The sequence below is a fragment of the Ambystoma mexicanum genome, chromosome 1q (genome assembly GCF_040938575.1).
Source record: "Ambystoma mexicanum isolate Mex_15411 chromosome 1q, UKY_AmexF1_1, whole genome shotgun sequence".
In the NCBI taxonomy this organism is placed as follows: domain Eukaryota; kingdom Metazoa; phylum Chordata; class Amphibia; order Caudata; family Ambystomatidae; genus Ambystoma; species Ambystoma mexicanum.
The window spans coordinates 409,763,198-409,907,376 of record NC_090922.1 but is presented as its reverse complement, the minus strand read 5'-3'; positions in this window follow the sequence as shown (position 1 = coordinate 409,907,376).

Below are 144,179 nucleotides of genomic sequence, written 5' to 3'. Positions count from 1 at the left end.
TTCCATCTGGATGCACTCGGTGAGCAAATGCTTAGCAGTCTCTAAATGAATCTTACTATTACAAACACGACAAAGACGTAAATGACGTGGTATACTATATCTAGCACCTACATTAGATAATAATGGTAACTGATTTGTTCTTAGCTTCATTAGAAAAGATATAAGTGCAGGGCTCGGGCAATGTGTACCATACCTCTGTGCCCTCATGTAGGTGTGTGTTACCAATTCTACATCCACATGAGACTTCAAACTATAGAGGTGTGCATAGTTCTCTGTTCAATCCCATTGCCAAATTTTCTTTGACAAAATCCTCTTTAATGGTGCAAACTCAGTACCCTGACTAAAATCCGGAGTCCATGCCAACATCTCAAAGCATTTTGCCATGCATACAGCAAAGACTTTATTTTTACCTTTTAACTCTATACCCCCAATAGGAGCCATTAATGTCAATAAGAACATCTCGGTTTCATGTTTGTTTTCAGGTAAAATATACTCTGACTTAATAAGGCCAAACTTTTGAGAGAGGTTAAACCTAGCTCCAGCCTAATGTATTCTATTGAGGTAGATCGTGGGAGGCCAAGGATCCTTTTCCAGAAGTATCCTTCGATACTATCCAGCCACCATAGATCTTCCATTGCCAAAGCATTGAGACCATATAGTACCATAGTACATAGACACTGTGTGTATATTTTAAGCACCCATTCCAACGAATATCCAGCCGTCTGATAAGCAAACCGGCAAACCAAGTTTGCTAACCGTTTAACCTTAATAGTTTTAGATTCCTTAATGTAGCAATGACTTCTTGATGCACTCATTTCCATGCCAAGGTATGGATATTTAACCACTCTTTCCATTATACCCAAACTGGTTGTAATGGGGGGCATTTTGTTATTTTTGGCCCCACAAGCATAACCTTGGTCTTATCCATGTTTATTACAAGGTCATTAATTACAGTGTACTCAACCAATTTTTCAAACATGGCCTTCACACCACTATAAGTGTAATTAAAAAGGACGAGCTTATCTGCTTACAGCATACACTGGATCAAACAGCCCCCCAAATTTGGGAAACATCTGATAGTCTGATTGAATATCATTGGTAGATCTGCAGTAAATTTGCTGTATAGCAGAGGGGCTAATGTACAACCATGTTTAACTCCCTTCCACATGTATTCTGGTGTGGTCAGACCTCTCTGGTCATCCTACCTTACCTGTATAGAAGTATTAAAAATAAAGCCCTTTTATAATATTCAACAACCAATAAGGGCATCCCCAACGTTCCATGTTGGCCCAAAGCTTTTTGCGGCACACCCCGTTCAAGGTTACAGTTCAATGCAGGTGCATTGTTTTGGTGGATGCACTTTCACAATTGATGCAATTAATGGAAGTGATTGAGCAGCACTCATCACACTTTAGCCATTGGCAGTATTTCCAACATTCTGGATGTTCATACTAATTGACGGCATGCATTCTCTGTGCATCTGCACTCTGTGTATTTTGCTGCTGCAACACTTGCCTCACTGACCATGATGATTTCTTCTTACTGCCACCCTTCTAATGCCGCTGCCCCACATTTCCTATGGGGCCCTGCAGGTGTACTCCCTGTCCACACTACTCTTTGACCTGTGCCACTGCCCACTGCATCCCCTTATCCACTCGCATGACCTGCCCTGCCACTATTCCACATGTAACACACATGTCCATTGCCAGGTCTACTCATTCTCTGCTGCACCGCTTCATGACTTAGCCTCATGTGACACCGTTCTGGGAATTTGTGTAAATTAACTCCACAGGACAGGGTTTTCACACTTGGTGCATGTAGGGTTGTACAGATATGCACATGTGTACCCCTAACAGACTGGCCCTGTGTTATACAATCAGGTCACTTGTTGTACATTGTTTGTTTCTGTATGTTCTCTACACCAGGTTGTATTGCATGATTTTTTGTTTGCATTACTCGTTCATCTCATCCGGGACTGTGAAATACTGCACAGTGTGTGTGCACATTGTGGCCCATGCATGTGTTACTTTGTCCCCACTCCACAGCATGTCTTCATCTGTTGTGCCTGTGGAAGTTGCCAGTGTTCCCTGGGATCCATGAAGACTTACTGGGACATTCTCACAAAGGGTGTGTGGTCTGTTGGAGGGTGAATGAACAGCTGCATGTTGTGCTCAGGTCCATTTACTGTGATGTGCAAGAAGTGGTGTTGTTGGTTGTTGCAGGTATGGATAGGTGGTTGTAGGTGCTTATTTGTGGGGATGTTGTGTACATAGTTCTCTTTCTGTTTTGCATGCCATGGTGGGTGGTGCATGTTGTTTGTTTGATGTATAGCCAGCCGGCTATACTGTTTCTTGCGGAGACCTGGTTGTGGGAAAGCTCAGCCCCAGCTCTTGTCCAGGCCATACCTGCCGGCTACAAGATCATTCATTTGGACAAGTCAGCCCCTCAACATGGTGGTGAGGTGGTGGCTATTTGTTTAGCTGATTTTGCTCTGACTCAGGTGTGCTGTCCTCCTCTTTCTTTTATTGAGGCTCTACTGCTGAGGTGTGTGGTCTCGGTAACTTTTTTTTGCCACTTTCCTTTGATTTACCATCCTCCCGGGTCGTATGCTGGACTATTCGAATCATTAGTCGACCTTATAGCTGACCTTCACATTAGCCATAAGTACCTAGTTGTGCTGGGTGACTTAAATCTTAAATTCAATCTCCCTAGAGCCCCTGCCCGTGATGCTTTCTTCACCAGTCTGATGGATTTAGACTTCCATCAACATGTGTTAAGCCCTACTCTCAATTTAGGGAAAACTTTGGACATAGTGCTAGCCAATAGTACTTTACTTACTTATCTATCAGCTGAGCCTATTTTGTGGTCAGATCACCGTCTAGTGAACTGTTCACTTATATCAGTGCAAAGACAACCCAAGACGCCAGCTTCAAGAGTGTGGCAAAGGGCCTGGCGCTCAGCTCCAAACTCCGGTATCTTCTATTAAAACTAAATGTGCAGTTGCTCCAGTCTCTTCGCTGTCGCTTCTGGCTACCTCTTTTCTGGCAGCCGCTGACGAAGTAGCTCCAAAAAGGCTCACACAAGTTTACAGGCTTTGCTCAGAGCCATTGTTCTCGGAACTTATGAGGGCGGCATGACTGCAGTTTAGGCAAGCAGAACGAAAATGCGTTCTAACTATGGTCCGCCGTTTAGGACTGTATACAAAGCCAGTCCACGGCCTACTCCACTGTGCAATTATAGCAGCTAAAAAATGTGACTTTACCCAGAAAATTGAAACTTTTCTGGGTCAGACTAAAACCCTTTTTTCAGGGGTTAAGTCTCTATCTTCCTCGGCTAACTACTCACCTACTGTTAAATCTAACCAGGAGTTATGTGATTCCCTATCCCAATTTCTCATCAGAAAAATATAGATTATTCGGGCAAATATCTCTGTGAACACTGTATTAGCTGCCAGTGTTTCCATCCCCACCTATGCGTCTCAGGATGTGGCTACAAACACTCTGCAGCCTGGCTGGTCTTCCTTCCCCCTCCTCTTTGAAAAGTCATTTTAAGGCTCTCCAGCATATTAAATCGAGTGCCCCCTCTGATGTGGTGCCACTGAAAGTCCTGAAGTAGATCTCATCTGAACTCTTAGGGGGATTACTGAGGCTGTTAACACCTCCTGTCAAACAGGGTTTATTCCATCTGAGTTAAAGGCTGCCATAGTAATTCCTCTCCTGACAAAACCCTCGCTGGATTCTTCCTTACCCACTAATTTCCGGCCCATCTCCCTTCTTCCTGCTCTCATGAAACTCTTGGAATCACTGGTCTCCCCTCTTTTGTCTTCTTTTCTTGAACCATCGGACTGTCTTGACCTGGCCAAGTCTGGCTTTCGGCCAGGCAGAAGTACCAAGAGCGTCCTGGTCTCTGTCCAGGACGACATGGCCAGGCTGGTTGATGCAGGGGGTGTCAGAGCCCTGATATTCTTAGACCTTCATCACGGTTGACCATCTCACCCTGCTATCTCGCCTCACCCAAGTCGGCATATTCGGTCAATGTCTAGCCTGGTTTTCTTCTTTTCTTAAGGCCATATCTCAATCTCTTTTGCTTTCACCTTTTCTTTCTAAACCCTCTTATCTCACATGTGGTGTCCCCCAGGCTTCCGCTCTGTCACCTATTCTCTTTAATATATACATCTGGACCTTAGTGTGCCTTATCCGCTCCTTTGGCGTTAGGTGCTATTCGTACGCCGACGACACCCAGATCCTGATTCGGCTAGATCTTGATCGGACTGAGGTGTCGTTGTGCCTTCATCAGTGCCTGGCTGCCGTGGGGGAGTGGATGGGCCTTAATTGGATAAAGCCGAATGGTGACAAAACATAGGTGCTATTAGTGGGTTCCCCTCCTGATCCCTCACTATGGATTTCAACCTTCTGGCCTTCTTCCCTGGGTTCCCTTCCTGTTCCCAGAGCAAAGGTAAAAAATGTGGGAGTTATTATGATGGCTACCTTATCGATGGATGCCCAGGTAGCATCTGTTTGTCAGTCTGGGTTTTTTCATTTGGACTATTGTAATTCTCTTTATCTTGCACAGCCCAAGTGGCTGATCTTCCGCTTGCAGCGCCTTCAGAACGTCGCAGGCCGGGGTGCGACTGGATCACCTTATGGTGCCCATATTTCTCCGGTTCTGCACCGTCTGCATTGGTTAACAGTGGCACAACACATCGAATTGAAGGCACTCTGTACTGTGCACTGTGCCTTGCATGGACAGGGGGCAGAATATCTGCATACTAAATTAGTTCATTACCTTCCCAGGTACTCTTTGAGATCTGAGTCGGCTGGCTTGCTGTGTGTTCCATCTTTCCGCCGTGCTCGGCTTGGTGGTCGTGCTTTTTCATTTGCAGCAGCACAGATGTGGAACAAGTTGCCTGCTGAACTGAAAAATACTCACAACCACTTGGCATTTAGGAAGGCCTTAAAAACTCATATTTTCAAATTGTGATGGCTATAGGGATGATGGTGTTGTGCTTTCGGGGTTCTTTTTCCCTCGCCAGCGCCATGATGCCTTTGGGCGACCGTGTGCTATATAAGAAATCCTAACAAAACATAACATAACATGTAGAGCTGCTGATTGAACTTTCACAGGTGTCCATTTATTTGCCAGTCTGCCCTTCTCCATCACCCACGTTTGTCCTTTATCACCTACTACATGTGCTACTTTTCCATATATGTGCATTCCACGTTCTCTGACCAGGCTCCTTCATGTCTCTGTCTTTCTCTCTTGCCAACTTCTCTCTGCCCTCATCAACTGTGATGTCAGACATATCCATCCTCATATCCCCTCCAGCCCGTCTCCTCCTTGCACTGCTTTTCACCTATTCCCCTCTCTCTCTCTCTCTCCACTCCACCACTTGGCAATCATCACTATGGGTCCTGTCTCCTTCTTGCACTGTCATCCTTCAACACTGGGTGGTCCATGTCTATTTTCTTGTTCCATACATGAGTTGTAATGGCTGTCCATATCTTTATGTTGATGCAATGCATGTCTTTGCGAGTTCCTAATGTTTTTTTCAGGTGGGATGCAGTGGATGCGAGCCAGGTGGGTACCCTATGCAGGTAAATGAAGGGCACTCAGGGTGGCACTTGCATTGTTGTTGGTGGCAAGGAGTTGACACTGTGTGGGGTTGGTATTCTTTTACTTGTATTGAGGTGTGCGGGTCCAGCTTCATGGGTGCATTTGACACATGGTTATGGTAGGCTGGTGTGTCTATACATGCTGGGTGGCAATGGTTGGGGATGATAGTTGTGTGTGAGGCTGTCACTGTAGGACCTTTCTTGGTGAGGTATCATGAGGGTGGCCTGTCCATCTGTATGTGTGCAAGGACACATGGTGCTTGGAGTGATGGTGAGTGTTTCCTTGCAGTTTTCACATGTGTCTTGTCTTGCCTGATGCATGGCATCCTGTTCAATGAGTTTTTAATAGTCCTATCTACCCACGCAGGAAGTTCAATCTTGGCCCTTCTTTCCCTTCTGGGGGTGCTGTTCCATGGCAATTCCACAAACAGAACAGCATGGTTGGCCATTTGAGGGATGCCATGTTCACCACAGACACCAGGAACACCACATTGGCCAGGTGTTGTTGTTTGCCATGGTTAACATGTACCGTGCATGGTACAAAGGCAAATTCTTTGCAGTATGTTGACAGCTTGTCAGTGCTTCTCAATGTTCCCTTCAGTTCCAAGCACATTGGTCCCCATTCAACCCAGTCTCTTTGTCGGTTGTCTTCCCTTCCACTTGCCTGCTCCCTTTTTGTGGCAGAGTCATTGGCCTCTGTTTCTCATTCCTTTCTTGTGTCTGCTTGCTTTTTTATGCCAGTAGCCTCAGTGCCCTGCCCTCCTGTATGACTGCTGACTCTGTGAACAGCTGCCTTCTGGTGGATCATGTCTTCTATGCAACTGGTGATATTTGTGCATCACATCGCCTTGGACTATACATCATCAGCTCCCCTGCCAGTGTTTACTGCACTGTTCCACTGCCACGTTAATCAGGGGATGCCATATTGTGGTATTGGGAGTACTTCCAGGGTGATCCCGGGATTACAACCTCTCAGTTGCCTATTTTTAGGAGGCCTCTCAGTATCATACTGACTGTGGCCGGATCACAGTGTTCACAATGACCCATGACCATGAGAAGAGGTAAGTGGGCCTTCACTTGTGCAATGCAGCATAGGTGTTGTGGGTGGGTAAGGTGTAACTGTATGGTGTGTTCATATTGAACTGGTGTGAGGTGGCGGATCTAGCTGCATAGGTGCAGGAATATAGAGTGATGGGTGGCTGGTGAGTTCTTGTTGCATTGGTTACATAGATGTGTTGCCTGCCCTGACATTGTGTTGGTTTTCTCTACAGAGGCAATCTGCGGGTGAAGATGGTTTCTGCAATTGAAGGGGATGTTGCCTGTGTATGCGTGTAAAGAACACAGCATCAGAGTTGGGCGGTTTCCAGGACTACAGAGGGAGACATCCATGGATTCCAGGGTCCAGCTTGTGCAGGGATAAGCTATGAGGTGAGATGTGCATCTTTCTTGTGGTGCACTTGTATTTTTCAAAATCTGCATGACTGTTTTGATGTGACTGTGTATTGTGAGCATAGGTGTTATGGGTTGGGCACTCAACCTGTATATTGTGGAACACACATTGGGGGTCCATGACACTCCTCACGTGTGTTTGTTGCTCACTTCCATTTTGCACTATGCCTTCCTACTTCTGCTCTCATATGTTTAGTTCGGGGTCTAGATGCAGAATAGTTGTTGTCAATGTGACAGTGGTCGGAACTTTGTTAATTCCATTACCACCAGAAAAAGTGGCAATAACAGAATTACAGTCACCTTTTTTCCTGGGATCACCAAATTCTTAATGAGGCCATTTGAAGATGACAAATGACACTCTTAGACCTGTTGGAAAAAAGTGCCTAACTCTAGAACTTATTACGTGGAACTTCACAAATCTAGCTGGTGCAGCATAAAATACATTTGTAGAAAATAGTACCAAGAGATTAGTTCTTGAATTTAATTTGAAGCTAAATCACACCAAAGGTATTTAATTTCGGGGCAAATGGAGAATTTTTGAAGTAGGTCAGTTTAAAATTTTTTCGAAAATTGTGTGCCATCAATCGAAAATAGCGAGCATACCCATAACTATACATGGTGTTTTGTAGGATGTGTCCTTCCCTAGAGATGTTTTTTTTTACAATAAAAATGATTTGAAGTGGTGCATTTATATACAGCCTTATAGACCGAGGGAGGGGTCATTATCATGTGATAATGACTCACCACCACATTTTGGCCCAAAGCAAAGCTAAGGGCCTTAAATTGGGGACAAGCCATTATTCCAAGTGATAATGACCCCTCCCAAGGTCTACAAACCTATTAGCACATACTGTAGTAGCAATACATTTTTAGGAGTTTAGGTGGTGAAGTAAAAACGTTACTTGAATAGTGAGTAAAGCAAACAGACAAACTTAATTAAATTAAATGTGTTTTTATTTTGTAGTGTTTATATAACAAGGTTGTCTTCATAATTTTTGCAAACTTAGTTTAACTGGAGTACGTTTAAAATGAGCATACATTAGGCGTCATGTACAATTAAACATTTTATAAGAAACTGAAAGCATATTTCCCTGTTTTAGCTATCTCTCTGGTGTGGTAAATAGAATCGTGCCATGAAAAAACAAAACCCCGGAGTAGAACTGTCGGGATGAAATAAACCTTGCCTTGAAAGCGCATTGTGCTTCTCCTGTCTGCATTTGAAGTCAGAATGTAGCCGATACAATAGTTATTAACTGCGCTCTGAACATTCTGATCTTACTGAGGGATACATTTGCCCCTTTTTGACAGATGTTACTGTTACTGTTGGCTTTATTTTGAGACTTTGCCATTTGGTAATCACTCTGGAAACTGGCAGATATTGCACTGTTTGGAAATAGCATCACTCCAAAAATTGAAAGTTGAGAAGCAGCCATCTTTAAAAACTCAATCTATTGAAATCATCAATTTCCTGGTGTTATCCAACGGTGAAGGGAATTGCAAAAATGGCTACTGCTGCCTATCCCTGATAGCCTTTCAGATCCCCTGCTCAATTCATCACATCTCAAGGCTTTACTCAAGAACCACCTCTTATTCATAATTGTATTCTTCATTTTGAATTAGCCTTATTAGTTCGAAATGAAACCTGGTTCTATGGTTCTGTGGCTGTAATTTTGCCAAATTATTGCCTTTGTACCTCTGGGACACTGTGCTTGTGCTCATAACCAACTCTTGCACAAAGAAGGTATAGTTGCATTTATTTTTAAAAACAGTTTCAATATTTCCACAGTGGCCACTCTTGAACTATTCAGACATACAGCCTGCTACATGTGAGCTGTCTCTTTTCAGAATCAACCTCATTTGATTTGATTTGACCTTACCAGTCTCCCCGTTGCGCTGCTAAATTACTGGTCAATTTCATTGCAATATGTTGCCTTTCACTTCCTAAATGCTCTCATTTAATTGGCTTGGGTGTTCTAAATGTATAACTTGAAACAGTAAATGTTCTTATTCTAATTTCAATGGTAAACCTTTTGATGTTTTTCTTTCTGAACTTGGACAAATAGTTAAAGGTCTCAGACATGCAGCTGGTCACACTCTGGACTGTCTTTAAACATTCAGAGCTGCTATACCTGCGATCCCTTTACTTCTTTCCCTGGCAGAACACATTGGGACCTCTTTCTTCTCATAGCTATACATATTTTATTTGGAGCTCCTGCTGCAAATGTTTCTCAGACTATTTAAAAATGGTCCAATAGTACACCAAAACCTCTTCCCTCAGACAGTTCAATGGGCCTCACAGGCCTGCACATATTGATAGGCTGGTGTCCCCTCCTCCATCCAGTGCTCACTGCCTGGCACTTACCTTTTGACTTAGCAACAATCTCTCACACTTACCTGTTGCCTTGCAAATACCTAACTGGCACTTCACTCCTATTGGTTCCTCTAGCACTTATCCCTTTCCCCATTCCCGTCTCTCTCTCTCTCTGCACTTTCATGATCCAAATGTTCACAAGGCATAGTAGGGCCATTTTTCTCTGTATTAGCGTATTCCATTGTCTTGATGTCTCACTTTTTCCCTTCCCTTTGCCCTGCGGGCATTTTGAAACACAATTCTCTTAATGTTTAAGCACCTTGCATATGCCCAATAAATAAAGTTTGGTGGTATCTCGGCAGTAAAACCACCAAAATACCACCAAATGGATGTACTCTTTTTGCTGCTTGGTCTGGTGGAATTACCACCAGATTACAAGTGGTGGTATGGTGGTGTTAGTCCCCATATACAGAGTTCACAGGACTCCATGGGGATTTCAGTGGAACTACCACTGCCGGTAATACTGCCAAATGTACACTTTTTTTGGGAGGTAAGGTGGTGAATTACCTCCAGCACTTTTCCTACACCGCAACGCCAAAACCATAGTTAAGTGGTGCAGTAATGCTGTGGTAATGGGGCGGTAACTCTTACTTCCGTGCCACTGCCATTTTGAGCTCCACTGCCCAACTCATAATGAGGCCCAGTGTAATTACTATCCCAGAAAGAAAATGCTCGGTAACTAACTCCCCCCCCTTTGGAACATTTCTATCAAAAAATGACAATGGCTATAGATACCCGCAAACGGGTTAAAATTGTTAAGACAAAACAAAAAGTGCATCCTAAAAAGCCCTTCTTTTCAGACGATTTATGGGCCATTAAAAACTCTCTTTGGCATGCTGAAAGCCTTTGGAGGGAGAATTACAATCTGGAATCCAAGCGCCTGTTTCTTTCAGTTTTGCATAATTACAATTAAAGAATTATTAATACAAACAAATAAATGTTCTCAGAATGTATTTTCACTATTCAAAATAGCCCTCAGAAGCTCTTCATGATTCTTTCTGTGCTTCGCAAAGCATTCTCTATTAGTAGATCTATCCCTGCTTTTGCGATGTTATGCAACAAAATGATTTTGTTATTTTCTGAAAAAATGGTAAAATCTGGATTGAGTTTATCTCATATCGAGTGGGTGAGCCACAAGCAATCTCCCTGCAAGACAGTTGTGAATAATGTTGTTTCCATTTTGTTCTGCTTTCAGACAATCTGAGTACCTCCGTTTTTTGCTCTGATGCTCTCGTCGGTCTACGAGTACACCTTGTGATCCTTGCCCTCCACGTCTCTTTAGGGTATCCCGAATGTCAATGGATGATTGATCTTTGCACCTTTATTGTTGCATTATTTTAAACCGCTGCAGTTGTCCCTCTGATGAAGAAACACTTCCTGCACCCAAATTACCTTTCTAACTTCAACCCCATCTTGGAGCTTCCCTAACGCGATGGAGCCCATTATTTCAACCCAATTATCATCTTTTGCAAAGAATGAATCGCTTTTTTTATGATAGCCAGGCCTCATTTTGTCCTGGTAGACTGTAGAGTCTGAGGTGATGGCAGCCAGTGACAATCCAGAAAATAATGGTTAATGGAGGTTGCTTTGGAGTACTGTTTTTGCTAGATATTGCAGCAGTTTTCCACTCCATCAACCATCCCATCCTTTGAGGCTGACTTGATTGTGTCAGTATTAGAGATAAAGGGGCAGCCTGGTTACATTCCATTTTAACAGTGCTCTCTCAAAATGTGGACCTACCCATTTTGAATCAGAAGCAATTGTAGTGGATTGAAGGATCTAAAAGAGATCATCCTATGGTCTTTTGTTCTGTATTTTCTAAATTACATGTTTTTGCTGATCTAATTCAGCACTGAGGTTTGATGTTCTACATGTACGCAGATGATACTCAGATTGTTCTCTGACTGGGGAACAGCACTGAATCCACACAGGAGAGTTGTATACATGACCTGGAGTATGGCATACTTTGGTTGAATAATATTCACCTCAAATTCTGTTCATCCAAAACAGAGGACCTGCTCTGAATATCACATAGGCCTAGTTACTCATTGGATCAGTCAAAGGAACATTGGTTTGCCAATTCTTGGCCTGCGTTGCTACACAAAAATCTTAGATGCCTATGTAGGCTCTTTAATAAAGTCCCTTTCCCTCATAGAGTTCAGTTCATCAATGTATTAATTTATAGTCAATTGAAATATTGTACTGGTATCTATTTGGGGTTCCCTTCTTACACACATTGATCAAATTGCCCACGTTCTTTTGAGACAGGATTGTAGATAGCATATTTCTCCAGCCTTAGGTTTCTTGCACTGGCTACCTCCTAGTAATGGGTACTCTATAAAACCCTTTCATTAGTACTCAAATCCTGCTGATTGCAGGGTCCTGGATTTCAACACATATGATTAGACCAACTCTGCCTACTACGTAACTCAGATCAGTTCCCGATTTTCGTTTAGCATTTAGGTCTGGCAGATCTTTCTGTTTCCAGGCCGTCGATGCATGGAACACACTGACAGTACACCTAAGAATGATTGTAGAACATTTGGCTTTTAGGCATCAAAAAAGGCCTTTCTTTTTCTGGCTAGTGCGTTAGGTCAGAATCAGGAGACAGAAAAGTAGGCATGAATTCCAAATCTTTTATTCTGTCTCCAACGTAATAAGAAGACCTAGCCTTTTCCTAAAAGTGTGACTCTAGACCCTACTCTAAACAGAACCAAGTAGAAAGGGTAAACGTCAGGATGTGAGGGTGCCTATACACAGTCACTTCTCTCTGGAATCCTACTCTAACCTACTTTCTTTCCCTGTCACTAAAAAGTAAACACAACAACAGCCAAGACATACTTTGGGGAATTGTCCAGTCAAAAGCATGGCTGCAGGCTTCTTGACCTCACCCCCCCCACTTTGTTTCTTTACCAAAGGCCCTTGCCTATGTTCAACGTTCCAGTTTATATAGTTTTTGTAGCTGTGGGGTTCCATCCCAGCTACAGCTAAGTCTCTCTACTTCTCTTTCAAAATTATAAGTCTCATACTTTGGGGAGACTGTACTCTTTCAGATTCAGGAGCAGCTTCTTTTCGGCCATTGCCATAAAAGCACATATCCATTACAAAAATGTAAGGATTATGATAAATATCTTGGTTAAAAATCAAATTTCAAAAATTCTACTATATTATTTGCATAAAGGGCAGGTATGATGATTTAAATTTTTTTAAAAAAAAACAAAACCTTAAGATCCATCATAAAACCAAATGGTTCCAAAACCCAGGATATTTCATTTGTTGGAAATCGCAAGAACTTCATTCAGCATTCGGGGGAGCAGCCATTGCTCTACACTTATCAGCCAAACATACTCGATGCAATTTGTATTTGCCTCAGTTGAATGGCCCCTACAACATACGCTTATTGCCTCGTTAAAAGTTCTGGCGCCAAATGGTCCGTAATAGTGGGAGAAGAAATAATCTCCTCAAAGACATATAGTTGGGACAAAATAAGACAAAGTGTGCCACATCTTCTTTAGTGTCTGGGCAAAACATACAATAAGTACTGCCATGGCAAGTGTATGTGCGGCCAATGGCAAAATCCCCAACCACAATTTAATGGAAAGATTTGGGATAAAAAGTTCTCCATCTCCTCTAGATACTTTGTCAAACCCAACTCGGATTTCATTGAAAGATAGAATTGCAGTAATTAACTGTTGCTTAATTGTACCTTCACTGGCTTTGCAGGTAAAGGGGAGCAATCCATATCTGGGGTCTTCCTACTGTGTACTCAATTCTCGCATCTATCCAAACCAAGATAATGACAGTGCCCCGTCATGGTTGCAAACATCTTCCATTGCTCAAAACAATGGAACAGTGTTAGGGTTATGCAGTGCCAACAAAAAGTGGCGTGCTTTGTTGGAAATATATATTGGTGCCGAGCGAAGAGTGATTAACGGCGAACTGTCAACAACTTGTGGGAGAAAAAAGCTGTAACACATGAGACAGCCTTGGAAAGAACAAACACTTCTTGCCAACTTCGTGCGCCCAGTTCATTCTAATTCATCAATGGACTCTTGGACCATAATCATTGTATTTAGGTGTTTATTGAATCGAGTTTTGAAGTGACTTTTCATTGACCCTTATGAGTCGGTGCCCTTGTGCTTGTGCCAACATTAACCCGCTGGTGCACGTGCAAATGTATTTGGCGAAAGTGGCTCTATCCAGGCTAGACACATGATTCCTTATCTAATATTACCTTATTTACACATATTGTAAACAGTTCTTTAACGGAATTCACAATCCACCAGTCAGAGAGCAGCAAAAATAAACAAAAGAAAACATCCATTGAGTGAGAAGCGAATGGTTTGGCATATATGGTATACACAACAATTGACCATTGTGTTATGACCACCCATACTGACACTTTTAGTGCATTCCATCAGTTGAAGTACCAGGTGAGTGGGTGTAACATCATGACACCACCTTACTGTGCACCCTTCAGTTTCTAAATAATACTTAGATGTATCCTTTGTTGTTATAGACGCCATTTCACCAAAATGCCAGGGGTAGCGGAAGTGACATCACACAGTCCTTGACCTCTGATGACACCACAGGAAATTATGTAATTGTCCTCACCCCAAAGTGACATCACGGGAAGTGATGGAACACAACCTTTCACTGCTTGACAAAACAGGATGTGGCAGCACAGAGCATTGTTCCTAAGTACACTACGAACATATAGTTACAATATCACTGTAATGTGATACACATTTCATAAAACATTGGCTCACCATATGTATCGTTAATATCAGTGTCTAAAGGCCCATATTACCAAATGACTGGGAATGCAAGTAGACGTCTAAAGCTAAATGATAATGATGTATTATTGTACAGTACTGATGCTTAAGCGGTTTATATAGAACAAATATACATACAATATCACCCAACCTGTGTTGGAACTCATTTATCAAACTCAGAAGAATGAAAGACTGAGTTTGACTTGCCGGGATTCAAACCGGCAACCTGCAGATCACCCACTCATAGCAGCAGCCAGTGCTCAACCCCCTGAGCTATCTTACCTTCTACAGTAAAATGAGCAATTTTAATACCTAAATACCTTCAACTCTCTCTTTCTAAATATCTTCCTTCCCGAGGCCTTCGCTCATCCGTCTCCAACTCCCTCAGGGTCAGCCGCTTCTCGAAGCAACGAGCTGGGGGTAGATCTCTCTCCACGGCAGGGGCCTCCCTCTGGAACAGCCTTCCTGCCCCCCTGAAACTTGAGGAGAACCATCTCCGGTTCAGGAAGCACCTCAAAACCTCCCTCTTTGCTTCTGCTTTCTCTCTCCCTCTCCCCTGCTAATTCTTCGCTGAAACTGCACTGAATCTGCAACTGGGCCACTCTCACCGACCTCGTTCCTGGGCCCAGCCACTCTCCACTTGCACTGCCTCCCTGGCAACCCCTGCACTGCGGGACTGTCTCTGTATCCCTACAGCCCCCCCTTCCCAGCACTTGTTCTGCACTTACCTTGCACTTGCCACCAGCTGGCCCTTTTATTTATTTATTCTACTTACCTTATACTGCACTTCCCCCCTCCCCTTCCCCATGCACCTCTCCCTTCCCCGTACCCCTGCACTTGCGCGATCTGAATGACACCTGGCCTAGTAGGATCGTTGTTTGTCTTCCCCTTGTTCCCCCCTCCCTGCCTAATCGCGCCTTGAAACACTTGTGTATAGGCGCGTTACAAATGCCTTATCATATCATATCATATCATATCAATTAAATGTCTGAATGTTCTCAAAGTCTGAAAACAAATTACACTCTGTAGTGGATACCATTAAACTGGTAACTGAGATTTAACAGCAGGCCAGTTAATCTGCAGGTCTGGTGCAAAATTGGCCACATGTCCATCCTGCATGGATCTACTTTTCAGGCTTCACAGTTTGGCAAAATACATACCATTGGGAAAGTTCATAACTGTCTTAAAGAATTTAGAGTAGTGTAGGGAAAACAGGGCACTCACACGGCATCCCGTACTCTGGGCACTCGTTACCTCATACATGCAAACATCCTGAACAGCATGCCATTGAGATAGGAAAGATAGGCACATTAAAACAACACATTAATTGTGCCACAATGAAATCAAGGGCCACTTTATGTGCTATGGTTACACATTTCTACACTATTCACAAACTTTTAGGCAAATGATTTTGTCAGGTGATTGAGGACACCAAGATGGAATGTCTTTTGAGGATTGTAACAGAGACAACGGCTGAAAAAAAACATGCTATAACTGCAACTTGCGAAAAGCAAAATACATAGTCCAAAATTGATGATTATTCTACTCTAAATGCTTTTTGGACTGTTGTGTCTGCATTGTGAATTTGAGGTGCTTAAGAACAGAATAAATCAGTGAATCACCCCCTGAAGTGTGCCTGAAATAAACCTTTAACGATTCTAGCAATTATTGTATTGAATTACAGAAAGACAAATTATGTGTTATTCTAATTATTTCTTATTTAGGGTCACTGCTCAAAGAATTACACTTGTGGAACCCCCTGCTTTTTAAGAGGCCTGGCCAGCCACTCCAGAAATAAAGAGCCACATGGCACTGGCCAAAGCCAAGGAGCTTCAATTTAAAAATAAATAACCACTTTAAAAAAAAAATGTTTGTTTAGGGGTAGCAAGGCAAACAACAGGGATAGCAAGGGAGAGTTAAGGGGTCACAGGTGCGACCCCTGCTGCCTCCCAAATGACATTCATGTTTGTTATTTTAGATAGTTTACCCGTAAGGTTATTGATAATGTTGATTTGAAAAGATCACAGGTATATAGTTACCTTGCTGTATCCTTAAAGTAGACTGATGTTTGTCAGTCTAGGTACTAGACTGTAATCACAGTAATACATTACTTGTATGTCTTGGGACTTGCTCCTGATATTGTAATGGCATATGGCGACATATGTGAAGGAAATAGTTTTCAGCATCTCCATTCAGAATATCCCACATCTATTGACTGTCACTTTACAAAGATGACATCTAAATATGATTACCTGGGTTGTCCAGTTTGTGCCAACACAGTTCTAAGTACATTGGGATTTCCAATTTAAGCGTGTCTGGTCAATTAAATTCACCACAACCATCTGCTATGTCTTAGTGATCTTTAGATTCACCACCTAAATGCTGCTTAAGTGTTACTTCAATGTCAAACAACTGAAATGGGGAGCCTTGCCAGTAGGTATGTTTCGTTTTTACAATGCCTGCCTGGTTTAAATAGCAAGTTATTTCATCACACCACCTGCAAGACATAGATGCATGCCCGGTTATATTACACCTATGACGTCAGCATATTGTGGCAGAGGACCAAAATGTTAATGGCCCCACTCCTCACCTGTAAATGGGGTTGAAAATGAGTTATAAACTGGCGGTGGCATTTCGCAAGTGTGGATGCTGCCGCCATTTTGAAATACTTATTTATTTAGAAGATGTCATCTACACATTAGCGTAAGTATGACATAGGTACGTAATGACATTGCGTTGGAATTACAATAGCCGTCTCCGTTGGAATTACAATAGCCGTCTCCCATTATTCAGTTAAACAACGGATGGTAGTGATGTGTTCAGTGAGTGCGCACTAATGGGCAGACCCTTTGGCATTCCATTATCTATTACGTGTTTTCTGGACTGGCAACATCCACATTGTAAAGTGCAAAGCAGTTCGGAAGTGAATCATTAAAATGTTATAGCACCTCCCTGGTTGGGAGCAATTATTTAATCAAACTTGTTGTGCCAGACCTTGTTCAAAAATATAAACTAACACTCCTAGTGAAAACATGCAAATATGAGCTGACGGAGATGGTGAGAGGGCAAACACGAGGCCCCGCCAAAGCAGCAAAATTCCGCGAACTAATAGACAAACATATACAGTAAAACAGAAAAGCTGCCGGACCAAAACCGTGCACCTCCAGGTAAAGACAGGCATGCCGGCATATGGACCAAGGCCAAAAGAGGTCACGGCAACTAGAGCATATTACCTCCACCTGGGAGACGCAAAGACTAAGCGCAATTCATAGCTATGGGGCGGAGGGAGAGCTGGGGAGAGGAAACTACGGGTACGGGTAATTAGGTGGTACGGGCCAGGCTGCCAAAAAACAAGCTTAGGAGAACATGGAAGCGCCAAGGCACAAGCCCAATGAGGGGGAACTAGTCGTGACCTAAGGTTGGCCAATACTCTGAGGGATCTCAGGCGGAAGGCCGCAAGATCTGGAACATCATGCACCTAATGAAATACTGTACTACTGAAATATGTTGGGATTGTGGCTGAAATCGTTTCTGATATTTTATGCACCGTAACATGTTTATGAAATGCCAATAAAAAGATGTTTAAAAAAATATATATATAAAATCAACAGGTGTAGAAATAGTCTGTCATTGGTTAATGTAAGCATGGCAATGGCATCTTGCGTGTTGTTACCCACAAATGAATATATGCATCGGGATCTCTGCATCATGCTGCTGTTACTAAAAACACGGTTCACCTAAAGTCTGGCTTCCCAGTAGCCAACTGAGGAAAACCCTTCACATGTAACATGTTCTTCATCCAGTGGGTGATGTTTATAATCCATCTCTCATACGGACCATAGTCAAATTGAATGTGTAAATTACTTTATACAATGTAGAATCATTGCACAACTAATACTGTGAAACTGGTGTGCAGTGCTCAATGTCAGTCATCGCATCACCCCATCTCACCTAGCATCATGTCACCTGGTTGATGTGTAAAATATTTCTGGTATGTGTATCAGGTGCCATTTCTCCCCCACTTTATGCATCCTAAGACCATATTCAACAATGTCTCCCTAAGAAGAAATGAACAGAATTATACTATATCCCTAATTATATGAACAATGAAAACTGAAACTTTGGATTTTATCACGGCCATGACCATCTCAAATGATTGCCAAAAAGACATTACAGGGTCTAATTTCTTCATAATTGCATTATTCTGGTGACATATTCATAGGAGCACCTGCATCTCATTACCTTTATTTAATCCGATAAAGTGTGCCACCTAGTTTGCAGATGAACACATTGCCTCCACACCTTAATGTCAACTCCTGATCACCACATCGGACATCCTGTGAAATGTGTTTGATGCTCTCACATTTGATTTTCTCTTTGTCCTCCATTGAGTGTTTGGTGGCCAAATGTTCCTGCATAGGTGAGAAAACAAACGCATCGAATACAAAGCATCCACAGACCATACCATTGAAAAAAATGCATAGAAAAAAGCCCCATTGAATGCATTTTTTTCAATGGTAAAGGGTTTAGTTTAGTAAAAATGTGTTTTAATGGTTTAAAAATAAATGGGTTTCGGGGGGTTGGGGATTGGGGGAACCCCCATAAAAAACTAAAATAAATAAAAATATATATATATATATTTTTATAGATGCTTTTTTGTCAATGGTATGGTTGTCAATGGTTTGGCTGTCGATGCAATCACTAGTAACCATCCATTTTACTGGCTGCAAACTGAGACTTGCCATTGGCACCCATTTTGCTTCCCTTGGAATCTCTATACATATGCTGTTATTTGCATGAATCAGCACCCAAATATCCCTACATAGCTCGATATTGTAGTTCAAATATTCAGAAAGTATTGGCATATCTTACTATTGGATGATGAAGTGAGAAACTATATCTCAATCAGTCCAGAGTTTATGTTCACTAAAGCCCCAACTTTAAAAACTAAACTCAATCCGATCTTCATGCAAACCAAGAAAGAAGAAGTACAGACTAATGTTTTTTCTGGGCTTAAAGTAAGGGGTTTCTACAAGTGCATGAGGTACTTCATGTGCAAGTATGCCTTGAACAATGTAAAAACGTTTGTTACAAATAATAACCAGAAATTTACAATTTTAGATTTCAGCAATTTCAAAACAAAATGTGTTATATGCATGATCATCTGCACATGTAACAATCTGTATGTGGGCTTAATGAAATGTGAGCTCAGATTTAGGAAAAGAGAACATCTGAATCTGTCTGCTGTTTTGGAAAAAGATCACATGCTGGATCCCGATTTGCAGGGGGTGGTAAATCCCCATTCCCCATTGGGTCCTGAACCCAATGGGGCCCGGGGGTTCTATTACCGCTGGTGGCAATTGTGCCGGTGGTACTAGCACCGACAACAAGCAAAAACAGCCCGAAGATTGTCATTTTATCCTCCAGTAAAAAGCTGGAGGTAAAAATGAAACTTTCCGCCCAACTCGTGTTTTGGCCAGCCCTTAAATGCAGTGGTAATACTGTTTCAACCGCATTTAAGGCTATAGCCCAACTCGTCATGAGGCCCATAGTATTGATTTCAAATAGTTCGCTGTTTCTGCAGCTCATTTGGAGTTTTAGAAACTAAAATCTCATCATCTGCAAATACAGGTATGCCAAATGTTTTCCCTCCTAAGGCAAGAGCGTCTGATTCCAAATTTTGAATACCATGCACTAAAGAATTAATATATAATAAAAAACAAAAACTGGGCAAGCATAAAACTTTGTCTGACCCCTTCGTCAACAGAAAATCTTGATGTGAGCTTGCCCTTCTTACCGAATGTTACCGTTGCTGTATTCTCCCTATTAAGTGAGGATGTTGCATTCAGTAGGGGATATGGAACACCCACCTAACTTAATTCCTTCCATAGACCTTCTCTAGATACAGTGCCAAAAGCTGTTTTTAATTATACAAACAAGAAATACAAGACCTGTGCTCATACCACCACAAACTGTTGAATCAATAAATAAAGATGGAACACTTGGTCGATCGTCGACAGACCCGTTCTAAAGCCTGCATGTACATCTGCCATAGTGTTGATATTTATTTTGCTCTGCTAGATATCTATAATTCTTTGAATTGTTAAAGGGATAGTGCACTCAAAAATGTTATTGTCCTGAGCGTTCTGTGATCGATTGTAAAAATAAAACCTTTGCATCTTACTTTAGTTTTCCTCACTTTTACACATGCCAAAACAATGGGTAAGGCACAGCTATCTTGTGCTGATCTTATCTGTTGCTGCATCACCGTAAGTCTGAGTGCCCTTGTGGCACTAAGTAATATCATCCACCCCTGAAGCTGTCATCACTATTCCAAACAATATGCGCCACCTATTTTCATGATGTTAGTGGGCAGCATAGCCAAACGCGCCTAGTCATCACTCACGTCATAACATCAGTTAACGCAGAACCCGGAAGATCAACACACACATCCTCTCACAGCACCTCCCAAATTGAATTTGAAAACAATATTGTTAAAGGAAACATCATTAATCTGCAATTTAGCAAGTATTTTTATTTAACAAAGAACCCTCCAAAAACAAAATTATCATGATCCGCTCATTTCAATCAAAGACCAATTGTTGCATGTCCTTGGGTTAGAGCATCAAAACTTTGTAATGACACATATGGTGTTCCTTTTGGGAGAAGATGCAGATTGGATGCACCTTCAATCCCAAGTCTTTGGCATCAGCTTCTTGCTAGACCGTAAACGATGACAGGTTGCTCCTTGTCGCTGGTACCGTTAAAGGGAATATCCTTCCCGGTCCATCGTCCCACATGAGGGTGATGCAAAATGAAGCGTTAAGGCATATGGACACTATGGTGAGCTATGTAGAGCTATGGAGAACACACAAAATCACACACTTCAAAATACTAAAATACTCTGTGAGTGTGTAAAAAGGTGCCCGCGTACTGAGGTGTTTGAAAAAATAATACACTGCCAATGCAAAATGTTCTCTTACTTATGCGGTTGACGCAGGTCAGGCTATTGATCATTTCTATAAAAACCTTAGCCACCATAGGCCATCAACGCCAGTGCCATGCACTGCATGTGTGGATGTGGTTTGGGTCTAGCAGAGGGTTTGACAGACACCTAGCATCAGTGTACCTTGGACTGATGGCAAATATCCATTTGCCTATCAGTATTTCAGCAGCCCAAAAGGGCAGTGCAGCACCGATGTGCTAGGGCAATTCTATTCAGAAAAATATCACCAAAAGCAATCACAGACATGTGTCTTATCGATCAAGGACCAGTAATATAAATGAAGGGAAGGTATACGATATACATTAATGAATCATACAGCTGATTAAATCTGCATAATTAAATACTTTTTAATACTTTTTATAGCATTAAAATTCAGTGTAATAGCATTTGATTGTTGATGTACAATGTCCAAAACATTGGGGAACATATTGAAAATTGTATTGTGAACACATTATGAAGACAGCTACAAATCATTTGAATCTGGAAGTCATCTTTTAATAAGTTCTGCTTTAGGGGGACAGGACTTGTTAGCAATGTTTTGTGGCATTGTATGTGTCCGAGGAACAAAATATGGATCGATTCCATGAGTATGCATGACCAACACAGTTAATGTCAGATCTTTCACAAATTCAAATTCCATTTCCTGTTATATTGGCTTGGCCACCCACTGTTTGCCTTGTTTTGTAAAGGCCAAGAGGTTTCTAAGCATCCCGAAGTTTCCGGCAGTTTTCGCTTGTTCCCTCCAAATGTTCTCATGTGCAAGTACAGCTAGTATTTTCTAGCCTCCATACCTTCTATGACGAAATGCAACCTTTTGGCCCTGTACTTTAGGCACATATTATGGACCACCTCCAAATCTCCTGTATGACCGAATTCTGTGAGTCCCTTCAGGCCGCTAAAACAAGTTTTATCATACACAATCTTCTCAAGAGCTTTGTGTGGAGCTGAACATGGCACCAAACACTTATTGCGTTCCTGCTCCTTTGATAAAGGTCCATGTGCACATTTGTGAAAAGGTTGGTTTTCAGTCCATGAATGCATGTTGGAACAATGGTGCATCAATGAACACCATTTTTCAAGTAGAATTTCTACAGACCCATCACAAGTTTTGGAGCTCCACCAAAGATGGTTGCTGATAGACTGACACAACTTTAAAATAGTTTCCAGACCCTTTTTCTTTACCAGCAGCTGTCATTTTTTTATTGACTGTTTTGGCAACGTGCCAGACATCAAATTGCTGACAAATGTGTGGAAACTGCTCTCCATGGCCTTGGCTATTGAAACATGCCGGTCAGTGGCTATGAGGTCGATGTGCATTCCCCTCAATTGAAGATGTTCGACGGATTTGATGAAACCATGTTTCTCCATGGCCAGAGAAGACGTTCGGACACCTGCACGATCACCAAACTCACCATCTTTTTACTTTCCATGGTTTGAAAGTGGTATGTGCAGTACTTTGCTGAAAATCCAGAGCTGTCACACTGTCCGTCGCCAGCTAGCCAGAAATGTTTGCCGGAGAATGTGCTTTCAATCAACATCTGTTTAATTTCCCAGGCTTGACTAATAGCGGGGGATAAGAATTCCCTTTGATATTTGTAGTACTGGATTTTAGCAAGGAACTCAACCGCCACAAATTGACAGAAACTGGAAATCGTACAGAAAGTCGACCCGCTGAAAAGTAAAGCTGCTGAACATAGTAGATTTCCAGCTGGCACTTTGCCCAACATCCATTGAGCGGACCATGAAAATGTATTATGGAGGTGTACAAAGCTGGATTGGATTTCCAGGTTAGTGCCTTGTAATACACAAACAATACACATTTACCAATGGCTGCTCACATATTTCCCCCCTCAGTGTATGGACACCTTTCAGCATCTGTATAATCTCTAGCAGGCAGCTGCCGAATACAATGTACTTTTGCTCCTTTATTAGCCTATCATCGGGCATGAATGTGGTTTGTGAGTCAAGTGTCATGGACAAATCACCCAAACTAAGCAAACCGAAGTCGAAATTTTTAGCAAGTTCCTCTGTCAATTGTGTTGAAGCTTCAGCCTCTGTTAGTTCAGGTTGTGATATTCGCACAGGAATTGGAGAAACAGGTAACATCAAATGTTTCTTGGGTGAACATTTTCTGCCGGTGTAGATTGTGTCAAGGGGTCTGCAAGGAATGGCAATGCATCTTCATTTGATTCAGTTTCATCTTATCCAGCTTTCACATGGTAGCAATGGTCCATGGCCACTTTGCAGGGATCGCCAGTCACATTCCATTCAGTTTCCAGCCATTGGGCATAAGGATCATGAGTCTGCTTATTGAGTGGACCAAGCTGCACCCCAATTAGTAGTTGTTCCATTGTGAAATCTGTTTGGCAAGCAACATCTTTGGTTTCATTTGTTGTCTGTGTCTTTAAACTTCCCTTCCTTCTGGGCCTCTAAGAGATGTGTTGACAAACAGGTGAAATGTATAGAACACATACAGCAGATACCACTTTTAAAACAAAAACATGATATGAATAAAACACCAGCCTAAAAACGTCTACAAAACCAACTTTTTTCCCACCGCACAAGCAAGCTGAAGGAAATAGCGTTTTATATGGTTTAAATCAAACACATTTAATTTCAATGCAAACAAACATATGTGCATATCAACAAACAGAACCAACTTGATTGAATAGAACAAATTACAACATTAAAAAGCATTCCAAATGCAATGTGATGTCCAATTGAATTCAATATTAGGTTATGTTCACCTCTGGTCCATGTGCCTCCTCTTCTAATTCCACACCTTGTGTCATTCCTTGAAAAAAATATTCATTAAAAAAAATAAAAAGTCAATGCTACTGAAAATCAAAATCATTCATCGCACAGAGCACATACAAACAAAGTAGTATTAAATAATTAAGATCTGTATACTACAAGGTTTGTTGTCACAACACTAACAGAACATTAGTTTGAATATCCCCTTGCAAACAGTGAACGACATTTAGTCATATATACTTTTCAAATTTCACCTGATAACCTTCTAGATGCCACGTGTGCTTGATCAGAGATCACTGTGCAAAACATACTGATTGTAATCAAACTTTTTGTAATGTATTCTGCATTAGGTAGGAAGAGTAACGTTAGAACTGATATCAGAAAAGTTTGAAACAGTGCACCGTTATGTGCATTTCATTGTCTAATGATATCCTTCATAGGATTTGCTTTCATTCTTGCAAAGGAATTGTAAGTATGCATACCTCATACTCTGGACCTGTTGCAAAGGAGGAAGATATTGTAGTCGAAGTTCCAGCATCCCCCTGTAACACAGTACTTATTTTACTACCGATGAAAACAGCAAAATGGAACTGAGGCAATGAGATGCAGACAACGGTACATATAGAGAGACACCCATGAATGCCACTTTGTGTAAATAACCGACAGCATACATGAACTTTCTCATATTATTTGAAATTCCAAGCATAACACATTGTCTTAAAGGACAAGTAAAATAAAATTACTTGATAGGCGAGTGAACTTGATGAAAAGAAATTGATGCAGAATATTGCTCATTCATTTTCAGTGCATTGTCATAAAGTGGTACAAGGGAAAATTAAACTTGTATTAGATAGGTGGGCAGATCGAATGCTTGAGAATATCACTTTGTGCATGTCGGTAGGGCTCACCATTGGGATACTGGAAGTGTCAGTGGTTTCGTGATTTGTGAGGGTCTGTGCTTCCATCAGTGTGCTCTACTGAAAAAAGGGACATGTCAAGCAAACGGTTACGAAAACATTATGGAACTATGGCATTGTTTTCTAGTGGTCATAATTCCATGATTTATTAGAAGCTCCAGAAAGCGGGACAGATATAGTATATGCAGTATATTAAAATGTAGTATAGTAAAAATTCAATACAATCTGGTAACTATGCAAACTTTAGTAAGACACATGTTAAGTTAATATACACCAAAAGCACCAATACGTTCATGAAGTTACCTTTTGAATACCCTACCCTAATTAGATTGAGAGATCATAGATAATACTTATTCATGCAGACCATCATCCTACATAACAAAAAACACAGCTAATTCATCCAGGACTCACCTGAGGCAGGGGGTGCCTAAATTGTGTTGAAATTGTATTTAGAAACAATTTATGGAAAATTCTGGGTCGACGCTTTTTTGTGTACTTCGATTGTTCGTACATATCGTCTGTAAACTACAGGCTGCAGGTGCAGAATCAATTGGCCCCCACGTCCTTCAAGGCAGTCTGTGCTTTACTTTCAAACTCGTCCACCGGAAAACCACAATATTTAACCCATCTTCTTATTAAATCAATATCCTTTGGGAATGTATGCAGGACTGTGCCCAGACTTTTTGCATGGCTCCTAGAAGGGCAACTGAAAACCATACAAGCAGGAATTCTTGAAAAATCTACAAGATCTGCATATAAAAATATAAATTATTAAAATAATATACTGTATGAATGTGATTGAAGTAATTATATCACAGCTTTCAATGCAATATTTCTTTTAGTCAAAGAAGGAAAACCTGAGTAACCTAGTCGAATGAACACAGCGATAACGTTCTTTCAGAATTGATTGGTATACCGCAAATCGTAATGTGATACTTGTCCTTTGAATGTACTTACATGCATCAAAAGGAAACATGCTTACAGACATGGACCACAAAATATGCCATTCTAGCACAATGGACCTTGATGCAATGTGCTATTTATTGAGATAACAATACTTGTAAAACTAGACAATGGTGAAGTCATTGAGATAAATGAACATAACAATGCTGGGTACATGCAGTAGAAATAGATAGAACATTTTAGATCAGCAATTAGTGGATATAGACAAGTAAATAGGTGACCTACTTTTAACTGGATGAACAAACAAGCTGATTCAGCAAACAGGGGAGCAAGTAGCCCGGGAACAGATAGCACAATAAAGAGGTACCTTGCAGTGCTCAGAGATGTTCTCCTGTAAAATGTCAAGGTGTTTATAAAGGATTAGAAAAGTGGGTGTGTATGTGAATGTGCAACGTTTTTCTGGTGGGGGGGCCTGAAGACACTGGGTCTGGGGCGGCCATGAGAAGAATGGTCACTTTGCAGAAGAACCCTTTTGTAGTGTACATGGTGTTTGGCACCTTGGCTTTCCCATCCTCCCAGCCCCCTCGCAAGTGCATGGCCACAGGTGTGAACTGCCATTGATACTGGAGGGGGGATGGATGGGCATGAGGCAAGCACAAAAGGGCCGGAACACTGTTGAATGGAGACACACTTATGTGGATTGCAGGTGCGCGGCCTAGAAGAGGGGAAACTGGAGACACTGGGTCTGGGGAGGTCATGAGGACAATGGTCACGTGAAGAAGAACCCTTTGAAGTGTACATGAAAAAATTGAAACAACTATTTGTATATGCCAATTCATATTTCATTTAGTTTGGTGATGTTGATGGACCAAAAACTACAAACTGTATACTTGAGGTTGCAGCACAGTGGGTGAAAATCCCATGTACTGTCCGCTGTCACTGGGGAATTTGGCACAAATGGCTCCAACGACACAGGTGTGTATTACTCGTCGAACACGTAATCCAAGCCTCCCATAGAGCCACCATGTAAATGAATGATAGGCCACAAGCCTGTACCACCTGTGGAAGAGAAACAAACATACTGTAATTAAATGAACCTGAAAAGTGTACAACCCTTACTTGAAAATGGACCCTATATTCTATGGCATAGTTGTATGTACAAAAGTTACTTCATGGATAAATGAATGTGGGCTTTGAAGTCTCGACACATTACAAAAGTGAACACCCATTCAATCCATGACATTTGAGGGCACAGAGAAATATTGTTTCTTATTTGAATGTGAAAGACACATAAGATGAACAGTCTGATTTCCCAAAAGCACAAGAAATATATTCAATTTGCAGACTACTTTCATTTGTCAGTGATTGATCAAAGTTGCAACAATATAGGAAACAAACATGAAATGTTAGTCGTCTCAGTGTTCAAAATGACATCAAATGTAGAGTACACTTACATGTTACTTGGATTGCCAGTGTGAACTTTTGCGCAAAGTTTGTGCATAAGCACCATCATAATCCTCAACAGGGACCTTGTGGGGCAGGCTGCCCTGAAGTCATGCAGCTCGGTGATGCATAGCGGTGGTGTGTCTCCTTCAGCTATGTAGGTCAAGCATCCAGAGTTTTCTTGGCAGCAGCAGCAGTTCTCCACCTCGGTTGGCATGACGTTTCATATATTGCAGGTACAACAGGTGGAAACGTCTTCAATGTGACTAGGCTCAGGCTCATGATCTGCTGATTCATCTTCCCATTTATTTTTCAATTCCCATTGTTTCCGCATTTTTCTCTTACAATTACTTCCTCCGCAGAATAGTCAGGTTCGTACTGGTAGGGCTGTATTGATGCCATGATACGACAACATTTTTAAAATTAAACACAAGTAATGATTAAAATCAATAGTAATGCTACTATAATTATCTTTCCACAGGGGCTTAGTGCAACGAAGATAGCTGAACAGAGCAGAAATGAGTCACAGGCGATCCAAAAAAAAAAACAGTGAAACGATTGAAAAAGCAACTCTGATGTTGTCTGATGAGAAGGGGTCTTTTTATTCTTACTGAGGAAAGAGGCGTCCGGCCATATCCATGGAGACACATCAATAACTTGCGCACAGAGAACCTTGACAGGAGACGTGCATTGGCATTGTGAAGTAATGTCAGCTTTAGGGTGGGTGATATGATTTAGTGCCACAAGGGCACTCGAACTTAGGGCAATGCAGCAACAGATAAGATTAGCACAAGATGGCCGCACCTGACCCGTTGTTTTCGCAAGTGTAAAAGTGAGTAAAACTAAGGTAAGATGCATAGTTTTTCTTTTACGATCGATCACAGTATGCTTCAAAACACATGCCCAAACGCTTGGGACAATAACATTTTTGAGCACACTATCCCTTTAAGTTGTTTAAATGCTTTAGCTTACTGTATACATTAATACTGATGATAGGTTATTGGATAAAATGTTACCTATTAATGAATTCTGTTAAATATCTGTGAAAAGGTTGTTATGGCTGCCCATTCCTCTGAACATGCCAGTAATACTCTGCCATACATTTAGCTTGAGAGGCAAGATTGCAATGCTTTGTGTGATGTTGCAGATAAGAAGTACTCTGAGCTCTGTGTGCTTGTATGCTTTCTATGTGAAAAGTGTAGAAGGAATCAAAGCCTTTATTAGATCAGTGTTCTCAGGTTTTTAGAGTGAGTGTGTGTTGGCCAGGGGCTGAGTATGTTGATTGTAGTTACAGATGTAATTTTCTGATCTTCAAGTTTAGGAACTTTTTTATTTTAACCTAAAGCTGTGTGTTAATGGCTGGTTTGCCATTGTGTGTGGCAAGTAAGATGGAGATAAATTGATTGTTATTCAAATTACGATGCATTCTTGGAGTTTCCATAGTTCTTTCCAATTATGAGTCTTGCCAGAGGTTGTCTTATGATAAATATTTGGCTTTAGAAGTTGCTGCATGAAGATGTCCTGTGTTGAGTTTTAGGCATTCTTGGAGATGTGAAAGTGTTCTCTTATGGTTTTGGTGGGACCTTGTTGTGAGACCTTCTAATCATTATATGTTTCTGAGGTTTGTGCATTGTGTTCTAGCTGCATGGTCAGGAGGAGGTATAGCTTCCCTTTTGGTTGTGTTTCCATTTGCTTGGTTTGCATTCCCCTATGTTTGGTAAACATTGTACAGCCAGATTTTTTTTACTTTTCTTACATTTCAGGTGGACTTGTACTCGTAGGGTGTGGATTTCTCTTGGTAGTACATTCCAGTTTTTGACCACCATAGTGGAAAAGGCCTATGTCTTTCTTTTCTGGTTGCTAATATTCTGTTATTTCTTTATCTTAGGACCACGGTTGGTTGGCAGAGTGACATTTTGTTTTGGAGAAATTATGCTCCTTATTCTTCAAGTACTCTGAGTATTGCAGAGGGCCTTGAAATATAGTCTTATTTTTTGTTTTGATTGGTAGCCAATGGGGTGCTCTGAAAGCTGGTGTTATGTGTTCCCTCCAGATTAATCTGAGAAGTAGTCTTGCTCCTGTCTTTTGAATAAGTTTATGTTTGTGTGAGGTAGTCAGGACTATCTAGGTAAATGGTGTTTGCATAGTCAATTCTTGAAAGAATCAGGGAGATAATGGCCAGAGATCTGTGTGTGAAGGAGAGCTAGGACATAATCTATAATAAGCAGTGGAGCTGTCAGAAGCATTTTATATCTATTCAGTTGACTTGGGGTTCCAGTGGGAGTCTGTTGTTAATTAGGAAGCCTGGGTTCTTGATCATTTTTAATGGTTTAAGGCAATCGACCATTTCAAAAGGCCATGGTAGAGGTGTTTCAGGTGCAGCGTGCAGTGGAACGGTCATTGTTTTTGTTTTGTCTGGGTTGAGTTGTAGTTAGTTGCCCACCCTCCATTCACTTATTTGCGAGAGGCAATTGCTAAGGGCTGTGCTGGCGTTTCCATTGTCAGACATTTTGTATGTGATTTCTGAATCACTCACATAGTTGTGATAGGTGAGGCCATAATATTTCATGATCTTTTTGAAAGGACTCATATAGATGTTGAAAAGGAGCGTTGATAGACTTGAGCTCTGGGAAACTTCACAGGTAATGGGTTGTAGGTTTGAATTGAATGGGGCAGCCAGGTGATTTCTGTTCTGTCCTTAGGAAAGATCTCAACCATTGTAGTGTTGTATTATGGATTACAGTTTCTTAAAGTCTTCTGTTTACTGTGGTTAACACTGTCAAAAACAGCTGGGATGTCAAGGAGTATGTGTGCTGAGGTTATGTTGTTGTCAGCTGTGCATTTGAGGTAATCCTGAATGAAAAACAATACTTACTCAGTGCTTCTTGTAGATATGAAACCAGCTTTTGACTACTCTAGTAGGTTATCATATTCTACATGCTCTAAGACTTCGCTATGTACAAAGCTCTCTAGAATTTTGTCTGGTATTTTTGAGAACGGATGGAAGTCGGAGGGGTCTTCTGGGTGTCCAGTTGCTTTTAAGAAGAGGTTTGATGCAGGCAGTTTTGAAGGCTTTTGGTATAATTCCTGTTTTTAGATAGCAGCTCATTAATTTGAGTAAGTAGAGATACATTATTTCCTTGTTAAGGATCTCTTTGTTGATGTCCGAGGGAGGGCAACAGGTATGAACCGGAGAACTTTGTTGCAGAGTTTCACAATTTTTTTTAAATGTCAGTTTTGGATATTGATTTAAAGCTGTTTTTTTATGGGGTTTTAGAGTGAGTGTAATTGAACGGGATATCAATGTTGCTTCCAGGCCTACAGCACTGATGGCTTGCTGTTTGTTTAGTAGTTTTCTTCTGAAATGGTTGGTGATATCATAACATCATTTTTGGGAAGAAAGAGGTAGTGAGCTGCAGGAAGCAAGGGTTCCCATCTCATTATTTATTTGATAAAGTTCTTTCTCTGTGTGGGCTGAATTATTGATGCTATCAGAATACTAGTGTTTCCGTTTCTTATGGATTCTGCCTTTTAGTGCTGGATCTGCCTTTGGTAGGTGTTTTTTTCCCATTGTTTATAGGTGAGATGTGGGCCATCTTGCTGAAGTTTATTTTCTGAAAAGATAATGGGCTTTAGTGGGTGATGGTGTCTAGTGCTTTGATTATCCAGTTTTCTAGTTTAGGTAGAAATCCTTTCAGGTAGTAAGAGTTCTGGTTCGTGGTGACTGGGTTGGATCTCTTTCATGATACTTTCAAATTCCCCTAGTTTTAGAGTCTTCTAGCTTCTTCTGGCAGTGGATTTCTGTCCTTTTTGACTCAGGAGTGGACACATTGGTGTGTTAATAGTAAAAGGAATTAGTAGATGATCACCCAATAGTTCCTGAATGGGGGTTATGCTTATTAGACCTTCTTCACAAAACATTGCTGGATGGGTGCTGCCTGCAATGTGTGTTACTCCTTTGTACATCTGTTTGAGGTGAAAGCTGGACATGTTGGAGCTGACACTGTTTGCTTCTCTATCAAACCAGATGTTGAGGTGTCTGAGGATGGTTACATGTTTTGGTTGTAATGCTGGGCTGCCAATTAAATCTTCAAAGATTTCTGCAAAGGTTAGGTTGTATGATGGTGATCTGTTCATAGATTGGAAGGGATGGTTGTTTTGGTGATTCAGTTTGATATGGATCTGGAGTCCTTCACAGCATGCAAAATTCAAGTCCGGTGCAGTTGAGATTGTAGGTGTTCCTTGTTTGCTAAAGTGATGACTCATCCTCTTTTGCCAGTCCTGTTGACTTGAATAAATCTGCAATTGGTAGAGGTGGATGTGTGTGCTTTTATCTTGTAGTTGTCTGACAACCAGATTTTTTTTATAAAGAGCATGTTGGTTCCTGCTTGGCTGAAAATGTCGTGAATCTCAGTACAGTGTTTAGAGATGGAGTGGGTATTATTCAGGCTGCAGTGTATCATATCCTGCCTCTGGCTCATGATCTTTGTCATTGGGTGCACTGTGTTGCTTCTGTCTTCTGCGTGTGAGTCGGGGTCTGAGATGTCAGGTGGTTGATTGTTTGTTAGGGTGGCCAGCTGCATGTAGTCGGGTGTTTTGTTGTTAAGCAGGCCCAGTAGGTTACAAGTTGGGTTGTTTATTTCTGTCAGATAGCTGGACCTCACCACCCTTCTCCTCACCTGTGGCTTCCTCTGGTTTATCCTTGGAGTGCTTGGAAGGCCTTCGAGGACTCCTGGTGTCTTCCCTTGCGGGCTTGTCTCTGGACTTCCTATCGTGCAAGTAGGGCCTGGCTCCCTCGGAGGCCACCTCGACAGGGAGTGGGACCTGTCTCGGGGGGCCCCGAGGAGCCGAGGTCCCGCAACAGGGAAAAGACTGATGGACAGTAAAAAACCCTGTGTAGTCTTCCGGAGATCGTGAAGAATATTATGCACTCCGATGGTAGATGTGGCTGTTCGTGATCCGGAGTAAACCAGGAAATCGTGGATCAGGTAAGACTGACCGTCCTCCAATATGGGTATAGCTGAGGAGAGGAAGCCGGAACCGATCCGTGGGTTAATTGGCAGGACGTAGGTAAGTAGATAGAGAGAAGAGCTTAATGAGAAAAGAGGAGAGGGGTAACGGATAGGAAGAAAGCTGGAAAGCCCCTACTTACCAGATACGGCAAGATCCACGAAATGCACAGGGAGGAACGCGTAGAAACGTGAGAATGGCGGCTAGCCGCTAGTGTGAATGAAAAAGACGCAGAGCGTAGAAAAGTTAAAGAAAGGGAAGCGGACGAGAGCCGTGAAAGGGAAGGGGGAATCAAAGCAAAGCCAGCAAGCGAAAGGGTATGCTGGCGAGGAAGAGAAACTGCAGAAGGCACAGGAGGTGGTTTTAGCAGAGATAGTCGAGCGCTGGTATCATGAAGGAATAACACAGATACAACGCGCTGAGAGGGGGGCGTGGCTTGCTTAAATAATGAAGGCGGCCATGTTGGATGAGGACTGGCCCGCTAACAGAGGGTTCTCCGTGAAGGCGGCCATGTTGGATGAGGTCTGGCCCGCTAACAGAGGGTTCTCCGCGGCGTGATCTTCCACTTCTGCCATAGCTTCCATGGGTGGATCCTGACAGTATAACCCTTCTCTCTCCGAAAACCCCCTGGTTTTCCCGGATATCTCAGGTGGAATTCTTTCAATAATCTTGGGGCATGCAGATGGTGCCTGGGTTCCCAGGTTCTTTCTTCCGGGGAGAACCCCCTCCAATGGACGAGATACTGTAGACTGCCCTGGCGATATCGGGAATCCACCAGGTATTCCACCTCATACTCCTGTGGTTCTACCGTGGTCGGAGTCTTGGTCTTCCGGAGCTTCCGTGAGAAGGGATCCTCCTTGTATTCCTTTAGTAGTGAGGTGTGAAGGACTGGGTGTATCCTCTGGAGGTGCTTAGGCAGGTGAATTTCGTAGGCCACTGGGTTTATTTGTCTTAAGATAGGGTAAGGACCCAGATATCGTGGTGCGAAATTGCCGGTGTGTATCCATTTGGGTAAATATCTCGTGGATACCCAGACCCTTTGTCCGGGCTTCCATTCGGGATTGGGTCTCCTACTCCTGTCGGCCCACTTCTTTTGTGAACGTTGGCTGTCCTCTAATGCTTCTCTCGCCAGCTTATGTACCTTCTTTAGTTCCGATAACCGGTCATCTATGGCGGGGGATTTGGTGGGTTGTATTCCGGACCAAGGCATCTGCTGAGGATGGTACCCATAAGTGCAATAGAAAGGACTCATTTTCGTGGAGGTGTGGTAGTTGTTGTTGTAGGCGAATTCAGCCTGTGCAAGATAGGAAGACCAGCTCTCTTGTCTGTTGCTGCAAAAACATCTTAAGTACTGCTCGAGACCGGCATTGAGTCTCTCTGTCTGACCGTTGCTTTGGGGATGATAGCCGGACGACAGTGCTCGATGTATTCCCAACTGTTGACACAACAAAGTCCAGAACCTGGAGGTAAATTGGGTACCTCTGTCAGAAACAATAGTTCGAGGCAGTCCATGCAAGCGTACTATATCCCGGAGGAAGACAGAAGCCGTTTTTGGAGCTGATGGAAGTCCCTCCAATGCAGAGAAATGGGCCAGTCTACTATGTGAATCAACGGTCACCATGATTGCGGTCATTCCCTCTGACTTCGGTAAGTCAACAATGAAATCCGTGGACACGTGTTCCCAAGGCTGGGTGGGTAGGAAGGGTTGTTGTAATTTGCCTAATGGTTTGCCTGTTTGATATTTGTTGGTGGCACATATTGGACAGGCCGAAACATATCTCTTAACATCCTTGTGGAGTTCTGGCCACCAGAATCTTCGGCTTATGAGGTCCTGTGTCTTCCTGATACCGGGGTGTCCAGCGAGGGGGGCATCATGACACCAGGAGAGGATCTGTTCTTGAAGTCCTTTAGACGGGAGAAACAACCCAGTACCATGGTAGTACAAACCATCTTTGGCCAGATTGACTGTGGGTGGTACGGTAGATAGCGAACCGTATTGGGTGGTAAGTTCTTGTAAAAAGAGTGAGACACCTGCTATGATCTTAAGGTTGGGAAGCAAGAGATCGTGATCTGAATTATGGTTGCCTTCTTCTCCTTGACATCTGGAGAGAGCATCTGCCATCTTGTTCTCTGATCCTGGTATATAAGAGATGTGAAATTCATATTGAGAAAAGAAGTATGCCCACCTGGCATGTCGGGCGTTGGTACATTCCATCTGTTGTAACACTCTAAGGTTGCGGTGATCCGTTCGTACCTGAAACGGGTGTGCTGCTCCTTGTAACAAGTGTCTCCACTCTTGACATGCCAATTTGATGGCTAGCAGTTCTCTTTCAAGAACGGAGTAATTCCGCTCGCTTTTGGTCAAGGTTTTGGAAAAATACGCTACGGGATGTGTGAGACCGTCTTCTGCTTCTTGCAAAAGAATGGCTCCCACTGCTCCCCCTGAGGCATCCGTTTCCATAATGAATGGCTTAGCTTGATCCGGCTGTACCAATATGGGAGCGGAAGTAAACAGCTCCTTGAGCTGTAAGAAGGCTCGTCTTTGTTCTGGACCAAAGGAGTACTGAACCCCCTTTTTAAGGAGTCCTGTGATGGGCAACATCAAGTTAGAGAAGTTGGGAATGAACTGGCGATAGAAGTTAGCCAGCCCTAGAAAAGACTGGACCTCTTTAACACTTCTTGGCTCCTTCCAGTCTAGAATAGCCCTTATCTTTCCTGGTTCCATCTTGATCCCTTCCTTCGAGAGGACATAACCTAGATAAGAGACTGAGGTCACTTCGAATTGGCATTTCTCTGGTTTTACCAGGAGATGATTTGTTCGGAGTCGATGTAATACTCTTTTGACCTGTTCACAATGGTCCCTTAGCTCTTCAGAATAGATCAGAATGTCGTCTAGGTAAACGACCACTGAAACAAACAGCATGTCTGAGAAGATCTTGTCAATGAACCTTTGAAAGACAGCAGGAGCGTTTACCAGGCCAAAGGGCATAACCCTGTATTCGTACAAGCCGAAGGGGGTTCGAAATGCGGTCTTCCACTCGTCTCCCGTCCTCACCCTGAGGAGATGGTAGGCCCCTCTAAGGTCCAGTTTAGTGAAATAAGAAGCCCCTCTGACGGCTTCTAGGATGTCCCTTATGAGAGGCATGGGGTAGCGATCGCGGACAGTAATCCGATTTAGTCCTCTGTAGTCGATACAAGGACGTAGCTCTGTAGTGTCCTTCTTTGGAATAAAAAACAGAGAAGCCCCCCCTGAAGACCTTGATTCCTGTATAAGACCATTCTGCAGGTTGTCATCCAGATATCTTCTCAAGGCCTGTCTTTCAGAAAGGGACAGAGGAAACATCCTGCCAAATGGAACAGTGGACTCCGGGGTAAGTTCTATGGCGCAATCCTCTGGTCGATGAGGAGGCAGGAGTTTGGGTGTAGTGTCTTCGAAGACTTCGGCGTATTCTTGGTACTGACGGGGAACCGAAGAGACCACCTTGAGGAGGGGGGTTCCTTTGTCCTTGTCTTCTTTGACTTGATGGGTCGATCTGCAATATTGTTCACAGTAGGGAGAATCAAAACGCACGCAGTTGGTAGACCAGTTTATCTGCGGATTGTGCCTTCTAAGCCAGGGTATCCCTATCACCAAGGGAAAGTGGGCTGCTCTTATGAGGTCGAATACCAGTAGTTCCTGATGTTCTCCCAGATCCAAACGTACGGGCAACGTTTCAGATAGGATCGGGCCCGAGGACAGGGGAGTACCATCTACTCCTTCAACCGGAATGGACCTTTCCTTTCGCCGAAAAGGGATCTGCTGCTCTCGAGCCCATCCTTCATCCATAAAGTTCCCTGCGGCACCGCAATCCAGCATGGCAAACACCTCTACACATGAGGTTCCAGTCGTCCAAAGTTTGACCCTAAACACCATCAAGCTGTTATCTTCCTTTAGTTCTGCTGGTCTGGTAAGGTTGCAAGGACTGTGTCTTGTTCCCCCGAGACCTCCCTTGCAAAGGACCGAGGGTGGAAGTTTTCCTTCCTTTTTGGAGGAACTTCAGGGCAGTCTCTGAGGAGATGTTTTGAAGAGCCGCAATACATGCAGAGACCCGAATCCCTGCGTCTTTTACGTTCCGCAGGCGTGAGAGGGCCTCGGGCTGCCCCAATCTGCATTGGTTCCTCTTGGGTGAAATGTTCCCTGGTAGGATGAGGAGTCAGGCTGGATGAGGGTTGACTGGGACGAGGTCTTCTCCTTTCCTGGCGACGCTCGTTGAGACGGTATTCTAACTGTAAAGTGAGAGACATTAGATCCTGAAATGACGGAGGGCGAGCCACCCTGGCTAATTCGTCCTTCAATTCATCCTGAAGTCCCCTCCGGAATATCGTCTGTTTTGCAGATTCCAGCCAGTCGGTCTTCGCCGCTAGTCTTAGAAAGCGAGATATATAGGTCTGTACATCTGTGTTCCCTTGTTTGATGTCTAGTATCGCTTCAAATGAGGTGTACAGAACTTCAGGTCGTTCGAATCTGCTCCTGAATAGGTCCACAAATAAATCATAATTAGCCAGTGCTGGATCGTTTCTTGTCACCAATGGGGTGGCCCAGGCCAAGGCATTCCCTGTGAGGTTGGATATTAGGAACCCTACCTTGGCTCTGGCAGTATTGAATGCGTGAGGGCGAAAGGCGAAATATACGTGGCAGGCGTCTAAATACTCCTTTAGTCCGCCCGGGTGGCCATCATATTTTCCAAAGGATAGAGGCATGGGTGGTAGGTCTCCTTGGTCGTCCCTGTGTAGGACCACTTGCTGGCGCAAAGCTGTGTTTTCGGTCTTCAAGGATTGGACTTCTAGGGTTAGTCCCTGTAATGCTGCAACCAGCTCTTGATACTGCTCAAGGGAAGCCATGTGTCTGTCTGGGCGTTGTATTCTGTCAGATAGCTGGACCTCACCACCCTTCTCCTCACCTGTGGCTTCCTCTGGTTTATCCTTGGAGTGCTTGGAAGGCCTTCGAGGACTCCTGGTGTCTTCCCTTGCGGGCTTGTCTCTGGACTTCCTATCGTGCAAGTAGGGCCTGGCTCCCTCGGAGGCCACCTCGACAGGGAGTGGGACCTGTCTCGGGGGGCCCCGAGGAGCCGAGGTCCCGCAACAGGGAAAAGACTGATGGACAGTAAAAAACCCTGTGTAGTCTTCCGGAGATCGTGAAGAATATTATGCACTCCGATGGTAGATGTGGCTGTTCGTGATCCGGAGTAAACCAGGAAATCGTGGATCAGGTAAGACTGACCGTCCTCCAATATGGATATAGCTGAGGAGAGGAGGCCGGAACCGATCCGTGGGTTAATTGGCAGGACGTAGGTAAGTAGATAGAGAGAAGAGCTTAATGAGAAAAGAGGAGAGGGGTAACGGATAGGAAGAAAGCTGGAAAGCCCCTACTTACCAGATACGGCAAGATCCACGAAATGCACAGGGAGGAACGCGTAGAAACGCGAGAATGGCGGCTAGCCGCTAGTGTGAATGAAAAAGACGCAGAGCGTAGAAAAGTTAAAGAAAGGGAAGCGGACGAGAGCCGTGAAAGGGAAGGGGGAATCAAAGCAAAGCCAGCAAGCGAAAGGGTATGCTGGCGAGGAAGAGAAACTGCAGAAGGCACAGGAGGTGGTTTTAGCAGAGATAGTCGAGCGCTGGTATCATGAAGGAATAACACAGATACAACGCGCTGAGAGGGGGGCGTGGCTTGCTTAAATAATGAAGGCGGCCATGTTGGATGAGGACTGGCCCGCTAACAGAGGGTTCTCCGTGAAGGCGGCCATGTTGGATGAGGTCTGGCCCGCTAACAGAGGGTTCTCCGCGGCGTGATCTTCCACTTCTGCCATAGCTTCCATGGGTGGATCCTGACAATTTCATTGCATTCCAGCAGGAATGTTACTGTTTGGTGGTCTATGGTGATGAAGGGAGTGCATAGTTTGTGGGTTCTTCCTAGGGTCATGTGGTCGTGGCTATCTGTGCCATACTTAGAGTGCCAAGATTACAAAGTTGGTGTTTTAGAATTGAGTTTGCCCCATGTATGGTGCATTGTGGGTGGTGTCCAAGGCTCTGGTTCCTGCCCTCGTCATACTGTTTCCTAAGTTGGTTCTTTGTGGGGTGCTCCATGAAGGACACAGGGCATATTGATAGGTGAAGAGGTAACGTAAAACAAAGTGGGTTTTCTCCCTTGCTTGTAGTCATTTCACCCCCAACGTCACGTGGGTCATTGTTGTTTGGTGTTGTATATTGGAGCTCGTCAGTGGAAGATCTGGTGGTGTTTGCCGCATTGGTGGTCCACCTGTAGGTTTGTTCCCTCTTGACTTCACTATTCTTCCTTGGGGGTCCCATCCTCACTACGCAGTGTCATACACTTAGGTCAGAAGCTGATGCTAGAAGTCTTTAATACTGTCATAGGCTAGCTCTTGCCTGAGGGTGCATGGTCATTAGAATTGCAGCATGGTTTTTCTATGGAAGACTAAGTGAAATACAAAACAATATAAAACAACAGAATGCGGTTATTAACAATGCATGCCGGCTAACCTGGAAACACTACTAGAGAGAACCCAGCATGCCTTACCCGAGATGGTTCCATTTTTGCTAGGTTGTGAACCAATGCAAGGCCTTGATTTCGGGCATCTAGGTGTGGGCAAAACTGAGCATAGTTTATGGCAAAGTACTCTCAAAGCCATAATCAGTTTTGAGACACAGTGATATGCAAAATGGAACAACTCAATGTGCCCTGTAGAGGATACTTAGAAAATGTCTACAATCTAAAGCTCTAATATAGAGACACCCAGATATACAACATTAGATTATATAAATCAAAGGGTTCGATATAAAAAAGCAGTACATAAAGGAATGATTAAGTGCACCTTTACAGAGACCCTCAGATTTTGATTAAAAAAACAGCACAACATTCACTGTGCAATGTGCTTCTTACTGATGTAGGTGTGTGGAAGTATGTAAGCCAGGCTAAGGTTTTAAATAGGAATATCAAGATGTGGGCATCGTAGAGAGTACAATGAGTTGACACACCTTCCTGAGGCACCTAGATGTGAAAAGCAATAGTACAGGGAATGAGATATGCCACTGCATCTTTTTAAGGATGCCTATATGTGAGTACAATATAATAGATCTACACAGGTACGCCTAGATATGAAACACATTGGTGTAAATTAGCAGCAATTCAATGTGTTGTCTTAGGGATACCGGGGTGTGGTTTCAAAGCAGCACCCTTTCACAGCTACACCCAGATGTGAGACAACGAGACATTTAAGTGTAATACTTAATGTGCCATATAGTGACAGCCAGATAGGAGACACAAAGGGATATATGGATAAGGCAGTCCACCAACCCAAGGCAACCCAGGTGTTAATCTCAACAGGACACAACCAAACAGAAATGTGATGTGCTGTTTTGGTATGCATCTATGTGAACATACTACATATCTCTCAGTATAAGTTAATACATTTTCAAATGGGTACCTAGGTATGACAACATCAGAGTACAATATGGAATAATTCAACACGTTTGGAGATACCTAGATTTGAAGTATAATGGAAACACAATACACAAATTGCTTTCACAGGTTCATGGATGTGATACACCAATTTAGCTAAACTAGAGATATAGAGCTAATGCAATGCGCTTTCCCAGATCTACCTAGATGGAGACAATAACAGAGTGCAATATGGAACAGAGGTAAGGGGCTTCATTGGTTTATCTAGATGGCAGGCAACAGTATACAGTATCGCAGTCTGTCTGCTTACTTAGGTTGACCTATACAGAAACATTATACGACACCCTATAGAAATAAGTTACAGACTTGGTAAAGTTGGGAGACTGTATAGGGTTGTACAAGCCATGTTTAATAGGCCGTCATCGCTTAACTGATTGTAGAACAAGTCAGAACCAGGAGCTGTCATTGGGCTTGAGCACCAGGTGAACAGGCAAACGCACAGGACCCTGTGCTTATGCCATTCACTGGCTGCCCGGGCAAGGCTACTCTTTCAGACTTGTTCAAATAAGCTGTTCCAGGTCTCCTGACTTCAGCAGCAGCAATCAGCCTCAGCCAAGGGCGGGCCGAGAAAGGGCAGTGTGTAGGTTCTGGCAAGAGAGAGGAAAGAAGGACTAAAAAATGGATGTGCTCCTGTTGAAAAACGAATGCAATGGAGGGTGGGAGGGACAAAAAAAACAAGCCTTATCAGGATTATATAGAGAACTTCACTCCTCCCTCTTCATGAGAAAGCATAATAATATGATATGATGAGTCATTTGAAACGCGCCTGTACACAAGTGCTTCTAGGTGTGACAAGACAAGGTAGAAAGACATAGGGAGGACATAAACACGATCTTACTAGGCCTTACTAGGATTTGTGTCATTCAGATTGTGCAAGTGGAGGGGGGAGGAGAAATACCAGGGGGAGAGCGAAGTGCAGCCGGGTGAGCCAGCTAGGGGAAGTGCAAAAGGGGGAGGGGGCTGTAGGGTTGTAGATACAGCCCTTAAATGAACGTAGGCCGCGAGGCAGTGCAGTTACATGCAGGTCGTGGAGGAACCCTGGTGCCTGTTGAGTTCATAGGGTAGTCAGGTGACCAGCTAGTGCAGCAGACAGGTGGTCAGCAAGCGAGAGCAAGAGAGGAAGCTGAAGCGAAAAAGAAGGTCTTGAGCTGCTTCCGGAACCTGAGGATTCCTGTCCAGGGTCCAGTAACCCAAGCGCCACAAATCTACCTCAGGGAAGGATGGGCTGAGGAAGGTCAGTGGGCAAGCCGAATGAAGGGAGAGTAAATAAGTGCGAAGAGCATGAAGGTGTTTGATGTAAAAAAAAAATGCAATGGAAAAAGAAAACAAGCCTTACCAGGTTTACAATGGGGAACGTCACGTTTTGGGCCCTGAGCAGGGCTGATAGCTGTTCTGGGTCCAGTGACTAGAGCAGCACCTATCAGCCTCAGGCAAGAGTGGGCTGAGAAATGGCAGTGGGCAAGCCAAGGGAGGAGAAAGAAAAGAAGAGCTACAAGCACTCCTGCCAATAAAGAAATGCAATGGAGAGGGGCAAGGAAAACAGAAAGCAATCTTTACCAGCCCTACAATGGGGGTCTTCACCCCTCCAACGCCTCGAGGAAACGGTGCCTGTGTGATTGGGGGCCTCAAGCAGGCCTGAATGGTTTTCTATGTACTGTGACCTGAGCAGCACCAAAGGTCGGTAAAGGGTAGGCCGAAGCAGGGCGTGGGCAGGTCGAGGGGGGATAGAGGAAAGAAGGGGTATGAGCGTGGCTGCAGTCCTGGTAAAATCCAAATGCAATGGAGAAGGACAAGGAAAATAGATGAAAACCTTACCAGGATTACAATGGCGTTCTTCACTCCTCCAACTCCACAAGGAAAGCGGGCCAAGTTTTTTGAGGCCTCAAGCAGCCCTGGCATGGATGCCGACAGGGGCCCCAGCTGCCAGCCCATGTGATTTCCTTGTGACCTCTGGCACTGCCTCTGCGACCCCTGGGCAAGGACTGCAGAAGCAGTCTAACAAAAAAAATAAAGCAGGCACTTGGAGCAATGTGATTTTCTAGTGTGCACTAAATGCAAAGCTGCAGCTTGAGATTAGTATGTATGTAGGCAAGGGATGCTGAACCTTCTTATTTACTGTCAACTTTAATGTTTTATTTTTCTGGGGTGCTATTATTGTGTTTAAGAATACTGCATGTTTTGATATTACTGTGACCTAGATTTCTTGTACTGAAGTAAATTAGTTGGTATTGTATCCTCTCGTTATGTAAGGCACTTCATGTCTGATCCCTGCTGCTTCTAGTCACTGTAATAAATAGGTGTTATTACTACAAATATAGTGATACTTAATTCATCAACCTGAGAAGGATGAAGGGCCGAGTCCGCCCTGCTGAAAAATGAACCTCGAAGGTGCAGTCTCAGAGTTGAGCTTTTAACCCACTGAACTATCCAGCTGTGACACAGCATGCTGTTTAATCAATGATGCAGTTAAAAAGAAACATTTATTAGGATATCTACGCGTCACCCTCTCCTGTCACCCCCCTGTGGTCCTTTTTAAAACAAAATATAACAGTACTATTAGAAGATTTACTAGCCGGTCATGACACATTCCACCTGCTTCTAAGCACTCCAATGATAAGTGTTATGTTTAGAAATGGAGCCCAAAGACACCAATTGCTATGAGTTTGAGACAATCAGAATGGGTTTATTTTCTGCTGAATCCCTATGATAAAAAGAAATTTTCATTTTGAATATTCTGTCATATCTGGTGTTGTGGCACTACCATCTCACACTATTGATGGCTAGCGTTCAAAGATATAAACCAGCATGCCTCAGAGGATGTCACTGCTGTATTTTCAGAGTTAAAGTTAAGACCAGCATAAATGTATCATTTTTATAATGTGTATCATATACACACACTATACAGGACTATTCTTCCCTGCCTATGGTAGGAGCTGAGTTATTCACTGAGACTGATTCATTGTTAAGCCCATGGTGATAGAACGGATACCAACTGCTCGGGCACAACACCATCCAATACATCCTATATCGCACCTCATAGACCTGCCAATAGGAGACTTTTAGTAAGGGATGGGCTAAATAAAAAAAAAACAGAATATTCGTGCTTAGGTGGCAGGGGGTTGAATATCTATCAGGCCCTTTGTTATTGGGGAATAAATAAAAAGGCGTAGTTAAGGTAGTCTCAGAATACAGAGAAGAAAGGTTTACTTGCATCATCTTGGAACACTGGACATTCATATCAGCTCCCATCCAACAACTCCACCAGGAACAAACCCTGGAAAATGCTGCAACTAAGGGCAGACAACCCACAACGCAGACATCCTCATTGGTCCCGGAATGGCTTCATATCCATAAAAACCCGACTATGAAGTCTTTTAGCTTCTCTGAACTCAAAGCCTCCTTCCATAGTTGTGAAAACAGCGATAAATTCCCCTCCCGCATCATCCTTAAGGAACAGAGGAGAAATATACTGGAAGAAATATGATATTGTCGGCTGATGAGAAATGGAGACAATGACACTCTGACACCTAGAGGAAGACAATGTGCATGGAGGTGCCTCCGTGAACTTCTTCTGGCAGGGGAAGAAGCAAAAGAGAGCTCTGATTTTCTCAGGCGGAGAACCCATTCTTTCTTAATTCCAGAAGTGCTATGCCTTGTGGCTGTTGTTCATCATACCCAAAATGACTTTCAATTAACTTTGAGTCGTCAAGCTACTATTGAGCATTTGTTTAACTAGTACACCTATGTGAAGGGACCTGCTGCCAAAGCCATTGAGCTCACTTTTCACCATCGCAGCATCCAATCAAGGTCAGCCATGCCAACCAAGTTCAACATCTTATCGCCATCATGAGCCCCAACAATCGGACTGCATTCAACCTTTGCATCATGGAGCCATTGAATGAGACTGTGAAACTCTCGGTTTGAAGATACAGATTTAGTGCCTGAAGGAAGTCAATGCCTTGAGTTTTCTGCATGAAGACACTCTCATGTTAATAAAGTACTGTTGAGTCAACTCAAGGATGTTGAACCAGAGCTCAAACTCTAGAGGTACCCACAAGATTGTCTTGCTCCTTTCCCTTAACCGACAAGCACTTAGCGAGAGACCCAATGGAGTAGGTGCCATTACTGGGCCACTAGGACCCCTGTGCACCCTTCCTTAAAAAGTGTCTTAAAGTTTTGTTTGGTCTATTTGCCCTATCTTGGACTAAGAAACAATGTTTGTACTTGTTACTTTCGTCAATCCTGCAGTACAATTCCCAGTACCCAGTCTTCCTTGTACATATATTCACCTTATTGAGTCTATGTTAGGTGATTAGTACATTTAGTATATTCTGTGTGGTTTAAGTAAAGAGTGCTATTTTTGTATAGATTTGTGTTGACATTCCTTTTTTGGGGCATTTTCCGTATTACTGTTCTTTCGATAAGTCTGTCTGCTGACATAACTTGCTGGAGTTTATAACATGCCCTTACACTACATTGCAAAGGTAAAGTAAGTATGTTCTATGCCTATGACTGGAATACCCTGATCCACGTTGTTATATGTTTGGGTGGTGATGGGCACAGTATAAATATTAGATAACACAACATAGCAATTACAAGCCTCAAACCACTGACCCTTGTGCTTTTTTGGCAGGAATAGGATGTGTACCCCAGTTAAGTGGTGTAATGTTGCATAGAAGACATAGCATCCCTGATGAGAAGCTAATGATCTAACTGCACCATTCAAAATATGGTATACTTGTTGGAAAATGTGGTGCTATCCCATGTAAATTATAGAAACCTTGAGGAAAAGAACTGCTAGCGATAATCCTCAACTGCATATTTTCTTTCAGCTAAACTAATGACTAAGAGTGCACACCAACAAAGTCACCTCCCCGACAAAGTCCCACTGAGCTTTTGCCTTTGCCATAAGTCGGAACTTTTCTGTTCACTGGTGTAATCTCGACTGGCCCATTGGGACCTGGGTTGTTTGTTCGAGCTTGATTTGTTCGCGGCCGAACTGCCTGCAGTCTAATTGCTTGGGCCTCTGTTTTTTTCATTCATTGGCTTTTTTTTTACCCATTCCCCCAATGCTATGGAAGTGGGGGACTCCCGAAACCCCCGAAAACACAAAATACCGAACATGGGGAGCGAGGGACACACCACAGCACCCGCTCCTCATGATCGGTTATTTTGGCTTCGAAAAAAACAGTAACACTGAATTTGATCAAAACGTCCATACGGACAGTTTTTTTTCCGATCAAATTGGGTGTTACCACCTATCATAATGCTGAATACTCAGGTCTACCCAAGAAAATCAAACAACAAATGGAACTTGTCCAAATTTCAGCTGTTTGACTAATATGAGTCATCAAAAGACAAGATTGCATCACCTCAACACTCAAATATCTCAATTGACTTGCAATCGAGCAAATCCTTCCTTTCATACTGTTTGTCAGGCACATGTATGTGATACACGCAACCCCACAATACATTTAAATAAATATCTGAGAGCTGCAAATGGAGAAAAAATCAGTTAATTTGCTTCCAAGTGAAAATGCTATGAATTAAATAGATTCAGATCAAGTATCGAGCAATCTGCAAATGTCCTTGGGAATTCAAGACAAACTGGATGTCAGGAGGAGTCTGAAAACAGAAAATGTGCTTCTAAACAAACCCACCCCAATTCCGAGAACTTCTCGGCAGGACCTAGGAATGGCGTCTTGATCTTGTTCAAGTTATAATTTGCTAACTGTGAATCTCCATAAATAGTTATCTGGAATCTGAAATTCATGGAACTGGGTAAGGGCCAGAAATCTGTGTCCTTCCTTCTGCTTCTCTGTGCCTTTTTTCCCATACCAGCCCATTTCCTTCCACAGCGTTCCATGGAAGTCTCTGTGAAGCATTCTGGGACCCACAATACACCTATAAATAAATAACTAAATAGCTTAGAATTGAAAGCATGGCAGCCTGGATGAGGAGCACCCTCACTCTCCTGTTTAAAGTACTACCGTCCCGGTGTGAAGTGCTGGCAGTGTCCAATAGCGTCTACCACTTCCCTCCAGCTTGTGTTGTATATTCTGAGGAAGGTATGATATGATATGATATGATATAGCATTTATAACGCTCCTATACACAAGTGTTTCAAGGTGCGACGAGGCAAGGGAGGGGGAACAAAGGGAAAACAGAAACAACGATCCTACTAGGCAAGGTATCATTCAGATCACGCAAGTGCATGGGGAGGGGGAGAGGGAAAGTGCGAGGGGAAGGGAGAGGGGGAAGTGCAGTACATGGGATAGTAGAATAAAATAAGATAAATAATAACGGCCACTGGTGGCAAGTGCAGACATAAGTGCAGGTAGGTGGACTGTAGGGATACAGAAACAGTCCACAGTTGCAGGGGTTGCCAGGGAGGCAGTGCAAGTGAGTGGGCAACTGGCGGGGCCTGGGGCCGAGAATCAGAAAGGGTGGCCAAGTAACCAGTGCTGTTTCTGCCAGGAATTTAGCAGGGGAGAGGGGGAGAGAAAGCAGAGGCAAAGAGGAAGGTTTTGAGGTGCTTCCAGAACCAGAGATGGTTCTCCTCAAGTTTCAGGGAGGCAGGACGGCTGTTCCAGAGGGAGGCCCCTGCCGAAGCGAGAGATCTACCACCAACTCGTTGCTTGGAGAAGCAACTGACCCTGAGGGAGTTGGGTGCGGATGAGCGAAGAGCTCTGGTAAAGTGTGAGATCAGAATGCAGGCATATCCCATCATTGCCATCTCTCTCTCTCTCGCGTTGGGCATCTCTCTCTAACAAAATCATTCACACAACCACCCCAAATAAGTGTCAGAACTAGTGTCACTGGGAAAATATTTAACCTGTGAAAATTTGGAAAATAAATCTTACAAGAATATTAGGGTGCCAAAAAATGATTCAATAAAGTCAGTCATTGATTGGTTAGATTACGTTTACTCCTGTGCGCTTTCATATAACACTAGGCTGGACATTATGTATGTGTTATGAACTGAGCCCTTAACTATGGAAACATCAAAAACATTTCTCGTCAACAAAAAAAAGAAAACTCGGGAACGGGCAGTGTACGAATCTGCTGCCCATTCGCATTTAATTTGTGTACAGGCTCAGCAGCGTGTGTCCCAAGGGTGGAGGGATTTCGTTTTGAGCTGGAGTCCCCCATCGATTCATCGGACTTTGCATGGCTGATCTCTTCCCCTTACTGTATTTCCCATAGCCTGTATTCTGTGTCTAGTCCTTCCAGTGCAAGGGCTCCCAAAATGCCCAGAGGCATTTTGCTGGAGGCCGCGCATATTCCATGCGACACTACTAGCTCTCTGGAGTTACCTCAAGTAGCCGCTTTTTGGTACAGAACAATTAGAGAGGCCTTCACAAGCGAGGAGGCTTCAGGATGCAGACCCCTGAAATATGTGTAATAACAAATGTCACCATCAGACCGTGTTGTTGTTCTTGTTTTAAAATGTATTTCTGCTTGGAAAAGTAGACCAAGCACAATCAATTGCAAAGCAAATAATGGAATGCAGAGCAAACGTTATGGGGCAGATAACCAAAGATGTTTTTTCGGTTTTCGGTCACACTTAAGCCTAGAAATTGTCATTGCATGAATCACGTGGCTTTCACAGAAAAAAAGGAAATTTGCATGCGTAGGACAAACTTTCAAAATGTAGTACGCAGCAAATTCACATATTAATCACACGTAAAATTCGAGGGCAGTCTTAAAGGAAGTATACAACGCCAGGGTCGGATTGGACCCTTGGCCTTTCGGGTAATGGGGGCCGGTTTCTGGCCACGCCTGGGCCAGTTTTTTTTTAAAAAAGACATTTTAATTTGTATTTTTTTGTTGTTAAAAAAAAAAACATGTTTTTGAGAAAAAAAATAACACCTGCAACAGCATAAATCATCAAAGCAAGGTAACAAATGTTACCTTGCTTTGATGATTTATGTGCATCCATGATGTGTGCATCATAAATTATGATGATGCATCATTCAAAAGCTGCTGCAGCATGCAAAGTTGAGGGGCCAAGGACGCTGCCGGGCCAGTGGCTGTCACCGTGCTGCCACTGCAGGGGGCACGGTGCCCCCTGGAGTTGATGTGTTGTTGTATTAGTGATAAATATGTATTAGTCATATTAGCAATAAACTACCAATTTTAGAGTAGAATAAGCATCCATCTCGGATTTTGCCTTTCGCAAGTTGCAGTAATAGCAGTAATAGCATGTTTTTTTTTCTTTTTCTGGCGTTGTCTCTGTTACGATCATCACAAGACATTCCATCTCGGTGTCCTCGGTCACTTGACAAAATCCTTGTACCTAAAAGCTTCTATACAGTGTAGAAATATTTGACCATAACACATCAAGTGGCCATTGATTTCATTGTGCCACAATTAATGCTTTGTTGTAATGTATCTATTTTTCCCATCTCCATGGCATGCTGTTCAGGATGTTTGTTTGCATGTGTGAGGTAACGAGTACTCAGAGTATGGGATGTCCTGTGAGTGCGCTGCTTTCCCTAGTTTGCCAACCTCTGAAGCCTGAAAGCAGATGCATGCAGGCTTGACATGCGGCCAACTTTGCACCAGACCTGCAGATGAACTTAACTGGTCTGCTGTTAAATCTCAGTTACCAGTTTAATGGTATCCACTACAGAATAATTGCTCATTTTACTATAGCCGATATGATAGCTCAGTGGGTTGAGCGCTCACTGCTGTGATGTGTGTGTGTGTGTGATCTGCAGGTTCGAATCCCAGCAAGGCCATCTCAGCCTTTCATCCTTGTCAGGTCAGTAAATGAGTACCAACAAAGGGTGGGTGATATTGTATGCATATTTGTTCTATAAAAAAGAGCTTAAATGTAAGGGCTATACAATAACATATTATCATTTGGCCTTGGACATCTGCATTCACAGTAATTTGACAATATACATCTATACACACAGATATTAATGATACATATGGTGATCCATTCTTGTGTGAAATGTATATCACATTAGTGAAATCATAACCATTTTTTTATAGTGTACTTAGGGACAATGCTATTTGATGCCACTTCCTGTTTTGTCAAGGGGTGAAAGTCATGTTTCATCGCTTCCCAGGATATCACTTTGGGGTGGGCTCAAATGACATCACTTCTGGTGATGTCATCAGAGGTGAAGGGTCGTAAGGCGAGGGATGGGCCACTTTTTTGTGGCGAGGGGAGGGACACTTTTTTTTGGGTGTCCGGGCCTATTTCTTGTCCCAGTCCAACCCTGCGCTGTAGTGCATTTAGCACAATGGCAAAAATTGCACTAGTGCAAAACAAATATTTTTTAATTCTAAGCAAAAGGACAGGGCGGATCCATGGAGCCTTTGTTAGTTAATTAGGCTGGCCATGGCAGGGGGAAGGTTTGTCCCTCCCCCTTCTGGAGATGCATCGTATACTCCACCTGTCAGATCCCAACTAAATATGACAGGGGGGACTGTACATGTAGGCTGCATCCACCCAGTTTACATGGATCTATGCGTATGTCATGTGGTAAGCAGAGGAAAATGTGTGAAGATTAGCCCCACACATGTTCTGGAGGTTGATCTATGATCATTCAATTTCATTTAAAATTTCAAAAAATCCCAGCTGAGCGCACACTTGTTGTGCGGATAGACAAATTCCTCACATCTACATAACCCTGCTAACTTCATAAATGATACACATTCATATGCACATACAATTGCCTTCACTCCTGATCTCCAACACTTCCATATAGAACGTTCAGTTGTGACCTAATTGATATCACAAATATTTCTAAGCCAACAGCTTTGTGAATACACATACATTGCATGTTTATATGAGTGTACGTTGTTTCGCATTCCAACAGCACCTAGGCACACTACATACTCCTGCACACACATCCCTATGACACACTGCTTGTCTAGTAGTAAGGCATGCGTGTGTAAATGCAACAATTCACCCTCAGTAATACAATTGCCATGTTTCAGCATTAACTATAACTCGCACATTAGTACGTTAGTTATTTTTTCAGGAATTTTGGGATTGTACGAATGTTAGTTAACCTGATAGCACTGCAACCGATTCAACAAGAAAATACTGTGCTGAATTCATACGTTTTTCTCAAGGTACTTTAACACTGGACCAAATGAAGTTGATACATAACAACACAAATGACAACACAAAAATCAAGCTCTAACATTACAAAAGAAGTTAAATATAATAATGTTGAAACAGACGACAAAATAAAGTCATAAATAACGACCTTAGGAACTATATAAGACGCAACACATACTATGACAGTTTAATTCATTTGCTGAAAACAGGCGCTATAGCACAAAAAAAACCGACTTCTTTCTGGATACCGTTCAAGTTTTGCTGCACATCTCTGCATCAATGATTTGAAATATAGGTGCACGACATATCCGACCTCAATTTTCCCGCCATTAAGAAGGGCAGGCTGGTGACAAACGGCCTCCTTACACTTCGTTAACTTGTATCCGTTTGATATCTTTCAATGGACGCGTTCTTCTTTGGAAGCCCTGGGTTAGGTTGCTAAATCAAGTGGGACATGTGGGGCGAGAGCCGATTATGAGGTCATTCGTGTCTGACCATAGTTGCCCAACTTCATAGTGTATCCGACAGCTGGTGATGCATTAGCTCTAATGCAGATTCAAAGTATCGTGGAAATCAAAAAGCGAGACCCTGCTTATGATAAATCACTCTCGGGGAAGGTTTGACCTTTCCATTTCCTACAAGGTATTTTATTGTTAGACCAAAGACAAACAGAATATTTCATCTGGCGCTTAATCTGCAGCGCAAGGGAACAAAGGATTGCTGGAAAGGAATAGCATATGGCGAATCCTGCACTTGAGTGGTAATCTCTTTTGATGAATACAGACTGACAATGCATATCATTTTTATGGAACTTTTTTTTCATCATCTTGCACCCCTCTCTTTTGGCAAATAACCCCCATTTCATGATCCGTTTTCATATTTATATTTATTTTAAAATGTTGTGCAGTATTTGGCCCAAATCACGACCTTACCTTTCAAAAGCAAGCCATAGCATGATTAACTCTATATGTGTGCCACTATATGTAACTAAAAGCTTCATGCATAGCACTTCTTCTGTTTGTGAACATTTGCATTGCCTTTTTCCTTTGTTATATGCCCTAATAGATGCAAACATGTTTTTTTTAAAATTTAATTGATACTTAACACAACACTTAAGGAACACACACAATTTTCAGTTCAGATAAAGGTGGTAAGTGTGATGTGTTTTTCCCGTCCTCATAGCTTGTTTCCACAGTCTGTCTTAAATTTGTAGTCCAAGTGGCTTCCATCCCTCTCGTCAAATTAGGTCCAAAAAGGCCAAGCCCAGACATGTTAAGTAACAATAGAAATGTTAAGGGGACACCCTGAATGCTTCCAAGACAACCCTCCAAACTCTTTTTGCATGTGTTCCACGATTTCCTTTTGCCATTTTGGGTTTAGGAATTGTTCGCACATTTTCATGTAAATTACGCCCAAACCCACTGCACTTAAAGGCATGATTTATTTTTTATTTTTTTATTAAAGATCCTCTTGAAAAGGGTTTTCATACAAATGCAATTACAAACATTTTACTCATTGATAATTTGATTCAGGACCTTGAAAAGAAAATTACTCTTTTTTTTTGGAGAGGAGAAATGCTGATAATTACTTTCTTTAAAGGGGAGGTTTAGTGTCAAATGAAAGCTGAAGAGTGTAAAAAAATGATTTTTAGCAATGTGGATGAATGTGTCACTGGTTTACTTGCTTTCCCTTGATTTAGACCATGGATTGACAGCTAAACAGCAGAGTCTGCCTCGGGTGTCCCCTGGATTCCACTGCCTGCTCTCTTACATGGATTTCTTGGAAACCTTATGGAAGACCGAATATGCCAAGAGGTCTATATTCTAAATGGGCAGGCCTATTCAAGACTAGCATGTGACCATGTGTTGACCATATTGGCTTTTGCTACTCTGCACCTTGAGGAAACCCTTTTTTGACAGTTTAAGATGTTGGCTGATGATAAAGAGCACCAACATTACATCAATGTAATATCATACAAGAGTAACCCTGTGAGTTCAGGTCGGTGTTGTCAAGGCACTGTATATTCATGGCTAGCCTGGCTTTCTACACTGCTCTCAGCGAGACAATTACCAGGATGCTGTCATCCTTTGATTCCCTGGGAGCATGGTTTTCACCTTCCCTCTCCCCAGGAGATCTCATGCGAACCCTGCTTCAAAATGGGCACTCACATAACAAAGGCTAGCCTCACATCAATGTGCTGCACCACAAACTACCTTTTGAAGTCAGCAGGAATGTGATGGGTGGGATTGAGTAGCCAGAGAGGGAAAGGTTGACCTGAGAAGGAGTTCCACCATTTTTCTTTTCTGTTGGGGCTCTTTAACTGCTGGTCCCCTCAATTTCCTGCAGGACAAGGCATGCTGGGTATGGTGCAATATGGCAAGGGTCACTTGTTACAACAACAGGGATTGGACCCCTTGCAGCAGGCCTGTTTTTATCCAATCCACAATGTAAAATTGACTTTTATAAGGAAGGGTCTCCCACTCCTACGTTGATTCATTTTGGACTCTCAAGAAGGCAATACAAATTCACTGGACCTCTATTGTCAGTGTGTTCCATTACAAAGTCCTCCAGCAATCAGGTGAAGATAGAGGGCATCCAAAGCAAAGGATAGCCCTGTCCCCTAACCATCCCCACGGAACACTGACGGGACTGATGTTTGGAACAAGGCCTGTCCCTCTGCCAGCTTCATTGGTACCAGGCTCCTGACTGGAGGTGAAGAATCCCCTGTAGGTGCCAGCCAAGCTCCCTGGAGTGGGAATGCAGAATAAAATTAGTTACCTTGTCCTGGAGCCCCAAGGATTGGGACTCCCAGCAACCAGAACGCCCCAAAGCAATTGGAATCCTGTTTCCACACCTTGCAAGCCAGCAGGACTTGTAGTGCTGCTTTTGGCACTTTTTGCATCTTCAAACTGCTCGCCTGCATCTTCAAACCAATTTGAAAATACCTAGCTCCAGTAGTGATCCTTGCTGCCTCAGCTTGAATATCGACTCACTGCTGAAACCTTCAACTAACCACTTCTTTGAGCACTACATCAAACCAACATGACCTCTCTTTGACCCAATTAAAACACCCATTTAAACCGCTGGAAGCCATCATGCCACATGCTGACTCGTTCCAGAGGTAACATTGTCTCGAACAAGCTAAAACACCAATCCAACTTGTTGGACTTTTCAAACATTATGTGTTTTTCTATCTGAGCTTGGCATTGTGGTGACTGAAAGCTACCTCTTTATAGCATACAGCAAATGCTGCTAGAATTTCATTCAGCTAGTTACTTCAACTTTTCAAAATCAGCACACGTGTCTCCAAGAAAGGCTTAAACTGGAAGAGAATGTGGCTCCAGGTGAATTCCAGATGTTTGCCATACATGGTTTCTTCACCAGTCAAAGGCCAAGTAAATGTTGGTCTTGCATTTGTTCAGATATGACCTTTGAACAGGTACCTTACCCATTGGAACAACATGTCCTCATCAATTCTTGCAAAATGGGTGCATGCGATGCCAGATACGTCAATTATACTGAGTGCCATAGATGAGTTTGGCTGAGTCCTAGGTGCATCCTCAGAACAGCACATCGATTTGAGATTGATGGGACAGGATACTGGCACAGCTGAAATTCAGGCATTCATAAACTGGCTAGATGAGCTCCACCTTTTTCAAAGACATTTAACTGACCTAACACCTCTACCCAGTAGAGGTATTGAAGACAACCCAATAAACTATGATCAAGCTTGGGCGGCCAGGCTGTCATCTCTTAAGAATACTGTGGGAAAGCCCCTTGGTGAGGTCAACTACCAATGCAAAGACAAGGCAAAGTGTTTACAACCGTTAATAGGTTCTGCTCAACTTAAGCCAGCTTTTCAACAGGAAGCTGTGCATTGTGCAAACTGATGAATAGATGGCAAACTAGTTGGCATATGACCTGGATGCTCAGGCACATCAATGATTGATAATACTTCTATTCAGAAGAGCATACAGTTCTCTCTTGTACATGCTAGTGATACACTGTCACCAAGTGAATCATCCATTTCACTTTATGCCATATAAATAATCGATGCTGGCCATATTTTGCAAAGAGTTGTGTGGTGTTGGATATATTTTGGGGTTATATTTACTACTCTGTGGTCTTTTTTTATTATGGTGGTATTTGGTTTTATTTTATAATCCTTGGTAATATATTGTGGTAACCTGTTGGGGTATTCTTATAGTGGTGAGACCTATTACAGAATACTGCCTAATATATATATATATATATATATATATATTTCTTTTTTTTTCCCAGGGTCACTAACAACAAACAAAATACTGGACTTGGTACACTCTGGATAGATGGCTCTTGCCTTCGTGTGGTACCTTATGTACAATAACACACTACGCCCTTTTGGCTGAGTTTCAACAATTGTAAAGCATGCAATTGAAATACTGCACATTCATTCAATCTCTCTAGATAAACAGCTCACTGTGGCTACTTTACTTTGAGATATTTCTTACCGCACATCTGTCTCCCTAAACATGTCAAATGAAATGGACTGAATGTGGAATCAATGTAATGAGACTAAGTTACTTTTGAAATTGTTTTTTTATTGTAAAATAGAAATATGCAAGTTACACAGAATGGCACTTATGCCCACATTGTATTTCACAGTGCAATAGCTTTCAGCGCTTTATCTGTGCAGAGTCCTTGGCCTTGTGAAATTTGGCAAGAGAACACACTTTTTTTAAAAAACTGAGTCCGACTTTGAGAAATACAAACACAGAAATACATGCACGTAAAAAATAGACAGCACCTAAAAGGAAGTGGACTACATAACATTGACTACCTGGTCTCAATCACAACAGCAGCCCCTCACTTAACTTCATATTTCCCTAGATTTGTTGGCAGTATTTCTGAATCATTTTGGCATGGAAATCCTCCCCAATCTTTCTGCCTGCCTCGCACAGGGTCAACCCATATAAGGACAGCTTCAGCATCAGACAGCTTGCCAGCACTGAATTCTGTTGGCCTAGCCAGCCCTCTGCTCCTTTGTCTCCCCTTGCCCGAAGATGAATGAATGCCAGTCTGTCCCAAAACCCTTAATGTCAAACCCCTTTGTCAATCAAGTAAAACACCTCCCCTTGAGCAGATCATTCCACTGAAATGACACGTGCTGTCATTGCTGGAGAGCAAAAGATACATCTCTCCCATGCTTCCTGCTCTAATACAATGCCCTGTTTTCAGTAGAACAGATCTTCAATTTATTTTAGTTTATCACCCAGCACAGAATCCGCCAGCAACTTTAAATTCCCATTTTGAGAGCATCATGCATTTTCCCAATCTGCATTCAGCTTCTTTCATCATGGACTAATTTGCACTAAATGTTATTAAGGGATTCAGATAGATGTTAAATGGGCTTGGTTTAAATTAGTATGTTTATTTATGATACTATTATGTTTAGTGCAGTTCAGTTCATTGAAATATCCTGAAGTAAAGTGCAATTTCAATCATGTACTCTGTGCATTGGCATCTATTTACTTCTGCCTGAGACTCAAACTCTTGAGTCCAGTAATGAGTTTCACACCCTAGGCCCCAGTTGCAGTTCAAACCCACGCTAACACGTGCTAACACGTGCATGCTGAAATGATGAACCTAACTGTTAAAATTCAGAGCCCCTACTCCTACACTACACAAGAACATGAAGCACCATATATACTAGCGCAAGTCCCACAGTTCCAACAAGCTCTAAAATCACCTCAACTGCCTTCTCCTACACTGCCTCCTTTTTTTTACTGCTGGGATATAACCCAAAATCACTGCAGGAACAATAAACACAGATGTTCTAAAACACATTCTCCCAATTGGATTAATAACACATAAATGGCAAAATTAATACATGGGAAACAATATGTATACATTTCTATTAAAATAGTTTGTGATAAAATAGATTTTGTAAAAATAGTTGACACATGAAACCGTTCTTGTTCTAACTCCTCCATACCAGGACTCCATGGGACGTCTTTCGGGGTCATCATCTCTGCACCTTTTGGGATCATCAGCTTCACCCCCTTCTTCGGTCCAGGGGGCTTTCCATGGGACTCCTATCCAGTGGTATCCTGCAGGGATCCGGCGCTCCAAGGTTCTGGCGCTGACGGGGAAAACAATGATTTTTCTAGAGTAAAAAGAAAAGACAACTTAAGTATCAAGCACATTACACCTTTCACCTTTCCTTTCTCACTGGAGCATCTGAAATCAAATTTAGCTATGTACACAAATGCAAATTATAGAAATAACATGCCGTGCAGCCAATACATTTTCTGAATGACTACTAAAAACAACATGAAGTAATCACACTATTTTTCAGATAACAGCCCCAAACACAACACTTCTTTCTTTTATTTGGCTATTTGTATTTTTGTTCACTAACTTCATATATATATGTATGTATTCTTTTTTACCACTTTCAATCTCCTTTCGACATTTTCACACTTATCTACCCCATCTATGGCAACATTTTTATTTTAATCCCTGCTAGTTTCAACTCACTCTAGCCTTTTCACTTCATGTTTCGGGAGAAATGGCTTAATTTGATTAACATGGTCAAACTGTTCCACTTTTAATTCTTCCTCCTTTTTAACAGTTGTATAGGCCAGAGATGAAACCTTATCTATGATTCTATATGGCCCTTGCCATTCTACAAGAAATGTAGAGTTTTTATGTTTCCCCTTCCCGAAATTAAACTTGTATGGCTGCTCCCCTACTTCATATTCTCTCACAGATGCCTTCCTATCATAAAATGTCTTTGTACCATCAGCGGCCTTTTCCAAATTTCGCTGCACAAATGCAAACGCATATTTCAAGTGCTTTCTTAATTCCTCCACATACTCATGAATTGTGGATGCTTTTACAAGCACCTGTTCATGTGTTCTGTAAAGTAAGTGTTGTGGCCGAACCATTTTCCTTCCTGACAATATTTCATAGGGACTGAGGTTTGTTGATTAAGAGGGTATTGACCTGATAGCCATTAGTACCAATGGAAGCTGCAAATCCCAACTAGATCCTGCTTCATCTACAAACTTTTCAACATATCAACTATTGATCTGTTACACCGTTCCAGTCCCCCTGAAGACACCCATGATTTACCATATTTTTGTCATCAATGCACTAGTGAAATGACGTCCACGGTCTGACTCTATTCTTTGAGGTAAACCAAATCTTCAGTACAAGTAAAGTTGCCACCGTTTGTGCACTGCAGTCTGGAGCTGGAATGCACTTCACCCATTTGGACATTATGCAAGTTACTGACAGCATGTACCTGTTTCCCCTTGCTGATCTTCTTACGTGCCAGACATAGTCGACTTGTACATTAGACCATAGAAGTGTCAAGCCCCTTTTCATAAATGGCGCTCTATGAGCCGGTGATGCAGGTTGAAACTGTGCACACACTAAACACCCTCTGGGGTAGAGCTCAACATCTTGGGACATGTGTTTACAATAGGTTTAATCTTTTAAAATTTCGAAGATTTTTTGTGAATCTGTGTGTCCTGCAATTATGGCATTGTGGGCATGATATAACATCAATCCCCAAGATGACAAATACACAACACATTGTATTTGGCCTGTCACAGATTCTCTAATCATCAGTTTGTCTTGTAACCTAATTCTCCTTTTGTTTTTTAACAACACTCTCAATTCCTCTTTGCCTTTACAATCCTCTTCAGTCAGAGGATTTTGTTCTGCATCTAGCAATTGTATATACAATAGGCCTAGAATAAGGTCTTTCTTTTGCGCTTTGATGAAGTCTGTATCTGGAGTATCAAAACACCATTGTGCCACATGCTGTTCAACTGCTTTTGGAGTTTTGGAGCGTGTTATCACATCTAACCTGTATTTCACCAAGCAGGTGTTAATAGGAAATAACGCACCCATTACAGCTCCAATTTTGGCTAATTTATCTGCCTTATCATTTCCCTCCTTACCCTCACCTGGTGTTTTCAAATGATTTGATATGATATGATAGATTTTTTATAACACGCTTAATACCCAGAGGTTTCTAAATGTGGACACGGGGATCGAACCTGTTTTGCTCCATGCCACCTTCCTTCCAAGGCGAGCATGTGGCCCCTGAGCTATCCTCCCAAGACAAATGACCATATATTTTCCTCCAATGGATTATCAGGTCACTTTCTGACAAGCTTGTCTATAGCTTGAATCATCTTGACATGTTTAAGTGGTTTCTTGATAAGGTAAGCATGCCTTTCAATTTCCAGCCAGGTAAATACTCTACAAAACTATTTCGCGCATAATCAGAATCAGCTACTAGAACTATTTCTTTGAGTTTATTTTCTACCGCTGTAGATATTGCCTTATAAATAGCTGCCAGTTCTTCCACTTCACTGCTTCCGGGACATATCCTCCTGCTTACTCTTGGAATGTTATCACTTTTAAACCATATTTTTCCTATTCCTGCTACAAGCTCTTTTTATGTATCATTCTCTACATGTTATGCTCATCCATTTACATAAACAGTTGGTAAATCCTTAAATGTTTCTTCGTTGAATGTTTTGTGTGGGGATTGCTCAAATTCATTCAAACTTGTTTCTAGTTCTGTGTGATCAGGTGCACATACAGTTGCACAATCATGTAATTCTGCTAGTCCTAGAGCAACTGGGCTCTTTTTGTTTTGTCCATACTTCACTTCTACAGGAAATCCCTGAAGTGCTAATGTCCAGGTATTAATTCTTGACTGGGCCAAAATCCCTGATCTGATTCTCTTACTTTGCAAAAATTGCAGAGGCTAGTGATTTGTTTTAACAATCACCCGCTCCCATTGAATTATGGGGCAGAAATGTTGTAACTTCCAGGAAAGTGGTCAGAAGTGCTTTTTTGCATTCACTAAATTTGGTCCCTACCTGTGAAAATGCTTTGTTAGCATATGCAATGGTTTTGTTATTCACATTATGTTTTTGTTATAACACTGCTGACATGCATTGATCTGTGAATCCTATTTCTACAATGAAATCCTGGTTTTTCATTGGATATGCCAAACATGGTGCTTTCATTAGACACTCTTTTAGCCTGGCTGGCGCTTCATTTTGTTCCTTTTCCCATTTCCAGGGTACAACCTGTTTCAATAATCTCGCTAAAGCTTGCATAATCTCTCCATAATTCTCAATACATTTCCTATTGTAACTTGTCATTCCTAACAAACTCTTTAAACTTTTCAAATTAGTGGGATCTTTTAGTTTATAAATCGGCTCCATTTTTTTCTTTTGTGGGTTTAACTGATGCTCTGTCACTTCATGACCTAGGAAGTTTAGCTTTTTCCTACACCACTGTGCTTTCTGTAAAGATACTTTTGCCTAAGTCTTCTGTAGCTAACTAAGCACATGTCTAATCTCATTCAAGTGACGTTTCAGATCTTCAGTTTTGATTATCACATCATCTACATAAATGATAGTCCCGCTTTCAGCTACATCCGAGAGGGTCCCTTGCTCAGGAATATCCTAAACTCACTCCCACTATTGACATATCCAAAAGGTGTCCGGGACCATGCATATTGTGATTTGTCAAAAGAGAATGCAAAATGTTTTGAATATCTTCAGCTAGTATCCAGTATCCAACTGTAAGGTCTAATGTGGTAAACATCAATGAACCTGTGCAAGACCCTGATCAATAAGTGGAAGGGGCCACATTGAAACAGGTAGCTTTTTGTTTAATTCTTGTACATCTGAACACAAGCCCCATTTTAGCACACCTTATATAGGGGTATTTGATGTGCTATGATTAGGCCTAATAATTCCACATGTTTGATTATTTTGATTATTTTGGCTATTGATTCAAAACATGCCAGTGTTAATCTACATTGTCGCACAAATACAGGTTCCCAACCATGTCCTTCTGGTAGTGTGGCAATATGAAAATCGGTTAACCCACAACCTTAGGCATCTTTGGCAAAAACCTGTTTGAATTCTATAAATACTTTTCTCAATTGGTCTTTTTCCTCTTCACTTGTGCAAGCATCTGCAGCTTGAATTTTCCTCTACCATTTTAGAACACTCTGGGAAGTCCTCCAAAGGAGGATCCTGTGTACTTTCCTCTAATCATGTGGCAGTATCTTTCTGGAGGGTCACCACACTGAAATATTTTGGAACATTGACCTCCATTTCTATATGCTGCTTTTCTCTTTTAGATCCACTTAATTCGAATAGTGTACAATCGTCTTGATGACAGCACACTATTTCACTTGGCTCGTAAGGATACACAGACTGAACTTTAAAGATTCCTTTAGGCTTCGAATCCAAGGATTCTGGTAACTCACCCTGGCATTCACATAGCTTTCAGGAATGTTCCCAATCACTGCTTTACTGAAATCGGCAGTTTAATAAGACTGTATTGCCATTCCTATTGCTGAATTCTCTTCCAAAATGAATGCCTTGACATCCTTTATTGTCCACCAGGATTTGAATGGGTCCAATCTCTATCAGTGGTGTATATTTGCATTCTAACCCTTGCTGCCTTATGGATTCATTTAGACATACCATTGCATCAGAATCCTTTAAATCAGAACACCAGATTCACCAAGAAAAAGCATGTACGTCAAAAAAAAACCCACGCAAATTTCATCAGTGGAACAAGTGCCAGCATAAGTGAACATGTCAAGCAACAATTATGCCAAACACAACACATTTTTTCAAATACTGCCAGCATTTTAACTGTACACTCACACACTTTTGTCAAAACATCCCTGCTGTGAATGTTCAAATCAATAAACCATACCTACACCATCAACTCCATGGTTAAACTTACAACACTCTACCCACTTCTCCACAGATCTAACTTTATTTGGTCAATACCTTCGAAATTAAGGTCTGTGTGCAACACACTTGCCACAACGCCCCCCGAAAAGCCCAACAAAACATTAACAGATGCGCCGACTGTAAAGACTGGAGGGGGGTGCCTGTACTTCTGCTCTTTATATGGCAGAGGTCAGGCACAGAGGACCCCAGCCAAGATTCTCTATTATTGGTACGTAGTTGAGCAATCAAGGCCTAGCTTCTCAGGAGGTGATGCAGGCTGGTTCTTAAGTACAGTGTAGTCCCCAAGCCCCCACAAAAGAATGTCCACACACTGTATTACTGAAAACACAGTCTTTATATAATTAATATTCAAGGTTATGTACACTATCACTATAACTCCCTTTGTGCTCAGAAAATCGACAATGGCAAATATATACAGTTCTTAAGTGGTACCACAATTATTATCAGTTTTCATTAAAGTGCATCAACTGTACTCTGGTTAAAATGCCACACAAATCAATTAATAAAGGGAACCAACAATAGGCATAGGAGGAAAGCAGTTGGTTAGAACAATTGACAGAATACTGGCCCCTACCACTAGACACAGTTCTGTGTGGAGATCCCCCCACCTGGGCAACCTGTAAAATAAAGATATAACCCAAGCCTAGTCCATATATGGTTCTATAAGTCTTATTTCCTTCTATAATGTTTCTACCCCCCCAATGTACCTGTAGAGCAGAGTTCTTCGAAGAGGCATAGATGGATCCTTCTAGAGTGACTCCCTTTAAAGCAGGAGCCATGGATCGTTGAGAGGCATCGAAGAAGGTGAACTTGGCGTCAACAGCATCGATGAAAAGTTTGAGGGTGCCGAGACCACGGCGTCAATCCAGGCAGTGCTCGTCGGCAACGTCCTGTGAGGATGAGGAGTGCAGGGCACCTCAGTTTTTGATAGTTCAGGACCGCAAAGAGTTTCTGAAGAACTGTGGCCCAACAAGGGCGTCGAGTTGTCGAAGTCTGTGGATTTTGGTGGCGGGAAACCCACCGGTGGATTCTGCTCGGCGCGTCAGTGTCCTCGACTGTCTCCGGCGGGATAAAGCGGTTGTCGATGCGGACAAGGGAGTCCTTCGATTCAACAGTCTTAGGCAAAGGAGCGGGCGGCTCCGGTCATCGGCGGCACATCGTCAAGCAGTCCCCTCTTCTGGGCAACACGGCTTTGACGGGCCTCCAGCGGTTAAGGTGATACTCCGAACCCTGTTCGACGGTAATGGACTTCGATGGCGTCGATGTCCGGGTGCTTCACTTCGTTCTCCTTGGCGGTCCCCATCTCCGGACGGCAGCCTTTCGAGGGTCTGACATCCAGGGAGCTTCGGTGAAGGTTAGCGGTGCTCGATGGTCCCTCGGAGCACAGGAAGAGGGCGCCTAGCCAGGTCCTCTCTCGGATCAGTCCTCAATGAACTTGGCAGCTTTCGGATCAGGGCGAAGCAAATGCAGCAGCAGTTCTTCTTCCAGCTGGGCGTCGAGGATCAGCAGTTCCAGTTACTCTTCAAGTGTAGACTCAGCTTCTGAACAATTTTCAGTGGTGAGAGGTCCCCAGATATACTATTCTGCCTCTCATCCACACTGCTGGGTCACACTCAGCAGCCAATTATACAAAATGGCATTTATGCAGTCAGTTAGCCAATCAGGCATACAGTGCATTCAGGCCATACTCCTCCCTCTCAGACACTCACAAGAAAGAATGTGTATTGGGACAAGTACCCAGCCATTTAACACTACACACTGCATTCATACCAGTTTCGGGCAGGGCTGTCTCAGTCTTTGTCTCTCATACCAGAAACCAGACACCCACAGCAAGAAACGCATATTGGTCACACACTCCATTCATCCAGGTCCCACCCACAGAGTGTACTCACAACATACAGTCACTGGGAAGGCTCCAGCCAGTCTGTCCTGGACTCCACAACAACAGCATATATGGAACTTCCACCCAACAGCCAGTCAGGGGGAAGGGACAGAGTCAGGGCTTCCCAGGACTTTGGGAAAACAAGGTAACAGGCAATAGAAAGCAAGAGACCACAGGGGCCATCTTCTTTCCTATCAGGAATCAACTGATTCCAATAGCAGGGCCTGGGTATCCCAAAATGAAGGATACTCAGAGCACCTGTCAAATTCAGCATGGAGCTGCCACCAGCCCATACCCTGCTCTGTGGGCCACACACAGGTGCCCAAAAACATACACTAAGGGCACAGGGTTGCACCCCTACCCATGGGTGCCATAAGGGTATCCCAGTGGTCTGTACACCAAACCAAAAACAGGAAGAGCTGCCCTGCCAGGAGTCCCACATGGACTCTTAAGCAGAAAACAATACAGAACATAAGTGAAAAAGGACTACAAGACAAGGACAGGGAGGCCCTGTCCCTCCAATGCCTTTATAGCATCACAGTCACCCCCCCAGACTGAGGTTAGGGTGCCTAATCTCCCACGAGATAGACAACCTCATCCAGACAGTCAACATACCTTCTGGAAAGGCCATCTGCATTATCGTGACTCTTCCCTGGTCTATGCTCAATGGTGAAGTCTAGCACCTGCAGGCTAATGGACCACCTGAGCAGTTTCGGATTCGTAACCTTCATCTGCATAAGCCACTTCAAGGGCTTATGATCTCTTTGGACCTTGAAGGTAGACCCCGTAAGGTAGGGCCTAAAACGCCTAACGCTCCAAACTATACTGAAATATTCCTTTTTAACAGTACCCCACCTAAGTTCTCTACCCTTCAGTTGTCTACTGATGAAGATGGTCGGATGTTCCCTCCCTTTTTCATCTAACTGGGACAAGACAGCTCCAATTCCGGTGTCGCAGGTATCTGTCTGGACGATAAAGGGTTTTCTGTAGTCGGGCGCACACAACACAAGACTTTCTTTCAAGCCATCAAAGGCCCTCTGACAGTCTTCAGTCCAATTAACCTTCCCAGGCTGTTTGGGTGAAGTCAGAGCTGTCAGTGGTGCAGCTATGGTTCCATAGTCCGCCATTAAATTACGATAATACCCAGTGAGGCCCAAAAAGGCTCTCACCTGGGTTTGAGTAGTGGGAGTCTCCCAGTCCTGTACATCCTGTACTTTACTGGGGAGAGGTTGGATTTGACCCCCCTACCTCATGACCAAGATATGTGACTTTCCCCTGAGCTATCTGGCACTTGGTGGCCTTGATAGTGAGGTTAGCCGTTTTCGCGGCCTGCAACACCTTATCCAGATGTGTCAAATGTTCTTCCCAGGTGGAACTGTAGACGGCAATGTCATCTAAGTAGGCCACACAGAAGGCCTGCAGCCCACTGAGCGCATGATTGACCAATCTCTGGAAGGTGGCAGGGGAATTCTTCAACCCAAAAGGCATGACCCTAAACTGGTAGAGTCCCTCAGGGGTTGAGAACGCCTTTTTTTCCTTGGCATGGGCAGTCAGAGCTATTTGCCAATAGCCTGAGGTAAAGTCAAAGGTGTTCACAAATTTGGTAGCACCTATGGTGTCCACGAGCTCATCAGCCCTGGGCAATGGGTGAGCGTCAGTTTTGGTGACGACATTGACTCCTCTGTAGTCCACACAGAACCTCCAATCCTTGGTACCTGCCTGGGAACTTGCTTTGGGCACAAGGACCACAGGACTGGACCAGGGACTGGTTGAGGGTTCAATAAAACCCATATCCAACATCTTGGCGACCTCAGCCTGGATGTGGTTCTTAACTGTATCTGACAAATGGTAGCACCTGCTTTTGACAGGCACACTGTCACCAGTGTCAATTTTGTGCCTACCCCAAGGTGTAAGGCCTGGTGTCAGTGAGAACAGAGAGGCATAATGCCGGAGCAAAGCCCTGCAGGCCTTCTGCTGCTCTGTCGTCAGATCGGGAGAGAGATGTACTCCCTCCACTGAGCCATCCTATGGGTTGCTATGCAGCAAATCAGGAAGGGGCTCACTCTCATCCTCTTCTTGTTCTGAAGCTAGCAAGAGACATGAGACTTCTGCCCACCTGTGGAAAGGCATGAGCCTGTTAACATGGAATATCTGAGGGGCTACCCCAGGGACACCCATGTCAACCAGAAAATTGACTTTGTCAATCTTGGAGATGATCCTGAAGGGTCCAATCCACTTGTCTGCCAAAGCCCTAGGCTTGGTAGGCTCCATCACAAGGATTTCCTGTCCCGGAGTCCAATCCACTTGCGAGGCTTTAAGGTCATGCCAATATTTATTCAATTCCTGGCTGGCCTTGTGGTTTGCTGTTGCCTGACCCATCATCTGTGTCATCCTCAGTCTGAGGCCTAACACATAGTCCCCCACTTGCTTAGCGGGGCCTGGAGGGGTGGCCTCTAAACCTTATCTGATCAAGGCAAGGGGCCCCCTCACGGGATTTCCAAACAGTAACTCAAAGGGGCTGAAACCAACACCCTCTTGAGGTACCTCTCTGTAAGCAAACAGCAGGCATGGCAGGAGATCCCATTTCCTCCTTAGGGGCTCTTCCAAAGCACCTAGCATGCCCTTGAGAGCTTTATTAAATCTCTCAACCAGACTATTGGTCTGGGGATGGTAAGAGGTAGGGAACTTATAGGTTACCCCGCACTCTTTCCACATGGTTTTCATGTAACTAGACATGAAGTTGGATCCTCTGTCAGAGACAACCTCCTTAGGGAATCCAACATGGGTGAAAATGCCCAGGAGAGCCCTGGCAACCACCTTGGTAGTAACAGTCTGAAGGGGTATAGCCTCAGGGTACCTGGTGGCATGATCAACCAAGACCATGATGAACCAATGTCTACCTGAAGTGGGAGGGACAAGGCACCGACAATGTCGATGCCCACCCTCTCAAATGGTGTGCCAACCACGGGCAATGGCTGCAATGGGGCAATGACACTGCCTCCAGTCTTGCCAGACAACTGACAAGTGGGGCAGGTCCTGCAGTGGGACTCCACTTCTACTCTCGTCCGAGGCCAGTAGAAATGGGCAGAGAGCCTCTGCTTAGTGTTCTTGGTACAAAGATGACCAGATAAGGGCACCTCATGCGCCAACTGCAGTAGGAAGGGCCTGTAAACCTGGGGTACCACCAACCTCTTGAGGGCATTAGGTTCAGGCTTAGTGGGCTCACTAGCAAGGAGTTCACCCTCCCAATAGATCCAGAATGTCCTAGGCACCTCGAGAGAGTGGCACTCTCTCTGTCCCTTAAACAGGTCCCCTGCACTCTGAGCCACTTTCATTCCTCTTACGACCCGGGATGGCCAGCAGGGAAACACAGCGGGCACCTCCTTCTCCTTTTGTTCCATCCAGCCAACCTGTAGCCCATGTATGATGATGTGAAGGAAGATGAGGTTGATGTTGTAGTCATGGGGGACAGTGATTCGGAGGAGTCAGAGGGCAACTGGTTAATTGTCATTTACTCTATTGTATCCATCCCATTTTACACTCCCTGCACAGTGTGCCTTGTAATTTTTTTTATTTCTTCACCTTTCGGTTGCCCACTTGCACCACTGACTCAGTCAGTGGATGGCACATTCTTTGTGTATGTTTCATTTACCTGCTCTCACCATTTCATTAATGTATTTCCTGACAATGTTCCTGTGCACCCTTTCCCCTATTGTTTTCAACACTGTGATGTACTTTCAAATATACTTTTTTTGTGCCATTCATGACTTATATCCATTTTGTTATGTGTTTGTACTTTGTGGAAATGTAGGTTGTGGTGTTTAGGCTGATGCTAGGCAGTGGCGTAACACAAAATGTGGGGGCCCCCCTGCGAGCCATGCTGAGGGTGCCCCCCAACTCAGCAACAAATCACAGGTCGCGCCACACTCTGGGCTGGCCTAGATTGTCACGCTTGTGCAGTACGCATGAACGTGCTGCTGAAGGGGTATGCTGCACACTGAACTAAGAGAAATATATAAATATGTGTTTTAATGCAATATACAGCACACTTTCTGAGATACATTGGCTATAAAGCCAGAGTGTTTGCAATTGTTTTGTAGGGTAACACAATCCAATACATGCAAGTCACCAACAGTGCACAGGAACATTAATGCTTTGCTATTAAGAATGCCATGCCACAAAGAAAACATGTCCAACTGGCTGCACAATGTAGACCAGTGTAAACACGTAATAACATTATAGTAAAGCATGCCAGGCCACATTTAGCCATACCTAGACTGGTTGCAGCAAAATGCCAGTCGAAGCAATAACACTCATCAAGAAGAGAGCACACATTAAAGCATGTGTCTCCGCGGCCTCTAACAACACAGTCAAACTCTTTAAAATCTGCAAGGAACTGGTCAATCCTGTTGTGGTCTATACTCTCCTGTTCCCTCACAGGCCCTCTGTACAGCTCTGGCCTCTCACTTCTCTGCTAAATCTCAGGACATCCTGTCCTCTATCTCCTCTTCCTCTCTCGGCCCCTTTTGGCCATAACTACCTCTCATCCTCCTTTTTCCTATTTCTCTCTGTCAACACCTGACGAGGTTTCTAGACAAGTCTGATCTATGAAAGTGTCGTCCAAACAGGTGCTCCGCTGCTCCTCCAGAACCATCAAAGCCCATATTGACACCCTCGCTCCAGCCTTGGCCGATTTCTGTAATCACTCTTTCGCAACTGCAATGTTCCCCTCTCCCTTTGAGCACTCTCTTGTGCCCCCACTCTTCAAGAAGCTGTCTGCTGATCCTACCTGCCCGGCAAACTATCACTCAATCCCCATCACCCCTTTCCTGAGCAAACTCTTGGAAAAGCTTGCCATCTCCCAGCTTACTCTCCACACTGAATCTGTTGATTGTCTCCATGACCATCAGTCTCGCTTCAGAGCTGCCAGAGGCATGCTAACTGCTCTCCTTAACACCTGTGCTGCTCTCTAACCTTGATTCCAGCATTCCTTCTGTTCTCATCCTTCATCTTTCCTCTGCTTTCGACTGGGTCAACGTCTCCATCCTGATCGATCGACTCTGTGAGAACCTGGGCATCACGGATCAGACCCTAGAGTGACTGACCTCCTTCCACTTGGACCGCCCCTCCGCTCCCAGGTCCATCTTGGTCCCATTCTCTCCATCACCTCTCTCTACCTGTGGCATTCCCCAGGGCTCTATCCTCTCATGCTGGTTTTTCAACCTTTATTTGGCTACTTTGGCCTCCCTGATCTCTACCTTCTCCTCTAACTTTGTGTTATGCGGATGACTCAGCTTTCCTTCAGGCTCCCCTCAGCCTCCTCTACTCTCTTGCTCATTCCTGACTGTCTATCCATGATTCAGGATCGGTGCACCTCCAACGATCTCTGCCTTAATGCTAGTAAGACGGAGATCCTTCTCATTGGGACCCTTGCCTCTGCGTTTCCTCTCTCACTATAGCAGACCCGCCTTGGGCCCTCTTCCTTTGTGTTCCTGCGAGGCAAAAAACCTTGGTGTTATCTTCAACGCCACACTCTCTTTCTCTCCTTACATCTCGGACATCACTAAGAAGTCGCACTACCAGCTGCTCCTCCTCAAAGGGACTCTTCCCTTTCTCACTCTCCACCAGAAGCTCACTGTCTCTAGGCTGGACTACTCCAAAAGCCACTTTCTCAATCTGTCTTCCTCTAGTCTCCGTCATCTGCAACTAATCCAGAACAGGACTGCAAGACTTACCCTTGGCCTCAAGCCCTGGGATTGTATTTCTGCAGCCCTGAAATCTCTCCACTGGCTGCAAGGATCAAGTTCAAGAACCTTTGCATTGTTCACATTGCTTTCTGGGGCCAGGGCCCACACTAAATCCAATGCTCTCTTCCAAAATACCTTCTTTCTCTAGCCCTTCACTCAGCTACCTCGAACTCTCTAAGGCTTAGTCAATTCCCCAGGCAGAGAGTGGAGGTAGACCTCTCTCCTCTGCTGGTGCCTCCCTCTGAAATGGCCTCCCTGGCCCTCTCAAACTTGAGGCGGACAACCTGAAGTTTCGGAAGCAGCTCGAAACTTTCCTCTTCTCCGCTGCTTTCTCTCTCTCTACCCCCTGCTGACCTACCTGTCTGCTGTACTAACTGGCTGCTTGGCTACCCTCAGAGTCCCCCTGAGTCCAGGCTCTTTCTTAATTGGTCCCCCTTGAACTGCCTTCGGGCCTACCATGCACTTAGGGGCTGTAACTGTAACCCTGCAGTCCCTTGCACAACCAATAGCCACTCTGCCCTGGCTGCACTTACTCAGAGCATTGCTGCCCTGTTTTCCCCTCCCCTCTCACTTGCACTTCCCCCCTCCCTTTCCCCTTGCACTTCTTGTTCTCGCAATGACACAAGGCCTAGTGAGATTGTTTGTCTTGTCCTCCCTCTGTCATCCCTCCCTTGTGTACACTTGTGTACAGGCGCGTTATAAATGACTTGTATCATATCATATAATTTTATCACAGATGCCCAGAAAAATATACAATGCTGCAGTAAGAAATGGCTAGACTGGCAGCACCCATATGCCAATCTATCCATGTAATTAAAGTTAGCAGGACTGCTTTATCAGAAATGTCCAGTTAAAAGAAAGTCATACCAAACTGAGGAATGAATAGACTGGCTGCATCAAAATGCCTCTTTAACCACTAATACCACATATCATGCCTGCTTAGCCTGGACATGGACAACCATTATGATTTATCACACAATCCCACCCCCCACACATCCCCTCTCCCTCCCACCCACTACCCCAACCTCCACAATCAGCTCCTTGGCCCAAAATTACATCCACGTCCCTCTTCCTGTCCCAGAGCTTACGTATTAGGCTCCTGGTCTCATAGGTAAGTACTGGGAATGAGGAACAGTGGGACTAGGAGTAATGAAGATTACAGGTAGCTAAATCAGGCATTACCTCCATGTACCTCTACCTCTTCCCAGTACTTGTGTATGAGGCAGAGTGCCTCGCACACAAGTACTGCCTCATACATAAGTACCGGGACGAGGAAGAATAGGGCTAGGAGTAAGCAAGGCATTAAACACAAGTAGTAGCGCAACTCCATTAAGTTGACTGGGCTTCAGCACTACCCCCCTGACATTTTGGGCTATATTGACTCAACCTGGCTAAACTTTAGAGCAGTTGCCAGACCAAACAGGACACAGATCTTAAACGGCATCTGATTTTTGCTGTTAACAAGAACCCAGCAATTACCAACGTAAAGCATTTCACTGTTAGTACCTGCCTTCAAATGCTGCATTGTTTAGGCAATTGAAATTGTGATGTGGGTTTAGTACTTGCATGCCAGGGGAGTGATTTGAAGGGTAGAGAGGGAACAGGAGACTTATAGGAGAGAGTTAACTGCTTGTAACATTGAATCTGCACTAGAATAGTCTCATTAAAATGCGTAAATAATTTGGATGCGCCCACACAAATAAGTTTCACCCTCCCCACTGCCTGTGAAGTTAGCGCCTCTCCCAACATTTGAAGGGTTAGCCCCTTTGAAATGAAGGTTTTGTTGTGCCCCTGTACACAAGCACACACACCATTCACCATATACACACGCAGTCATCCATACATTTAAGTGTGCACCCTTTCACCATATACTCACACAGGCAGCCAGCTATACATTTGAGTGTGCACCCTTTCACTGTAGACTCACACACACACATGTCATGGAGTGGAGGGGCGCCCTATTACTTCAAAAAGAAATTGGGCTCATTACGGGTCCAGTGGTAACCGTGCCGGTGCTACCGACGGGTTGCCGCCAGACCTGTAATAAATTACTAGCGCCTACTTCCCGGTGCCACCGTGCTATTTCAAGTCCGGCGGCCGGGAAATCAGGTGCCAGTAATTTCGTTAATCCCCAGACTCCACGGGAATGGCGACACGGAAGCACCTGCACTGTTGTTAACGGTGCTGGTGCTTCCGTGATGGGTCTGCCTACTGTGGCTGCTGTGCCTAGCAGGATCAGACCTGTCGCGCACGGCAGCCCTACCAGGCAGACCTGTAATATGCCAGTCCGGAAACAACAGTGCCTGTAAGCTTACCAGCACCGTTGTTTCCAGACCGGCATGGTCAGAATGAGCCCCATTGTTTCTTTTTTTAAGTCACTATAACTTCATTAAGAAATTATTTCAGTTAAGGACCGAACCATAACCAAAATAATTTCTTTATGATGGCTGAGTGACTTCAAAAACAAACTATTTCTTTTTGAAGGCATAGGGCTCCATGTCATGGGGTAGGGGGGCCCTCGGACTTAAAAAAGAAAGTTTCTATTTGTAGTCACTCTGCCTTCATAAAGAAATGATTTCTGTTACAGAAATGTTCTTTATGAATGCAGAGTGAATTTCAAAAGAAACTTTTATTTTTTTTTTATTTTTAAGTGGGGCCCCCTCCCAGGACATGTGCTAACGGGGCCCCCCACACCACGGGGCCTGCTGCACCGCGGGGGCTGCGGGGGCCCCTGTTAAACCAGTGATGCTAGGCCTGAACCTGCACATGGGCAAGGCAGGTGTGTTTTTGGCATGTTTTTGGCATGTCAATGTAAGGCATTCACATTTGCACCATGTATGCACATTTCCTGATGTGTGCACATTTGCATGGCTTGTCTGTTGCAACATGTCATGAGGCACATGTGCATCCACATGTATATCAGGTGAGCCATCCTGTGATGGGGACTTTGTGTCCACTCCATCGGCTGACAGCAGGTCAGCAGGTCATGCAGCTGCTTGAAGTGTAATTTGCAGGCATGGAGGTTATCTGCCTATGAATAGTTTCATATATCTAGTCCACTTCATCTTACATTGTGTACAATCATTGACGAGACAGCATGCACTGCACCGGCAGTTCCCACATGGATGGGTAATCACACTGTTTTCCTCTAGGTTAGAGGTGAGGGTGGGGGTGGACAGAAGTGTGTTAGGTGTCATGCATTCCTGTACACATCTGCATAGGACTGCCGAAAACCCTAGTAAAACACCCTGACCTTGTCGATAAGGTGAATGGGGCCTTGTGTCCTGCATCCTTGTGGGTTCAAAGGCTCTTCTGCAACAGTAAACGACACACTCTTTATTGCAGCCTAGCTCAACAGAGAAGCGGAGAGTGATCTGTACAGTGGATGACTCGTTAACATTTGAGTGGGGGCCATGAGTCCTTCACGGCATTACTATGTATACGGGCGTCATGTGCCATCCTGCCAGTGTTTTGTACATGGAGGGTCTGGAAAGTTTGTTCCTTGGACATCCAACTGCTCCTCTTCAGGATACTATTGGACTACATGTGTGTACGTTTCGAGTATGTGTGTACCAGTGTATTCAATGATGAACAACTGTATGCAAAGATGTATGCATTGTCAGCCCTTGCATGAGCATTTGCCGGAATGTGTTACAGGTCCAGCGTGGGATCCGTGTTCAGGGCGAGGATGTCGACATGAGTCTATCAGTCGGGACCTCTACATCTGATGTAAGAACACTTTTTTACTAGCATGGTTCTGTGAATGTGTGCTGCTGCAAGCTGTGGGAAGGGATGGGGTCTGAAGTACGAATTAGGGTTCTGACTGTGTCTTCCGATGCCTTGTCCCTAGATACATTGTTAATGTCTGTTGATGTTGAGAGATTTTTGTCCCAGAAAATTGATTTTTCCATGAAGTGACAACCATTCACCTGCCGTTTTGCAGGTCACTATTGATAATGCACAGTGACATGTATGGACTAATTTCCCAACATGCTGTTTTATGCATGGTGACTGATGCCCCTTTGCAATAAAGTGTCAAGTTACCCCAGGCACCATGGACTGTCTGTGTGTCATACTTGGTGACTGCTGCTCATACTGGTGCCCTGTGCCAATAGTTGCTACTTGCAGCTTCACTCACATGCAAGCAAGGTGTCTAAGAAGGGGTGGTGGGTGCAAGAAACGTTGTGGGGGAGATGTGACATTCCTTGTGGTTCATGCAGGGGTACTGTTGGCATTCTACTGCTAAAGGTGTCCTGGACCTTTCCGACAGATCATCTGTTGAAATGTCCTGCATTAGCTAATAATGGTTCATTCATTTTAATCTCTTGGGCTGTGTTGGTTATGGGCTGTCATGGTGGTTGAAGGGATGTGGGAGTTTCACATTAATGGAGTGGAGTTGTCCATAGTTGGTGTGGTACTGTACATTCATATATGGGGGAATTGGAATGGATGACACAGTGTGGGTGGACCTTTCATGTGAGTTAATGTTCCAAGCAGTGCCCTCTCCCACAAGTCTCTCACGCCAGGCAGTGCAGTGTGCATCAGCATTTGCATGTCAATACCTGACCTCACTATCAGTTCCCTTGATGCAAGCGATATTTTGGCATCATGAGTTGTGTGATCTGTTTGGTTGCATGTGTTCATACTCACTGGCATTCAGCTTGTTGTAGCCTGCAGTCACAAGTCCTTTTGTCATCAGTGCATCCCCAGATTGTTTTCTGTACTTTTCCCTGTCCTGCCTGCCGATGATCCAGTTTCAGAGCCAGATCATGTTGAGCCACACCCTCCACTGTTGTCAATGTTGTTGAGCACTGTTGTGTGTCATTTGGTTGCATCACAGCATGTGATATGTATTCAAGTGTCACCACACTCTCAGGTTGTTTCTTGGTGATTTTGCATTTGTATTTCACAGTTGATTCAACTGTGTGCCCCCCCCGAACCCATTGCAGAGAAGAGGATGTGTCTGCCTTTCGACTTTGTATTCAGTGGGACAACTGCTTCTCATTGAATGCTTGATGTCACTTTATCATACCGTGGTCCATCATGTGTGCATTCCACGGTCCATGCACACAATATTCCAGTCGTTCATTGAGCAATTTTGGATAGTGGGATGTTTGCTTTGTACTCTCAATGGGTGCACTTTGAGACTCCTCCAATTTGATGCAGTATCCTGTCTGTTCAGAACTAAAGTAATGTGCACAAATCATTTGCCATGCATGCCTTTGATGTCACTATGTGTGATGTTGCGGCCTTCATGATGGCACCACATAAGTGCAAAATGGGAATGCATATTTACATATATGTGTTGTCAGATATGTCCTAGTGAACCTCCACCCATTCATCACAAGTGCATTGTTAGGGAGAGTTGTGTTGTGCTTTCTTGGCATTGTCTGCTTCCTGCTTATAGAAGGGCAGCATATGTTCCATAGTGGGATGGCGTAATCTCTGCATTGCGCACAGCAAGTCAGTTCAGGCAATGTCGTTTCATTAGTCCTCCAGAGAGACCTTTTTGTTTTGACTCTATTCAACTGTATTGTTGTTGTCTCAAGATGTGTCATGCACTATCGGTCATTGGTGTGGGTACAACATGCAGATGATTGGTCATGTGTGGCATGTCATGTAGGCATGTGTGGTGATGTGGGTATACATGTGCATACTGTTGAGGAATCCAGCTGTGTTGAAGCGTACATGGTTGTTTGAGTGCTGCTATGTGAAATGGAGCTGCTGTTCGTCCGCAGTTCCTCCATAATTATCCTTGATGGAATTTTGTGGATGTGCAGTTCTGGCCAGAAGAATGGTTGAGTGTATGTGTCCATAGCTTTTCCGTGCAGTGCAAGGCTGTGTGTGTGTGTGGAGGCATGCATGCTTTCTAGGTGTTGATACGTCCATATGTCTGTTAACATGGGTGTCTCAGGCAAGTGCGTGTGTGTACAGGCCATGCCTGGCACTTCTTATTCTTTCATCATGGACACCATCTTGTGTGCAGTCAATGTTCCTTTCCAGAATCATGTTGCTCATCTGAAGAAGCTGTTGGCCGCGCCTGAGTCAGACTGGCCTCCCTCTGGGTTGGTGGCCTTGCACATCGCTCTGGCCAGTAGTCTGGTACTAGTTGTGCATGTGCACCTTTAAGCACTGCAATGTTATACAGTATGCAACAAGCATGTATGAGGTAGCACACAATGTGTGGTCTGTGCAGGAACACCCCGCCAGAGTGATCTAAGCATCCCAATCGTGACTTCATGATGCCTATGGACAACTCAATGATGGCCCTGGTGGTCCTGTGTGCAGTATTGTAGCTTTCCTGCTGTGTACTGCCGGGCCACCTGTAGGGTGTCATGAGGTAGGCACACAATGGATAACCAGCATCACTTGGGTGAGGACATGGATAATGTCAGTGCTCATTGGGTGTTCCTTTGTGTGTGGAATTTTATGTGTGCTTGTTGCTTTTATGTGGACACATTGATGAGGTGCACATGTTGCGATGGTCATGTGTCTGTGTGCCCGTGTGTGGATTTGAGGCTGTGTGTGTGTGGTGGAACATGGTGGGAGTTGATGTACTTACCTATCAGCTACATGTACCCTTAGTTTCCAGCTTCCAACTGTGCACACATGCTCGTGCACCAGAAGGCGTGGCTTTCGTGGACAGAGTCTGGGAAGTTGCAATACACTGCCACAAAGAGACCACCGTCATCCCATACCGATGTGCAGTGATGGAGTGCCAGCATTGCTGATTATATACATGTACACATTTACCTAGGGGGGGGCATAGTGCGACATGGGTGCAGTCAATGGCATGATAACCTGGAGCATTGGTGCACTATGTAGACTACGTGTGCCATTTGTGTTTGTTCCTCCTGGGTCAAGGGAATGGGGACCTATTATTTGCTTTGTTATATTATGCTTGCCACTACCAGTGCAGGGCGCATGACTGTGTGGCCTGGGAAATGCCAGCAATGAAGCCACTGGTCTGCTGGAAAGAGCCAGTTGCAAAGAAAATGCAGGGCGGCCGGGAGCTTCACTTGTGGCCCAATGGCATCTGAATGTGTGGTGGTGGTATCAAATTCAGCCTCCCACTCATGCAACATGTCTGTGATGCCATGCAGAGGGAAATAATACATTCTGTAAACCTCCATGTCAGCCATGCTAAAGAGCGTGACCCTGGTGCGAAAAACCCACTTCCGCTGTCTCCTCCTCCTCAGCTGGTATGTGGTAGCTGCAACTGCGGCAGCATCGTGCCATTACTGCATGTATAACGCTATCGCCAGGACGCAGGGATAGATTTCCAGTGTTGGGAGGAGTGGAGTGGCATTGTGTGACTTTATATCGGGATATCTGACGTTACATTGTGCATGCTGGTGTGCATCAGCCTACAGGTTCAGTTGTTGGTTGGTGTGTTGGATGGTCTGCAGCTTTGTGTGTTTGGCATGGTGGTGTTTGTCCTAAGTGGGAATAATTTGTGTTTTGCAACGTATGGCATTGAAGTTTCAGTCATTTTGTTATCCTGCGGTGTGCAGGGTTTTGAGTGTCAATTCTCCTCTCGGGAGGCTTAGTGAAGATTGTAGTTGTAGTTGTGTATTTATGGTTACTAGTTGTCAATAATATTGATTCCTATGTGCTGTTGATGTAATTTACTTGTGTTTGTATTTATGTAACTTCCACCTTTGATGGAGGGTCAGCTTTCATGTAGACTCTTTTTAATTGACTGCTGCCTTTCTATGTTTTTATGATAAGTCCTTTGGTAAATTTGGGAAAGTTATTGCTGCAACCTGTTTTAGGCATAAGTTGGACTTACAACACTTACTTTATTATTAAATTAGGGGCATATATAGGTAGGTCTGATTAACTAAGCTAAAAAAAGTGTAAGAAATTAAATAAATGTACTAAGCTAAAACAATAGGGTAAGTAAAACTTGCGCCAAAAAATGTCTTAGGCTCTTACTTAAGGTACTTATTTAGTTTAGTAAATCACCCCTGCTAATGGCTTGTCTTTTCCCCTACTAATTTAGAGTCCCTCAGTGACAAAAGTAAGGGATTTGATGGTGTATACATTGTATATGTTCCATTTTCTGTGGGTCTGTTAGTGCTTCATATGAAAGTTGTCTAAGTACGTGGACGAGCACCATTCCTCTTCCGTATCAACATTTTCTTTATTTTCTATTCTCTTTTCCAACAATGTCATCCCTCTTATTGGCAACTTATCTACTAATGTACCACAAAGGTTGTTCTAAATGGATATACAGATCTTAAAGAAAATAACACCGGCTCTCCTATCTTCGTCACATTACATGTCATGCTGTATGTCATCCACAATATGGACATCATATCAGGTGACAAACTTCACTCCGTGAGCTTTATCAAGAATCTTTTACCATCACTTACATGTCCATGCATATTTCAGTATAGATCACATGACACATGATCTATGTTGTTGGCCATCTTGGCCTAATTTTGTAAAAATGACCCATTTTTATGAAACACAAAAACTGGGGAACAGGAGGTGCAGGGGCTTGGCACAGGGTTACATGTCATCTTAATTGTAGATATACTTAAAAAAGTGTGCATGTTCTCCAACCACACGGTCCGGTTCACTGCTAATATGGGCTGTGTTTCTCTTGTTGTCTTCTCCTACATCAGGAATAGAGAATCAGTAGTTTTCCACAATACTTTTCCCAGGATGAATCACAGGAGATTTCTTCCATCTAAATGTTACACTATCATGCCTGACAATTTCATGCCTTCTGCCCCCACTTCTACCACACATGTATGAAACATATGATATCTTTGTCATTGATTTTAAAATACTAAAACATGAACAGCACAGCATGGCTACTATTAAGATTTTGTTGTTGGAACTTGACACACATTAACATTTGTTTTCATGTATTATTATTGTTACTATTATTATTATTATATAATAATAATAATAATAGTAATAGTAATATAATAAATGTAATAAAGTATCCCCTACTGTGCATTAAAAGGTGAAAGTCAGTGGGAAATCTGTTGAGAAAATAGAGGAACGAGGCTGAAGGCCAAGTTACTTTATAAGGTCGCAAAGATATGTCCAATTCCACGTGTGGTTTTCTTTGTTGCTCACTTATTGTATTAACACCAACTGATGAACAAGTCTTTGGGACTTTGAAAGCTTATGCATCTACCATCTCAGCATAACATGTTCAGTTGCTCCAAATACAAGCGATCAAAACTTGGGTTTGGTTTAAAGTAACATTAATATATTTGAAGTGACTTTTTTTTAATATTGTGTGTACATTGTGTGATATAAGGGAATAGTGACATTTTGGAGCTTGTTGATTAAACACTTGAAGACTGCAATGTTTCATGAAGATCTCATTAAATCAGACACCTGAAAAAATGGAAAAGGAAAAATAATTGATGATTTGCATGGTTCAATATACGTCCTAAAACTATAACATAATCATAAATAGTGTCGCCTGTGGAGCACATGGAAGTGCTTATGATTTCCTTTTACATTACTACTTAATGTTTTGTATCCACGAGATGATGAAAGGCATATGGAAGAAAACACAATATGTTGCAATGATATTATAAACTGGAAACAGATGACGGTTTAGGTTATATGTTGGTAACAAATTCATCCAGTAAAACAACTGGACAAATGGCAGATCCATGTTCATATGCTCCAGGTAATTCAATAAACTTGTATTTTCCCAGTAAAATAAACTTGTATGTATTCTGATCTAAAAAATAAATGCAGTGGTCAAGAGTACACATCGATTCCCGATATGATCATCGCACTTCTACAAACTAACCATCAGACAGAAACTTTTAGACCCTTAAACAAGGCCCACTGCACTACTATCTCTTGACGTTTCTAAGTACTGGCGGGGTATATTCCATCGAGGGGTTATTTGGGAGATCTGGTAAGGTTAAGTTATTTATTGTGTCACTCGAAACTTTGAGGTGAATGCACACTGCAGTTATAAGCTCTGAATATACAGTTGTGTTTTGTGTATGGTCACCTGCGCCCTTTTTTGCCGACTGCACTTTTTCTCATGGACCAGCAATGCAGGGTAGAGTGGAGGTGCGTCCGTACTATATACATCATAGAAAACATGAGGCTCCCTCTTCGCTCACTTACTATCGATGCTTTCTGCAAATATTCTGACCAACTCATTGTCTTATAAGATACTGAACTAAATGGGATAGCCCAAAAGGCTGAAAGGCCCAATATGACTGCTGTCATCTTCACATTTCTGCCCCATGTAAATGATTCTAGGCTCCCTGAATTGAGTATTTCCACCAACTCATTTTGTAGGCCTGCAATAATGGGCTGGTCCACAATTGTATCCAATATAGTAAAAACCTTATACCTACCTTCCCACCTACATCCATATGGTACAGTTCCAGACGTATTAGCATATTGGGTTCATTCTTTGGAAAACCCAATGTTCTCTTTAAGAATATATGTTCCACTCTTACGAGAATGTCTCATGGCCTTAGTCCCATGAATCTGCGCCATATTCAGCACCCATAGCCTCCTTCTAACTACTGCCGAATTTTGGCAAACATTTGTCCTGATCTGGCAAGTAATACACCACTTTTCGCCCAACTCAGCATCGCATCCTCTGTGGTAATTCAGTCTGAACTGCAAATAATCAACATTTTTAACTTCCTCAATACCTTTCCTGTCAGGTCAATATTCACTTTCTTAAACAATTGTATTTTTCTGGATAGAATATCATTAGTTTAGTTTTTGCCCTTTTACCTTTAGTCCCTTCTTGATACACAAATCATGGAGCAGCGTGGAAATGGTGTTTCCAGAAACGAGTATGGCGTTATACACATGTAACAGCATGCTGACTTTCTTTCATTCTAATTAGCATTTAGAATAAACACTGCTATATATGTTGTATATCAGTGGGTGTGTACTCGCATTATCTTGAATTGCATTAGTATTGGTTTTTGGTTTTATCAAAGTTATGCATTGAATGTCAAATTGTATTCAGTATTAATGTGTACGCTCGTTGACTTTTACGGCGAATGGCAACATGAAGTAAATGACTGAATAACCAAAATTAAAAGGGTTTAATACAAATCCTAATATAGAAAAAGATGTATCCTGCTTCTCTGATGTAACAGTGGTTTATTCAGAAATCCATGCTCTTTTGACATGCCATCACAGCAGGATTGAATATACCATTCAGGAAGGGAAAAAGCTGCCATTGACGTCCTGTGGAGACCATATAGGAGAACATTATCTATAATGGAATTCATGGACTCACCCTTACATTAAGCAAACAAGAACACTTAGAAAACTTCCTCAGAGCCTTACCCTAGCTCCTTAAATGAACTCAAAGGTCCACTGCCTCATAGAGCTGTGACCCAGGATTGCGACAGAAACGCTTTACACATTGCACACCAGCATAGCCACCTTGCAAGGCTTCACCTTGGCAATTCAGCAAATCACGCTTGAAGATGATAAAGCAAAGGGGCCACTCTCTTGAAGTGCAAGCCTCCAGACTCAGGATCGATGATAAATCAAACCTAAAGAACACAACCACAAGGCCTTAAAGACAGTCTTGAAAACAAATCTGATCAAACAGGCCTTTGACAGTTAACCAGCAACATGGCTCATAAGAAATGCACCATACTACAGGACATAACCTGCCCCCTCGAAATGGTACTTTTGAAAGAATATCCCCCATCATCTGTATCATCAAACGCACCCACTGGTTATAAAGCGCATTAACATTAATGAATACCAATTTTTCACGAAAAAACAAACACTGGGAGAGAGTTTGTCAGTATGTGGAAAACGTTGTTGAGAGGCAGCTTGAATTTGAAAGCCCCCTACAAAAATCTGTGATAAGATCAGTGAGCCATGCAGATGTCGGGAGGCATTACAGAAATGTTGCATTGGTGCAAGTTCAATTAGCAGGAGGGCAAACATTTCCCTATTGCAAAATAAAATATTGTTCAATGCATTTTTGCATGCTGTCCATGTTTTCCCGTAGTTGTAGTCTGTTGCCATGCTGCAAAAATGCATTGAAATGCATTGGTCAGATTCTAGTAATCGCAACACGAGTATATGCATGCATAAAATAGGAGGTGTAAAACACGCCAATTTTAGGAAATGTAAGGGTGCAGAAGTAAGATTCTGACACAAAGGGGTCATTGTGGTTGGTACATACATTTATGCAAGTGCGAAAATAAAAAGAAAACCCTATCTTGCCCTAGCACTAAGAGGGGATTCCCTACCTCAACCAAAAAGACTAATGTCACAGTCAGGGTGTCAAAAGCAAGAGTTCACAGTCCTATGTCAGAATAATCCTAGCTCTGTACCTCACACTCTATTCTAAACTAAATACAAAAAGAATATCTTCCTAGTTCATAGCAATGATTCCCGTCCCCTAGACAAAAGGGTTCCATGTAATAATGTCGACACAAAAATATCGCCATACAAAAATATTGCCGAAAAATGGTCGTTTTTTGTGGCGACATTATTGCATGGAACATGCGGGGGACACCCCCGCAACCCCCAATTTTTTTTTTTTCCAAAGTTTTTTTTTTTGCCCCTATCGCCACATATATGGTCACCCAAATAATATCGCCACGACATTTTCGTGGCAATATTATTTACGGCGACCATATATGTGGCGATATTAATACCTGATACCGACAAAAGGCAGTTCTTGGTTTTGAAAGTCCTCTAAGTTCAGTCTCAAGTGTTGGGGGAACGTCTCCCTTCCCAACCTTCCACGGGCTTGTAACACAGGTCATCAATTGTTAGGGGGATGCCGCCCTTCCCTAACAGGACTTTCTCAAGCTTCTTCTCTGTCTCTGGGGGTCCCAGAACCCGGGTGGCAGTCCAGGTCCCTTAGGTTACCAGGTATTGCAACCAAGAAGAGTGTTTTGAATGCTCCTCCAAACTGTTGTGGGTCCCTGAACCTGGTTGGCAGACCTGATTCCATTCTCCCAGGTACGGTGATGAAGAGGGGTGGTTTGTATGATGCTATAAATTGTAGTGGATCCCTGGCCCTGGTTGGAAGAACTGGTTCCCTTTTACCAGGCAATGCGATGAAGAAGAGTGGTTTGGATGGTTCTCCAAACTGTGGATGGGTCCCTGGCCCTGGTTTGCAGACCTGGTTCCCGTCTCCCAGGATCTCTGATGAAGAAGAGTGGTTTGGATGCTTCTCCAAACTGTGGTGGGTCCCTGGCCCTGGTTTGCAGACCTGGTTCCCGTCTCCCAGGATCTCTGATGAAGAAGAGTGGTTTGGATGCTTCTCTAAGCTGTGGTGGGTCCCTGACCCTGGTTGGCAGACCTGGTTCCTTTCTACCAGGCACTGCAACAAGGAAAGGTGGTTTGGAAGCTTCTCCAAACTGTGGTGGGTCCCTGACCCAGGTTGGCAGACCTGGTTTCCTTCCACCAGGCACTGCAATGAAGAAGAGGAGTTTGGATGGTTCTCCAAACTGTGGTGGGTCCTTCACTTTGTTTGGCAGACCTCGTTCCCTTTTCTACCAGGTCTCAAATACAGACTTGGTTTATTCTTCTGCCAAGTTCTGTGTTCAAATGTATTATTCTCACCATTTTCTTCACAATCTCTTGATCTCACATGCAGACTATATTTACTCTGCTGCCAGGTACTGCATTCAAAAGGAATTATTCTCATAGTTTTTTCACCTTGTGCTCTCTCATTTGACAGCCCTGGCTCTGTCACAAAGAAGATTAGGTATCCATGTTACGTGAAATGTTCTTCTCCTGTAAGGGTCCCAGACCCTAATCTCTTTGTTATCGTGTCTTGATAATGATTCTCTTACTGTCCCATAGGGTTATCCTTGTTTCCCCACTTTCCATGCACTGTTGACTTTAGGCTTCCTTGTACACTCTGGGAACCCACTCTGAGGATCTTCTTGGCTTGCCTCAGCATCTCTGCAGCTTCTGTCTCTGTTCAGCGTGTCTCTCCAGGCCAGATTGCATGGTGGGAATTTCACAACAATGCCAGTCACAATACCTAACCCACGCCATATGCTGCATCGCTGTGTGCGCACAGCAGCACATACACATCCCGAGGCTGAAATTAAATGAAAAACAGCAGAATGTTACCACATAGCATGCTTCCTCTCAGTGCTGGGGGCCATAGACTATACCCACATGTTCCTGCAACCACCACCACCAAACATAACTTCGGTATTGCAGCACGCATCTTTGGTACACAATAACACAGAATGACTTCACAAACTACCCAGGATCAGACCCCAACATATTTTCCACCAGTCAGCTATGTCAGCAAAATTGGAGGCTGGAGAATGCCGCCACATGTGACTCCTCGGAATGTCACACACCCTGCATACTACACACACATGATCGCACTATAATCACTAATCCATTTCCATGTCATGCATACACACACAGCAACACAACATATTATCAAGCAATAGACAACTTTGCACACATAGCACACAGTGACACAGAATAAGATCCAAATGACAAAAGCCATACCCTTTCGATTTTACAGGTGATTTTGGATATCCCTTAAGACACCAGCTGGTAACACCATTCCGAATGCCAACAACATCTGCCGAGAAGATGTGCAATTCTACACATTCACACATGCAGGGGTTTTTTGAGCAGGTCTTTGGAACCCTAAATCCAGGTTCAGTTTTCTAGAGCATAGGAAGGGATGCTGTTTTACCAACCCCAAAATGTGTCATATAAAGCTGGCTCACTACATCTTACATGGTGTGGCAGTGCATGGCGGATTGAACATACAACCTGATGATGCTGTACACCCACACCCACAACCTCTCTCCACATGAGCAACAGGCCAGAGATTTGAGTCAACAACAATCACTTCACCCATTTCAGACACACATACACCAAAATGGCCTTCAGATTAGCACAATGAATACCAATGATGAGATATGGCTTGACTACAGCATGGCAGAGCTAGCAGCCTAAGATGTTTATGTGCCCATGTCACCAGTCACGCAATAACATATGTATAATGCAATGCCAATATGCTGGCACTCAATATACTAATACATTTGCCGGCTGTAAGAGAACACTAGTGATGCAAAACATATAGCTGCCCAGACACACAAAGGACATGAAGGGTAACATGTACATTAAAACATGCCAAACATGCAACATGCAGACATGTATCGTTATTAAATACTATCCCCAGACAGGAGTACAGGACACCTACAAAAACAAATCCACACAGTGGGGCATACACATACAAAGGCAACATGCTCCCTATGCAATGGAGATTGTGGTGATTCAGCAGGTCTTATCACTTCTCCATGGGGGAAACCCTTTCCTATGATGCTAGGGAGGTGAGGCCGCTACCCAATAGTTTCCCTAGGGGTAGTAATATGCAGGAGGACCTCATAGGGAGATACTCTCCTCCTGCGGATGTAGACGTCCACCTGGGGAAAAGCCTTCATACCACCACAACAGCACATAAACCCCTTCCCTTATGGCCACCCTTTTCATCCACCCTTGATAGTAGAACCATGTGCTACTGTAAACTCATGACTGTGACGAGTAAAAGACCTACTGAGATTAAGAAGAACATGAGAGGCATATGGAGTGACCAGATGAAGAATCAGCCAAGTACTGTAATGAGATAGCTCACAGAAAGGATGAAAAGTGCCAAGGAGACCTTCACAAATGGTATTGACGTTACAGAAGGGTGGCATCAACAGTATAAAGAGGAAAGCGAGTGCAGACAAAAGAGATCTCATCACGTAAGCCAGGAGTAGGCAAACGAAGCCCGTGAAGTTCAAAGTCAGAGTGCTGCAGCAAGAGCAATCGCATCTCTCCGGGAGAACGAGAGGAAAGGCAGGACATTGGCAGAGTGTTGTGAGAGCCGGCAGGGAACTGACTCACTTGGTGGTGGCAAGACAGCTGAAAGATGGACTGTCAGGTTAGGAAAAGACACCAAGACGACAAGCCTGTCTTGGAGCCATGCAGGAAGTGGGAAGGAGGATGAAAGACCCCCAGGACCCTCAGAATAACCAGATCTGTGTCCCCAAGGCACCAGAGGTAACAGGAACAGCGGGAGGACTGGTTGGGGTCTGGGAAAAGGCCCAGCTCACAATGAGTGCATCGGGAGACATCTCCCTTATCGCAGTAGCCAAACCCATATACTGCTTAATCAGAGTACCTTGACAGTCATCTGCCTCTTCGCAGAGGCCAAACACATTCCACTGCTCAAGTAGAGTGCAACAGGAGTCATCTCCTTCGTCGCAGTGGCCAAGCCAATGCCACTTCTCCAGCAAAGTGCAACCGAGTCATCTCCCTCATCGCAGTGGTCAAACCATTACCACTGCTCAAGTAGACTTTTGAAAGGTTTACAAGAAGTACACAGAGTAGCCTGAAAATATACTCATCATCCAGATGTTAAAGGTTTAAAGGGAGGCCAGATAAAGACCTGAGTTTTTTAACTTCCTGGAAAGAGTTGAAGGGACTGATACAAGCTTTCTGTATAAGTGCTGAAGGATCGCCTTGGAAATCTTTGATAATGGAACCAGGGGAAGGTAATCATTTCCCTCACCCTGTTTTGAAGGGACACTGAAAGAATTATTATTAGCAGAAGACTGAAGCAAGCCACCAGGAGAAGGGAGTCATTCTCCTGGTGAAGGAACTTCATTTTTGTCATAGACTTTTGGATTAAGTGTTTAGGTTAGATTGCTAGGTTTCTAACAGAGAACAGAGAACATATTGCTTTTGGACAGACATTCTGACAGGTCATTACAGTTTCCTAGGATGAGGCAGGGCAAACCCCTTACAATTAGGGAGAAATATGTTTTTTTCTTTCATAATAAAAGTTTGTAGCTGCAATTATGACCCCTTCTTGTCAGTCTCCTTCTTCTACACCATCACAAGTGTTACACATACTTGCAAGAACTATGTATGCCACCTCTACTCAAAATCCTACTTGCATGCCAAGTCAATGCCCACGAATTTGACGCATAAGCATGCAGGCATACACGCATGTGCTAAATGTACATCAATTGTACATCTTTTCACACCACATGACCCATGACACAGTTTGTCCCTCAAGTTCCTTGAAAGGAAACTCCACAAAATGACAGCCAGGTTGTGGTCATCATTCTTTTGAAAGCCACGGCCATACATCCCTTACAGTGTCATCCAGTGGGACAATGTCCATAAATGAAGATGGTAAATCAATCATGGGGGCACAGGGCACCCAACTTTAGCATGGGGAGATAAAAAAACAGATTGGGCTTAAATATACAAGAGATAACAAATGATGTATATCATGAGAAACCATTTGTTTGCAGGTCTGAATATGCACAAGACATTTTTTGGAGGGCTTGAAGTGCAGTGCCGACAGAGGGCAGAGGAAAACATTAACCCAGTAAATTGCATCATATACAGGAGGTGAGTGAAGAAACCCATCTCCCTATTGGAGAAAGAGGCACTGTGGCTCACATAGCCCATTGACCATGGGAAACTAATCAAGCATGAAAGAAGACATCAGGCAACCACTAAGTACCATGAGAAACTATGAACATGATTGGTCATCCATCAACTAAACATCATGAGGCAAATGCCTCATGTGCTTCCCCACATGCTAGTGTTCATATCCCCTGTCACTTTTTCACTTTTCTACCATCAATGTGGGTGGTTACATACATAATAGATTTGAGCAAAGTGGGATGGTTCACAGTGGGCTATGGGAAGGACACACAGTCATTTACCGTTAGTGGCCCTATCAAGGTAAGGAATGAAAGGGCACTGCAGTTTAGGACACAACTTCACTGCCAGTGAATATGCATATGAAGAGTCAGCCTTTGGGTATTATAGAATAGGCCAAAGTAGCTACATGTTATAAACTTTATCTTGTCTTGTCAGAGGTAATTATATTGAAACCGCTGTCATTACTCACCTGTAATATTTGTCTCAATATTCAGAGGTTGAGGGTGCATGATGGCAAGTGAGTAGCAATGTAGAAATGGTGCAAAAACAGCACACTATGAAAGAGACATCAAGTTACTATCATGTATGTCATGTATTGCCACTCTATCATGGTATCATTCTACAGAAAGTGGGTAGCAATATAGCATCACCATAACAAGGCAGTTGCATACAAAGTCACTGGGTAAAGTCCTCTTCAGGGTAATAGTAGGCCACTTCACCAGACATGCCCATGTGAGGAATTACATGTGATTCACTGATAAGTCATACACTTCATCCACTTCTTAACCCTTGCCTTAGGTCACAGGACACCACCAACTCAGGAAGAAGGCAGTACAATGTGAGTGGAAGGGCCTTCGTAATCCACGTCTGGAAGTAAATGCAGGCGGACAACTGTGTCCATATCCAGTTTGCCAGAAGGTGAGATCAGACCACAAGAAAGGCTCCCACAGCTGTTGTCAATCCACCCAATAAACCAATGTCCCCACCAATTCTGGCAGGGAATGAAGAAAGGCATCTGAACCACTGCTAAAAGGTTCACCTGAATGTATGGAAAGCCCAAGTGAAATAGTGGACGAAGGACACATGGGTCTACCTAGCATGGAGTCAGCAGGGAACGGCAATCTGCCAGCAGCCCTAATCCTGGAAGTCGTGCAATCCATCAGCAAGAGTATTGGGAGTATTGAGCATCTTGTGGAAATGTACAATATACAGTTTTACCTGCAACAGATACAGGAGTTCATTGTTCATAATGACATACATGCTGGGGATAGGCATCATGAGGCAATGATTCCGAAAACCCTGCACCGTACCATTGTGTCCCAACAAGACGACACAACACGAGGTTGCAATGGGAAGACACAACTAAGTGTAACCACGCACACTGGCACTATGCAGTTTTTTGACGTGGAAATCATTGGGGTAAATTACTCAGCACACTGGGATGATTGCTAGATGTCATGTATCCATTTCCGCTGCCATGTTTTTGTTTTGCAGATGTTATGTTGTTTCAAACATTTCAATTACCTCTTTGGGCCACTTGCACACATGCTTAATAAGATGTGCTATGATTGACACAAAACAGATACCTTTACGTGTACAAGATCCAAAATACATAGGACAAGATGCGTGTATGTGAAAGCATTGACACAACACAACCAAAGGAATGTGCACGGGCACCCCATCATCATAGCCACAGCCATGGGAACATTCGGAAGGGATAAACCCCACTCAAGAGTACGTCCATGCACCTTTCATGAGGAATAACCAACAAGCCTGCCCCACATTTGACCCAGCCACATATGCACAAAAGTGAACTATGAAACACCATACATATGTCCAACATGTTTTGAGTCACAATATGATGCACTCCACGCACAGAAAGGGAGAGGTTTGGTGGTGGTAGGTGCTACTTTAATCAGCGGATTGAATAGCATAGCACAGTGGACATTGTTTGGCAAGGGGATGTGTTCAGTACTCCTAAGGGGGCGGGGGGTGATACAGCACAGCTTCTTTTAATGATGTTCCTGCAACATGTCTTGGTGAGACTTAGGTGGGTTATACACACTCGCCCTCCTTGCTCAACAGACATGTGTGTCCTCTGGAGCTGGCCTATTCACATTACAGGGAGTTTGATTGCTCGCTTGAAAGACCACTCTCAAAGAAGCCTCCTCCAGCAGCTGTGTCTCCCCCCATGATATTTGCAATGTGAGTACAAACCAAACCTATGACCACTTCCCTGTTATAACTTGACTCCAATTGCCTCTCCATTTCTGCCATGTGTTTCTCCAAACTAAATTAATTGTGCCAATAACTTTCAATGCCCTTATATGGTCATGTTGCTCTTTTGTCTCCTTGACCAGTGTGTTATCAAAGTTACAGCCCCTTCTACCTTTCCTGCCCTCTCCCATATGTGCTCAACCTGCTGTGTTTAAGTTGCCCTTCACATTTGTTAGGATGTTTTGTTCAGATTTTTCTTTTGGAATTATTTTTTTTTCTTAGTGGCCATAGTCTGTGGCCGACAGCTACCACCCAGGTGTGTGCCCCTCTGACTTGCAGAGTGTGAGCAATATGTGGAATGCCGGTAACCTGGGGGTCCATGATGGCTGTGCGTGTGTGTGTCAGCCATGGCATCCATTTCCGATGTGATGTCTGTCTCAACCTCTTCCGCCATCTGCATTGCTGAAACGACAATGTATGGATGTGGCCGTAGTATATTGTGATGAGTTTTAAACATCCAGCTGATGTCTTCACAATTGTGTGCCCGAAGTGCAGTGGTGATGGGAGTGCACAACTTCTGAGATGTATGCTGCATGAATGGACATGTTGCCTGGGCAATGTCTATTTCCACCAGCTGTATTTGCTTCTTCTCCAATAGCATGTGAATGACATGGTTTAGTTCTACACACATGTTTGAGCTTTTCCAATTTGACCGAATTGATCTTTTGGTTGTTTTTTTGCTCAAAAAAGTAGGGGGTGGAGGGGCTGCACCCCACCCCACTAACCCCCACCTTAACCTATCCATTACCCCACCCCATATATGTTTTTAATTAAATTTGATCGAAATTCCCCAAAAGAAGGATCACAAATATGAGGTCAAATTTAAAAGGTAAATTGTTTTTCAATGATGTTTGCCAATACCAATGAACATTGTACTGCATGTCCCATACCTGCATCAATGTTGTATGCAGAACTTTGTAATAAAGCCAGTTTCCACCTCTGTGCAATTGGACTTCTTTAGCTTTTTCTAAACACTATATCCCCACTGTCTCCCTGTGCCATTGTGTGTTGTGTATTGTGTTTTGGTCTGCAGGATATGTATGTGTTTGTGAAGTTGTGGATTGTGTTCACTGCTGTGTTGTGCATTCTTTGCACCTATGTTTGGGTGTGGCACCGTGTTGGGCGTCCGTTTCCATACACAACGTACATGTTCATGTATTCCATCATGACGCCAATGTGTTCTTGTTCAAATCTTGGATCTTCTGGGAATACGTTCACCTTGTTTGTGGATGCAGCGTGGCATGCATATGCTTTTCACTTGTGCATGTACGCCACGCGTGCTGTTCAGAATCTGAGCCTGTATTCACAAAGGTGCGTCTGATTTGCAGGCACATATGAGTGACAGACAGCGTATAAATGCATGAGTGACTTGTGATTGAAATGTTCACGACTTGTATTGTAGGCATATGGTACGCTCCACCTTAAGCCTGACATATGTTTCCGGTGTCGTACACCTGTTTTGGTCACTTTTGAGAATCTTGACCTAGGTTTTTAGCAATACAACAATGTTTCCCACTAATGATCATAGCATATGCACCAATGCAAAGTGTTTGCAATGTCACACATGGCATGTTGTCAGCGTATGCACATGGTCCTCAGCAGCCCTTTTCACATATTCATGCCATGGTTCACTCACACTGCAGCAATACATGCATATGCTAACATGTGTCTCCATATCTATTTAGTCAGAACCATCAATGCAACTGCTACGTTTTTTTATTAAGGGAATCCCAAGACATTGGCACTTGACTCCACTTAATTTTAAGCATCTGATTTTAAAATGAAACCCATGCGACTGGGTGAATGACGGAGGCGGGCTGCGGTGTGATGACCCAGCATTGCTGCTAGGTGTGCTCCATGTTCACATGCATTTTCCGGGTAACTGAATGGACGCCATTGGTAGGTGCATACGGCTGGGTGAAACCTGATATTTATATATTTGTCAGACAATTTTGATGCAGGTTTTCTTGTTTCAGTGCAGAAACCTACTGGGCAAGCTAAATAGTATCAGACTTTTTAACACAGCAGCGCCCTAGAGGTTACAATAGCTGAAATGTTGGTGGCCAAAGGCAATAACTAGGGCAGTTCATATTTGTCCCGATGACCTGGGGCAATAAAAGGTATTTTCGCTGTGTAGCGTCTTCTCCCTCATTGAATTGCGAAAAAAACACATTTCAAAAGCATTCTGTTACCTATGGAATATCATAAGACTACACATGTCTATTTCTATTCTGTTTGTTGGTATATAGCACAAATATCAAGCTCGCAATCAGAGCAGGTTTGATCACCAACATAGCCCCAAACTTAGACTCCAGGGGTGAAATAAAGATTGACAGAACATCTGTACGTCTTCTTCTGCTGCCATTTATTGTTCTTTCCGTAAGCCGCCCCAGGATGTTTCAAGCGTTGTGTTCGTGTCTTGTCATCCTGTGGTGTGCGGGGCAGGCAGTAATGTGTTCACTCCTGTCTTCTTCAATATCCCACGTCTTGTGTCTGTGGTCCCCCTTTCCCTAGGCTCAGGTGAAAGCTCAGAGCCAGCTGACCCCCCTTTACCAATTCCTCATCTCTTCCGCATCTCGCAGCCCACTGGAGGAAATTATGCTGTCACATAGAGAGTGAGGGGAAGGTAGTACCTCTGGGCAGTTTGCCGCAGCAACACCCTGGAGATAACATCAGAAGCCAGGCATGCTTCCAAGCTAGCCCCGTAATCTCTTTCTTACAAAAGAAAACATATTTGAAAAGCTATTCTCAAGGCTGTCATATTTTTGTACTGCTTGGTGCATATTCACCAAACGCACTTATCATTTGAAAAAACCTTGACATATTTTGCGCAGTATGCAATATTCACATAAATACGGTATTCTGTTGGAAAAGATAAAGGTCAAGGTAACACTGAGAATTGTTTGGACGACCGGCTCCTGTTACGGTTTATAGCCATCCTCAAATCAAAAGTCAATCTACTCGAAGGAGAGGATGTTTTTAATGTTTATTTATTTTTTTATTTTTTGCTATGCTCGCCACCATAAGCATTTTGTCAGAATTATCAGAATGATTATTGTCTTACACTTATGCATTAACAACATCTTGCCAACACTTTGTCAAACAAAAATGCCCAAACGGCTTTATCTGTTGACTTGTTTTACTTGTCGTATTTTGGTAGTGCAAACATATGGTATTTTGGTATTATTATTAAGCCCAGTTGATTAAGTTTAATTGTCACATTTCTTGACACCATGTGATGTCCCTTTAAGTTAGCACACGCGGCGGAGTGACTTAACTCCGTCGCGTGTGGATGCAAATAAAAGGGGCTGGTCACATGCGCTTGGGAGAGCACACGTGGAGCACGGACGAGATTCAGAGCTTCACAAGTCTTCTGTTTGCCAGGCGGCTCACTGTGCACAGGGAGGGTTCTAAAAAGGGGCCACTTACCACATTGGCGATGAGGTGGCTGTCCATGCTGACATGGACCAGTTGAGCAATGCGGTGGTGAGAGGAGAGCGGCGGCTCATAGTACAAATTTCTCTCATGCCACGGAGCCGGCTAGTACAGTGTTTTTGGCTGCCATTTTTGCTGCACGTGGCGTAGGAGGTTGCAGCTCCATAAAAGGAGTGCTTGGGCGCCTCCCACGCCTAATTATTTGAAATACCACACCCATGTGGGTGATGGACTGCATTCTGGAGATTTGGAATCCTCCATTCACAAAAGAAAGGTGAGAGATCATGGACTGGGAAGCAGGGAGGAGGAGCACATGGTTTTGGTATCTCTCTCTGTCACTCTCCGTTCCTATTTCCTTTCTAACTCACTCATTTGTGGTGGTGAAGGAGTGTCCTCTTCCCATTGACATTGCTCTGTTTCTGTGTGCAGCTGGGGAGGATCTGCCTTCCAGGTAGTGCTCAATATTTACTGTGGCCCCTCTGTGTGGTGTGGAGGGGCAGGACCTGATAAATAAAGAAAAAAAAAAGAAAATCCCAGTGGGCCTGGTGGGCATTTGTTTGGTCTGCCTCTAATTCCAACATGGGCTGCGGCCCCTAACAAGGAAGGGGTGCTTGTGCGCTCACCAACATGGTGGACGAGCTACCAGCAGGTGGAGGCCTGCTTGAGTTCTTCCAGCTGTGCAAGGGGGCACCCGGGTCCCACACCAACAGGGTGCAATGGACCCTATGCCTGGGTTTGATGTCTCAGGGGCTCCATCGATCCTGGGTCCAAGCCGAAAATCCTGGATTGGTTGCATGGATATATATTTCAAGGCCACAGGAGAGACTGACGAAGAAAGTAAGGTGGCAACTCTCTTGTACTCGGCTGGCCCGGCAGTACTTGAGGTGTTTCAGTCATTAGAGACTGTGGATGCATCTTATGCTGTGGCAGAAGATGCACTGCGCAACGTTTTATGCCTCTAACAAATGTGGACTACAAAAGGTTCATCATGTGCAGTGCCAGGCAAAAGGACGATGTGTCTCTGGAAAGATTCTATAGACGCCTCCGGCGGATGGCGATATCGTGTGTGGTACAATAAACAGGCCATGATTCGGAACCAGCTCATTCAGGGCTGTGTGTCATGGAAACTCTGACATCAAGTCCTTCGGAAGCCTGACCTCACGCTGCCCTGCATCCTGGAGCTGGGACAGTCACATGAGGTGGCAGAGATGTGGACATCAAGAATGGATGCAGCAATTCTCCCTGTCAGGTTAGAAGAGGTGTGTACCATAGGCCGTGGCCAAGGGACGAGATGAGCCCGTCGGCCAGCTGTGCAGCAGAGGGACAGGGACAGGCCAAGCTGGGATACTGAGTCGTATATGAAGTGTGGGTATGATTTGCCACACCCTGCGGAGTGCCCTGCAAAAGGAAAGGCTTGTGGACGGTGTGGCACGATGGACCATTATGCCCGCATGTGCAGGGCTCCGTTGCCGGTGGTGAAGATCAATAATGGATACATTTAGGATAGAAGACAATTCCGGAAGTTCTGCAAAAGACACTTATTCAGCTTTACATTTGGACTAATTAATCAATCACCCTTCATTCGGCTTCTGTGCTCATGTTCATATGCAAAGGTTAATCTTTGAATGTGAGTATGCCAAAAATAAGTGTGCAAAAAAATCAATCTTCAATTGTGGCCTTTCCTAATTTTAGAATTGTTTGAGTATCAAGGTGATAGAGTAGCAGTTAGAGAAGATGGGAAAGACAGGGAGCACCATAGGGGGCGCAAAGGAGGGAGGTGGAGAAGAAGGGCGGCAGGGAGGAGAGAGAGATACACATCCCTGTGGAACACAGCTCAGAATGTGCAGAGGGGAGGAAGGGGGCCAGGGCCACAACAAATGATGACACTATAGCAGAACAAGTAACACACACAATGAACGGCACACTATGCCGGGAATCTAAATGAGAGCCTAGACAGACCCAGCAACACTGCCACAGTTACTAGAGAGCGAAACACCCAGATTCGACTTTTGTAGAAGAGGGAAAAAGGCTAAGTGTTCTTCTGAGCACAGCACAATACAACACACCCAAATTTGACTTACCTGATAAGTCACAACAGGTCGACGGCTGCAGGATGCGTGCTACCACCATAGAATAGGGAAGATTCCTGAGTCAATGGATGATCTCAAAATAGATAAAATGTTCTCTGAGAGTAAGTGGCTAATGTCATGGGCAATTTTAGGTAAGAGAATATCCAAAGGGCAGCAGGAGCATTTAGCTTATGTTAAGAGAAGCTGGGGCCTATTACTATCCACCTCTGAAAAAGTGCTAAAGATGTTATTTGGTAACATGCTGCTCCCTGGTTCTGATTGTTGCAAGATTAGTTAAGGGCAGATTGTTCCAGATTTATTTCAAATATATCTGTGATTAACTAGCATTCGTGTTGGTGTTATCGGTGTATCAGAATCATTAACTACTGTGAATACTGATTAAGGAATATTAGATGTGGAACTGATCACATTTCCATAAAAAAAATGTTTTTGTTTTGACAATTTCTTTCTTATAAAACAGTTGGTGTTGTTTGAGGATTCGATGATCCACCTAACCTTGAGCGCATTGCCATCTTCTCATTAGGTTTCTAACTTTTAACTGAATGAGGTGAAGTTCCAGAGTAAACAATCTCTTCATGTGTTTCTGAGATTAGCAGGATTTAAAGGGAGTAACAGGGGCCAGGTTATTGATAACCTCTGTAATAAAGAGGTATACGTTGCTCAACTATATGTTAGGATTTGATGATTCAGCTGAACTTTGGCTGAGTGAGTAGCTGGAAAGAGAGTTGGAAACATTTTCTTTTGAGATTAGATTCCAAGCCCGAATGTTGACTGCGGGCATAGCTTGTAATCATGCTACATTTTTGCAAAAACGGGATAAGGACTGGAATTCCAAAATGGTCAGAACAGGCGTGGATCAGGAGCACAAACTTCTGCAATTGTAGTGAACAATTGGTCCAGGGCATGACCCGCTCTGGACGTAGGGTGGACCACCCACAAAGAGAGGCTGAGATCTTGTAGGGAATCAGTCAGATGAAGTGTAGATGGTTTTGGATTCGGTCCAAAGATTTAAATCACTCAACAGTATTAATTTACTGTATTTCATTATTGAGTCTTCTAAGAGGTCTGATAAGTCATTGTGGTCTATAAATCAGGAAAAAGAGTATAGAATCATGTCTGTCATATTTAAGGTGAAAAGCTAGTAGATCGCAGTTGGGGCTGAATACATCTGTGTCAACTGATAGCTGTAGTTTAGATTTACAACTAATAACCAGTCCTCCACCCTGTTTATTGGTTCAGGATTTGGAAATGATACTATAGTAATTTGGAGTAAGATCAGTTAGTATTGTTGGATTATCCTCTTGGATCCATGTTTCTGTCAGGGAGAGCAAGTCTAATATCAGTTTCAAGATTAAATTGTGCCTCAAAGCGTTATTAAATGATTGTATTCTTTTGAAATACAAACAAAATATTCTAACCTATAACACTCTGTTTCCATTTGTAGGTTGTGGAATGTAATGGTCTTATTCTCTTCCATTAATGGACATAAATCGAATTGCATATATACACTCACTTTCAGAATGAGTATGTACAGTTACCTTGGTAGAGTATCAAACAATGACATGTATTAATTCCTGGCAGTTTCATATCACAAGACACAAAGGAAGACCACATCTAGGAAGACGTATGCACATAGTTAAAATGTGATTGACTGTTAACTTTGTGGGATTCAGTTTAATCTGCCCCATTTACCATTGGATCTTCGGTTCTCAAAATATTATTGAGCTGTGGAACCTACCACTTTGCCTTTTAAGTGTAACCTATGGGGATAACAGCCTTCTTTCCTAGTCCTTTCTGACATATCTCTCACGTCAGTCAGTAGGCTCCCATCTCTTCCCGCAGGACGAGTAGTGTTGTAGCCCAATCTATGTCATCTGAGTTGACTATATACAAAAAAAATCCCCATTACATTAAAAAATAAAGGAGAATGAAAAGCAACATCAATGCTAGATTGTTTTTCTCCTTACCCATTGAGTGACAGTACTGCCCTGCTTTCATTTGTGCAATATAAGGATGGAGAAATCAGGAACCCCTTAAATTGATCCCTTTGCAATAAGATTTATGACCTTTACAGTTTTTAAAAAGGTTTTTAATATCGACTAATGTCTTGCGTACTATTAATATGGGGAGATTATAGTATGATTATAATATGACAAATATGCCCTGGATCCCTGTATGGGACCTGTCTATGCTCGCTATACTAATCAACAGAGTATGTTTTTTTTTTTAAAGATAAACACTTTTCTATCCCCTGACATCTTATATAATACTAATCTGAAGAGTCTATAATATGGTGTATATTGACATTGTGCACTCAAGTTGGTATACACTGAGCAACTTCAGACACCCAGAGGAAATAGTGTGGGTTGACCTTCACAAATGATATCATCACAGGGATGTAACATCTAAAGTAAACATCTAAATATTGGATATTAGTACCCAGCAAGGGTCAATCAGATTGTAACAATCAATCTGATTGGCCCTGACTGTGTTGTTGCCCAGCCGACAAAACCTTACCTGCTTTGTTTCCGTGCACTTCCTGACTCGCATTAGAACAGAACCATGGCACTAGGCATGGCGTTGCTCACGCTTGTAATTAGAGCCCCGGGAGCATTGGTCATTACCCGATCGGTAATGTCCCCACCGCTGAGTTCTATTGCTCTAGGGGTGTATATTGAATTAATTCAGTATACTGCGGGATGCCCTGCAGGTTTCAGCAGGTTGTTGAGCAGTTTAGGACGTACATAAAATAGTACTACTCTAGTCGACAATGGAGTAAGAAAGTATTTTTCTCCATTAGTTGCATTTTTGTAAAATTGTAGTCTACCAGTTGTATGTAGTCCATCTATAGGATCAGAACTGATTTTATTATAGCTTATGTCATCACTAGTGATAGTATTCTGCAAAGTATTATTTTTTATTAAGTAGTACAATGGTGCCTACATTGTCTGCTGGGTTTATCATACCATTATTGACTTTTTGGGCCTAATTCACAGACACGTTTTATTATGGCAAACCCCCGTTGGAAAACGTTCTGCATGTTAACTAGCTCTTAAAGAGAAGACTTGCAAGCAGTGCTTCTCAGGGCATGCGCCAACTATACCCTGTCAGAGCCTCGAATGCCTACACTAACATCCAGTTCTGCAAATTAATAAAAAGATAGCCCTTTCAATAATTCCAGACAGCCTGCCCTCCCACACCAGGAGTTCTGAACTACTGTATAAAATGTCAAGCCCAAAACCATTTTACAATGGCACAATCCCATTGTAAAACACATTGTAAATCAGGCCCAATATATTTTCTTGGGAGAGAAAACCATCAGCTACTCTAAATATACAACACTAATGAGAGGGCCCTAGATAGAGAAACAACATACATAATACACCAATCTTTAGAAGCACTGAGCAATTGCTCCCCTAGTCTCACAACAGACTATTCCAAATGTGGCCCAATGAAGAACTCTTGAAACCTCCCTTAAAAGTCAATCTTTAAGATAACAAAGTCCACAGACTCCCCTGTAGAAAGAATCTCCAAGTTGTACTCAGTCCATCCAGTGCCAGGGCCCTTCTGCCAATGCAATGCTCTTCAGCCATTTCCCAGGAAATGTGACTGTGTGGGAAGACCGTGTTCCAGTTCAGAGTGTTATCACTAATGTCTTCAGGTTCCTATCTGGACCTGGGTGTACATTCCTCCCTGGTATAATGGAGTCTGAGATCAGACCCCCTGCTTCGTCCCCTGTACCTGGGTTTGGTCTGAGATCAAACCTGCAGAGTCTCACCTTGTATCAGGGTCTGGTTTAGGATCAGACCTGCAGCTTCTCCCCTTGTGTCCTGGGTTATGCTGGAATCCAACCTAGAGCTTTTCCCCTTGTACCACAAAACAGCCCTATCGACCAAGTCGAAAGCCATGCTGAGATCTATGGCTTCCACAAAAGTAGAACCTGCCCTTTTACAAGGTTGTAAGTGGTGAGATGCATTTTTCCACCCTCAGCTGAGGGTGATGATATTCTTTCCTTGCCTGCCTGCCATAGGCCAGCCTCTATATCGCGATGTTGGTGGATGATATGGAAACTCACGCTCCAATTCTAGTTAGGCGAAATTTGGATATGGTGCCTTAGCTCTCCATCTACTGCCAGGCCGCTAAGTGAACTCAGTGCAGCACATGCCATGTTTCTCCTGTTGTTAACTGATGTACATTTGCCAGGCTGTGTGGTCATCATTGTGTGATATACCTTTCCTGGGGGTCACTAATTCTCCATCTGGATTTCTTCCTAGATGTGATCTTCCGTTGTGTCAAAGACAACTACAGCTGAGGATTCCATCCTATCCCCAATTTCCTTCAGTCCATACATGGAACCCTTCTGAATGTTCCTAAATTACCCCAACATAGCCATTCATTGATATGCTAATGACAGTCAGCTGTAACTTAATGTCAGTGGTCCAGAGGATATTTCTCACCTCTACTAATGCCTGGCTACCATCTAAACATGGATGTCAAATGCCTACCTCAAACTGAACCCCAACAAGACCAAACTTGTCCTGATCGTTCTCCGGCCAAACAACAACTTGTGCAGTAATGGCTTGCTGACATGCACCTAGAAGGATTTAGCTCCACCTGTTAAATCAAATCCCTGATCTTCATTGTTGACAGTAGACATTCATTCCAAAATCACACGGTCAAAAAGGGGCCAACAATGCGGTTACAGATCACCAAGCACAGAAAAATCAAACCTTCATCCCCCACAATCTCACGCATTAATGCATGAAATGCCCTCTTTACTGGGATTCCAGCTCTGCAACTGGCCCCCCACAAGGTAGCCCCCAAAACCACCCCCTACCTCATTAAAGGCATCCAAAATATACAATTCTATCTCTCCTACACTGCAAACCCTTCATTGGGTCGCCCTCCCACCAGGATTATATTGAACACTGCATGTATCACCTATAAATCAGACTTGAAAGGAATAATAGCATACTTGGAGGCTAAGCTCCACACTTCTGGGGTCTCTCACACTTCACAGAGGAAAAGTATCCAAAGGCTGGCATGTTAACTAGCTCTTAAAGAGAAGACTTGCAAGCAGAGCTTCTCAGGGCATGCACCAACTATACCCTGCAGAGCCTCGAATGCCTACACTAACATCCAGTTCTGCAAATGAATAAAAATATAGCCCTTTCAATAATTCCAGACAGTCTGCCCTCCCACACCAGGAGTTCTGAACTACTGTATAAAATGTCAAGCCCAATGCTAGAATCCTCCCATTGTAAAGCAGGCTTTCGTTTTAAGCAATGAAGTAAAATAACAAAAACATTTAAACATTCTCTGCTACTTTCACTCTTCAGTGGAGCAGTTTCTGTCGCTGGTGAGTGTTACACTGAGACTGCAGGTTTGCAGAATCAGGCATTGACCCATCTGTCTCTCTCACATGGTGTGTAAGCAATGTGAATTTGAGGTGTCTGTAAAAAAGGATTCTCTTCTACCTGTAAGAGTTTAGGGGAGCAGTCCACTGTTGGTATCATATCCTGTGTCTCTGAGACCTACATGTAAAAAGCAGAAACATTAATTAGGGTCAATTTCCTTCTGGATGTCGTAGTATTGCTTTCCATGAGGTGGTGCAGATATGATGCACCTTTGGGGAAGTAGCAGGCCCGCGGGATGTCACCTATGCCACCCTCGGGTTGGAACATCATATAGCAACCCACTATCTTCCAACATGCAGTTCAGAAGGGGTGAGAATTCACCACATGATCCTGCCTCTTCAGAAGACATGTATCCCAAACAGCCACAAAACAATATGAAGGACCAACTTACTATCCATTTGCAACACCAACATTGAGAAGGGTACTATCCATCTTGCTTCCAAAACAGCCTTCATTAAACCTCTTCTTAATACACTTATGGCTGACCAAAATGACCGAGCTAACTAACATTAATTTTCCAACAAATCTTTCATTGACAACATCTTTGAGAAAGGATGCAACACAGATTTAGGCTGAAAAGACTTTTATTTATAGAATTGTAAGGGGAGTTTTGCCTTTGGACTATTACCTGACTTGGCGGTATACTTGGAGTTGCATTATTCTGTTGTTCATTCCTTTTCCCAGGTGTATGGGACTAGTAGCAACCACCAGTGGGTGAGTCAAACCCCCCAAATGTGTTACAACCAGGTCCAGCCCCTGGTATAGCCACTGGGACATTATTCCCTCGTTTAGAAACAGGGTGTCATGGTCATCGGGCCAAGAACACAAACATTCAAGGGCCACATACACAGGGGCCCCAGATGAACACAGTCCTGGCGCCTTTGGCTCATGAATAAATAAGCAAGAATATTTATTTGGGACAAGAATGCTTTTATTTTTGGACATAACACCTCATTTTGGGTGCAAGGTGCATTTAACATGGGAACTTCCATTACTAAAGCAGCCCCACGTGTACTCTTGGGTGTGGCTGCTGCTGCTATTGGGTTGCCTTGCACGTGCTGACTCTCTTGGAGTGGCAGGGTGTGGCAGGCAAGCCAGGCCTAGTGCAGTACCTGCAAGTAAAAACAAAAGGCAAGGTTAGACACTTAAAAGACATTCAGTTTAAGGTTGCGCTACCACCGAACCTCGCGCTTTGCCTTAAACCATCACTCACCTGTTGTCGGACATTGTGGTTTCAACCATCTTCTCCCTGGTCGCGTTCCGCACCCCCACAGCTGCTTTTGAACCACATGTCCATCTATTGGGAAGAAAACAGAAGTGAAAACGTTATTCAGGAATTAACAGCAATATTGAGACAATGATACCAAGACAGAAAACAAGAAGAGGCAAAGAGAAAACAGAAAGGGAAAGAGACAAGAGGAGAAGCACAGTCACAGCTGGACTGGACTATTACTTACCAGAGATCAGTGAAGGAACTAGATCCCATCGACAAGCGCCCCTGCCAGAAGTAGCAGGATGGAGAGCTTACCATCAATAATTAACAGGTGAGCCCTATGGGCTGGTACATGCCCACAGAAATCGTACCTTGGGTAGAAGGGTTTGAGAGGCACAATAGTCACTGATCAGTGCATTTACGTTTTCTCATATCCATGCAGGGGCAGTGTCACCAATTACTGCCGCTCACAGCTTATCCGCAGAGGGAAAGACTGGATGGGGGTGATCTAACTCCTGGGAGGGCTGCAACCGTGCCCCAATGCCTCTGCAGAGACCAGGTGAGCGTAACAGAACATGAAGCCTCTTCGACTCTCTGCCTGGGCATTATGGAAACTTCAGAGACAGACCTATTGGCCCAATTGCTAGGAGAATTACGGGCTCAAGTACATGCTTCAAGGCAGGAAACCAGTGCATTAAGGAGGGATCTTATTGTAACTCGAGAAAGAACCGATGACTTGGCAAGGCAGATGCTACAGGCACAAGCAGGGCAGGTTCCGGGGATAGCCCATTCTTCCACGCCACAGCAATCAACACCGGTTCAGGTGGTCCTTCCAAGAGCAGTGCCTTTAGCCCCGCCAGAACGATTCATCAGCGATTCAAACAAGTTTGCCATATTCATGTACCAATGTCACCTTCATTTCTTATGCACACCAGGAGCCTTTCCTGACGATCAAGCCAAAGTTGCATTTGTACTCTCATATCTAGGAGGCAACACGGTGGACTGGTCAATACCACTCAAGATGATCCTTTGCTTCAGAACTTTGGGGATTTTCAGCATGAGATGGAGAAATTGTTTGCCCGACGTACTCAAGTACAAGCACTGGACATCGAATTGTTGTCTCTCAGACAGGGGAATCAAGATCTATTAACCTATATTGCAAACTTCAATTGTCTCAAAGCCCACACCAACTGGCCAGAAGACAAGAGAACTACGCTCTTTTATCGAGGGTTGCGTGGAGAACTTAAGGATGTGTTGGCTCAAGTTGTGAATCCACCGGAGGAGTGTGCAGACTAAATAGATCTGACAGTGCAACTCGATCATGGGTTGCAGAATAGGAAAATTGATCGAGCTAGAACATAGGGAAGGTCAGTTTATGTGCGACCCCGTGAGAACCAGACCAAACCACACAAACAGTTGGAACCAATGTACATCAGTGATTTACAGAGTCCTCCTACCAAGGCGGAAAGAGAGAAATGAAGGCAGCAACAGCTCTGCTTATATTGTGGTAAAGCAGGTCACTTCCTCCGTGAAAGTCTGTTAAAACCACCCAAGAAAACAGTTGGAGCAACGGATAAAAATGACAAAGAAGAAGTACTAGACTCGGGACACTCCAATGCCCGGCAAGCGTAGGGGTCCACTTGCTGAGCAACAAAAAGGAATCCGTGCAGACCTCACATCTAGTCCTTCTGGTACTTTTGGTGAATCACAAGCAAACGTCACAGATACATGCTTTGGAGGCATATATTGACAACGGAGCTGTGGGTAACTACATTGACCAAGATCTGGCTATCCGAATAGGCCTTCCTCTCCAACAAAAGCAGACATCGGAAAATGTCATGGCAGTGGATGGTTCTCAGCTATCATCTGGCCTGGTGACACAACACCCCAAGAAAGTCAAGCTTCTGTTGCAGGATGGGCATCAAGAGGACATTACCTTCGACCTCATCGGTGCTCCTCAGTTCCAGATGATATTGGGAATGCCTTGGCTGGAAACCCATAATCCTACGGTTGATTGGCAAAAACGAGTTCTGACCTTTCCTCAAGAATGTGCCGACACCTGTTACAAAGAAATTATCAACCTGAAACCAAAGAAAGGAATAGTGCTGGGGCTCACTGGCTCTTTACCACTTGAATACATGGATTACCAGGATGTCTTTCAAAAAGAGCAAGCCAATGTTTTGTCACCGCACAGACCCTACAATTGCCCAATAGACCTTGTATCCGGAGCCCAGATTCCCTGCAGCTGGATTTACTCTCTAACAGAGCAGGAAAACCAGCATCTTTGAACTTACCTGGATCAGTATCTGGCAAACGGTTTTATCTGTCCATCCAAGTCCCCTGCTTCCTCGCCCTGCTTCTTTGTGCCTAAAAAGGAGGGGGACTTAAGAACCTGTTTTGACTACAGAGCAATCAATCAGATCATAGTAAAAAAACGTTACCCCTTACCACTTATACCAGAACTCCTGGATCAGGTGAAACACACTCAGATTTACACAAAGCTGGATTTACGAGGAGCTTACCATCTTGTGAGAGTCAAAAAAGGAGATGAGTAGAAGACGGTCTTTCGCATGAAATATGGCCTCTTCGAATACCAGGTCATGCCCTTCGGGTTATGTAACGCCCCGGGGCGTTCCAATTCTTTATGAATGATGTGCTCCAAGAACTATTGGACGTTTGCGCACTTGTCTACAAAGATGACATACTCATCTACTAAAATTCCAAGGAAGAACATGTTGGTCATGGCCAGGCAGGTCTAGAGAAGCTTCGACAACACCAGTTGTATGCCAAGCTGGAACAATGTTTCTTCCATGTGACCGAGGTCAAATTTCTCTGTTTCATGCTCACACCACAGGGCGTACATATGGACACATGAAAGGTGACGCAATCTTCCAATGGCCTTCACCAACATCCATGAAAGGAGTACAAAGTGTGCTCGGATTTGCTAATTTCTATCATCGATTTATACCCGGGTTCTCACAAATTGTACACCCAATTACTTCCCTGCTGAGAAAGAACAAGAAATTCCATTGATCCACAGAAGTTGATGAAGCCTTTAAGAAGCTGAAACTAGCATTTACCACAGCAACAGTTCTTCGACACCCTCAACCAGATCTGCCATCTGTGGTTGAAACAGATGCTTCAAACGTAGCAATGGGAGTGGTATTGTCCCAAAGGGACCTGGAAAAAGGACAGTTACATCCCGTCGCATTCTGGTCTTGCAAGTTCTCTGCCCCCGAATTGAACTACGCAATCACGGATAAGGAATTACTGGTGATTAAGGCAGCATTCAAGGCATGCAGACATTGTCTTCTTGGGGCAAGACACACGGTCACCATCATCACGGACTACCGTAACTTACAATACTTGAAGTCTGCCAAAGCACAATCCTCGCGTCAACTTCGTTGGGCTCTCTTTTTCAGAGAATATGACTTTATTATCAGCTATAGACCTGGAGTACGGAATGGAAAGGCAGGCACACTATCACACATGAGTGAGGAAAAAGGGGCTTTTACAACATCAGATCCCGTGGCCATCATTCCCGAAGAACAAATCCAAACCAAAATCGCTGCCACCATGTGTGTAGATGACTTAAAAACCAGTTTGCAATCCCAGATGAATCAGTCAACACAACAGGAATGGCTTTTAAAGGGAGACCGGTACACCATCAAAAACAATCTACCATATTTTCAAGGATGCTTATATATCCAGGACAAGAAACTGCAAAATTAAATCATCACAAACTATCATGATTCATTAGTGGAAGGACATCCAGGAATAGCCAAAACTCAGGCTAAGGTAAAGCAAAACTACTGGTGGACAACTTGGAGAAAAGATATTGCCCAGTTTGTTGCAACCTGTGGTGTCTGCGCACAACAAAAGTCTCAGAAACAAAACCCTGCTGGCTTACTACCTCCCTTGATGGTACCACCAGCACCATGGCATACTCTGTCAATGGACTTTATTACGGATCTTCCTCCCTGCAATGGTTACTACACCATCTTAGTCATTGTGGATTTATTCTCCAAAATGGTATATGTCATCCCTCTGAAGGGACTCCCAACTGCATCGACTCTCGCTACTGTGTTTCTAGAACAAATTGTCTGATTGCATGGATTTCCCTCAATATTAATATCGGATCATTGAACTCAATTTGTTTCTGCCTTTGGGAGAAGGTATTGTACAATGGCCACATTTTACCTCTGGTTATACACAAGCCATCATCCTCAAACTGATGGGCAAACTGAACTAACTAATCAGACATTAGAGCAGAATTTAAGGTGTATGTTACAGCACTCCGAGGACTCCTGGAAAAACATACTCTCGGTAGCCGAGTATGCATACAACAACTCTGTTCACATGAGTACTGGCCAAACTCCATTCTATACAGTGCACAGAAGACATCTGTGGACATCAGTATTGATCAACCCGATACTTTGGAAATGCCAGCAATAAAAACCTTGCATAAAACCATCACTCAGGTACTTGAGGAGGCGACAGAACATTTGACTAAGGCCAAAGAAAGACAAAAACTGTTTGCTGATCGGCACCAAAAAGAAGCTCTTGATTACCAGATTGGGGATAACGTCTGGTTAGCATCCAGATACATACCGTTTAAAGGACCAAGGGCCTTCCACCCCAGATAGTTTGGCCCCTATACTATGAAAGCAATAATCAACCCTGCCGCCATGAAATTAGAGTTACCATCGCACATGAAGATTCACCCAGTTTTTCATCTCTCTCTCTCTCCTCAAACCAATGAAACAAAATACACGATTAGCCCTCCACCAGAGCCTGAATTACTCGATGGGGAACCAGAGTATGAAGTTAAATCCATTATGGACTCCAAGGTGGTTCGGTCCAAATTTTATTACCTTATAGACTGGAAAGATTACGGACCACAAGACCGAACATGGGAACCCAGTGAACACGTCCATGCTCCACGTTTAATGAGGCAGTTCCATCGCAATAATCCCACCAAACCAGGACCGGGAAGAGAACCACCCTTGAGAGGGGCCTTGAGTGGGAGTGCTGTCATAGTCATTGGGCCAAGAAAGCAAACATTCAAGGGCCACATACACTGGGGCCCTGGATGGACACAGTCGTGGCGCCTTTGGCGCCAGGCTAATGAATAAATAAGCAAGAACATTTATTTGGGACAAGAATGCTTTTATTTCTGGACATAACACCTCATTTTGGGCGCAAGGTGCATTTAACATGGGAGCTTCCATCACTAAAGCAGCCCCACATGTACTCTTGGGTGTGGCTGCTGCTGCTATTGGGTTGCCTTGCACGTGCTGACTCTCTGGGAGTGGTAGGGTGTGGCAGGCAAGCCAGGCCTAGTGGGCGTGCCCACGTTCACAGCTGTATGAGCTGCTCCGATCCCTGAGGCAGACGCTTCGCGTTATTCTGCACTTCCATGCAGCGTAACGCACACCGCCGCCTGGAATTAAATTTATCTTGGGAAATCCTGCTTCCTGTTTTCATACTTACCAACTGGGGAACCTGTTCTCACCTGTGCGCGTCTTTGTTGATCCTGACATTCTACTCCAAAGCTTCCAGAACGCTGAAATCTTCTTCTTGACACTGCTGTTCATCTTCAAGCCTTCCAGAACACTGACATCTTCATCCTGGCACTGCAGCTCATCTTCCAATCTTTCTGGGACGCTGAAATCTTCATCTTGGCACCGCAACATGACGCGCTTCGCCAGCAACAGAAGCACCTGCAAGTAAAAATGAAAGGCAAGGCTAGACATTCAGTTTAAGGTTGCACTACCACCAAACCTCGCGCTTTGCCTTAAACCATCACTCACCTGTTGTCGGACGCTGTGGTTTCAACCATCTTCTTCATCATCCCGTTCCATGCCCTCAGAGCTGCTTTTCAACTGTATTTCCATCTATTGGAAAGAAAACAGAAGAGAAAACGTAATTCAGGAATTAACAGCAATATTGAGAGCAATAATACCAAGACAGAAAAGGAGAAGAGGCAAAGAGAAAACGGAAAGGGAAAGAGACATGAGGAGAAGCATATTCGCAGCTGGACTGGACTATGACTTACCAGGGATCAGTGAAGGAACTAGATCACATCAACAAGCTGTAAGAAGATTCAGTTCAACACTACAGCTAAGTCAATGCCTAGTCTGGGATACTGAATGGAAACCCTTATTGATATATCTTTATGTCCAGTTCATGAGTTCTGGATGACTACCCCTATATAACACCCCTCTCTTAGAATCCCCCTGACCCCACTGAGACAAGAAGTAGTTCTGTTTTGCAAGTTTAAAAGGTTTATTTGAGAAATAAGACAAAATATAGATACCACGCTTTTATAATAAATTAATAATCGATATCGCCCTTATAAATATAATGTTAATCAACAATGGGTAATCTGACACTAGCACACTTCTTTATAATCAATGAGGAGTTAATATAGGACGGATCAAGTAGCAAAATACTTTTATGATTTCAAGGGAAAAAGCAATGAGGAATAAAATGCAGTACAGAAATACTTGAGATGATTTTAGCAAAAGATAATATAATCACTTTTTCTCTGGCAATTCACCCCCCTCCCCTATGCAATGTAAGAAATGGAAGGAGATGGAAGTAACACACACAGTTCTCAGGAATGCAATCAAATACAATACGAAATTCAATTCCCACCCCAGCAAGCTTAGAGAAAACCGGTATGAGTTTTAAAACACAGGCCCAAGTGCTTTGAATGTGGTGGCAATGAAGTGAGAAATATGCTGAAAATGCTATTAATTCCCTTTAGGATGTTCAGGGTGAGTGAGAGATTCTTGGGATGAGTGCAGGCTCACTTTAGCAATGATTCAGAGATGGTGATTAAGAGGCAAACGAATTTTTAGCAAGGAAAGAAATGACTGCTTATGGTTACACGTGGCTGGATTTTTAACCAAATCGCAAATCGCGGTAAAATTTGCGAGTGCGTGAATCGTGATTGCGGAGTATAAGGAGTAGGAAATCCTGTTGGAAAGCTGAGATCCTAAGCTTTCAGAGGAAAGTTAAACCAAGTTCGTAGCCCAAACGGTTCCAGAGATATGAACAAATTTGTAAAGGTCATTTTTCGGATTTAAAGTAAACTCAAAATGACAGGTGACAGCTTGCAGCTTCAGAATTGACAAGTGACAGTGGTGCAGCTTTACAAAATGACAAGTGACAACTTCTAGGAGACAGTTCTGGTTAGATTAAAATAGTTTGGACTAGATTATTTTAAACTAAGAGCTTATTTCTGTCACAATCTGACCTAAGTACTCACAATATATTTTGGAAGGACTGGACCTCGTCACGGATCTGATCAATCAGGCTAGTGGCACTTCACAGCGATCTGGTCTCTGGGTCTGCGGTTATGCACGGTCTGGTCTGGTCTGGCACTGGTCTGGTCTGTCCGGATACAGCGGTCTCTGCACAGCTCCTGGTTCTCTGCACTGGTCCTGGCAAAAGTTCTTGGCAAGGGATTCAAGCAGCTTGCCCGGCTGTGAGTAGCTTGCAATGATTTGAGGCCTGCTGCAGAGAACTCAGCTTGTGGTTTTAGGCCTCTGATTTAGGTTCTAAAGTATAAGTTCTAGGTTCTGGAGTATGTAGCTGGAGTCAGTCTGGAACTGGTATCTTCTGGATGTTGTGTGGTCCGGCAAAACGCTCCGCAGCAACTGGATTTCAATGTCCTCTCTAGCTTCCAGTGGCTCTTTTTATGTCTTTTGAAAGTGGGTGTGTGCGGAGCATCACTAAGCCAGCCCCCCTCTCTCAACTGATCATTGGTCAACCTTTTCTCTCTTCCTTGATAGGGGAAAGGAAATGTGAGTCATGGTGATGCTGTTTTATGGCCTGCAGAAAGGACACTCCCCTGTCAAATTGCACATAAATCTATATTTGACCCAAATACATATTCCACAGATACACAGTTGTTTGTCATTGCATACACACATCATGCATTACTGATGGGAGGCATTGTTCCGACCCTGGCGTTTCTAGGAGCTTGGGTAAAGAAATGGTAAATTTTTGCACTTTTTAGTAGCTTTCCCCATATCGGATTTTTCTCCAAATGTATACAATTGTGTGCAAGGCATGTGGGCATTTAGATAAGGAAGTGTCAGATTTTTAACCTGCATACATTTAGAGTAAAACCTCTTTTCCGCTCGTAAACCCCCAGATCATACCACCGGGTCCTAAAACCTCTTAAAATGTGGGCAGAAAGATCACAAGAATTATGGTATCATTTAGATAATTTTGACAAGTCCTCACCATGAGTTATACATCTTTCTTAAAATCATATTCTGGCCAACAGGGGTGTGTCTTCCCAGGTCACTTGGTTGAGAAACCAGTTTGCCCACTTTCTTTAAGCTCAGCCTGTTCTCAGAGGGGGCTGCCCCTCCCCGTTTCTGCCAAGAGGAAGCCACTTTACGACCTCCCCTATAAACCATCTGCCTGAGTCAAGGAAGGGCTTTGTTCAAAAGGAAGCCATTTACGACCCCCCCAATAAACCATCTGCCAGGGCCCTTTGTTTAGTTTCTTGCAATCCCCTGGTAATTCAATCAGAGAGTGTGTGACCTCCTTTTGGCAGGGGCAACAGAATGCAGCCAGGCCTGGGAATGCATTTGTTGGGCAAGCCCCCACTCCTGTCAGGGGTAGCTGTCTGGCAGAATTCCAGTTTCCTTAAGCCAGGTTTCACCTAAAATGTCACTTTTTGTTCCCCAGTTTAAGTCAATACAATTTTTACATATGCAGCTAGAATGATGATTCTAAGTTCAAAACTATGACATTTTAACAGTTACAAACTATGTGACACTCAAAAGTAGGTCACTCAGTTAATTTAAACATTTTGATTTTGGTGGTTTTAATCCAGTTTCAGTTAGGCCGCTGACATGCATAGCTCAGCCAGTTTTGTTATGAACATTGTTTTGGGCTCTTCATCTTCCCAGATTTTGTGTGCACACATACTTCATTCTGCCAGATGTCCGCTGGTGTTCAGTGAGATTTTTGGATGTGTTGCAATGTTTGAAAATAGGCATTTTGAGCTGGCATTCAGAGAAACCAAAGGTAATTTTAAAGCATTTTTGAGCTAACAGGCGCTGCTGTTTTACCTTTGGCACCCATTCCACTCATGGCACCCTGGCCCATCATGCTCGCACTGGTGGGTGGCAAGTTAGGCAGCCATTTTGGTGTACGCGCAAACTGCGTGGTTCTCCTGGATTCTGGCGCACATGTGGGCTTTTTGGCCATCTTGGATTTTCTAAGCCACAGCACCAAATGTTGCAGCATGATAGATCAAACGTGGGTCAGGACACCCAACAAAGCACCCCTGCCAGAAGCAGCAGGACGGAGAGCTTACCATCAATAATTAACAGGTGAGCCCTTTGGGCCGGTACATGCCCACAGAAATCGCACCTTGGTTAGAAAAGTTTGAGAGGCACAATAGTCGCTGATCAGTGCACTCACGTTTTCTCATATTCACGCAGGAGCAGTGTCACCAATTACCGCTGCTCACAGCTTATCCGCAGAGGGAAAGACCGGACGGGGGTGATCTAACACCTGGCAGGGCTGCAACCATGCCCAAACGCCTCTGCAGAGACCAGGTGTGCGTAACACAGGGCTAAACTTAACCCCATTGAATGTGGTGCCTTGTTGCTTCTCCTGAGATTTGAAATGACATATTTGCTGTTCCAAATCTTTACACTTTTCATGAAGGCGGTCTGCCTCCTGACACAGGTTAAGTATTTTCATCACCCATTTTATTAATCACATCCTGCATTTCACTTATTTGCATTTGGCATTGATTAAATTGCCTGTCCCTTTTCTCCTTTTCCTAGAACATTTTAGCCAATTCACTTTCTTTCTCCAAATTGTGCTTTTGGAGAGTTTGCATCTCCAAAATAACATCCTCTTTGTCTTGCCAATAGTCGCTTACCACTCCCTTCAGATGTTTTAGCTCTTGTTCGCTATCTTCAAATTGTTTCCTTTTCTGAGATAGTTGTTTTTCTAATTCCTTGCATTTAGATTGAACTTCTGTCTGCCATAACTCTAATTCCAATTTTAGATTTTTCTCCTGCTCATCAGCTTCATATAATTTGGTTTGTAGTCTGCTAATTACCTCAGCATCATTTTCCTGCATTCGTAAAGATCGATTTAAAATCAACCAGGTTTAGGCACAGAGCCTTATTATGCAGTGTTTTTCATCCTTTTTGTTTGTGGCTCTAAACAATCTCAAAAGACATACCTGAATTATACTGCCTTCTAAAAAATGTAATTTAATGGTTCTTTCTGCACTTCTCCACAAATGCGGTCACACCACAGTATGGCATTGTCTGACGACCACACCCCATGCGCATTTAACTTTGCCTCCAGGTATTTCACCAGTTCAGGAAATGTGGCCTCAATCTGAGACATAGGGGCTGATTCATGGAATTTGTGTGCCGAAAAACAGGGATTTGTGCGCCATTCTGCCTGCAAATCCCTGTTTAACAAATGGGGATTTGCGGCCAGAATGGCACACGCACAAATCCCTGTTTTTTGGCGCACAAATTCCATGATTCAGCCCCATAATGATACTGTGTGCAGTACTACACTAATCTCATAGAATTAGTTCCCTTTGAATACATGAATGGCTGTGTGGAGCACATTTGCCATGCCCAGTAGCTGCTTTACAGTCTGTTCCTACAGGGTCAACATACCAAATATGTACGGGTTTTGCCCTTGGACTATGACCTGATTTGCCGGTATATTGGCAATATCTTATTGTAGTGGTAAATTAGTGTTGTGGTAGATTTGTGGTGAGCATATTCATAACACTGCTCTATATGATAAGACAAACCTTCCCCTTTTTATAACTACGCTCTATTCTGGGTTGACTGTAGGCATGTACCCCGGGCTTAGCAAATTTAGAAGAAACCAAATATTGTCATAGATTGTGTATTGTTTGTGCACAGATTGTGCTGATGATTTATATACGACATCAGCGTATATTATTGAAAGATCCTGCTAAGCTTCCACGCATAGCTGAACACACTCACACAACACACCGGCTTTCTAGCTTGCATTTATATTCCCCTTTCGTTTCTTATTTTACCACTGTGGCGTAGGCACCAGTGTACCTCCTAGGTACTTTCCTTCACCTAAAGAATAATCACCAGAGACATGAAATAAATGGTTGCACCAACTTTGTTTTCATTACTGTAAATATTATTAGCGATCATGTCATTTATAAAAAAGAAACAAAAATATTACATTTCATAATAATACATCCGTGGGCTCTTACCAAAGCATCGACTTCGCTGTGGTTATCTAAGAGACAAAATATAAACATGCATTGCACATAATTATTTTTATTCTTCATTAGTTCACAGTGCGCGAAAGAAAACCAACAATGATTCAGTTGCAGCTAATGGTCTATTTCTGTTTATCTGGCCACAAATATAATTCTCTCTCATTTAACGCGCCCCTCAGTTTTACTGCCACTTACATGGGAGTCTGAAGTTTCTGTGCTTTATCTGTATGGCTGCTTTCTCACTCCTGTTAATCTGCAATGAAGTGTTACAACCTCTGCATTGCCATTTCGCGCCCCCGAAAACGGCCTTGGTTCCCTGCCAGGCTTCAATGCCAGGTCAGCACAGCCTCTGCACACTCTCGATATCGGCAGTCAGCAGCAAGAAGTAGAATAATAATAATCTACACCCTTCGCTTCACCACTATTTATCTACCCTGCCTGTCACTCAAAACTAAACTGCCCTCTTTCTGATCCGACGTATTTTAGCAACTTCTACACTCCTGATCCCACTGTCCAATCACCTACGGGAGTTTTTATGTATCTCTTCTTGCTTTCTTGCTTCCTACGCAAACAAAGGACTCTCAGAATGCAAAAAGATAGCTCATTCATTTTTACAGAGCACATTTCTTGTCCATGGAACGAAAAGAGAGACAAAAAAAATAAAACAGAAATTCCATCCGTGTTCACTGACATTGTATTGCACTATTAATCAGGAGGACTAATTAGTTACTGGGGTTTGATTTAAAAAGGGTAGTTAGTTAATCTGGGTTATTTTTCTCCAATGTAACTTTACACAGATGGCAATTTCTATACCTTTCTATATATGCACAGTGTATTTTGAACCTGCAGCCTTTTTGACAATCATTTTGCTTTACCATTAAAAGCCTAGTTCACTGCCATAATGAGATGAATTTGTCATTTTAATTTTCTGCCTTCACCTTCACTAATTTGCATAATTTGCTGTCTCTTTTCTGCATTTACACTAACACCACTGAAAGTGCTGTCCTGTAATACCACTTGCACCCATTTAACTGGCTGCTTTTATTGAAATCACTGCCTTACTGGCTGCTTTTACTGAAATCACTGTCATGGGCTCCTACAGAATGCATTTAGTTTCAATATCATTTTTTCAGAGAACTATACCATAGCTACTAAATCCCACCAGAACAATCTCACCCCCTGATATGGGTTTTATTTTTAAAATACTCAATCAATGATGGGGAAGTGAAGCAGAGCATTCCACATGCATTCAGGCAACTGGTCTACACAAATGGCAATCTGTCTGTTGTTGTCTGACATATGTTTATGTTCCCAATAAACACAAACATTCATACATATACATGCAATATATGAATGATTATTCTAGGCAAAAGAAGAACGTTCTCTCCAATATACACATACACAATGACATTGGCTATTTGATTTCAAAAGACAAAACAATTCTTAGAATATAGCGGAGTGGCGGCGAGTGGCAGTTTTACTGCTGGGGTGTGTTTCCTGCTACACCCTACCTCATAAAATACCATTTACCCCGCGGAGCGGCGCAGAGTGGCGGCGAGTGGCAGTCCTGCAGTCATGTCAGGCAGGTCGGGCCCAAACGCCACCTTACCATCCACGCTACAATTACTGGATGTGGAAGACACGACAAGTCGATTCCTAAGAAGTAACGCCAAACAGTTGTTTAAAAACACACTTGCAACCCACCCAGTCAACTCCAATCATTCCCCCGCGACTCAGGGAGAAACATCAGAGGACCATCTACCATCTCAGAGCCTCGGTCCTAAAACACCAGCGCATCTGGGAAAAGGATACACGACCTTGGGAAAAGGTACTGGTAAAAAAGTAACTGAAACGCCCTTCGGCGTTCGCAAGATCAAACATCTTCAAGATCTTAACGAAGCGGACTCACCTGATGAAAACGCCACGACTCCAGATCTCCACGACGCAGAACCTCCACCGCCCTCGATCCCTGTGGTCCCCTCTCCACTTCCGCGGACTGGCTTAGCACCGCCGGGACTTCCGCGACAGCCCGGAGGGGCGGCCGCGTTGAGTTCCCCGGCCATGTTGCTTAACCTGCCGCAGGAAATCGCGTTGGCAAGACTGGCCACCACTGGCGGCCGGCAGCTCCCAGGAGAGGGGACCGCTCTGGGCCACGGGCTCACACCAGCAGAGAGCCCGCCGACGCTTGAGGAGCCGACCCCGGCCGTGGTCGCGGCTCCACGGCCTCCCGGAGGGGAGCTGACGTGGAGCGGGCTAGCGTCGTTGAGCCTGCTGAGTCAGGCGAAGGCGTCGGCGAAGTCGGACGATCCCACCCCGGAAGGCAACGTCTCCTCCCCCCCCCCATTGGGGGAGACGAGGGTCTTGGCTTTCGTCCTTCCTGGGGGGCACCGGCTCGAGGACCGAGAGCCGTCGTGCCCGAGCAGGCCAGGAGCGGCAAATGCGCTCCTGGCATTAGCAAATAAAAGCAAATTCACAACAGCGCCTCCTACTGCCGGAGCCCAGACAGCTACATCAATCCACAACGAAGATGCCTTTAACTCCACACCGGTCTACTCCATTGCTGATAAAAACGAGGGGATTGTTTTAGACCTACCACCACCCAGTGAAACGAGGGCCTCACCTTCTGACAATACAAAAAAAAAGAGACCTCGGCTGAGTGACGACCCCAACAAAAAAACCAGTAACCAAGACGCACAAACCAAACGAGGAAAACCCGTGAGCTCGACCAAACTCTCATCAAAACAGGTGACCTCCACCAAAACACTACGGGCGATACCCAAAGTCCCAAGAAAGGGCCTCAAAAAAACTCAACGCCCCTTGAAGTTATTATCAGACTTTTTTCACAAGCACTCTAAAGCTATCCAAGAAAAATGTAAAGAACTGACAGACGTGGAAATCCTCGAGGCAGCAGACGCAATCACTCCCCCTCGAAAACATTGCAGGCTGATACAAGCAAACCGAAAACTACCCTATTCTCTTATAAATGAAGATAACAGAGCAGCCTCCGCCAGGGACCCGACAAAAAGACATTTTTCAGGCCAAGTTACCCCAACAATCCCACAAATAACGTCTGAAATCGAGGGGGGGACAAACGCTTTAACCACAACCCCACCAACAATACCCATTTTCACAACAGTTGCTCCCATAGTTAGCAACTCAATGGCCTCAACCTCAGTTCTTACCCAGCTTCTTCTACATAGTCAAACCAACACAGACCAAGTAACCCAGATTCAACCTCAACCTCCAAATCAAGAGACACGGGAAGAGGAGAGGTTTACACCTCCTTCATATAGTCTGTTGTCCTTGGACCCAACAGACCCCCTTTCGATGAGCTCCATTCAACCAATACCACAAGTTCCGGTACTTGACAAGGCCCCAAATCCCCGACAAAGCAACAGCAACACTAACAAAGAACAACCACCAGAGACTGCGCCACCGCCTTCTGGAGAGGCGTTCAAGCCCACGCAACAACCCCAGGAAAGGGACCCTGAAAGAAATCACCCTGTCAGAGCAAAAAATAGACTCCAGTTTGAGAAAACTTTAGACTCTTTCTACTCAAACTTGGACAGTTACAACAACCAAAGAAGACACTCTTTGGACCTTCCCTCCAGAAGGACATCAGCTGCTACGACGTCAGTCATACGACCACCATCACCCTCCAGAAGCAGACCGTCTTTACATAATCACACACCCTCAAACGACTCTCAGTCCAAAAAACTTGACACCTGCACTCTGATGTCAGCCCTATCGATAGCTCTAAACCCTTTTGTCAAATTGTACGAAACAATCGGAGATACGATGAAAGATCACACGTCGATACAAACGTCAATGCTAAACAAACTAACTTTCTTTGAAGGCTACATTTTGGCCTCAGAAGCAAAGACCCAGTCGACAGAGGAAAAACAAATTCAAGAACCTTTCACACTCTCACTTCAAAAACAGACCCTATCTACGTGCCCCATTTCACAAGAGAGGTCACAAAAAACTTCCAAAGGCACTCAAACCCACCCATTTATTGACCTAACGGTACCTCCAACTACCATGAGAGAGAACACCAAGTCATCAAAAGGACGGAAAGAAGTAAATCCTAAAAGAAACGGAACCGTGGCATTCGAACCAATTTTCCAACAACGGGCTCCAGTAAACTCAGAAGTCCTAACAATCCAAAAAGGTTTAACAACCCAGTCAAAAGAGAAAGGAACAGACAAAGCGCCCCGTGAAGCAAATAAGGCCAAACATGAAATAGAAAATCATTCTTCAAGAGGAGTTGAAGCCTCTCTAAACGAAGAGGATCTGATGAATATCACCCAACATTTTACAGATCAATCTACAACCCTAACCCAAGAGGTGCAAGGAACAACAGACTCCCCACCAACATGTACAACTCCACAGGCAAATCTCAACATAGAACCAGAGATTCTGGTGCCACCTTTCTTCGCCGACAAAGAACGAAAACAGCAGCCGACCGTGATTAACCACAACCCAAAAGATCGCTCACTGGGAAAGTCGGGGACTGAACCAAAACCCAACCTTCATAAGCTAGAAAGAGCCAAACGCGAAGCACAACCTTATCGGCTACCAGCAAGGCCTTCCCGAAGATCGTGTAGTAGCCCCCCTCCTTGCAGACCCAAAGCCCAGTCGCAGAAATCAGAATCCAGAATCCAGAATTCACGTAAAGGAACCTACGACGAGAACTTATAAATCGAAAACTGCTAAATACCACCCAAAAACTCAAACACGATGGATATGGAAACTAGAGCAGATTCCGGGTAACACTGACAAAGTGATACTAAACAGAAGAGCAGTTATGGATCTGTTCAGTTATATTCCGACACTCAGTTCAGTCAAATCAGCCGATCTCCAGATCGTCGACCCTAGCCACAAGGGCCACAAGGCTATTTCCCACTTATACATAGCGTCACAAACAATAAATAACGCTTTCAAGTCCGCCCTCGAAGAACTTTTAATCATGGGCTACGACCTTACGAAATCATCAAGAGAAATTAACTCACGCGATCGCCATGAAAATAAATATCCTCAAGAGACCAAAAGAGAAACTGAGTACCATCAATCGCCACGCCAATCCCGACATTTGCCCAGGAAAAAATCATCTAACACCATCTTGTGGGTCCAAAAACCAACCACGAGCAAAGCGACCCATAAGCAAGATCACACTAGACCCGCTAAAGGCTTGGAAAACTCAACTCCAGCGTCCAAGAAATCCGAAAATCCTAAGTCACCCCCAAGAACCAAACATTTGAAAGAACACCTAAACCTCCAAAGGACAGTCCAAAACGAGTCATACCAGGCGGCTGTAAGTTCATCACAAACCTCGCCTCCTCATTCAATTTGGTCCTGGCTGCCGAAAGCCCTCAAACAAAACCTACAAAAATAGCCATCCAAGAGTAGAACTCACAGCAACTTTTCCATCCACCAGAAGCCCAAAGCCCAAGACCAAATAAAAATGTGTTCATGGAATACCCGAGGTTTCCTTCACCTAACAACCCCAGGAGCCACGAATTTAACAGACTATGACATCATCTGTCTTCAAGAGACATGGCTTCTTCTACCTCCTGTCCTCGATGGCTACGAGACTCACACAGTGGGGGCCAAGAAGGGCCATTTAGGCCGCCCGACAGCGGGTCTGCTTATCGCAATCCGCTGTGGACGAGGCCTAACAGACTCACAAAAAATAAAGGAAAACCACTTCATGATGATGGTTAAATTAAACTGGACAACTACAGACGAAAAAGTAAACAAATCAACAATGAAGAAAATAATTATTGTCACCATCTATTGGAACCCTGCTACTGTCGATTGTGTGAAATTCATCAAAACAATAGAACAAGAACTGGACTGGGCGCAAGTCACACACCACCCAGACTACGTAGTCCTATGTGGAGACCTAAACATCCCTAGCCAGCACCGCGAAAAGACAAAAGAGTCCAAATTGAAAAAACGTCCAACTGACCAGAGATCTATCAAATGGCAAAATCTCATGAAATCCAGATCTTTTGACAACCTGGACCAAGTCTTTGCTGACCCAAACAGACTCCCTACATGTGAAGGAGCGAAATCAAACTCCACAATTGACTACATTTTGGTATCACGTCCCCTATTGCTCCACATCAACTCCTTTAAAGTGATCAAGACAAGGGATAGCGACCACAACCTCCTCGAGACTACCTGGTCCACTAACCCACCGAAAAACCACACAATGAGTGCAGAATTTGATCTCAACGCTCAAGGGACAAGACTCAGGATCACGGAAAAGGCCATAACAACTATCTCAAAGCTCTACAATGACCGTGCCAAACATCCACACACAATGGCGGTGGACTACACACCTTTGTTGACCGTTTGTAGAGTCCCACATAGGAACAAAAAGTCAACTGCAGCCGACCAAAAACACACGTATGATAAATTGGTCGCTGATAGAAAAAGAGAGCTAAGGAAAACAAAAAGACTAGCTCGAAAACTTGCTTTTCCACAGGCCACGGCCATCATGAAAGAAGCAGTCACAAAATACAAATCTTGGCTAAAGGGGCATCGCCACAAGCTTTACCAACAAGACGCAGAAGATATCCTGAAAGCCATAACAGGAAACTATGCCAGAGACTTTTGGTCCCTCTTACATTCAACAACGCCAGGCGCGCGACCATGTCAGCTGAATGGAATTGGTCAGTCGGCCTGGGAAGAGCATTTTACCACCCTCTTTAAGAGCACCACGACTACAGCCTCTAGGATGGCAAACAACGACACCTCTTGGATTTGTTTAGACAACACCGAAGACATCTTAATGTTAATTAAAAAACTAAAACCATCACGTGCTCCTGGCCCTGACGGCATTACGAACTTTGATTTGAAAGCACATCCGGAAACCTGGGCGCCCTTGTTGAGCCAAATCTTCAGACGCTGTTCCACCACAAAATCTATTCCCCCTACGTGGAAAAGTGCAAACGTGCTACCTATCTTCAAGAACGGTAACAGGTCAGATCCTACCAGCTATCGCCCGATCGCTCTCCTCGACCCAATAGGAAAGTTGTTTGGGTCTTTGTTGCTAAACCATTTCACTGCATGGGCTAACGAAGCTCCCTGCCAGGACAACCTACAAACCGGCTTCAAAAAGAATCTCGGGACAAACGCCAACATATTAATACTGAGTGCCCTGAAAAGCAAAATCATGGAGGGACGTCCACGCCTATTCATCGCCTTTGTCGACTTGACACAGGCTTTCGACAAGGTGGATCGGGAAAATCTATGGAAGAAACTGGCTCGATGGAAATGTCCCCCAGACATACTCAACCCTATTAAAGCCCTATATACTAACACTTCTATGCGGGTACGCCTGAACCAGCAAGGACTGTTAACAGAAGAGATAACAACAGCCAGAGGGGTTAAACAGGGCTGCCCTCTGGCCCCGGCCCTGTTTTGGTCCTATCTAGGAGATTTCCAAGACACAGAAAAAGAGATTCGAGCCTTCCCCCCCAAACTCGGAGGAGATCAGATCAGTCGCCTCCTATACGCTGACGACTTAATCCTTCTGGACAATACCCCAATAGGATTGCAACGCCAACTTACAAACTTACAACAATATATGACGGTAAACAACCTGGAAATCAACCAATCAAAAACTAAAATGATGGTTATTGAGAAATCTGCAAAAAAGAAACCCACTCTACCCCTAAAACTAGGCGCGACAACCGTTGAGAAAGTCTCTAGTTTTAAGTATCTCGGGGTCATCCTAGACAGCTCACAAATAGACAACGCGATGAAAGAGGCATTACATGGAAAAACCACAAAACTAGCGACACAAGGTAAAGCCATTGACATTAAATTTGGCAGATTCTCAATCATACCAGTACGAGACTTCTATAAAAAGAAAGTTATACCATCCTTGACATACGGTGTAGACGCAATGCCGAACCTCCCCCAAGACCTGTGGCAAAATCTGGAAGCATCTTTTTGGAGAACAGTCCTAGGTCTCCCTAAAACCACCCCAATAATACTGATTAGACGCAAACTTACTCTTTCATCATTAAAAGCAACTATCGACTGTAATAGCGTCTTGCTCTATCGGAAATGCATCCAGAAAGACGCCCCATATGCCTACAAGTTGATAAGTGAAGAACTTCGTCTTGGAACTTGCCGAATGCTTGCTCGCTGGGAAACCAAAATCTTATCCATCCTAGACTCAGTTGCTTGTAGCACGGAGGACCTCACAAGCAACTCAGTCAGAGTCACCAAAAAATTTAAGGAACTGGATTGGATCACCACCATCGATACCGCTACCCGATACAAACTTACCAGCCATCTTCCAGTTTTCTGTAAGAAACTGGACTGTGTTCAACCATATCTGAAACTTTTTCCAAACAGATCCGCGCGAAATCATTACTTAAGAATTCGGCTTAATCTCTTGGAAACAAATGAAATCTTAGCGATCAGACACTTATCTGCTACCAGCACCTGCCGGCTTTGCAAATCTACGTCGGCAAAGGAATACATACGTCATCTGCTTCTGACCTGCCCGTCAACGACAGACATTCGACGCATCTACTTGAAAGACATTTTTACAACCTTTACCTTGTTAGACGAAGAATCGTGCTGGAACAAACTGATAGACGGTGACAAACAGTCATGGCAGCTCGCAACAATAAATATTATGACATACATTTTCAACGTGCTTCTTCCGCTGCAGGCTTCACGAAACGCTCCACCAACCTGATCGCCAAATACGTAGGGCAGTTCCCGCTGCCGTTTCTAGACGACTTAGACGTTCTAGAAGTTTTAAGAGACATCACCTCGAAATCTTTGTTCAAAAAACTTTTAGATTTAAAAAAAAAAAAAAAAAAAAAAAAAAAAAGAATATAGTTTGAAACAGAGATTTTGCCTCAATTTTCTCTGAAGCCATTGACAAGTGTTGGTATCAGAGAACATATTTGAATTAACATTTGACTTTTTTACTCTGGGAATACTTCTAATCTAAAATGTTGGACACTATCTATGGCCTATTGTAGGTTTCTAGCTTGAACATAAAGATACACATTTTTTGTAGGGTTAACTTGCTTACATCTATCCTAAAGGCTTGGGTTTTTGAATTGTATATATTTTCAGAATGGTAGGACAGTAATGATTAACTCCCTCACTATTCTGTAGGAATCTTCCAACAACCCAGTTCAATATGTTCATTAAGGAATGCATTCCAATTATTCCATTGGCCATGGTAGACACTAATCACAAAGGTGTGACATTCCACATTTCAATTTGGGATATCAAAGTCCTCCACAGATCCCAGATTGCTGGAGAAAAGCCTTACAGGATGCAACTATGAAAGGTTTGTTTTAATTTTAAATATTTGTTTATCAATTTATTTGCCCGTCATGAGGATCCACATGAAAACTGCCTCCAAGTGCAACTCCTGGTGTGACTCCGACCTGGCCACTCGGAAATGCACGCGCAGAGTGGTTGAATGGAAGTGGCAGGCTCCCAGCACATCCTCTGACAAACTGGCCTGCTGCTTGCTCCAAAGGCAATACCGACTCTCCATCGGCTCGAAGAAGAGGGACTATGTCCAGGCCCGCATCTCTGTGGCCACTAACAACATGGTTGAACTTTTTAATAAAATCTGCAGAGAACTCGACAACTCTACTGCAGTCTACACGTCTCCTCTGCGTTCCCAGGCACTCTGCACTTCTCTGGCCTCTCACTTCATTTCTAAAACTCAGGCATCCTCTCCTCACTCTCCTCTACTCCTCACCGTTCTCCCTCAACGGCTCTCAGGACTCCCTTCGCCCTCTCTACCTCTGCCTCCTACTCTCCCCCTTTTCTCCCGTAACACCTGAAGAGGTTTCTAGACAAGCTGCTCTATGAAAGTCTCATCCAGACAGGTTCTCCCCTGCTCCTCCAGAACTAACAAGGACAACAATGTCTCCAATGCTCCAGATTTGGCCAATTTCTGCAATCACCCCTTTGCCACTGGTTCATTCCCCTCCCCCCTGAATCACTCTTGTTGGGGTACTTTTCCCAAGTATGCCAGAGGATGCCTGGGGGTCTGCTCGACTCTAAAGGGCCCAACACACTTCCGCAGAATAACGGAGGACTCAGCCAATGGTAAGTTAGAACTGCAGTTTATTACAGAAAACCAACAGGGATCGTTCAAGACAATCAAGGTTCTCCAGTACTTCTCAGCTCTCCAGGGTGTGCTCCCTGATTTACTAACATTTGGTCATCCCCGGGCACTTCCCCAAAAAACCTATCACCACAAATGATTGGGTGCTGAGACTGGTATTACCTAGAAACCTCTGGGTTTTAAGCACATTGTAAATAACGCATCATATCATATAGAAGTACCCTCTGGAGGTTATTCTACTGGTCATTGCATGTCAGTTGGCTGGCTTGTCCCATCCCCAAGAAACTATCTATTACAATGTTACAGAGTAATGGGCCTACCATTGGTTCTTGCCCCTGGCCATCCACCCTTGATTTTCTATTCTGTGATTGCCTGGAGCTGATCTCCCTAGGTCTGAGACTCAATTAGGTTCTCTCTGTGCACCTCTTCAAGGTGATGTGAACGTCTATGTGCATTTATTGTATCTGGTAGTGTACCACCTTTACCTATGAGAGTGCTCTCCATGTTTGAAACACGTGTTGCATTCCTTCTCTGGGGTGCTGGGATCAACTCTTCTTTCCCACCACGGGTGAACACCCATTGTCTGGCTCGGCTTGCATCATGTGTTTGTAGACCACAAAATCGAGCTCTTGAGCCTGCATTTACAAGGATGTATTCAATTATTCGGCAGCTGATCCCTTGTCTTTTAGAGATTGGAATGCAGCCTTGTATCTCTGACCTTGGCTGTGAGCCTGCTTTGCACTCCATGCAGTCTGAATCAGCACTTCTCGTCTCAAGCTCTGTAGCTTGAGGCCTTCTGTAATTTTCCTTAGACGCATAATATAATTTCTACATGCTCATGTTATACTAAGTAACCTATAAATTAGTCACACACGGTCCTCCCAGGCTCCATATATACTCTTGTAGTTTCATAGGATTTTTTTGCATAAACATCTGCAAGCTTGCTCAGGATCTCTTGTTTCTGCGTTACTGCATTTGGTTAGTGAGAAAAATAAAAAAAGGTTTGACAGTATGTATATGTATCCATCCTCTAACTTTACACTGTGTAAGCATGTTCTTTGTGTATGTGATTGTGTGTTTGTATAATGCGATGCAGGGCTGCGAGTGTGCTTCATGCCTTAAACTGCTATGTCGTGGTGTCACTAATGACGTCAGCATCGTGGGTTCTTGGTGCTTAATCGAGACTGTCCATCAGGGTATTCCCATCCACAATCTCTGTGGTCTCCCCTATACCTGTAAGAACCTGCACTGGATTGGGTCTGTATGGCTGAGTAAGAGGATACCTTTCTGTGTACGTGACAGCAAACAGTTCACTTGGGATTCGTCTGAAATAAGATGGGTGACTTTGAGCATTCCTGGCTCTATGTCCTCCTGGCTCTATGTCCTCCTGGCTCTATGTCCTGTCATGTTCCTGGGGGTGAGGAGGAGCGTTCCTGGGACCCTCTCTTCACTCCCTTTTGCACCCTCTCCTCAAAAAGCTTTCTGCCGACCTCTCCTGTCCGGCCAACTACTGCCCTATCTCCATTACCCCCTTGCTGGGCAAACACTTGGAGAAGCTGGCCATCTCCCAGATTAAAGCAAAAACAAAGAGGTGATGGCTGGAAGGTTTAGAATGAATCTTAACCACTGGCATTGCTCTGGGCAACCCTCCAGACCACCGTTCTTTGCCTGCCAAGCCATCTCCCAGATTATCCACCACACTGCATCTGTTGGCTGTCTCCATGACCACCAGTCACGCTTCAGAGTTGCCAGAGGCATGGAAACTGCTCTCCGGAACACCAGTGAAGTCTTGCTCTCTAATCTCGACTCCAGCTATCGCAGTTCTCATCCTTCTTGACCTTTCCCCTGCCTTCGATATGGTCTATCATGTCACACTGATAAATCAGCTCTGCAATTCCCTTGGCATCATGGACTTGATTCTGGACTGGTTGACCTCCTTCCTCTCTGAACGACCTTTCCAGGTTCAACTGGGCCCTTTTCTCTCCACAGTCTCACTCTCCACCTGCAGAGTCCCTCAGGGCTCTCTCCTCTCACCTTGGTTTTGCAACATCTACCTGACCCCTCTAGGCCACTTGATCTCCACCTTCTCTCCAAACTTCCAGTGTTATGCAGATGACATGCAGCACTTCTTCAAGCTTACATCCTCTGCCTCCTCCTCTTCCTATCTCAGACCTGGCACACTGCTAATGATCTCTGCCTTAATGCCAGTTAGACAGAGATCCTTCTCATTGGGACCCATGCTCCCTCTTACCCTTCCATACTCTGGGCCCCCACCCTCCTGTGAGGCAAAAAAACGTGGTGACATCTTCAACTCCTCGCTCTCCTTCTTTCCTCACATCATGGACCTTGCCAAAAAGCCCGCTTTCAATGCACCGCCTCAGAGGCATTCTCGCTTTCCTCACCTTTCCCCAGAAACTCAATGTCTCCAGAGCTCTGGCCCTCTCCAGACTGGACTACTGCAACAGCCTCTTCCTCAATCTGCCTAACTCTTCTTTTTGCCCCCTTCAACTAATCCAGAATAGGACTACAAAACGTATCCTTGGCCTCAAGCACAGGGACCGCATCTCTCCAGCCCTAAAATCTCTGCACTGGCTCCTGGTTGCTCTGAGGATCAAGTTGAAGACCCTCTGCATCATCCACAAGTCTTTCTGGGGCCTGCAACCCCTCTACATCCAACACTCTCTCCCTAAATACCTCCCTGCTAGAACCCTTCAATCGTATAGCGCTAATTCTCTGCAGATCAGACGCATTTCCAAGCAGAGAGTAGTGGGTAGATCTCTCTCCTCCACTGGTGCCTCCCTCTGGAATGGCCTTCCTGTCCCCTCGGACTTGAGCCAGACCTCCTTAAGCTCCGGAAGCTTCTCAAGACCTTCCTTTTCTCTTTTTCCTTCCCACTCCCCTTCCCCTGCTATTGTCCCTGTCTGCGTCTTGACTGTCTGCCTGGTTCCTTCAAAGTCTTACAGGGCACCAGGCCCCCAATCCAGTCTACTCATGCACTTCTTTGTCCTCGACCACCCCCTTACCTGCAGTTGCCCTTCTGTTCTACTCCCCATGCACTCGCCTGGCTGGGCCTGCACCCTTAAATCCTTCTAGACCCGTACCACGCACTTGCTCACTGACTCTTCTTCTCGTGCACTGTCTGCTTCCCCTGGCTCTGTCCGCCAGGCCTCCCCGGGCACTCGTTTCTCTCGGACCCTCTGCCGGACCTTCCTCCCTCTGCTCCTCCCTGCACTTCTCTTACTTACAGATCTTGCATGATCTGAATGTCACAAGTCATAGTAGGATTGATTTTTGTTTTTGTCCTCCCTGTTCCCCCACCCTCTTTTCTTTCTGTGCCTTGAAACCCATTGTGTATAGGCACATTATACATACCCTATAAATATATCACAATGCACCTTGTACTATGTTCCCCTTTAAGTGAAAAAGCATATAAACAGAGTGTATGACTGTCTGCAAAATATCTTTAATTACTGTTAGAGATGTAATTCATTCTTGTGACATTTGTTTAAATGCTCTGGGATTATTTTACTCATGTCTAGTTTGAATGTCAAAGGCCCCGAACAGGCAGGGAGAACAACGTCAGCTCTGGTGGGCAAGATCTTGCTTTCAGTCTGTCCACCTGCTCCTAATATACCTCTCAGCCAATCTGGTTCTGTTTTAGGATAGGCCTAAGCATTTGGTGCTCACTGAAAAACAACCCCTTGCAGAGAATTGCCCTCATCTACTTCCACTTGAAACCCCAAACATCTTTTCTACTGCCAAGCAGGATCTCTACTTTTTTGCTATCCCTAAAACACTTCTCTCCCCAAGCCTTTGAATTGTAATACTCAGGCAACTCCACAGATGCAGCAACATTTGATGAAGCAATTTTTGGAAAGGGCAGAGTCTGTGACAAATTTGTTAAACAGTATTTGTATAATACTGCCTTGTTATTAATATTGGCCTAAGCCCATTCGCGTTGCACAGAAAACTGTGTTTGAAATGCTCTGATTTCTGATCAACTTCGCCGCCGTTTTAAGAACCATTTGCCATTTTGATTTTAACTCTTGCTTTGTGTCCTAAAATGGTGGAGTGTGTTTTCAACTACAGCCGAGCCAATCAACCTTTGAGTTACGTCAACATTTAGGCTGACCAAGAGCAGACTGTTTGTTCTGTGCAAAGAAACCTTGTGACTCATATGAACTGCAATCCAAGTGTTGTCTGCGCTCACAAGCCTCATCCTCATCTAAACAATGGAACAATGTAGAGTAAACACAAACAGTGTGCTTTGGTTGTAATATATTGTGTTCTTTCTTGAAACTAGGCTTACTATGAGCCGGAGAACCAACACTGCCATTGTATCTTCACGGACAAGCAAACTTGTTAAATATGTTATACAATATTGTCATATTTGTTATGTGAACTGGGCACGAACCCTAGCATGTAAATTATTCATTTGAAGAGGGGTTGGGCAATGATTGGAAAAATGTATAAAAGAACCTGCATTAAGATGTCCAGCACTCTCACCCCTCAATGTGTCTGCTGGTACACACTGCAAGGTGTTGGGAGCCAGATAGCTATCTGTTTTGCTTTGAATCTGTACAGAAATAAAGGTACTTGCATCTTTCAACCTGTGATTGGTGTGTTTCATTTTGTGGTCTAATCCTCGATATTTCTTTGGGCTTTCAGGTTCCCTTCATTTACACCCACAATGAACGTCCTCTTTGCATCTATTGGCACATTGCAATCTCTATGTCTTAAGGGGGGGTATTAGCTGTATGTTTGCCTTCCCCTCAGGAATTATTATCTAATTGGGCTGAAAACTTTATTTCCCATATGATTTCCTGTATGTACCTGTTCCATTAATATGAATTATACATTCATATTCAGAATAATAATCTGAATCTAGAGACATTCTTCGTGTGTATGGGACTTCAAACTCAACATAGTTATTATAATGTGCACAACTGTTACTAATTCATACATTTTAAAATATCTGTTTTATATGGAAGTGATTTTCCCTTTTTGCAGCATTCAAATATATCTTTGGTATTCAATCCAGACAGAGGATTAAAAGATGAAACACAAAAGATACTACCTATTTGCAATTTTTCAAGTGCGTTTTTTGGTGCACATTAATATTGAACTATTCAGCTTAAATTCTGTGTGTATGTGTGTGAGTGGGTTAACCCATTTATATCAGCTTATTCCGTCTTCTGAGTCAAGGTAGATATTTTGTGTTACAAAGGGATTATCTTGATAGGTAGTTTTAATGGAGCAGAGCATTCTTCCAGTGTCTGTTTGCAGCCACTACTATTAAGAATGCGCTTCATTGATCCACCAGCTCTAGAACTTGTTAACCCTAACATCCTCTTCAAAACATAGGAAAATGAAAATCCTTGGCTTTGAATGCATTTAGCCTTTTTTTTTATATTTTACATGTAGACCTTTGCTCTTGGTAAAACAGATGTGTTTGTTAAGCATGTCACTATGCCTCTGAGCCTTTGCTTTGCTGTGTCCTGCTACTTGTCTGTCAATACCCTTAATTGCATGTTCTCAGTTGCACCCTCAGCGTGCACTTCTCATGCTATCTCTTCCTTTCTACTTCTCTCTCCACTTTCCTCCACTCAGAACCATCTCAAATCTCTCTTCATACCTATTATCTCGACTACTTGATGTCACCTCTCTTCTCACTCCACAACTCTTTCTATTCACAAAACCTACTCCAACCCGAACCTCCATTATACATCCTCTTCTCGCATCTACCCTAGTGCCTCTCTATTTCTCAGACTTAATGTCAATATGCTTCTATATATAACTTTCTCTCAATTTCTCTTTGAAATGCACAGTCTGCCTGCCATAAAACCTCCTTTATCCCTGATATCTTCCTTTCTCATTCTCCTTCTCTTGTTCTCATTGCCCTTACTGAAACGTGTATCCCTACCTTTGACTGTTTATCTGTTTCTCCTCTGCTTTGCACTTTCCACCTCCCCCCTTCCTTGCACTTTTCCCCTCCCCCTCTCCCATGCACTTGCGCGTTCTCAATGTCACTGGGCCTAGTAAGATCGGTGTTTTGTTCTCCCCTGTTCCCCTCCCTTGCCTTGTCACGCTCTGAAACACTTGTGTACGAGCGCGATAGAAATAAAATATCAATCAATCAATCAATCAATAAATCAATAAATCCTTCCTACCCTTCAATACCCTGTCTACACCTTCACTCACTCTACCTGCCCCACTGGCAGAGGTGGTGGAGTAGGACTGTTTTCATCCTCCAAACTTCCTTTCTCTCCTATCTCCTGCTAATTTGCCGTCATTCACTATCTCCACAATCACTGCCCCTAATCATTGCCCCTATAGCATACATATTATCTCTCTCTATGGCCACCTAGTCCGGTAGGGGAGTTCTTTGGCCACATCTTCCAACTAATTAACTCTTTCCCTCCCGATCGCCACCTCATTTTTATTGGTGTCTTTAACCTCTCCTCACTCTCTGCTGCTCTATCTAATGACCATAACTCTCTTTTACTTAACCACTCACTCTCTTCTTCCCACTCTCTGCCCACCCACTCAAATGTAAATTCCTACGACTTTATTCTCATCTCTCAACTCTCCACCTCTAATGCCCCAATGCGTCTTCTTCCTCCGATCACTATCGTCATTGCCTTAATGTCCACCCCTGCTTCTTCTGCACTTTCTCCATCTACTACAACTATTACTAAGTGCAGGTTTACCATCTCCAAACTTGTTGACAACCTCTCTGTCCTGCACCACTTTCTATCGCTTTACCTTGAACTCACCTTTCCATTCAGTAAAGAAGCCTTCACTAACTTTAACACTGGTCTTTATTTGCAGTTTTCCTCTTATTTCGTTTTTTCCTACTCTCATTGCTAAATTCTCTCCTCCACAGCACTGAATTACACTACTCATCTGCACCACGAAAACAACAATGCAAACAAATCTTTGTACTTGGCAAAGGTCAAGACGCTCCTCTGATCTCCCACTCTATCTCGCTGTTCTTCAAAACTATTTCTCTGTTCTTAACTATGCCAAGCTTGACTTCTATCTGTCTCTATCTCTTGTTTGGTATCAATCCTCCTGACCTAGGCGCTTCAAAGAATCTCTCTCCTCCTAAACCCACCACCATCTTCTCAACTCTTCCTGCAAACGATCTTGCTCTCTACTTTGTGTCTACAATTTCTATAATTTGCATTACCCTTCCTAATTACCAAAAATCCCCTCCTCCTTCTCACTTTTCTCTGCCACTCCTACCTTCCGCTCCCATTACTATGTCTCCCTTTGAAACCACCAACACTGATGAGATTATGGCCTTACTCCTCAAGGCTAACCCTTCTGCGCCCCCACTGACCCACTGTCCCTGCACATTGTAAAACACATAGCTCCCAGTGTTGCTCCACATATTACTTCCCTCTTCAACTCCTTTCTTGACAATGCCACTTCCCTCAACCTATAAGACAGCTACTGTCATCCCCCTCCTTAGGAAACCTAGTCTAGATCCCAACTGTTATGCCAACCTTTGCCCTCTCTTATACCACACTATTCCAAATTTATGTAGTGAGTAGTTGTCAAACAGCTCAGTGAGCTCTCAGAACCTCCGGGATCCTCCTCAATCTGACCTCTGCATTCTACTGAGACAGCTCTCGCCAAGTCAGAAACCTCATCTCTTCTGCTAAACATGCAAACCTTTCATCTATTCTTATTCTTCTTGAAGTTTCTGCTGCCTTCAATATTCTCAACCATTCTGACCTTCTCTCTATATTATTTGTCCTTGGCATCAGATATAGGCCCCCACTTTGTTTGCTTCATACCTTGCCCCCAGACACTATCATGTGTCCGGGAACAGTCATATCTCCCCACTCACCACCTTACTATTGGAGTTCCCCACGGGTCTGTCCTTTGTATAGTTCTCTTCACTCTCTATACTTCAGATCCTGGCACCCTGATCTCCTCTTATGGTTCTACTATTAACTCTTCAGTGACGACACTCAGATCTTCTTCTCCTTTCATACCTTATACGACGAGCTGTTGTCAAAAATGTCATACTGCCATCAAATATTGGATGGCATCTGACCAACTCATGCTCAACTCCACTAACACTGAAGTTCTGTACTTCCCAACCAAACTGGCTATATATTCCTCTCCTCCTGTTCTTCTCTTCTCTCCTGACTAGCTTCCTTCCTTTGATTCTGCTCATAACTTTGGTGTTAAATGCAAATAGCGATCACACAACTTATCACTCTTCATCTCTAAATCTACCACTACAGACAGACTCAACCGCTTCAATATCAGAAACATCTGTCATCTTCCTTTCAATACTGCTAATCAGCCAATCTCCTCCTAAGTACTTTCTAGATCTGACTACTGTGCCAGTCTCCTTTATGGCCTTCACAACTATGCTTTTTCACTTGTGTACAAAGTCCTCAACTTCTCAGTCAGCACACTTCTCTACCTTTCTAGCTTTATCTGCACCTACTCTGCCCATTGCCAGATTGACTAGCTATCTATGAAACAAAGGGTTAAGTATATACATCTTCTCAACACCTTCAAAACTATCCATGGTCTCGCCTTACGATACTCATTTGCTCATCTCACTCCCAACTGGTAAACTCTGTATGTGTTTTTGAGCCACAAATGCTTTTCTTTCCCTGTGATTTTTATAAATAAATAAATAAATAAACAAAGTTTAATGGCCTGCACATGCCTTGTCTCAAGAGATCTTAGTAAAAAGTACAGATCAGGTGAAATACGGTTCACAGCTTTAGGTTCACAGAACATAACAGCAGATCTATGTTAAAACATCCAAGTTTGTATTGCGAGGTTGAAGAACTCAAATGAAAATAACTATTTCTTTTCTATTTTATATTCAAGGGAGACACCCCAAACCGCCTTCACATCCCTCCACTTCAATAAATACCCAAGCTCAATCCCCCATCTACATCTATTTTTTCAACTGAATTTGTTGTTTTCTCTTCAAGGGTTTCTACCTCGATGTAATTGTCTTTGATGTTTTGTAGTGATATCCATAACAGCTACATCAGATATTCTGCCCGATGCAAATTAAATGTTCTTGTTAACCTGTCTTTGTGTACAATAACACGCAAATAATAAATGGTTCTGTTTATAAACACATTAAACCTCTTTTGTGATTTACAATTACTATCCTGTAGATCATTTCCATATAGAACAATAACATTCAATTGCACAGTTTGTATATTCTCCTTTCACCATGACTGCATACATTCAGAAACATGTTTGCATTAGCCAACTTTGTATTTTTAATACACAATGTGAACGTGTTATGTTTAACATCAACTTCTGATATTTAAACATAAAATCATTCCGAGCACATATTTAATGAGAAGCATTACATTGAAATAAATAATTTCTAACAAAGCCAAAAAGAGGAACAGAATAGATATGGGACATGCTAATGAATACGTAGGCGACTCATCCAGTACAATTATGCTCGGCAAACTTTGACACCCTCAGTCATGTGCTCCTACTAAAAGGACTACAGAATTAGTATGTACGGGTCACTCTCTACAGTGGATCATTATCTGTCTCAGAGAACGGAAACAACACTCATGGCCTCTTTCAAATACCATCCTCACACACTGACATGCAGAGTATCCGGATGTCCCAGGATCCAGCTATTTCTCCAGCTATATAAATGAACAACCTCCCCTTCAGGACCTTATCAGATATGCAGCAACGAAGTGAAAGACAGACAACGCATTTACATGTTCACAAATGCCCAGACTACAGACAAATTGGACGTCCCACAGTTGACTCTTGGATGACTTCAACCAGACTTAAACTAAACTAGGGTGACCAGACGTCCTGGTTTTGCTGGCACTGTCCCGGGATTGGGATCTTTGTCCCCCAGTCCCGAGAGTTTTTGGCCCTTATTCACAGAATGTTTTCCAATGGGGTTTTGCCATCATAAAAGGCTTCCATGAATTAGGCCCTTTATGTTTTAAAAACCCTGTGCCGGTTTTGGGCAAGGGGAGAGTGACAGTCCCGTTTTTCTTTTATCACAAACAAGTATCAACTATATAAACAGTATTAGATGCATAAAATGTTGTCATCCTAGGATGGGTTCCAACCCACAATGTTCCAGATATGAATTAACTGCTTGAAACACAGAGATGGGCTGAAAGGAACGTACAAAGCAAGATATGTAATGTCAAACAGAGCAAAAGCACCTTTGTATTAATATTTACATGTTTTTTTAGTGTGTTGTAGTTGAGATGCTCAACATTCTGACACTGAATACAAATAACAGTCAAGTTCATTGTACAAATATAACGTTAAAATAATATTTACGAGGAGGCCACCAAGGGGCGCAGGCAAGATGGCTGCCTGACCCGTGAGCTCCGCACCCAGCCCCGGGGAACTGGTGGAGACGACACGGAATTAGGGTCCCATCCTGCACATGACCCCCAGACAACATTGTCTGAACCCGTGACCCCCAGCAGGGTCCAATTTAGGAGTTTCACTGACACTCCTGCTCGGAGATACGCCACCCAAAATATTCTTGCATCCCCTCCCCCACAGCTCTGAGTTACGCATAGGAGGAGCCCCGCAGAGGCCGCGTGGATAACACACGCAGAGGCAGCCGCAAAGGGGAACCTGCCTGGCCACCACGACCAGGCTGAAAGAAGCGACGGGGGGCCGACGCAGGAGGGTGCCCCCCCACCTCCCCACTGCCAAGTGTACTGCGAGGGGCCACCTGGAGCTTCGGATCACCAGCCACCTTGTGTAACTAAGCCAGGCCCTCAGCGCTGTGAAGACACTCCAGCTGAGACCCCCACAGAAGCGTCACTTCCCTCTCTATCGGTGTCCTCCCCTGTCCGGGCTGTAGCAGGAGCGCGCCTTCAATCCTACAGATGGGGGACACAGGAGGCTCCATATCCCAGGTGACGGGCCCTTTGGGCCGAGATCCCAGGGTCACCCCCTCATGAGCTAGACCCCCAGGGAGGACAGTATCCGGGTCGGGGCCCAGCCTCAGGGAACACCACAAAAGATATCTTCCACGCCAGACCCACGGGCAGCCACCCAGCGCTTCCCCCACACCCAGGAAGGGCCAATCTCCACCGTCACTGCCACAGCAATCCCCGCACGTCCTTGTTGTGATGCCTGGGGGCTACCTCCACAGGTGTACCTACCCGACCCAAGCGAACCTGACTCTCCCTTGGAGCCAACACCTACAAACTCACCCCGGGGAGCCCCAGTATGGCCACAAGCCAGACAGGGACCATCAGGAGCAGCCACCCAGAACGGGCACCCCATGAGCTGGAAAGAGGCCCTTTCTAAATACCAATTTGTTGTCAGCGAAGGCAGCATGGTGACAGGGGGCCCCTCCGCTCTACCTCCTGACCTGGGCGCCATCCAGAACAATATCCAGATGATCCTGGAAGAGATCTGCGGAAGATGGACCGACATGGGTGCCAAACTGGCAGACCTCACAACCAAAGTCACAACCCTAGAGGATCGTGTGGAGGGAGTAGAAAACAGCCAGCTCTCCATGGTGCTTCTGGAGACTCAAATGGAAGCCAGATTCCAGGAGATGCAACGCCGGGAAAAGGAACTCCGGCTCAAGGTGGATGACATGGAAAACAGGGAGAGGAGAAATAACCTGCACATTTTTGGCCTAGTAGAATCCGAAGGGGAAAGCCCACAAGGCATGGAGGGCAAGGTACACGACATCATAAGGATTGTCATGGGGGCAGAGGCCGACAACGAGATCAAATTTGGCAGGGTGCATCGCGCTGGGGGGGTAGAGGCCCAAGCTCGGTGCTGGCCCAGCTACACTACTATAAGGACAAAGCCAAGATCATGGAGAAAGCGAGGAAACTTGGCAATATACAATACGGAGACTCAAAGGTGGCAATCTACCAAGATCTCTCAGCCCTCACCTTGCTAATGAGGAAGAAGTGTGGCAACCTTACCAAATGGCTACAGGGAAAGGGGGTCAGATTCCGCTGGGGTCTCCCCTTTTATCTAGCATTCGAATGGTCAGGAGAGAGACCCCACCTGGTGATGGAAGAGGACATTCAACGGGTCACGGACGACTTGGTGGGTGACCGCGCCGGTTATTCCGGCGGGCAAGAAGGAAAAGCCCGGAACCCCCGCAGGGTCCGACAGACTAGGAAAGCTTAGTGGAAAAACTATGGTAAAGGGAGCTTGCAAGTTCCAAAAAAAACAGACATCCATCATCAACTTCTGAGGATCACCCAAAGTGATAACAATACTACCTCTCCACACGAGGATGAGAATCTCTGGTGATTAAGGACACTAGGTGGAGACACCTGTGGAGTGGAAGGGCCAGAGCCCGGAGGCACTACGGCCGCGTGCCACGTTGGTGCCAAGTTTGGCCCACAAGGTTTCAGGGCTGGTTGTTGTTTTCTGAAATGTTAATTGAATTGTTTAGCGGATCCACACACAAGGTCCGAGTCTGAGGACACAGGTTGAGACAGGGGGTCTCGGTTGTAAGATCCTGCCTCTGACACCTTTGCCGAGGTTAATATGGGATCATCCCACACTGAAAGAAGGAAATGGGTATCCCGAACATTTGCACTACCCGGGGCTGGGGTAGAGTCCTTGGTGGTTCGTTGATCGACCCCGGCGCGAGTCGGGCGATGTGGACAAACGCCTTAAGTTGGGGGAGAAGGGAAGGGGTAGGGCACCGGGGAGGGAATGGGACAGGGAGGGAGGGGGGGAATGACCAATGTAAATGATAAAATGGAGACATCAAGAAGGGTCAATTGGGGGGGGCAGCCAGATTGAACCAGAGTTATTTATTTTCAAGCGGGCCTCACACCAGCACTACACCAAGGAGCAGAAAGAGAAAGACTCCGAAGGTGACAATGGTTGAAGGTAGGATAGGCACACTAAATGTCAAGGGCCCGAGCCCCCAAAACAAAAGATCACTGACTAGTAACATGTTCCGCAAACAACAACTAATGGTGTTCTTTCTTCAAGAAACCCATTATAAATAGGGCAAAGCATCACCCATCAGAGGAAAGGAAATCGGGTCCAACTTCTGGGCCTCCCATAGAAGCTCAAAGAAGGAAGGGGTGGGTATCCTTTTGAGTAAAACATTCCACCTCTCAAACATTGAAACCAAGAGAGGCTTCGGGGGGAGGTTCCTGAGGATCAAGGGCATCTGTGAAGGCGAACGCATCACTCTGGCCACCCTATATGCACCCAACTCAGGCCAGATAAGGTTTCTGACCCAAATCCTGGGGGTAATGGATGAGTGGGCAGAGGGAGCCATGATACTAGGTGGTGACTTCAACCTCATAATGGACCCCAAACTAGATTGGTGGACGGCAAGAGGGGTTGAGCCAAAGGGGATCACCAAAGATAACTTAGCATTGCAGACCCTCCTAAAAGACCTCTACTGGGAGGATGTCTGGCACGCGGCACACCCAGGACCGGGGGGCTACACATTCTTCTCCCCCTGCATTATACCTACACAAGAATTGACTTGCTCTTAACCTCAAAGGAGGGGGGTGGGGTGGCCACAATCCCAAAGGTTGAAGCAATAACATGGTTTGACCAGGAGCTGCTTGTGGCAAGTTGGTTGCTGCCCCTGTCCCCAGATCATCCCGCTGGTGGTGCAACGACACACTCCTGAGGGTCCCGGTCTTTAGAGACTTCCTAAGAGGTGAAATGGTGGCATACTTTGAAACAAATGACAACGGAGAGACAGATATGGTGACAGTGTGGGAGGCAGCTAAGGCCACCTTTCGTGGTCTTCTCATAGCCGAGGGCGCCAGGTGCAAACGGGAAAGAGGGCTCATTGAGACTAAGATACAAACAGGACTGAAGGCCCTGGGGGTTAGGCTCACCCAGGAGGGGGTAGACAGGGAGTCCCTTTTGGCAGAAATGCGGGAGAAGCGACAAGCCTTACACACAGTCCTCATAGGGGAGGTAGTCAAGAAATTGAGATACACACGGCAGAGGTACTATGAAAAGGGAAGACAGGGTGGGGAAACTACTGGCGCATAGAGAAATGGGATGCAGACTGGAGAGGAGGATCGGGCCTATCAGGGACAGGGGGGGCAACATGTGCAACAAAAAGGTACAGATAGTGGATTCCTTTGCAGAATTCTACAGGGACCTATACACAAAACAGGGGGGGGATCGGTGGAGGAGATCCGGGCATACTTGGGAGAACACCCGCTACCCCGCTTGACTGAGGCTCAACTGCAGGAACTGGAGGGAGATATGGCAGTGTAGGAGGTCGAGGCAGCCATCAAGAGACTAAAAGTGGGAAAGGCCCCGGGGGGAGATGGGTATATGGCTGACTTTTACAAACAATTCCAGCCCACGCTGATGGACCCCCTAGCCAAACTGTTCAATCAAATCCGAAACAAAGACACAATCCCACCCACCTTCCTGCAGGCCCTCATCATGGTAATCCCCATGCAGGGTAGAGATCTGACAGAGTGTGGCTCATAGAGACCCATTTCCCTCCTGAACCTTGATGCCAAGATCTTTGCCAGAATCCTGGCAACCCGCCTAGAGAAATGTCTACCCCGTCTGGTCCACCCGGATCAGGCGGGCTTCATACTTAACAGGCAAGCCTCAGACAGCATGACAGTAAAACCCTCCATGTGCTAAACTCAAGGGTGACCGAGACGAAGGGGCTCTACTGCTGGGCTTGGACGCAGAGAAGGCTTTCGACAGGGTCAGCTGGGCATTCATGGGGGAGGTCCTATCGGCGGTAGGGATGGGCCAGAGATGGTTGGGATGGATGGCGGCACTATACTCTGCCTCCATGGCCGGGGTAGTAGCCATTGGGATGGAATCGAAGGCCTTTCCCCTAGGGGTAGGAACAAGAAAGGGTTGCCCACTATCCCCCCTGATATACGCCCTGGTCATGGAACCCTGGGCGATTTCTGTGCGCAACAATGAAGCCATCAGTGGAGTTCATATAGGTGACTCCCACTGCAAGATTTGTTTATTCACCGATGATGCTCTCCTTTACATCAACAAACCGTCACAAACGATCCCCCACGTGTTATGGGGCTTGGCGCGCTACGAGGATCTCTCAGGGTACAAGGTTAATCTTGGCAAGTCGGTGGCTTTTATAGGGGGGTCACCTATCGGAAACCGTGACAAAATATGTGGAGGATCTCCCCTTCCAGCTGCAGAGAGACGGGTTCCGACACCTGGGAGTCCAGATCACAGCCAACTCGACTGACCTCTTCTCTAGTAGCTTTACCCCACTATGAACAGATGTTAAAAGAGACATAGAGAGGTGGGCGGCCTCAGGGTTTTCTTGGATGGCCCGACTCAATCTGATCAAAATGGTAGTAGTCCCCAAGTTCCTGTTTATCTTCCAGATGCTTCCCACCCAGGTGCCCAAGACCTTCTTAAATTCAATAAAGTGCACCTTGCTCAGGTTTCTCTGGGCTGGAAAGAAACATAGGATCTCCTATGATGTATTAACGAGACCCAAGGGAGATGGAGGGGTAGGGTTTCCAGACCTCGACACATACTACAGGGCAGCCCAGTTGAGGATCCTTGTTGAACACTTTAACCCTGAGACAGAAAAGCAGTGGGTGGCCCTGGACAATAAGTTACTCGCCCCGGTCACGCTCGACAAATGGCTATGGGTTCCAAGGACACGGGTCCCCCGACGGGTTCTGGACCACCCAGTTCTGGGAGTCCTGTGGTCAATCCGGAAGGAAGGAAGTTACTATAGATGGCTCACAACCTGGCCATCCACGTTGAGTTGTATTTGGGCCCCGCCGTTCATAGACAAAGTGGCAGAACCAGCCGCCTACCAGTGGTGGTATGAGGCGGGCCTCATCAGGGCGTGCCACCTGTAGGTGGGGGGTCCTTCATGCCCCTTTTAGACCTTGAGGAGAGCCTGGGGTTGGCCAAACTGTCACCATTCCGTTACCTCCAACTCAAGGGAGTTCTCTGAGCCCTCATGGGGCGACACCCTGAGGCGGGACCTAACGGACTTTGAGAAAATGATCATCTCTAACCGAGGTTCCAAGGGGGTCATATCCCATTTATACAAACTCCTCTTTGTTCTCGATACCGAGGGACCCCCCCACCAGCACGGTCACAATGGGAGAAAGATCTGGGAGAGGTGATAGAGGACAAAAGGTGGACGAAGATGTGCATACGAGCCCACCGCTCAACGACCTTCCCTCGGTATAGACATCAAGAAGTAAAGGTTCTACATAGGTGGCACTACCCTCCACAGAGGATATCCAGAATGAGCCCGGGCTACGACCCTCACTGCTGGAAATGCCGCAAAACAAAAGGTGACTGCATACACATGTGGTGGACATGTCCTAGGGTGCAGTCATATTGGGGGAAGGTCCTGTCCTGGATCAAGGGGGTTGACAGAGTTTATAGACCCCTGTGCCCCTGGTTGCTCCTCTTTGGGATTGAGGTTGGATTGAGGTTGGAGATGATCATGAGGACACCCAGGGCCACATGCTAAAGGTCATGCTGGTGGCGGCCAGGTGCTGCTTAGTCCAAAAATTGAAGAACCCACACATGCCCGAAGAGAAGCAATGGGTCACCAAGGGCGATATATGACATGGAGTTTCTAACACACGTCCTTGACAAATCTAGATCCAATATTGAGGAACTCTGGCTCCCCTTTTTTTGAAAAGTATGAGCGCCCGACCTGAAGGGAGAAACCTAAACCCGTGGACCTGCCCAAGCATCAGTGCATGATGAGCATGGAACACCACAGACACGAATCAATTAACACATGATCTCCCTAATGGGGTTCCATCAAATGGAGCCCAAGACAATGTGTGCACAAGACCACTCGACAGTCTGTGTTTGAAAACGTGCTTTGTGGGCCTGCAAGACAAATCTGTAATCAATGTTCGATCATCGGCTATGGGGGTGTGGGAGATTGCGGGGTTAAAGGGTTATTGTTAAAATGTTCTTCTAGGAAATGCACATGGTTGAAATGACATGTTTGATGTAATAACCTAAAAATGATAATAAAACTATATTCTAAAAAAAATATATATTTACATGGTTTTTTGGTGTGTTGTATTTGAGATCCTCAACATTTTGACACTAAATGCCAAAAACAGCCAAGTTCATTGTGCAAATATAACATTAAAAAACATACTTGAATCAGTACCATGCTTGGTATTTACATGCTTTTATCAACACTCAAAGCGCACAATGTTTACGCATATAATGTGGGAATGGGCGGGAGGGGTCCGGTTAGGGGAGGCCTCATAACTGAAACGGAATTGAACAGAAATTACCACTAACAGCCAATGAAGTGACCAGCCGACTTCTCCATGTGGCACAAAATACCTCAACACAAGAGGGCAGCCAATGGGTATGTCTTTCCTCACATCTCTTAGCCTACAATAGGGACGCCAAAGGTCTACCAGCTACCAGATGAACACTAATCAAGCTTTGAATAAGCTTCCTTCTCTAGCCATATTTCAACCCCACCGACGTCAGCAGGTAACCATACCCACAGCTCTATAGCGTTCAGATGATGGGCAATTCCATTCGGATATCATGCACCAAGTGTTTTTGTCAAACTCATAGAATGCAGAGCAGAGCAGCAAAACTGACCTAGTTACTTCTTCCCTGTACCTATCAATACCACAGCCTTTGCATCTGCCTCTCTGATCATCCTAATGACAATCCCTCATTTTCATGCTGTGCCGTGTGTTGAATGTACAACAAAATGTGCAGACAGAACCTATACAAGAACATGCAAATAACCGTTATATTTCATACCAACGGCATCTGCCAGCCATTCTTTTTATCATGCTGCGTAGTCTTCCCTACTGGTTAATGTCTTTAATGCTGTTTGGGCTGTTGGGTAGACAAATCCGTTTGTTGGATTTTCTCCAAAAGCCTGGCTCTTTGAATGTGGGCAATCTTTTCCTGGCCTCTTTGTTTAAAATGCAAACTATCATGCTCTGCGACTTCTTATTCGAGATCATGTACTTTGTGACAGGGAAATATGTTGTTAATGTAGCAGTTAATATTTTGTGGTGGCAATATCAGGCAATTTTAATATGGATGCTCTTGTTCACAAAGCAAGTCCAATGTGAAGCGATTGACACTATGAGCCTGATTCACAGAAGCCTTTTATAATGGTGCAGTTCCAATCTCCAAGAGAGCCAGGTCGTCAAGCACTGAGTTCAAGACTGATTCACTTCCCCTACAAGGCCGGATGCCCAACTGAAATGAATGAAAATAAGAAGTGGATTCCAGAAAAGTGGAGAGCAGAGGGGAAACCAGGGCTTCCAATAATTTCATAAGGAACGGGAGTAAAGAAATAGGATGATAGTTACTAGCACCTATGGATCTAGTGAGTTTTTTTTTTAATATCACAAGGGCATGTTTAAGTGTGGGTGGGATCACACCCTCCACAAAGGAGGCTTTTACAGCTGCTGTAATCTGAGAGATGATAGCCCTCGAATTATCCTTCAGCAATGCCAACAGAATGGGGGCAGTAGGAGATGCTGATTTCAGCCCTTGAATGGCAGTCAGAATGTCAGATTCTAGGAAGGTAGGAAATGAGGACCTCGTCCCTTCTTCCCGAAGGGGCTCAGTCAATATTTTAACAACTGGTGGGCAATGTTCCTTTTAATTTTTTGGGGCTGTGTGCGCCAAAGAATAGTTGTGTGCGAGCTGTTTTTCAGTCATGTGCGCAACTGAGTGATGCACTGCCAGATCGGGGTGGTCTGCGCGACGGCGTCAGCCCGGCGCCCCACCAGTGAGCAAGGCTTAGTGATCCGATTCCACAGTGTGCAAGCAAGGAATGCAAATTTGCAACACAACAAGCTCTGCTTCAAAGGACATTTGGGTGCTCTATTCTCCTCCTAATACTTTAGCTCATTTCAAAATGTGTCCTTTTACATCGCTAAACATTAGCAAGATCTTTCGTTTTATGATGGGTTGCTACAAGAACAGAGGGGTTCTTGTAGTGGAACACAGATTCTGCCTCACAAATTAATATTAGTAGCACAGCATTAGCTCCTGAATTCTGAGTTCACTAAATGTATGGAATATAAAGGAAATGCTTTCTATTGGTTTAATTAAATAAACAGTACATGAACATGATTGATGACAAAGACGACTTAATTATTTTTTTTTAAATTATTTGTGTTTAATGCATTGGATTTTTTAACAAAAAGTAGAAGTAGAAAATAGCAGATGTACTTAAGATAACATAACTGTTTTCCTGAGAGTTGAGGGAAGAAAATAAATCTTAAGTGAGTGCAGTCAGACCAGTGCTTGAGTCTCGGGGGAGAAGCATCACTTTAGTGATGTGTTGCATGATGTTTACTGTTGCCAGCAGCCAAGTTGGTTTATCCCCTCCAATCAGTTTGTACCAACAATTTTCCTCATCCTGAAGGGTGAAGTTGGTGAAGATGTTTTCCAAGTATAGCAGGCGGATGACCTTTGTCGCAGGGCAAGACAAAAGGAGGTGGCGAATGGTTTCCTTTTTTCGAAGTAGATTTGCAAAGCCGACAACAGTTTTCCGAAAATAAACCTCTAATTGCCAGAACTTCATTTGTTTCCAGTAAGTTCAGGCGAATCTTCAGAAAGAAGTTGCGCGCACTCTACTCGGGAACAGTTTAAGGTAGGTTTGTAAAACGTCTAATTTCTTGAAGAACGGAGGAAGGTGAATAGCCAATTTGTTTTTGTTAGCTGTTTTTAAGGTCTTTATCCAGTCAAGTTCCCGGATCTTTTTAGTGACTTTGACTGGGTTGTTTACAAGTTCATCTACATTACTTTCCAATGAATATAGAAGAGCCATATTCTTGGCTTCCCATTTGGACAACATTTTCCAGGATCCAAGGTGAATTTCTTGATTTATCAAGCTGTAGACATATGGAGCGTCTTTCAGAATGCATTTTCTGTATAGCATGATGCTACTCAAGTCTACCTTTGCTTCCAAGGATGAACGGCTGAGTTTGCATCTGATAAGAACGACAGATGTTGATTTAGCTAGGCCAAAGATGGTTCTCCAGAAGGTTGCTTCTAATTTGGACCATAGGTTTTTAGGGAGATTAGGCATTGCTTCTGAGCTGTAGGTTAAAGATGGTATAACCTTCATTTTGTAGAAATGTCTAACCGGAATCGAGGATTAACATCCGTATTTGATGTCAATGGCTTTCCCTTGAGCGACCAATTTTTTTGTTTTCTCGAACAGTGTCTCCTGCATAGCTTTTTCTTTTGCCGAGTTGTCTAGTGTGACACCTAGGTATTTGAAGTTTGAGACTCTTTCAATGATTGCTGAACCTAGGCGAAGAGATATCTTTTCGTTCTTGTTTGATTTTTCGATAATCATCATTTTCGTTTTCTCTTCATTTATTTCCAGGTTGTTTTCCACCATGTATTGTTGTAAGTTGTTTAGTTGGCGTTGGGGGCCTATTGGGGTGTAATCTAGGAGGATCAGATCGTTGGCATATAATTAGTCGGCTGATCTGATCTCCTCCAAGTTTTGGTGGGAATGATCAAATTGCTTTTTCAGATTCTTGGAAATCACCTAAGTACGTCTTGAACAGGACCGGAGCCAGAGGACAGTCCTGTTTAACACCTCTGGCTGTGTTGATCTTGTCAGAGAGGGTCCCTTGTTGGTTAGGTCTGACTCGCATGGACTTATTGGAGTATAGAGCCTTGATCGGGTTCAACAATTCATAAGGGCATTTCCAATTAGAGAGTTTCTGCCACAGTCTTGCGCAATCAACTCGGTCAAATGCCTGAGTTAGGTCCACAAATGCTATGAAAATTCTGGGGTGGCCTTCTAAGATCTTACTTTTCAGCACGCTCAAGATGAAGATGTTCGCGTTTGTACCCATATTCTTTTTTAATCCAGTCTGTAGATGGTCCTGACAAGGGGCTTTGTTTGCCCAGTCTGTGAAGTGTTGGAGGAGAAGAGACCCGAAGACTTTGCCTATGGTGTCCAGCAGGGCGATTGGGCGATAGTTTGCCGAGTCAGCCCTATTTCCCTTTTTGTAGATGGGTACGATGTTAGCGCAGTTCCATGATGGTGGGATGGATTGGAAAGAAGCACAACGTCTGAAAATGACACTTAAGAGCGATGACCAGGCTTCAGGGTGAGTTTTCAAGTCAAAGTTAGTTATACCATCCGGACCAGGAGCGCAAGATGGTTTTAATTTTCTTGTCAGGTCCAGGATGTCTTCTTTGTTGTCTAGCTGTAACCAAGAATTGTCGTGTGGGTCCGTGTCCTCTTGGGCAGTTTTGGGGGGTTTGAAGAGGGAGTGGAAATAGGCACCCCAAGTAGATTCTCCAATTCCATTTAGTTGAGAAGGAGGGACACCTGCAGATGTTGAGTGTAAGAGCGATCAAAAGTCCCTAGCGTGATTCCCGTTAATTGATACGAGAATATTCTCAGCATCTTGCTGGTATCGAATGTGACGGTAGCCTCTCAACCAAGATTTATAGGATCTTTGTGTCTCACTGCTACTTTTGCTGCTGTAGATGATTCTAGTTTCTGTGCCTGTCTTATTGATCTTCTAAGGTCCCTCTTTTTTTCCACGACGAGTTTGTTGTAAACATGTTTCTGCTGTGTCTTGAGGTGTTTCTTCTTTCCATGCAGGGCTTTGAATGTGGTCAGTAGCGGGATGTAGTCCATTGTCGTAAGGTTTTCGTGGTTTTTAGCCGGTTTTCCCCGACCAAGGGTGGAACTGACTTGCGCATGGCCTGAATGTAGACACAGACGGGACCGTACATTCGGATCCCGTTTGTTTTTTGGTATATTTGCTGAAAGAGATGGCACGCCAGTGCGCAGCTATCTCCCCAAGGCAAATCACTTGCAATCTTGGTTCATGAATTACTTTCTAAAAAGATGTCAGTATGCTAATATGCATCTCGCTTATGCCTACAAATGCGAGTGAACGCACCTCAACTCGATATTGACAACTGTGTCTGGCCCCTAGGTCTCAGGCTGCCTCATCCTCCCATGCACATAACTACTAGCTACATGGAAAGGGCATGATCCCTTCCATTTACTTTGTACTATTCATGTGCAGTGTGTTTAATAATAACCACATGTTAAGACTAGAAAGGCGGGCACCATTTTATTTATTAATATGCCCTCCCCTCTTTTCTTCCCCCCCCACCCCTCCGGTCATCCCTACAGGGAGAGGCTATTGAATTAGGCAGACCACGCTGCCATTGTAACCCAGGAGGCACCCACATTGTTGCCTCCCAAAAGCCCTGAGGAATGTGGTGTAACTACTCTTTACCACAGAAACCGGTCAGCTAATGGAAGACCTGACCTAGTGCCTATGGAAAAAGCACAGGCAATTTTTCCAAACTAGGACCCTCTATTATTGAACACTAAGGGTCCAATACAATTCTTCAATTTGTATGAATGCAAATTTGAAAAAAGAGGAACCCACTGGAGAATAAAGTGTTCACCCTCCAGTATTTTAAAAAACATACCTGTACCTGCCAGACGGAGAAAACCCATTAAAATCCTAAGAATGTATTCATCCGAAAAGCAGCAGACACTTGGGCAGCCCTTAGCAGCTGAACTTGTGTTTGTTTAGCAAGCCAGAGTGCACCCACATGCACTTGTAAGCCAAGACCAAGATACATACTTATCCTAACCCACCCCAGCAAAGAAACTGTGTGTTCCTGAGTGTGA